Source organism: Perognathus longimembris, chromosome 28 (genome assembly GCF_023159225.1).
Source record: "Perognathus longimembris pacificus isolate PPM17 chromosome 28, ASM2315922v1, whole genome shotgun sequence".
Classification (NCBI taxonomy): domain Eukaryota; kingdom Metazoa; phylum Chordata; class Mammalia; order Rodentia; family Heteromyidae; genus Perognathus; species Perognathus longimembris.
Genome location: NC_063188.1, coordinates 9549281 through 9693459, shown reverse-complemented (window position 1 = coordinate 9693459; position 144179 = coordinate 9549281). Strand labels below are relative to the sequence as shown.

General features: G+C 39.9%; 1 protein-coding gene across 1 annotated transcript; it reads left to right on the top strand.

The window, feature by feature from the left end:
• The first annotated feature begins 46677 nt into the window (after positions 1 to 46677).
• LOC125343590 (telomere attrition and p53 response 1 protein) lies at positions 46678 to 48718 on the top strand. The gene has a single exon (XM_048336086.1). It carries the CDS (start codon positions 46739 to 46741, stop codon positions 47567 to 47569), a length of 831 nt encoding a protein of 276 aa, XP_048192043.1. The 5' UTR covers positions 46678 to 46738; the 3' UTR covers positions 47570 to 48718.
• Positions 48719 to 144179: the final 95461 nt, after the last annotated feature.

Here is a 144179-nt window from a genome sequence, read left to right as displayed (position 1 = left end):
AATGCCAATCTACAAGCACCTATGAGCACCGTTTAAGACCCAAAGCAGCCCTTACCAAGCACTGTTGTGTAAATTTTACAAGTTCACAGTTATATACAGATACCCTGTATACCTGTCTATAAAATTAGATTTGGTGTTCCTAAAGAATACAATTTCAATATAGCAACCGATCCTGGGCCCTGTAATCAGTAGTTACTTATTTACTGTTACAACCCTATAAGCAGTTCTTGTTTTTATATTAAGTTCTTTTAGGACTGGCTTTTTCTATGAACCCCTTTGATTCACTCAGATTAAGCTGGGATACCCTCTATCCAATAACCAGGAGTCATTGGAAACTGGAGGTCCAGGCAGTAAGTCTGGAGGGTAAGTTGGAGGTAGTAAAGAGAATAGAGTAAAATGTATTAGGGAGGAGGGGTGGTGGTTTTGGTTTAGTTTCAGTGACGTGGAAATGTGGAGAAGAGTAGAATCAGTAGAACAAGGTTAAAATGATTGACAATGGAGAGTTAGCAGAAAAGAGTGGAGGTGTTATTCATAGGAAAGTAATTTTTAGAGAAAGAGAATGCAAAGAGAGAAATAAAGATAGTGGAAGACAGATGCACAAAACAGAGAAAAATTATTTAAAAAAGAAAAAAAAATAAAAAGGAAGAAAAACCAGAAAAGGAACAACCTAAGCAAACAACAAAGAAAAAAAAACTTGATAAAACAAACAGGTAAAAATGGAAAACAAAACAATCAAACAAAAAAACTGACGACGTTTCAGAAGTGAAAAAAAAAAATGGAGTCCTGCTTGTTTGGGTGGTCTTTCCCCAGTCTCTGGTTTCCTCGCGATGGTCTGCAGTCTATTTTGCTGCTTGGCTGTGTTTGACTTGATTTCAGTTTGCAGGGGGTGGTTCTGTTCTGATCCTTCTCCCCTGTTGGTGAAATCCTGGGTCTCTGACGTTTGCACAGCTTGCTGGCAGTCCTTGGCGTCCTGTGTAGATGGGGACTTGAGGAGTCTCAGGAACCGTAGCTCCTCTGTCTGCTGTGGGGCCGCTGCCTTTAACTCCTGGCTATGAATAAGCTATGGACTCAGCAGGGCGGGGCGCCTTTGGCCTGTTTTATCCAACTGAGAGTTGCTTGCCTGGGTGAGGATTCTCCCTCCTGGGCGGGGCGGCCTCCTTGGTGGAGGTGGCTATGGAGTGCAGCTCCGTTTCGGCCTGGCAATTGGGCTTCCTCTGTGACGGGACCGTTTAGCTGTCTCAGGAACTGTTTGTTCCCCCGTCTGGTGTTTCCGTGCCGCTGGGAGCTGCTTGCTGCTATTGCTTTAAGTTTAGAAATTCCGGCGGGCAGGGCGGGCACCTCTGGCTAAGCCAAGGCCCAGGACTCGCCTCCCGCCAGGGCAGGGGGCGTTCTCCTGGGCGGAGCTGGCTCTCACTGGTCAGTCCCTCTTGCCCTTTTCAAAGATGGCTCCTTTGACCTCGCTTTCCCCAGGCCCGCTTCAGTTCCAATCTGGTCTGACCCTATGCCAGTGGCAAAGATGGCGCTTTGCTCTGGCGGTGGGGGAAGGGCTGTCTTCCAGAAGCTGCTCTATGGACGTGAGTGAGAATATCTTTCGTGGGGTACTCATGCTTTCTCTGCGATTTCAGGTCGTCCGTGCTCAGCCGCCGTCTGGAGTATTTCTCGCTGGTCTCTGCTGTGTGCTTTAGCTGCGTGGAGTGTGGGTTGCTGTGCCGGGCGCTGTGCCGGCACCGGCACTGGCGCGGCGGTGGGACGCCGCCCGGAGCACAAATCTGTGTTATCAGACCAGCAAAGTCAATTTTTCCTTCCTGGTCAGAATCCCTGTACTGTTAGAACTTACTCTGGCTGTCTTTCTAGGAGGAAAAGTTTCTATGGGGTGAGAAAACTGCGTTGTCGGAGGGAGCTCAGCTAGGGCTCTGCAGCTCCTCCGCTGTCTCTGGATATTGATTTTTTAAAATAAAATGTGCTAGTCTTGTATCTTTTGACTGAAGATCTGAGACCATTAATATTAATTATTGGAAGTTATATAATAATTTCTAGTACTTTGGTATTATTTGTAATGTTTTATTCTTTCTTAGTTCTCATTTTGTTTATCTATTTATCTAGTTAGATTCCCCCCCCCCCATATTTTCATGGTTGTATTTAGTCTTCCTCTCCTTTATGTAGAATTCTGTTATGTATGTTCTGCATTTCTGCCTTATATATCATGATTTCCTTAATTTTTTTGTTTTTGTAATTGAATTTTGTTTTCTTTTAGTATCTACTTTTTATAGTTCAAATGGTGATACAAGGCAGTTATAACTTAGAACTTCCATTTATATATCTGATGTTTCTTGATGAGAGTCACAGCCCTGAAATGCTTTTATTTCTCCTACATGTTTGAAGGATAGCTTTACTGGATATAGTAATCTATGTTGAAAGTTATTTTCTTTCACAGCTTGAAGTAGGTCATTCCATACTAGCATTGATTTTAGGTTTATGTTGAAAATATGTTGTTCTGCTAATGGTTTTAAATTTACATGTAACTTTGCACATCTCTCCTGCAGTGTTCAATATCCTTTCCTTTTTTGTATTTAGTGTTTTAACTATAGTATGTAATGGAGCAGTTCTTTTCCATTCTTGTCTCTTTGGGCCCTAAAAGCCTCCTGTATCTGGATAACTCTTTGAGATTTGGGGATTTTCTGCAACTATTTTACTGAGTGTGTTTCCTGTGTCTTTACATTACATTTTTTCCTCTTCTTTTATACTGGTTCATAGCATTGGTCTTGGCTGTGTACCAATATCTCAGGTATGTAATTCTAACCACTCAGGCATATGAGATCTGAGGTTTATGGTTCAAAACCAGCCCAAGCAGGAAAATTTATGAGGCTCTTATCTCCAATAAACTACTAAAAAAAAAGACCTGAATTGGAGCTGTGGCCCAAATGGTAAACACTATCTTTGAGTAGGCCCTGATCATACCTCAGGACTATAAACAAATGACATAGGTTTGGTCTTTTAATGATGTTTCTGAACTCTTGCACATTCTGTTCATAGATTTTTAGTATTTTCTTAATCTTAATTCTGCTACCTTATCATCAAGCACTAATGTATTATCTTCAACTTGGCCCTATTCGCAAATCTTTCCGCTGCGTTTCTGATGGGATGAAGTATTACCAGGTATATGTGGTAGAACATGGGGGAGAAGAGTGTCTTCTTTGTGCAAATAATGGACCAGGGTACACTCAGTCAAATATGACCACTTTCATAGCCTGAGTCTTGCCATATACATAGGGACTCAGCTCTGGCTTGTCTACAGCAAGCATTGTAGCTTTTTACTTGGTTGTTAGAGTCTGTATTTCATTTCTAGGAGGCTCACATGCTGGTTGGCTCCTATCCAACCAGAGGAAGGTTTGACAGCTTTTTAACCCTTCATTCTGTTGTGGTTGAAGAGTGATATGAGGGTAGCTCTTGCCACAAAAATGTGCTTGGCAGTAGATTTAGGGATGAAGCAAACAGAGTCCTCAGAATATGCCTGTTTCTGTGTCTCCCTTTGTCCTGCGTGGAGGACTCAGGTGCTAGTTGGCTCACACTCAAGCAGAACAAGGCTTTCCAGACTTTTCATAACCCACTGTGCTTTTGTTTCATTTGTCACACAAACATTCTAAGTAGTGGGTTTAGAGATGGAATAGGTTAAGAGGACTACATGAAGTTTGCCCACTTCTCAGGCACAGATTGGATCCCACTCCACCAGAATAGGGTTTGTCACCTACTTAGCTCAGCAGGCTGGTTTTTTTTTTACCTGCAAATAGCACATGAGTAGCTGTGGCCATGTAAATACACTGGACAATGAATCTAAAAAGAATGATCAGGTTCTGTTAAGCAGAGTTTGTCTGCTTTCCAGAGTCTACAATATTGGCCAATTTCACTGGGATGAGAAAGAATCTCAAAGTTATTTTGATTTTCATTTCCTTATGACAATAAGGGATGATAAGCCTTTCCTCATGTGTTTCTTTGCCACTCTTACCTCCTCTTCTGAGAAGTCTCTCTTTAGCTTCCTTGTCCATTTAGTGTTTGGGTTATTAGGTTTGGGAAGGGTAAGTTTTTTGAGTTCCTGATACATATTGGATATTAGGTCTGATATATTGCTGGTAAAGATCTTTTCCCAGTTTGTTGGCTGTCTTTCTAGTTTACTATGTCCTTAGTGTGCAGGAAGATTTATTTATTTATTTTTTAATTTAACTTATTTATTAATTGAACACAAAATTTTTTGACAAGGTGTTGTGCAAAAAGGGTACAGTTACATAGTAGGGCAGTGTGTACATTTCTTGTGATATCTTACACCCTGTTTTTCTATCCCTTCTCTAGGTCAGGTAGACATATATACAATATACAATGTATCAAGAACATATACAGTAGCCACGTGGCCACGCCCAAGAAAGTTCACCTAGGGCTTTAAATGCAATGTCGATATTAGACAATATGTTGACAGTAGTCTTATATGAATGTAGGAAGATTTATTTTGATATAGTCCAACTTGTCAAGTCTCTCTCCTATCTGTTGTTCCCCAGGGACTCTATTAAAGAAGTTTGTACCTATACCTATAAATTCTAATGTTTCTCCTACTCTCTTTTACAGTAGTTTCAAAGTTTTGAGGATTGGGGCTTGAAGCGCCAGCCTGTACAGGAAAGTCTGTTAGATCTTATCTCCAAATAACTACAAAAAAATGATGGAAGTGGAGCTGTGGCTCCAGTGGTAGGGTATTAGCCTTAAGGAAAAAAGAAAAAGTTAAAAAGCTCAGAGAGAGTGCACAAATCCTGAATTCCAGCTCAAGGAAACACACACACACACACACACACACACACACACACACACACACTCAGAATATTTGCAAAGCCAGGGTGGTGGTGCTAAAGTAGAAGGATTACAAATTGAGGGCTAGCTTGGGCAACAGAACAAAGCCCCATGTGAAAAAGAAGTTATTAAGTAGGAGATAGGACCCCCAAAGATCTATTATTTGCATTCTGTATTTTAATCACCCTTTCATATTTTAAAATCTATACTTTATTCTTTTTCTTATACATTGTACCCCCAAGTTCTGAGTCATGCCTAGTCCTCCAGAATGAGCCACTTACTTTCTTCAATTTATTGTTTCACCTTCACCAAGACTTAGAGTAAAACATTCTACTTTTCTTTAAATCAATTTCCTCCTCTACAGCCACAAATTGTCTTCACAATGATTTCTATTGAAGTTTCTAATTTGTTTCATTATCCTATGAAGATAGAATAATGTCCAAAATGGTTTGAAATATAAATTTTATTGTTTTAAGAATATTCACAGAATTATGGCACTATTACCAATATCTAATTCCAAACCTTTTTCATCATCCCCAAACTAATCTCATGTCTATTAGCAGGCACTCTTTATTCAATCATCTTCCTATTTTCTTGGAACCATGAAACTACTAGAGATAAAAGTCTTTATAGATTTGCCACATCTGGCTAATTCATATAAAACTCATCATACAATATATGGTTTCTCTATGCAGATTCTTTCACTTAACATGATTTCAAGGCTCAAACAGATTGCAAGATACATTAGAATTTTATGATTTTTTTTTGTCTGAGGAATATCATCCTCTAATGACTTTTACTCACTTAGGTAACCATTGATTAATCAATTAGTAGATATTTTCTGTAGTTTTTGGCTATTTTGAATTCATCTGTAAACATTTAAAAAACATTTTTGTATACATATCTGTTTTTATTTCTCTATTAGTAGTGATGCTAGCTATATGGTAGCTGTAACGTTTTCTGTCAGGTGCAGCATTTTACTTTTCCTTCTCATTAACAATACTTATTTTTTCCTGTTTTTTCTTTTTTTTTGCCAGTCCTGGGCTTGAACTCAAGGCCTGAGCACTGTCCCTGGCTTCTTTTTGCTCAAGGCTAGCACTCTGCCACTTGACCCATAGTGCCACTTCTGGCCATTTTCTATATATGTGGTGCTGGGGAATCGAACCCAGGGTTTCATGTATACAAGGTAAGCACTCTTGCCACTAGGCCATATTCCCAGCCCTTTTTCCTGTTTTTTTAAGAATCATTATTACATGGCCATTCTAGTAGGTATAAAGTAGTATCTTATGTTGTTTTTCTTTATATTTTCCTAATGAATGATGACATTGTACATTTTTAATCTGTTTATTAGACATTTGTATGGTTGCTTGTTTTTTTTAAGACAAATTCTCTTGCTTCACAATCCCAAAAACTAGGATTAGGGGTATGTACTACCTTTCCTGGTAGAAAATAATTTATCCAAATCAATTGCCCACTTTTAATTAGGTAATTTGTCCTTTTATTATAAAATTACAAGTATTCCTTGTTTCAGCACTGGGAATTGAATTCAGGGCCTTGCAATTTCCTAGGTAATTACTCTACTACTAGAGTCATGCAATCAGTGTAAACCCATAAGTGTTCTTTATATTTTGTTGCCATAAGTCCTATACCAGATATATTTGTAAGCATTTTTATTTCATTCTGTGGGTTGCTTGTCATGTTTCTGGTAGTTTCCTTAAAAGTAAAAGTGTTTTAAAATTGGTGAAGACCCTTTTATGTATTCATTCGAATTCAATTCGGGTATCATTTGTAAGAAACCTAACCCAAAGTCATAAAGATTTATACCAATAATCTCTTCTAAGTGTCTTATACCTTCTACATTTTAGCTTTTGTATTTGGGTTATTGACCCATGTGTTAGTTATCTTTTCCTTGCTGTAACAAAATAACTGATATAAACAATTTATGGGAATATTTATTTTGGCCCATTGTTTTAGAGGTTTCAGTCCATAGTCCTTGGTTGTATTGATTCTGGACCATTACGAAGCAGAATATCATGTCAGTGGGAGCATGTGCCAGAGGCCACTCACTTCATGACAGAAAGGAAGGTGGTGGGGGAAGAGAGGAGAAAGAAATAGAGTGAAGGAAGAAGGGAGGGAGGGAAAGAGATAGAAAAAGAGAGAGAGGAGCGAGGCATAAAATACCCTCAAGGACCTACTTACAGTGACTTATTTTCCATGCTAAGTCCCACCTGCTCAACTTTTCCAGAACCTCTCCAAATAGTGCTAACAGCTGGGGAGCAAAAGAGTTTTGGGGAGCACTACAACTCCAAACCACACAATTCATACTGACATAATATATTTGCAAGGTCCCCCAAATTTTTCCTATATGTCTTTTCTTTGGAAACAATTGGAGGTTTTGGCCTACCAAAGTGAGGAATTACACCAAGAGAGAATGTATGGGGCTGGGGATATAGCCTAGTGGCAAGAGTGCCTGCCTCGGATACACGAGGCCTTAGGTTCGATTCCCCAGCACCACATATACAGAAAACGGCCAGAAGCGGCGCTGTGGCTCAAGTGGCAGAGTGCTAGCCTTGAGCGGGAAGAAGCCAGGGACAGTGCTCAGGCCCTGAGTCCAAGGCCCAGGACTGGCCAAAAAAAAAAAAAAAAAAAAGAGAGAGAGAATGTATGCTCCTGGAACCAAAGGTTATAGCTCCAGAGCATGGTAAGAGTATGTACCAAAAGTACAGTCACATTGCTAACCATGTGAATAACTCGCTGAGTATGGGGAACTATAAGAGGACACTCTTCGGGGAGAGTGTGGAGCAAGCTTATTTTCAATTGATCAGAGTGGTTGAGAAAAATATTAATAAATATATTATAGAACTGTTAACCCATCTGAAATGGATAGCATTTAAAATACAGAAATCTCTCTGGGTATCAGTGGCTCTGAGATCTGAGGATTGTGGTTTGAACCCAACTGGGATGGAAAAGTCTGTGAGACCCTTTATCTCCAATTAACCATAGAAAAAGTTGGAAGTGGTACTGTGGCTTAAGTAGTAGAGCACTAGTCTTGACAAAAAGACAAGTTCAGGAACAGTACTCAAGCCCAGAGTTCTAGCCCCAGAATTGGCCAAAAAAAAAAAAAGACTGAAATCCCAAAAACTGAAAATACCACTGCTGGCTCATGTCTATAATCCTAGCTACTCAGGAAGTTGAGATATAAAGGATTGTGGTTTTTAGCCAGTCTAGACAAAAAGTTCTCGAGAGTCCATCTACAGAATTGCCAACAGAAAGTCATGCTGGAAGTATGACTTATATGGTAGAGCATCACCAAATGAGCAAGAAAACTGAGTGAGAGAGCAAGGCTCTGAGTTCAAACCTAAATACTGGCACAGAAAAAAAAGAAATACTGAAGTAGTTATTAACTTCAGAAAAATCAAGACTGATAACAATATGCTAGAACTAACCATAATATATCACTTTGCTTAGAAGTATATATTAATTATATAACCATGTTCAGGTAGAATTCTGATTTAACCAAGAATTGTAATAGAAGGATTGAGGGAAGTGAGAATCTAGTGACACTGAAGGAGGAGTAAGAAATGGAAATTTTCATCTTATATAAAAGAAAGTCAATAGATAATATTTAAAATTGTTAGATAAACTGCACTTTATGCATGTTATTTAGATGATATAATATAGAAACCAAAAGACTCAAAGTCCTCAAAAACGACTTCCCAAAAGTGTATAGGGAGTGATGGACAGGCCACTGCTCAAAGTCTAGCTTTGATATTACTTTGTGTTTAGGTGTGCATATATAATACACTCCCATGTGTATAGGAATCACCACTGCAAACTTAGACTTTGCCTTTAATTAGCTAAGCTTGGTCTCCATGTGGGAGAGGTATGTGGCAGACAGGGAAAGGCCTAGAGTCTTCTAGATGCCAACCTCTGATGATGTGAATTAATATGTGCAGGTGGCTTTCAACTGGCCAGTTAATTTCTGCAATATAGGAAATGACTGTAATTTCTGTTTCTGCATCTGGTCTCAAAAGAGAAAGTGGCCCCAATTGCCTATTGAATTTATGGAGATGAGATCTCAAGTATGTTAGGATAATTGTTGGACGAAGGGCCAAGCTTTGCCAGAAAAGCAATTTTAGTACTTCTCCCTCTCAGAAGATACTTTGAAACAATTTTTCTATTTAAATTCTAAAACCCACCATATCTTTAAAAATCTCCATTTTCATGGTGACTAGCTTGTATTTGTTAATGCATTTTAGCTCCAGCCCTAGTCTACTATTTAACCAAAACAGGGTTCTATACCACTAGCTTGCTTTCTTCTCTACCTTGTTTTAGTGAAGTGTTTGTCTTTCTGCCTAGATCTCAAGTACATGTCCTGTTCTTGATCATTGTATGTTTCTGCCTCTTTTTCTGTTACTAAGCTATCTCTTTTATCACTTCCACAAACCTTCTGGTTTGTTTTTTTTTTTTTGGTAGTTGTTTTGCTTTGCAATCCCACATTTTTCTCCCCATTGTCCGTTCATTTAAGAAGTATTCATTGAACAGCTATAATATGCATTAAAACATGACACTCTCTGAGATACAGGCTCTTAACAGTGTAATTGAGGTGACATACAAATGATGAGTAGAAATAGTAATTAACTATAGTTAATGATGTAATGACAAAATTATTTCTATACACCATGAATGCTACAGGATTAAAAGACAAAGGTAATATGTGCTCATTGTAGGAAATTTGCAAAGTACAGAAAATAATCAAAATGAATATGAAAATGGAGTTATACTATCTTGGTTGGAATACTAGTTCTGTCTTTATTAGCTCTATAGTATTGGGAAAGTTGCATTAGCTCTTTGTGTCTCACTATTTATCCATTAAATGAGGATAATATTATTCCTTCCCTCTTCCCAGAGAGTTAATAGACTTAACACAGAGTTTACTTAAAAACACATAATAGTATTAACAATTGTTACTACCACCATATATTTGGTACAACTCTTCAAAAAGTTTTAAAATTTATTTCTTTGTTGTCAAAGTGATATACAGAGGGGTTACAGTTTCATATGTGAGGCAGTGTGGACATTTCTTATCAAACTTGTTACCTCCTCCCTCATTTTTCCCCTGAACTCTTCAAAATTTTTTGCATGCATTTCATGGCTATTGTGGTTTAGTATGTTTTTCTTCTTTTTAAAATTTTTCTTAATTTATGCTTTATCTGTTATTCTTGTTAATTCCATTTCTTCCTTTCTTTAATGGTTTATGTAATTTCTCTTCTTTTCTTTCTACCTGTAATTTCACTCTTTCCCCACTAGTTTACAAATAGTCAAATAGTTTTAGAAATATTAAATGACCTACAATACAGTCCTGCTAAGTTCCAGGGGAAAGAGAACACTGATGACTAAAATTTAGATTCAAGATTTATTATTCTGAGACTTTACAAGTGAAGTATCATTTATTTATATTTGCTAGTTTTAAAAATTAACATTATCTGAGAAAATCAAATGAAACTTTTTATGATTTTTCTTATCAAAAATGACCACACATGGGCTGGGAATGTGGCTTAATGGTAGAGTGCTTGTCTAGCAGGCATAAAGCCCTGGGTTCGATTCTCCAGCACTACATATATAGAAAAAGCCAGAAGTGGCGCTGTGGCTCAAGTTAGCAGAGTGCTAGCCTTGAGCAAAAAGAAGCCAGGGACAGTGCTCAGGCCCTGAGTTCAAGCCTCAGGACTGGCAAAAATATGATCACATAACATCAGCTGCGAGGAGACTCACACTTGTAATCCTAGATGTTTTGGAGGCTGAGATCTGATAATCACGGTTCAAAGCCAGACTAGACAGGAAAATCTGTGAGGCTCTTCTCTCTATTTAACCACCAGAAAACAGAAGGAGGAGCTATGGCTCAAAGTGGTAGAGTGCTGCACCTTCAGCAATTAAAAAAAAAATAGCTCAGGTACAGTGCCCAGGCCCTATATTCAAACCAAAGACCGAAGATTGGCACACAAACAAAAAAAATGACGTTATAATACCTTGGATTTTTTCCCAGTAGAAATAAAAAATGTTGGAGAATACATAAAAATTGTGCAGTTGATAAGCACTGAACCTTGGTGATTGGTCACGGAGCCTTACTATTCTCCACTTTTCTATATGTTTGAAAATTGACATAATGGAAAATAAAAACAGAACAAATTGAAACAAACACAGCACATTCACAGCTGCAATCTATTTCCATAGGTATTTTCCTGACCTAAGCAATTTGATTTTGATTTTGTTTAGTTTTATTTTGTTTTTCTTTGAGACAGGCTCTCTTGCTGTGTAGCCCATGGTTCCCTGCAACACTAGAACTTCCTGCCTAAGGGTTCTGAGTAAGGAGATTACAGAACTGCATTACCATGCTCTGCTGAATTTTTATTTTTAGATGAGGAATCTATAAGATCATGTAGAATTTTGAACTTTCCTGAGCACTTAATATTTGTTTAAAAATTTCTGAAAACTTTGCAATGGACATAATTTCTTTTTGGTTCTATTGACATTTAACTATCTTTCTCTTAGCCCAAAGCAAACCATTTCAAATGAAATTCTATTGTCAAAGGATTTGTCCATTGTCTCCAACTATGCAGCACAAGATTATAAGCTAGAAGACAGGCTTCTTGACTGCTAGCCTGAACGTCATTTGAAATCAACTCCAGAGAGACAAAATAATTCACAATAAACTTGAAATGAGCCTCTTCTAATGACTGGGTTCGTTTGTTATAAGATGTCACCATATTCTATAATATATACAATTTATACTTTCATGATGGCCATGACAAGTGCGGGATGAGTAACCTCAAATTCGTTGGTTTTAGTCAACTCCTCCCACTCACTGCCTGTAGGACCTTTATTTCCCTTTTTCTTTTTCTTTTTCTTTTTCATACAGGGTCTTGCTGTATAGCCTGGGCTAGCCTCAAACTCATGTTCCTCCTGCCATAGCCTCTTACTAGAATTACAGGCACGCAACATACCTGGCTTAGCTGTGGGACTCTGAATAAATTTTGTGACATCTGTTGGTTTCAATTTCCTTATAAATAAAGGACAATGGTGTAAATATCTATCTAACCAGGATTTTGGCATGGTTAATGAGATAGCAGATCATATATATATATATATATATATATATATATATAATATCTCAGAGAGACATAATCATGTTTATTCCACACTCAAAACTCTCAGGGGACTCCCTATGACTTTGAAGACTCCAGAAACATGTCATTAGCCCATTAGCAAACCATTCCAAAGTTTACTGCAAACTTTGAACCTTTGCAACTCACTGGCTAGCATAAGAATCATGGTATGTGAAATATATCCTGTGATAACTTAATTCAATTAGATACAACAGAGAAATTAATAAATGGTTATATTTCAAAATCATCCTCGTGTCTCATATTTTTAAACCATAACTAAGTTCAAGTGTATAAAAAGCAGGTCAAAATTAAAATGAAAAAAATGGAATGTGTATTACATCTCAGTGTAAAGGACATGTGAAGATTATAAACAGTAAGAGAGACGCTCAGCTGTAGAGGGCTTCTCTATTGTCTAGCACATGCTAGGCCCTGAATTCATTTGAGCATTCAAGGAAATAAAGGAATAGGAAAAAAACAATTTTAAAAACTTAAAATATTTTAATGTAAAAAAAGCAAACCTTCTACATGCTGAATATATGAAAATACAAAAGAATAACGGGAAAGTATTTGAAAAAAAAAACCTGAGAGAAGAGAAATCATGTCTTTAATACTTGAGGAGCATACAAAAATAATTAGAAAATACAAAGGCTCTCAATAGGAAAATGACATTAATGAACAAGACACAAAAGAGGAAATGTGAATAGCTAATAAACATATGAATAAATGTTCACCTGCACTGGTAATCAAAAATGCTAATGGAAATAGGAGCCTAATTTTCACCTATTAATTAGCAAAGATGTAAAAAGACAATACTTTCTGTTAGTCAGGATGCTATAAGATGGGCATTCATACACTGATAATAGTGGGGTAACTGATGTAGTTTTCTGGGAAAGCAATTTGACAATATGTTTCATGAACTAAAGTGTGCTCCTACCCTTTGACCTATTCTGCTTTACTGCTTAAAACAATCACTCAGGAACTAAGCTGGAGTCCAGACAGAATGTATGCAAAGAAACTTTCATTTATAATAACCAAATTGTGAATCAATGTAAATGTCCAACAATAGGGAGTAAATAAAAGATTATATAATCTTAAAAATAGGATATTACACAGCTTTTAAAAGTTGTGCCTCTGATGACTAATGTTTAGAAATATAAAGATGATACAACACTAGACATGTAGATTCACCAGGGTAAAAAGAGATACAGAGTGACAGAAGCAGAAGGAAAGATTGTTAATGTGGTAGATATTGTAAGGAGGCAAAGGGATAGGTGTTTATATCATCCACGATTATTTTCCTGGGGTTCCAAACTGTCTGACTCATATCATGTATTTTGTATTATTTTTCAAATGGATATTTAGAATAGACCATGAAAATTGCTGCAGAGTAAAAAAAAAATATATGCCCCATTATCAATAATCACAATTATCCTGTGTGTGTGATGTCCAGCAGATGGAGCTGCATCCTTAACATTTAGATTATACTCGGAATATAAAACTCTGGACACATTTTTATTTGTTTGGTTTGAAGGAAATCCCTTCTATCTTCCTAAAGTTTTGGTAATGTGTATGTTCTTTTACAAAAACATTACATTTAAAATTTGTTTTGAGAAGTTTATGAGCCCCCTCTGAGATAATTGGAGACCCGCTGGATGTTACAAGAGGCAAGACTATACAATAGATTTAGGAAAGTAGGGAGTTTAAGAGATTAGCTGATTATAGGGGCAACAGAGGGAGTTAGTGCAAAGCCAGAAAAATAAGAGGACGGTCTTGTTTACTGGACATCATTTGTTGAGTGAAGTCAGGGTAGGAAATGGTATTTTGATGTGTAGATGTGCAGCTTTAGCATTTTAGTATAATTTCAGACTTGATCTTTTCATTAGTCATCACCACACATGTATGATGGTGATTAAAACTTTGGCGTTAGTAAGATCTCCTCTTAAAGTCTAATCCTGACCTCAGTAGCAAGATGGTGAAGTAGAAATTTTCTTTACCAGCTTCCCTAAATGAGAAGAGTCTAGGTAACAAAGAATATTTAGAATAGAAACAGAAAGGAAGACTATACTATACAAGAAGGATAGACAAGCGGAAAATTCTGTTGAAATAAAAAAGGCAACAGAATAAATTAGGAAACTGGCTTCCTCAGTTAGCAGGGAAATATGAAGCTTCTACCATAAGGTAAGCCAGTGGCTTCTATGACAGACTAGAAGAACTATCTGTGACACAAATTCTTGAGAGAGAGCCTCTCATGTGAGACTGAGGTTCTCAGAGGTCCAGAAAGCAAGGAACATTCACAGATGGGTGTGTCTTGAAACAGCTAGCCAAAAGATCTGGGAAGAATGTATGAGAGGCTCATGGAGGAGAGGCTTTGGTGCAGATGAGCTGGAAGTTAACAGGAGCTTGAGAAGTGAAAGATGTAGTGGTTCCTGGCCACATTCTACACGGTGAAAGCTGTTTCATTTACTATGGGTCATTTCAGCAAAAAAGCCCTGAACCTTTGACTGGAAAAAGTGCTCAGGTTCCAGGAACTGCTGTATGGCTATAGGTGTCAGCAGGCTGGCAGGATTGAAAAAAATCTAACAGTGGGGGGAATGTTGAAAAGTAAAGGGCAATTTCATATCAGGATGTTACAAGACACAGTGTCTGGGAGTGAAACAGCCAGAAGAGGCAGTTGTGGAGAGGGAAGTGCTGTGACACTTGTCAGCTAAGAAATTAAAGTAGTTCTGGGATCTCAGGTAGTCATGGAGCATGGTGGCTCTGTCCTCCCCAGCTAGAACAAGGCCTAGGCCCCAACAATCACTATAGAAGCAATACAAAGCCTGTGGCAGACTTAGTGCATAGCATTCAGGAGCTATCTGCTGGCTGAGGTAACTTTCTGGGACCTGGTGCTTAGAACTCTAAGCATAGGATGAAGGACTGATAAAAACGTCCTTCAGCTCCCTCTTCTCCACAGACTGGGTACTGAAAGAACTTAGATCTGCAGACAGAACATCTGAATCCCTCAGTCTCTATCACCAGTGCAGAAATTACTCCATGCTCTGTTTTCCTCTCTGTTAGGCACGTGTTGTGGAGGCGCCCAAGGAATGCACGTGTGCTACCCAAGAGGCACAAGCAAGGAAAACTATGAAGTAGTAACTTGTTTCTGGGATGGCCGGCCCATACATTAAAAAGTTCTGTACAGTTCGCAGTAGCTTTCTGTGCATAAAATAGAAGTAACACAGAAGTGGACAGCTGATTCTTGACAGCCCTTCCTTCAAGTCACATATAATTCCAAACCACGCACAAGTAAATACAAGAGAATCACCAGCTCTCTCCTCTGCATAAGTGGTACTGGAAGATCAGGCTTGGTGCTTTGTACACACATTCAAAAATTTATCTGAGCCAGTCCAGAGAAAGGAAATTAAGCTACAGTGTTCTAATGACATAGTCTTTTCTGACATGAAGAACACATCAACTACAAACAAGAGATGATTAAAACTTCCAACCAGGCAGGTACCAGTAGCTCATATCTGTAATTCTAGATACTCAGGAGGCTGAGATCTGGATATTATGGTTTGATGTCAGACCAGGCAGTAAGTTCCATGGGATTCTTATTCCCAGTTAATCAACAAAAAGTCAGAAGTGGAACTCTGGTTGAGTGGTAGAGCTCTAGCTTTGAGCAAAATAGCTAATGGACAGTAATCCCTTAGTTCAAGTTTTGATATCTGCGTACATATACAACCAAAAACAAAAAGGAACCCTTCTAACTAATGACTTGGCCTTGGATGCATGAATCTCAATGCAAAAATACAAAAAATGTGGGGGAAAAAACAAAGCAATATGATACCAGTGAAACTGAGTGGATCATAAGGGAGCACTTTGTAAAGTTATATTCTAATAAACTGGAAAATCTAGAAGAAATCAATACCATTCTAGACTCACATTGACCCAGGAGAATATTAACCACTTAAATAGACTTGTAATGAGAAACAAAATTGAAGCAATAATAGCCTCCCAACAAAGAGGAACTCAGGACCAGATCATTTGCTTTAAGTTCTACCACACCTTTCAATAAGATCTCACACCAATGATTCTTAAACTATTCCATAACACAGAAAAGACATGAACTCTACCATACTCATTCCATGAACTATTACTCTGATACCCACAAGAAATAAGCACACAACAGAAGAACAAAATTATATATCAATTGCCCTGGTAAACACAGATGTAAATATTATCAATAAAATACTTGCTAGCCCAAATCAACAACACAATAAAAAATATCATATACCATGATCAAGTTGTGAATCATTCCAAGGATTCAAGGATGGTTTAACATAACAGCACAATGAACATAATATGGCATATAAACAGAATAAATGATAAAATTCACATTATCATCTCAACAGATTCAGGAAAAGCCTTTGACAGAATTCCTTAACGATAAAAACCTTGAGGAAACTAAGAACAAAAAACAAAACCCTGAATATAATACCTATATATGATAAATCCACAACAACCTTGTACTAAATGGGGAAAATCAAACTATTTCCTCTTAAATCAGAGCAGTAAGACAAGAGAAAGAAAAGGGATGCTTATAGGAATGGATGAAGTCAGATTATCACTTTTTGCAAATGGTATGATTGTATTCTGAGAACACCCTAAACATTCCACCACAAAACTGTAGATCTGATAAACACTTTTGTCCAAGTAGCAGGACCCAAAATCAACATTAAAAAATCAGGACTTTATAGACAAGCAACAATTGTATAAGCAGAGAAAGATTCAGGAAAACTATCCCATTCACAACAGGCTCAAGAAAATATATCTAGGGATAAACTTAACTAAGGATGTGACTGAGTTCCACAATGAAAACTAAAAGCATTGAAGACAACACATGATGGAAAGACTTCCTGTATTCATAGATTGGAAGAATTAATATTGCAGAAAATGGCTGTACTAATGCAAGTATTCTACAGATTCAGTGCAATCCCCATGAAAGTCTCAATATCATCTTTTTTTGCTTACCATTTTTCTAAAATTTAATTTTATTATCAAGGTGATGACAATGTCATCTTTAATGAATTAGAAAAATCACTTTAAAAATCCATGTGGAAGAATAAAAGTCCCTGAACAGACAAAGAAATCCTGGGCAAAAAAAGGAGCAATTCTGAGAGTATCATAATACTTGACATCAAATTATACTACAGAGCTGTGATAACAAAACTAGCATTGTGCCAGCACAAAAACAGAAGGTAGACCAATAGAATAAAAGATCCATAACTATACCCACACCGATTTAGTCAAAGTAGACAAAAATATATACTAGAGAAAAGGTAGTCTTTTCAACAAATTATGTTGGGAACACTGGATATGGACATATACAAGACTGACACTGGATTCCTGTCTCTTACCTAAGTACTAAAATCAATTCAGTGAATGAAATGCCTTGAAACATTGAAACTACTACATAAAAGCTTAAGGAAAACACTGGAAGATACAGTCAAAGGCAACAACTTCCTGAGTGGCATTCCAATAGGTCAGCAAATGAGAGCAAGAATTGACAAAGGGAACTGCATAAATTAAAAATCTTGCCAGGTGCTGGTGGCTCATGCCTGTAATCCTAGCTACTCAGGAGGCTGAGATATGAGGATCTCAGTTCAAAGCCAGGCTGGCCAGGAGAGTTCGTGAGATTCTTACCTCCATTTAGCCACTAGAAAACTGGATGTGGTGCTGTGGCTCAGTAGTAGAGAGATAGCCTTGAGCAAAAGAGCTCAGGGACAGCACCCAGGCCCTGAGTTCAAGCTCCACAACCGACAAAGAGAAATCTTCTGCATAGCAAAGGTAACAATTTCTAGAATCATCAAACAACCACAGAATAGGAGTTTCTTACAACCTATTCATCATACATAGGACTAATACCCAGATTATATATAGAACTCAAAACATGAACAATAAACTAATAACTAATTGAATCAATAAATGGGCAAATTAACTGAATATTTATGGAGAAATGTTTCAACATCCTTAGCCATGAAGGAAATACAGATCACAACTGTACCGAGATATCTCGCTCCAGTGAGAATGGAGCTACCACCACCACCACCACCACCAAAAACAAATGCTGGTGAGAGGATGTGGTAGAATATTAGAGGAATACTAATATCTGCTGGTGGGGATATAAACTAGTAGAGCCACTATCTTAATCACTGTAGAGATACCTCAATAAACTAAAACTAGATGTACCATATGATCCTGCTATTCCACTTTTGGACATATGCCTAAAGTAATATATATCAACACAAGTGAGATAGTTGTACACCCATGTTTGTATTACGCACTATTCACTGCAGCCGAGCTAGGAAACCAGCCTAGGTGCGCAATAGTTGTGGATTAGATAAAGACAATATAGTACTTATGTACAGTGGATTATTATCAGCCACAAAGAAGAATGAAATGATGTCACTTGCAGGAAAGTGGGTGACCTAGAAATCATCATGCTAAGCCAAGCTTAGACAAATATCACAGTTTCACTCATGTGCAGAATTTAGACCTAAGAAAAATGACGTGATTGTAAAAGGGAACTATGGGTGCTGAGGGAAAGGAGGTAATGGAGTGAATGCCATATAAGTACATTACATGCATGTGAAAATAGCGTCAGGAAATGAAAGAAAAACTTTGTAAAAAGGAGACTAAGTAGTGGAAGAGTTTAGAAAGTGTAAAATAGAAGCAGTGAAATTTAAATAAAGGATATTATATGCATATTGTAAATATCACAATGAAACTTTTGTAGACTTACTTTAAAGCCAGTTCCACAATTTCCCAAACTTGTAATTTTGAGCAAGTCATTTTTTTTCCTCCCAGTGAGTTCCTTTCTTTAAAATGAAAATAGGATTTTGTGAGGATTAAATGAAATAATGCATGTAAAAATGCTTAACTTGGTGCCTGTTATTTCATTGATTTATTAGGGAAAATAAATGAAATAGTTATCATTCATTTATTCATCACAAATTTTAGTACTGTATGCCAGTCCCACCATGCATCAGTAAAAACAAAATCCTCCTATCTAGGAATTTAGGGGAATTAAAATATTGCTTGTAATTATGGCTAGCCCCCCCCCCCCATTTCTCCCTCTTCCTTCTCTCTCCATGATTTATTTATTCATTTGCTGGTTTGTTTAGTTTTTGAGACAGTGGCTTGCTATGTAACCCAAGCTTGCTTCCGATTCACAATCCTGCTCCCGCCTGCTTGATGCCAACACCAGGTTTGGCCCTGGTTTAGTTTTTTTCAAGTCACTAAATGACTGAATCTCTAATTCCTCTAAGTAGAACAGGGAATTTTGATGAAATGATCTCCAAATTATCTTCTATCTCTGATGCATGTCAGGACTCTGTTTCAAAGCACATTACTTAATGGCATCAAATCAAAGTTCCTGTCTTTTGAATATATTCACATTATGCAGTCTCAGGCAGTGCCCAATTCTTGGAATTAGGTTAAGGTTCAAGAGCAGAGTAATGACAACAGGGACTGGATACGATACCCATTTTTGAGAGATTACAGAAAAGAAAACCCAGTCTTCAAAATATATATTGAAAACATGACATGTATGGCTAGTTTAATTGCGGAATTAATTTCATTTCATTTTTAGAAACATCATGGGGCACTAAAATGTCTTAGTAATTTTCCAATTACAGAAAAATGATGTTCTATCATTAGAGCGTATGAATGAGTCTGACTGCTGCTTCGCCTTTATTTCCTTAAATTATCAATCAGTAAACTTTGTCTGCAAAAGATTAGATAGCAACTATGTATGCTTTGTGTGACACATACTGTCTCAATAGCATATTCTTCTAATATTTGTTATAATCACTGATATCTTAGATCCCAAGTATCCAAAATAGAATTAGGATTCAATTTGACCCGTGGACTCATTTGCTTACCTAAATCTTAGGTCAAATTTCTCTCCTTCCTTGGTTTCATGGACTCCTTCTAACCCCATCCGAGTCCAACTTACTCAGATCTCATCCTTTACTTCCCTAGTCTCAACTTGTTCTCATTTGATTGTACACACTTGATGCTCCAATCTCCTCCTTTCATTCGCATTCTAGTGGCTTCTTGGTTTACAGAGCAGCTCTAGCAGGAAGCACCATCTGAACCAAAACAATGCTTACTAACCCAAGAGGTTGACTGCTCCAGGGCAGGGACACATTTACATATCTGTCCTTTGAAACAACATGTCTGGAGCTGGGAATATGGCCTAGTGGTAAAGTGCTCGCCTCATATACCTGAAGCCCTGGGTTCGATTCCCCAGCACCACATATATAGAAAAAGCCAGAAGTGGCACTGTGGCTCAAGCGGCAGAGTGCTAGCCTTGAGCAAAAAGAAGCCAGGGACAGTGCTCAGGCCCTGAGTTCAAGCTCCAGGCCTGGCAAAAACAAACAAACAGAAACAACTTGTCAGGTTTCTGACACCAAGTTCCTTTACCATGGTAATAGCATCAACTTCAATTCCACCTAGAACCAAAGTTCATTATTCAAATATTTATTGAGCACCAATTATGTGCTTTGCCTCATATAAACAGAGAGATGCAGGAGAACTTGGTAGGGAATCATGCTGGAGTTTCTTTACAAGAATGCAGGGGAAAAAAGTACAGGGAAGAGCTGGGCACCAGGGGCTCACACCTGTAATCTTAGCTACTCAGAAGGCTCGGTTTGAAGCCAGCCTAGGCAGGAAAATTTATGAGACTATTATTTCCAATTAACTACCAAAAACACCAGGAGTGGAGCTGTGGCTCAAGTGGTAGAGTGCTAGCCTTGAGGACAAAAGGTCAGTCAGTGCCCTGGCCCTGAGTTCAAACACAAGGATCAGCACAGTTTCACTTCTACTTCTTAGACTCTGGTCCCAAGAAATATCATTTTAAGATCCCTGGCCAAGACTCCAATGTCTAGACCACTGACACTAATTTAAGCTAGAAGGTTCATTTTGACCAGACAAAGCTTTTTTTTTTTTTTTAAATGTTGCTAATGTGCCTTGCTCTGAGAAGTATTTAGGAAGAACAGAGATGATCACCCTTATCAGCTTTCAATTACTAATATTGAAACAATTACTGTTTTCAGACATTTTACCTTCTTTTCAGTAGGCTAGGCTAGTTAACAAAGAACACTCAGGTTGAAATGGGTATTTTCTACCTTCACATTTTCAACTTAAATTCTGAATTCCCAAGAAAATTGGTCAGTAAAGGTCTTCTTACTGTTCATTAACTGCAAAAAAAAGGATCTGGCCTTTTGTGAATCCCCCTTCCCTGGGCAGGGCCTTCTTGGGAGGTATGTTAGCCTATTCATATGTTAATTGTGTAGAGCCCTCAATCTTTTCCTGGAGGCCCTGGACAATGAGGGGGAAGCCTGCCTATTTCAAAAGAGCAGTATATGCTGCTTAAGGTGAATGTGCAATATAACACTGCAGGGGAAATACGGTGCATTATTCTTTGCCCCTTTGCTGAGAGAACTTACAAGCAATATTTGGAAATGGATGGCATTTTTCTATGCCGAGATCGAACTGACAATTAACCATGACTTCTCTCTCTTTCTTTCTCTCTCTCTCTCTTTTTAATTGAGAGGTTCAGGTCTTCTGAACTACTTTCTCTTTTTTATGTAAATAAAAGAAATTAGAGAAAAGAGAGTTTAAATTCTTGGAAAGCACCATAAGTGCCTTCCCCTGAAAAATCTTTAACCATTCTTTTGAAAATGAATTCCCCTCTGAAGAAAAAAAATTGTGAGCTGCCACGGATGTGGACAATGTCTAACTTAGTATCTGAAATCTCTTGCTCACTCTCTCAATTGCTCTCTTTTTTCCATTCTTAAGCTTAATGCATCCCTATCACAAGAGTGCTTAATGTTGAGGTTATAATTTCAGATATGCAAATGATTCATTAGTCTAGTATTTGATAATCATATTTCAAAAAACTTCTGATAGACATTAATTGGTTCTTGTAGAATTATATTCTAGTGCTCAGTAATGACAAACACTGTGTATTAATTTCACATGTATTAGAAATAATGATGAAAATAAAACCTATTTGATGTAATGACCATTAGTTCAGAGCTGTTGAATGATGCTTCATGGCTTAAGATGAATAATAATGGCCCATTTTTCATCAGACAGATGTTCCATCTTATTGTAAAAAGAAGTTACGTCATTAAAATAGAAAGTGTAAAAGAATTAGAATCTACAATACCACTAAGCTTGATTAGCCAAATTGAACAATTAATGTCTGAAAAGCATTAGCATTTGCAGTGCACTGTAAGCTATTTTATTGTGTTTTCTTGGGGATCAATTTTGAAGAATGATTTACACAAGAAAAATTTAAAAATTACAGGAGAAATCTGTAGTCACATGTTTTGAGTTTATGTGCTCTATGAAATGCTCCACTGTCAAGCCATTTTTATGAGTTAAAAACAAAATTAAGCAATTGTTAACAGTACTTTAGCCTGCCCCTATTACTGGTTGGCTGAGGGACAGGAATGAAAGAGTAATTTTTTTAAATATTTGCTTTTCACTGTTTTTTTTGGTCTTTTTTTGTTTTGTTTTGCCAGTCCTAGGGCTTGAACACAGGACCTGAGCACTGTCCCTGGCTTCTTTTTGCTCAAGGCTAGCACTCTGCCACTTGAGCCACAGCGCTACTTCTGGCCTTTTTTTTTTATATATATATATGTGGTGCTGAGGAATCGAACCCAGGGCTTTGTGTATGCAAGGCGAGCACTATTGTCACTAGGCCATATCCCCATGATGTAATGTAAGAATGAGTAACCTATTTTTAAATGCACTGACACATAGCAGGGAATGCCTGTAATCCCAGCATTTACTGTGCTGAGACAGCAGGCCAGGCCAGACTGGACTATATACTAAAATTCAAAGCTAGCCTGAAATAAGTAACAAGACCCTGTCTCAAAATACTAAGGGTTGGGGATGTAGATTAAGCAATGTCCTAGGACCAATCTTGGAAAGATGTTACCTTAAATGCTTTCATTCTTACCCTAATGCTTACCTTAGAGCCATTTATAATCACTTAAGGCCATATTCGAGGTTAGCTTCAGTTATGACTTCCTCCTCTCACAGGATCATTCTCCATTTGCCTTTATTCTAGTTATAAGGACATGAGCAACTTGTTGTTTACTCCTTCTAAACCAAAAGAACCTACCTCATGGGCATGATGAGCTAATTAGAATGGCATCTGGCTTGTTTGAAGTACTTGATAAATGTTGTCTAGCAGTTTTGTTTATGTCACATTAAAATGTCATCAAACTCAATTGTCTTATCAAATATTGTTATCCAACACGTATTCCTCTGTACAGTACCAATTTTTAAAAAAGTTAATGCGTATGTGTGCTTGCATTTTTTTAAACTTCTAGCCCACCACATTCCACTGAGAAAAAAGTGAGAGAAGAGAATGTAGTTCAGTTGGTAAAGCACATGCCTAACACTATTTGTTTATTTATTGGTTTGCTTGTTTATTTATTATGGTGCTACTAAGGCTTGAACTCAGGGCTTGAGCACTGTCCCTGAGCTTCTTTGCTCAAGGCTAGCACTCTACTGCTTAGCTATAGTTCCACTTCCAGCTTTTTGATGTTAATTGGAGATAAGAGTCCCATGGACTTGCTTTCCAGGGCTGGTTTCAAACAATGATCATCAAATCTCAGCCTCCAGAGTAGCTAACATGTATTATTAGCTATTTTTCCTTGCTTCTTTCCTTTCGACTACAAACTTTTTCTAGGTTCCATCTAAGTGCTCAGCATGGTGCTGGGTTCTCAGTGCTGAGTACAAACAAGAACACTTTAGAAATTATTTGTGCACATTTTTCTACTGATACAGGAACTTATTTCTGTCATTGACTTCATTTTAACCCTCCAACAAAACCCTCACTGCTTCCTCAGTGATGCCTTCCTTTTGCTCAACAATTCTCATTTTGAATGTTCTTTTTTATACATTTAAGCAACATGCCTGTCCCTATGGCTTCCACAGTTGGGTAAAACCCAGCCATCCTCCTAATGCTTCTCTTCCTTCTAAAATTGCACTTCTAACTAGAAGTAATGCTGTAATGACCATCCAGACCCCTGACTCCGGATCCAGTGCTCTTTAGAAATTTTTCTTTCCTTCCTTCCTTCCTTCCTTCCTTCCTTCCTTCCTTCCTTCCTTCCTTCCTTCCTTCCTTCCTTCCTCCCTCCCTCCCTCCCTCCCTCCCTCCTTCCCTTCCTTCCTTCTTTCTTTCCTTCCTTCCTTTCTTCTTTTCTTCATTGTTTTCCTTTCTTCTGGTACTGGGGTTTGAACTTAGGGCCTTGCATTCTTCCCACTCTGTTGATGTTATCATTTAAGCCATGATTGCAGCTCAGTTTTTTGTTGGTTATTTTGAAGATGGGGACTTACAGAGTATTCTGCCCAGGCTGACTTTGAACTTTGATCTCCATTATCTTAGCTTCCTGAATAGCAATATTACACAATTGAGCTAGTGGCCAGAGATTCTTTACTAAATAAAAATCTCTCCTAAGCCAGGTGCTGGGGGCTCAGGCCAGGAGGCTGAGATCTGAGGATCATGGTTCAAAGCCAGCCCAGGCAGAAAAGTTCATGAGACTCTTATCTCCAATTAAAAACCAAAAAGCTAGAAGTGGAGTTTTGGCTCAAAGTGGTAGAGCACTAGCCTTGAGTGAAAAGCTCAGGAAGAGTACCCTGGCTCTGAGTTCAAGCCCCATGACTGACCAAAAGAAAAAAAAAATGCTCACCATTTTGATGCATGCCTCTCATTCCAGATATGTGGAAAACATACTATGTCCAGGCTGGCTTGGGCAAAAAAGTGAGACTCGATTCAAAAAATACCTGAAGCACAAAAAAGGGTTGAGGGCATGCTCAAGGGGTGGAGTGTTTGTCTAGCAAGTGCAAGGCCCTGAGCCCAAAATCCCATACTCCTAAAACGAAATACTAGATACAAGGATAACTCATTTAAAATGGGGCAGGGGAAGAAAGCCTGTTGTCTCAGACATTCTCTTTCTCCTTTCTCCCCCCTCTCTCTCTCTCCTTTCTCCTCTCTCTTTCTCTCTCTCTCTCTCTCTCTCTCTCTCTCGTTTGCTTTCCCTCCTTTCCTCCCTCCCCCTCTCTCTCTTCCTCTCTCTCTGTCTTGTCTTTCCTGTATGACATGCAGTGTTTAGTCTCTACCATATGTTCTCAGTCATGAGATTCTGCTTGACCACGGGCCTAGACTAAGTGAAGCCAAGAGCCATGGACTGAAACTTCTGAGACCATGAACTAAAATAAACCCTTTATCCCTTTACATTGTTCTCTAGGATATTTTGGGCATAGCTACGAAAAGCTAACAATAAGCAAGACATAGTACATTCTCATCAAGTTTCTGAAATAAATGGACACCCTCGCACTGCCTATTGTACGAAGGATAAGAATTTGAAGAAAACAATTGTTGGTTTTTGCTTTGTAGATGTGCTTTCTCCCAGTTTATTTCTCAGCATGGCATCTGGACAGAAGACAAGCTTCACTGATATTTTATTCAGTTTTTCAGTCACTCGCAAATCACCATAAAGTAATTGGAATTGTTCAGTATTCCCAGTGTCTGTTGGGAATGAAATATCTTGCCTGCCACTTAATTTCCCATGAAGAGAAGACATGATCTTAAGCTATGCCTTTGCAATGTGAAACTTCTGAAATGGGCCTATCTCTGAGACTCTGAAAAATCTTTGTCAAAATCAAATGTAACATGAAGGAGTTATTCTTATTTCCACATGTGTTTGCTGATCACTGGTACTGTAGTTGCAATGAAAGCTTCTATGAGGGAAGAGACACCTTTCAATGCAGTGGCACGGGTACAGATCCTGAATGAGACCAGGAGGGGGCAGTAGAGAGCTAGGTGAGCCCAGGAACGAGAAAGCATGTGGACTGTTGAAGGACAGAGTTGTTTGCCAAATGAGTAGTTAAGACTTGAGTCCTAGTGAGACGGTTGTCAAGTCAGGGAGCAGACAGAGAGGAGGCACCGTTGTGGGGGCAATTGTACCAACTCTTATCAAAACCACAGTTCAATGGAGTTACTATTATCCTGGCTTTGGGGTCAAATAAACCTTGGCATGTAGTCTGCTCTGAGTAGGGCAGGTTGACATTTTTGAGCTTCTATTTCCTTGTGTATAAAAGGTGAACAATAATAGTATTTATCCCTTCTGATTGTTATAAAATACTTTTGGCATATACTGAACAATTAAAAACTCATTTATTGGGACAGTAACTACCTCATGTTAAACAGACAAAAACTTAAACCTATCACGGTGGCACACATCTGTAATTGTAGTATTATGGAGGCTGAATGAAGCAAGAGGATCACAAATTTTCTTCATGGTAGCCATTTGGGCTGGAGTGGAATAGAATCTCAGTGTCGTTTTGATGAGCATTTCCCTAATAGCTAAAGATTTTGAAATGTTCTCATCTCTTAACGGACAATGGTACAACTCTTGAGAACTGTCCAGTTCACTTGTCCATCTACCTATTGATCTTTTGGTGTTTGTTGTTTGAGTTTGTACACACTGGATATTAATCCCTTGAAAAGACATAAAGAGGAGAAGAGGTTTTGAGGAGCTACTAACTAGAATCTCTGGAACAGGAAGGCTCGTAGCCTGCTCAGTTCCCTTTTGGAAGCTCACATTGGAGTGATAGCATTATATTCCTAACTGTCTGTATTTTGAGAGTTTTTCATATCATTTTAAAGTCTGAAGCTAAATTACCCTATTATCTTTATAAAACACATAAATGTTGGCATTATTCCAAATATTTGTATCTAAACACTGTCTACTAGACTGTTCTTTGCACCCAGAATTAGCACAAGGACTTTTTCTCTGAGCCTTGGATAACAACTCATGACCTATTTTTGAAAAATAGGCCCAGCCCTTGTGGGGGGTGGGTGGTCGGTGGACTTGTGATAGGCTTTGTAGGGTACCTATTTGGGCTGCATTCTTGCTCAGCAAACACTTGAACCACAGGGCACTGGATTTTATTTCATGATAAGAAATAATTTTCCAGGCACTAGTGGCTGTAATCGTAGCTCTTCAGGGGGCTGAGATCTGAGGATTACGGTTTGAAGCCAGCCCGAGCAGAAAAGCTCCTGAGACTGTTATCACCAGTTAATCACAGAACAAGCTGGAAGTGGCGCTGAGGCTCAAGTGGCAGAGTGCTCAGAGACAGTGCTCCGGCCCAGAGTTTTAGCCCAAGGACTGGCACAAAGAAAGGAGGAGGAAGAGGAGGAAGAGGAGGGGGGAGGGGGAGGGGGAGAGGGAGGGGAGGGGAGGAGGGGGAGGGGGAGGGGAGGAGGAGGGGGAGGGGAAGGGGGAGGGGGAGAGGGAGAAGGAGGAGGAGGAGGAGGAGAAGGAGAAGGAGGAGGAGGAGGAAATGGGAGAGAGTAAACGAGCTATTAATACCCCCTTCAATTTCCAATGACTATTTTTTTTCACATAAAATGTGGCAATCTGGGACATAGTTTTTAGATCAGTGGCAACACACTTGCCTAACTTGCCTAACAAGTGCAACATTCAAGGTTTGATCTTTAGTACCAAAAAAGAAATGACAAAAAAAGAGTTAAAACAATGTGGCTTACTACCTAGAGATAGACACAGCCAGAAGACATCTTGTTTTTAAATTATTTGAGACTGAAAGAATTAATAAGCCTTTTCCTTTGCTTGTACTTTAGGAAAGCTGAGCTACCCTGCCCAGACCTCTCTCAAACCGCTTCATGTTCTGTTGTATTTCAGTGTTTGAGACACTTGAGAGAAGAAACGGAATTTCTTCCTGTCCCCAGGTACAAGTGCTCAGTTTGGGGGGAGCAGGATCTCATACATGAAAATATGCATGATAAAAGAGCCTAAAGTATTGCTAGCTGTTTAGGGTAAAAAGGAACGATCCTCATGATAGTAAAATTGTATATTATGTTTAATTTTAGTAGGGCACCATAGTTTTTTTCTGCTGGTCCTGGGGCTTGAACTCAAGGCCTGGGTACTCTCCTTGAATATTTTTGCTCAAGGCTAGTAGTGCTCTGTTATTTGAGTCACAGTGCCACACACAGCTTTTTTGGGGTGCTTAATTAGAGATGAGTCTCACAAACTTTCTTACTCAGGCTGACTTCAAACTGTGACCATTAGATCACACAGTCTCCTGAATAGCTAGGATTACAGGTATGAGCCACCAGTGCTCAGCAGGGCACCATGATTATTTTTCTGAGATGAATGAAATACCATTCGTAAGGCTACACATTGTGCTATTGCCTTTCTTTTAAAACAGGTGGAAAAAGAAACTATTACCAGAGTGAAGAGACAGCCTACAAAATGAGAGAATCTTCAGTATCTATTCAATTGTCAAGGGATTAATATCCAGAATGTAGAGACAACTCAAAAAATTAACCACCTCTGGGTACTGGTGGCTTACACTTGTATCCTAGCCAATAAAGAGGCTGAGATCTGAGAATCGTGGTTTGAAGCCAACTTGGGCAGAAGAGTTCATGAGACTCTTATCTCCAATTAACCACCAAAGAAGCCAGAATTAGGTATGGCTCATGTGGTAGAGTGCCTGCTTTAAGTTCAGTGATAGTGCTCAGGCCCTGAGTTCAACACCCAGGACTGGCACATACACGCACAAAATTAAACACCCCACACTCCTCAAACAAACCAAGCAGTTAATGGTCAAGTGAACTGAGCGGCAAAGTCTCAGGAAAAGAAGTGCAAATGGTCAATGAATACATGAAGACATACTCAACATTGTTGGCTATAAAGGAAATGCAGATTGAAACTTTACAGACTATCTTATGACAGTCAAGAAGTCTATTCCAAAGAAAACAGTAATAAATGTGGTGAGGACGTGGAGGAAAAGACCATTCTTTACTGTTAGTAGGAAAGTGAATTAGTGCAGCTATTATGGAAAACACGAAGGGCATTTCTCAGAAAATGAAAACTAGAATGATCTATTCTACCTGTTGTACCACTACTCAATATATATCCAAATGGAAATCAGCATACAAAGGAGATACTTTTACATCTATATCTATTAAAGTATTATTGACAATAGTTTATGGAATCAGCCTGAATGGATAAATAAAATGCGATATATATTTATTTATATACATATACAAACTATGGGATATTATTAAAGATTGTGTAGCCCAGTGCCGATGGCTCATGCCTATAATGCTAGCTATTCAGGAAGCTGAGATCTGAGGATCACGGTTCAAAGCCAGCCCAGGCAGCAAAGTGTGTGAGACTCTGATCTCCAAAACTACCTGGAAGCGGTGCTGTGGCTCAAAGTGGTAGAATGCTAGCCTTGAGCAAAAAAGCTCATGGGCAATATGCAGGCCTTGAGTTCAAGCCCCATAGCTGACAAAAGTTTAAGGGTAGTTCTGGGCAAAAACATGTGATGAATGAAGTGCATCCTTATTATTACCAGTTTCACCTTTCATTGGCCCTGCTTATATGCCTTTTTTTTTTTTTTGTCAGTCCTGGGCCTTGGACTCAGGGCCTGAGCACTGTCCCTGGCTTCTTTTTGCTCAAGGCTAGCACTCTGCCACTTGAGCCACAGTGTCCCTTCTGGCCTTTTCTATATATGTGGTGCTGGGGAATCAAACCCAGGGCTTCATGTATACAAGGCAAGTACTCTGGCCACTAGGCCATATTCCCAGCCCCTATGCTTTTCTTTTGATAGGATAGAGGTCATCTTCCTTCTGTGATCTTTTCTCCCTTTTGCTCTTTGAGATTCCTGATTGGTTGTTTATTTCTCTGTGTGTCTCTGTCTCTGTCTGTCAGTCAGTCAGTCAGTCAGTCTATCTGTCTCTCACTACTGAACCAAGCGCCTCTGCATACAAGCTAGGCAAGGGCTTTACCATGTGAGCTGTATCCCCAGCCCCAATATCTCCTACTGCTCTATCTAAAAATCTCTTGCTTTCCATCAACTTCTTCTTATCATTATGTAAATATATATTCATCATAAACCATAACCTTTAGTCACCTGTCTCCTTGTCAGACCATTGACCTGTTTCTTGACCTTTAAAACCAAACATCTTTCAAAACATTTTGTACACTTTCTTATCACTTCTCATTTTTCTGTCTATGAGAATATTATTTCTCCCTCTTTACACATACTACATAAAACTGCTCCAAAGACTCTGTTCTTGACACTAATTACTTAATTTTTTTTGCCAGTCCTGGGCCTTAGACTCAGGGCCTGAGCACTGTCCCTGGCTTCTTTTTGCTCAAGGCTAGCACTCTGCCACTTGAGCCACAGCGCCACTTCTGGCCTTTTCTATATATGTGGTGCTGGGGAATCGAACCCAGGGCTTCATGTATATGAGGCAAGCACTCTTGCCAGCAGGCCATATTCCCAGCCCGCAAATTACTCAACTTTTCAGCAGTATTCAACATTAGTAACCAGGTTCTCCTAAAAATTGTCATCCCTTAACTTAAATAGTGACATGATCCTGAATGTTCTCATTTTCTCTCAGGGTGCTCTACCTGCCCCAAACACTGTCTCCCACCAAATCTTCCATGGGATATTTCTGCTTGGACATCTTACAGGCATCTGCAACTGAAATAGAACTCACATCCCCTCCCCCCACCTCAGCTGAATTACAGCAATACTTATTGAAGGTAATATCATCAAGTGTTCAACCTAGAAACTTCAGGCTGCTTTTCAGCCTTGACTCTGCTTTCCTCCCTTACTGTTCATGGCTGTGCAATGACTAAGTCATGTTTCTATAGCCTAAATGGTTATTGTCAACCTTTTCCTCAAGAGTACATGCATCAGAATCTGGTCATCCTCTAATCAAATGCAAGAAGCCATGTAAAAGTTGCTTCTGGAAGGAGGTGATCAGTTCAAGTATCCTGGTTGACTCTGACTCTGCAAGGCATCCAAAACACTGATGAGAGCCGGCCACCCACTGCTCATAGCTATAATTCTAACCACTCAGGAGGCTGAGATCTGAGGACTGCGGTTCAAAGTCCCCCTGTGCAGGAAAATCTGTGAAGACTCTTATCTCCACGAAATACCAAAAATGCCTGAAGTGGAGCTGTGGCTCAAGTAGTAGACTGCTTACCCTGAATTCAAGCCCCAGGACTGGCACAAAATAAAGATAGATTGTTCCCCAAACTCCAACAAATACATATACACATACATACCTACATGCATACATTCATACATTCATGCATACATGTGTATATATGTATATATATATTCCATGTACTTGCAGCAACTGGACCACCAAAAAGCTCATCAAAAATACAAAATCCCTGTCAAATATCACTTGCCATCAATAAGTGAATCAGTGCCTGTATTTTAGCAAGACTTTAATGACACAGTGATTCTTAACATTCCCTGTACCAGTAGGCTGAGAAGCTTTTGAAACGTTCCAGTATCATCCAGGCATGGTGATACATTCCTGGAATCGAACTCAGGAGGCTGAGGCAGGGGAGTCTCTATTTCTAGATCATCTTGGGCTACATAGCAAAATCTCATCTCAAAAATATGTATTTTGTCAGTCATAGGGCTTGAACTCAAGGCCTGGACACTGTTCTTGAGCTTTTTTGCTCAAAGCTAGTACTCTACCACTTGGAGCCACAGCGCCACTTGAGTGTTTCTGGTGGTTAATTGGAGACGAGTCTCATGGAGTTTCCTGCCCGGACTGGCTTTGAACCATAATCCTCAGATCTCAACCTCCTGAGTAGCTAGGTGTGAGCCACCAGCACCTGGAGTCAAAGTATTGCAATGTCAAGATTAATAAAATATGAAATTCTAGGAGTGGGATAACCTTGACATTTGTATGTTTTGAAGTTTCCCCAGGAGATTCAATATGCAGCAAGTTGAGGGTCATTAGTTCTGATTATAAATATTTCTCAGTGTTATACATTTCTGTCTGGTACCACTAGCATATTTCAGTCAATTGACTGCCATAGTCTCCTAACTGGTCTTCTTTACCCCCATTCTTATCCCTCCAATCCATGCTGCCCCAAGTAGCATCTAGTTTCACAGTATAAGCTCTTCCTGAAGAAGTGCTGGGTTATGGTAAAGCACAGCAACACTGGTTTGTTTGCGAGCTTAGGATTCGCTTACACACTCTTGTGTGACTTGGGGTAAGTTACTTAACTCCCTTGTGTGCCTCATTTCCCTCATCTTTTTTTTTTTTGGCCAGTCCTGGGCCTTGGACTCAGGGCCTGAGCACTGTCCCTGGCTTCTTTTTGCTCAAGGCTAGCACTCTGCCATTTGAGCCACAGCACCACTTCTGGCCGTTTTCTGTATATGTGGTGCTGGGGAATCGAACCCAGGGCCTCATGTATACAAGGCAAGCACTCTTGCCACTAGGCCATATCCCCAGCCCATTTCCCTCATCTTTGAGACAGGAAAAATATTAGCATCTACTTCGTGGGGTTGTGGCAAGGATTCAGTGAGTTCATATTTCATGTAAGGTGCTCAGAACATTGTCTGATACATCACAAAGCCTCAATGAATGTCAACTTTTAAAAAATGTTTTGAATTATTGATTTCTTTGTTGTCAAAGTAATGTACAGAGGGGTTACAGTTTCATACAGTGCATACATTTCTTATCCAACTTGTTACCTCCTCCCTCATTTTTCCCCTGCCTCCCCCCTCCCCAGTTCCTTCTCCCCCATGAGTTGTACAGTTGGTTTACAGCATACAGTTTAGTAAGTATTGCTGTTGCATTGGTTTGTCTTTTTATCCTTTGTCTCTCCGTTTTGGTATTCCCTTTCTCTTCCCTAGTTCCAATACATGTATATACAATATCCAGGGTACCAAAATCAGATACAGTGATATCAGGGGTAAAATCACGGGGAAGAAAGACAAAAGAAAAGGGCATAATTTCCCATGGTAGGTTGAACATAATAACAACGATAGAGCACTTGTTGCCAGCTTTAACTAAAAGGCAAATGTGATCATGCCACTCACTTCTTTTTTTTTTTGGCCAGTCCTGGGCCTTGGACTCAGGGCCTGAGCACTGTCCCTGGCTTCTTTTTGCTCAAGGCTAGCACTCTGCCACTTGAGCCACAGCGCCACTCCTGGCCGTTTTCCATATATGTGGCGCTGGGGAATGGAACCGAGAGCTTCATGTGTAGGAGGCAAGCGCTCTTGCCACTAGGCCATATTCCCAGCCCCCCACTCACTTCTTGAATACCTTTAGGATCACTACTTAAATCCGTCCTATTTCCTTCTAAGGCCCCAGGAGCTTACCTCACCTCACATCCAGGACTTCCCCTCTGCTAGCTCACTTTGTTTTGTCACAGAGTAGAAACTCCAAGAAAAGAAGAGCAAGGGGGCTGTACCCTCCCCCCCCAATATACATGCACAGAGCCTAGCATGTGGGAGGCTCTCCAGAAGGCTTGTGGGTTAATGAAAGAATCCATTAATTGGTAGGAGAAAAAGAGGTAAAGCTGAGAGAAAATATTTTTCCTATGTCCTCTTTCCCATAACCTCTACCCTTCTTAGACATTGTATTTATTTTGTTAAACTGTTTTCACAATTGGATAATATTACTTATGAGTTTTAGACTGCTTCACAGGGTGGCTTAACACATTTAGTGGATGTGTGTGTTGTAGGTAGAAAGAGAGCAGACACATTGTTAAGAGAAGATAACTTTCCTTAATTCTTTTGTATGTGTGTGTGTGTGTGTGTGTGTGTGTGTGTGTGTGTGTGTGTATGTGTGCCAGTCCTGGAGCGTTAATTTGGGGCTTGGGCACTGTCCCTTTGCTTTTGTTGCTCGAGTTAGTGCTCTATCACTTGAGCCCCAGCAGCTCCACTTCCAGCTTTGTGGGTGATTAATTTTCTAATTAACCACCAATTAAGATTCTCATGGACTTTCCTGCCTGGGCAGGCTTTGAGCCGTAATCCTCAGATCTCAGCCTTCTGAGTAACTAGGATTACAGGTGTGAGCCACTGACACTCAACCTACTGCTGAATTATTATCCAAAAAGCACAATGTATTACCTCTTGTTCTAGAGGCACTATATATTTTATGAACTACTATGCACAAACATACACATACAGACATATATACACAGAATATATGTATGGCAATGGGGTATAAAATAGGTATTTTTTGCACCTATCCACCAACTGGGGGCTTTTGATGAGCCTATTTAATTTTTGCCAATCTGATAAGCAGGCTTCAAATTATTTCCCTGTACACAACTTTGACCTTGTCTAGTATGCTGAGTTAGAGAGCCGAGCTGAGTGTAATTTGAGACAGGAAATTGAATAGAGCAGGACTTTCTTGGCTTAGTATAAAATTCATTGAAGTCAAGTCCTGATGCACTACAGATGCTGCTGGAAAGCCATCAAAGATAAATATGTAAATATTTCATGGCCAGGACCATTTTGTTGTCCCAAGTAAGGGCCAGCATTTAGAGGCCACTTTGTGAGAAAGCTTGTTAGAACATTGACATCTTCCTCTGCCTAGCTGCAGGTGTGCCCTTGGGGCTGAGCTGTTTCATTAGGTTATTTGAAGGAACAACCAGTAGGGGGTTAGGACACATTATCCTTCCCAGGACTTTGTCTCTAGCCGCCCATCTCCTCAAAGAAGTGGGTGTGGGGAAGTATCAAAAGAATCGAGATTAGTAGAGGAATTAAAATTGTTTGAGATGAGCAGAAATACATAAATGTTTTTAAGGTAGAGGACCACACTAAGAAATCCTGGATAGAGCCCACCAAAAAGTCAGACCGAGGTGTCAAGAATAAAGAAGTGAATGGAACAATTATAAAGGCAATGTATATTTATATGTACATATATTTTCCCCCCAAATCCAGGTCCATCTCAATCCAGAGCCAATTCAGTAAATTACTAAATGGGAAATTGTTTTTTTTTTCTTATATATTGTCAAAGTGATGTACAGAGAGGTTACAGTTTCATATGTTAGGCATTGGAGACATTTCTTGTACTGTTTGTTACCTCCTCCCTCCTAAATGGGAAATTGTTATGTCAGAATATATAGATATAGATATAGCTATCAGACTCTCAGGAAGGTAACCTCAAGAAAAGTCTAGAAACTGGAGGAAGCATCATAACAGATGACTGAAGTTGAAATGAAGAGGATTTCTACCTACCATCCTCCAAGGAGAAGATAGTCTCTATTTTTCTGGTGCTTCACTGGCGATAAGTGTCTCCTGGACTTTCCTGCAGGGATGTCTTTGACCCATGATCCTCAGATCTCGGCCTCCTAAGTAGCTAGGATGACAGGTGTGAGCCATTGGCACCCAGCTAACATTTTCTAAAGTAACAGAAGACAGATTTAGAAAAGGTCTTTTAGGATTCACTTTTCTAAAATGACAGAAAATTTGAAACAGTTTCAAATGCTGCTGCTGTAAATTGATAGAATGGAGTGAACACTGGTCTAGTTTCCAAATTCTTCAGTGACGATTGACTTGAAATATACTATGTGTACATACACATACATACACACACACAGATGGTTAATTTTATGTCAGCTTGGCTGGAACACAGTGTATATATACATGATACATTCACACACACCAAATTGTGTTTCTCTAGGGAAACCACACACACACACACACACACACACACACACACAGTTGGCCAATATTATTCTGGATGTTTCTGTGAAGGTTTAGGTATGATTAACAATTAAATTGGCACATCTTGAGTGAAGCAGGTTATCTTCCAAAATGTGCACGGTCTTTCATTCAACCAACTGAAGGCCATACACATATACACACATACACACACACACACACACACACACAATACCACAAAAGGAATTTTTCTAGTAGACAGACTTTAGGGTTGAACAACATCAGATTTTCCTTACTTTCTAGCTTCCTGCTGGCCTTCAACCTCATCTTCCCTCTGGAACTCCAGCTTGACCCCTTTGCTTTATTAATTTTTAAAATTAATTTTCCCTGAGACTCAACTGCCAGTCACCTAGCAGATTTTAGACTTGTCAGCCTCTATAATAATGTGAGCCAATTTCCTAGAACAAATCAATAATCTTTATATGTATATTTATATATACTTATGTTTGTACATATATATAGCATATAGATTATATAGATACAGATAAAATCCTTCATGAAGACAGAGAGATATACACACATACACACAGAGACATATGTTTGCTCATGCAGAGCAAAATTACTCACAGTTTTTGCAAGTAAATTACTGATTGTCCAATCATAGCAGCTTGCTTCAGTAAGTTATGGTACATGAACTTAATCTTTATTACTATAATAAATAATAATGTAGTAAATAATCTAATATGTCTAACCTGATGTGAAAGGTACCTATAAACATACATATTTATTAAGTGCTTGTATGTGTCTCTGAATCCATTCTATGAAATAAAGCAGGTATGAAGTTATTTTATACATAGCTGGCCACTATGAAGTTATTCACAATGATAAATATAGATTAAATCGTAATGCAATATTACAAATGTTCACAAATGAGAGACAGGTTAAATAAATGTGGTATACCCATAAGAGAATAAAATGTATTTGTCAATGTAAATTTGTGTACATATATATATATATATAATAGACACTGCTTATTTGGAACATTTTTTTAAATATCTGTAACGAATGAAGGAACAAGATATTAAAAAGGTTATGCCCTCTTTATGTGTGCATGTGTGCACATGTGCGCATGTGCAGTATTTCAAGTAATATCAGTTTCTTATCTTTCTCATTACTAATCGTGGTAACCTCATAGTAATCTGAAGTGATTTACTGAGCACAGTCTTTTGGCTTTTGTTGGTGGTGGTACTGGAAATTCATCTCATGCTCTTGTGCTTGTTATATGAGCACTCGATAACTTGAGTTATGACCCAGTCTCCTACCATTAATCTTTTAACTCAAATTTGAGGGACGATAGTGAAAAAAATATAGAACAAATTTAGGAATAGCACCCTAGGTTGCAGTTTCAAAAGTGTCCATCCATCATGGTGGAGATGGTATGGTAGAGAAGAACAGCTCATATTATGGAAACCCAGAAGGAGACAGACGGATAGACAGACACAGATAGAATGCCTGTATCTGCACTAGTAGGCATTCTCTTTTATTCCATTCCTATTCCACCCAGACCCTAGCTGAGGAAACAGTCCTGCCTACATTCAGGGTGAGGTTTTTTAATCGTAGTTAATGCTCTCTAGAAATACCCTCCCAGAGGGCTGGGAATATGGCCTAGTGGTAAAGTGCTTGCCTCGTATACATGAAGCCCTGGGTTTGATTCCTCAGCACCACATACATAGAAAAAGCCGGAAGTGGCGCTGTGGCTCAAGTGGCAGAGTGCTAGCCTTGAGCAAAAAGAAGCCAGGGACAGTGCTCAGGCCCTGAGTTCAAGCCCCAGGACTGGCAAAAAACAAAAAACAACACAAAAGAAATACCCTCCCAGATACACCCAAAGACAACTTTTACTCATCTCCCAGGCCATATTCAATCCAGTTAAGTTGACAATAAAGATTAACAATCATAAGTCTATCCATTATCAACCTGATATCCAAACACATCTCCTTAAACCAGAATGTTATACCACTCCCCCCCCCCCCCCCGCCAGCCCCTGAGTTTATACAGATACAAAGAGAACAGGTTATTTGTTGTCATGGGTTAGGACGGGGGATGGAATGGTCAGGAGTGGCATTGGCTACGAGAAGAAATGTAAAGGTGGGTGGGGTGGTACCTGTCAGTAATCTTATTCCTGAGGCAGAGGGATCAATACTTCAAGGTTAGTCTGGGCTACATAGCAAATGTCTGTCTTATGCTTTCTTCAAAGTAGCGATGCTATTACCTATTTTCCAGTTATGGGGATCAAAGCAAGGGCCTAACACATGCTAGAGAACTACTTTGCCATTGCCCTACTTCCTTAGATAGTGTGTCATTTCAAGGTGTTGTCAATGTGGAAATTGTCTCTTGAATCACCCTGTATTCTTTCTAAGAACTGCATGTGTATCTATAATTACCTCGAATGAAAAAAAAGGTTTATTTTTAAAACAAAACTAAGAAGCACTGTTTCTAATAGTAAGCTCTATGCAAATACTATCCACCCCCAGAACAAAGTAGTGTGATTGGAAACAGAAAAAATAAATGTCTTATGACCTTTAAAGAGGTACGGCGGTAAGGATAATGTTTCTACTATCAAAACCAAATGAGTTTCCCCTAATCATTTTGCAGTTTAATTATTTACATTAGGGTTTTTGATTCATGTGTGTTCATTTTTGTGCAAGGTGAGATACAGGGATCTAGTTTCAGAGTTTTACATGTGGATATACTGGTTACTCAGCATCTAGTTTATGAAGAGGCTATCTTTGTACCCATTGGTTTGGGCTCCTTTATGAAGAATCAGATAGGTACAGTTCTGTGGGTCCACTGTTCTATTCTACTGGCTGCCATGCGAGTGCCCAGCTTTTCTGTTACTTGGGCTCTGTCTGTAGTATAGTTTGAAGCAGGAAACATTGAGGCCAGTGGAGGAAAACATAGGGAAAATAGCTCAAGACACAGACACACACAAGCAACAATTTTCTGAGTAGGATTTTAATAGCCCCTGAAATAATAAGAATTCACAGAAGGGATTGCATCAAGTTAAACAGCACAGTAAACAGAAATAGCTCACAGAATGGGAGAAAATCTCTGCCATCTATTCATCAGACGAGGCATCAAAATCCTGAATATATAAAGAACTCAAACATAAAAGAACAACTAGTCTAATCAATAACTAGCCAGTTCTTTAAAAAAAAATGGAGTCTTGCTATGTAGGCTAGGCTGCACTTGAGTCTGTGGTGGACTCAAACTTATGGTCAGGTCCTCTGTCCCCAGCCTCCTAGGTAGGTACTGAGATTGTAGGTGTATACTACAATGCCAGAACAGACACCTTTACAATGAAAAAAAATACAAATGCCAATAAATACCTTTAAAAATGGTTCAGCATCTCTAGCTATCAGAGAAATGCAAATGAAAACTACACTGGGATTCTATCTTACCCAAGTCCCAAGAAAACTAAAAAGTATAAACAGTGGCAAGGACGCTAGGGAAAAGGAACCCTTATATGTTGATAAGAATATAAATTAGTGCAAATGCTATGTAAGTCAGTCCTCAAAAGACTAAAAATAGACATTCCTTTTGACCCTTTCAAATATAGCCAAAGGATATATTTGTACATATATATATACATATGTATGTATGTAATTCATATGCATATTAGTGTATATAATCTCGTACATGTATGCATTTGTATATGTATCTATGTATCATTAATGATGAGATTACATCATTTGTAACAATTGAATGGGACTGGACATTATTTACGTTAAGTGAAATAAGCCAGATTCAGAAAGACAGCTATAACATGTTTTTCTCTCCTATGAAGAGTTTAAGGAGAAAAGGACATGAAAGCAAAAGGGTGGCTATTCATGACGTGGAAGAACATAAGGAAGACGGGCTGGGAATATGGCCTAGTGGTAGAGCCGCTTGCCTTCCATACATGAAGCCCTGAGTTTGATTCCCCAGTGCCACATATACAGAAAGCGGCCAGAAGTGGTGCTGTGGCTCAAGTGGTAGAGTGCTAGCCTTGAGCAAAAAGAAGCCAGGGACAGTGCTCAGGCCCTGAGCCCAAGGCCCAGGACTGGCCAAATAAAATAAAATAAAATAAGGAAGAGGGGAGTTAGGAGAGGAGAATATAGGGGATGAAATTGATCAAATTATATTATATCCATTATGAAAATATTACAATGAAACCGATTACCTTGTACAATTGATATATGTTGATAAAAGTCAAATGGAAGATCTTTTCTGACTCTCTTTCAATGGCTCCAAATGATTCCATACTTTAGAAAGAGAATCATTCTACAGTTTTTTTTGTTTGTTTTCTTGGATTTCTTAATTGATCTTCATTCTTAATTGTCCATGAAAACATGTATATATGCTTTGTGTTTCTTATTTAAAAGATTGATTATGGAATTGTGTCTATCTTAAGAATATTCTTTACTAAGACTTTTGAATTCTTGTTCTTATTGTGGCCTACTACTTTCTTGGTTAGCTTGTAGTCTCATTTGGGGACTTCTTTTCCACACACCTCCATGGGGCTTTAAACTAGATTTGTACACCTCATTCACCTCACTACAGAGCTATTCAATTGGAATTTCTTTGGTGAAGCATCATCATTTGGAAAGCTCTTCCCAGGTGATTTTGCTAATTAGTAGGGTTTGGGACCAATCTACCTAATCCACAGGATTGTAAACTTGGAATTATGACTAATATGTATGTTCTATTTACTGAAGATTTATAGTGTTCCAGGCTTTGTTTCAGGTATGAATGCTTAGCCTTACTTCCTCCCTTTTTGGGGGGAAAGATGGTTTGAGGTAAGGTCTTACTATGTAGCCTAGGCTCGCCTGGAATTCCAGATTCATCTGCCTCAGCCTCCTGAATTTTGGGATTGTGGATGTATGCCACCACACCCAGCTTATTTCCTCTTTATATAAGTCCTGTGAGCTATGTACAATTAATCTATTAGTCTTTTTCATGATACTAAAATGAAATAAATGAGGCAGTCAAACTGTAAAGAAAAAAAATGTTGGTTTAATTCGGTTTTGGAAGCTTAAAGTCCAAATGGCACAGAACAGTCTCACAAGGGATCCCCTTCAACAGGTCACCTCATAGAGAATGACACTCAAGAGCATGTATGGAAGGAAGGAATCATATTACCAAGACGAAAGCCAGAGGAAGTCTAGGATACCACAGCCCCTCCCAAGGGCACCCCCTCAATGAACCCAAGGACCTCCCAGTGAAACCTCAGTTCTTAAAAAGTCCACACTGCTTTAACACTGCCACACTGTGAACCAAACATCGAACACATGAACCCCTGGGGGAAAATCACAGCGAAGCCATAGCAGGTATCACCCATGTTTTAGGGAGAAGACAGTGTCAGGGGAGGCTGTCAAGCTCTCCTCTGGCAGGAATGAGAATCCAGGTTTGTCTGATAAGCGTATCTTGGACTTTAACCAACCAACCGTGTTGACTGAAAAATAAATAGACTCAGTAATTCCACAGAAAACATACAGAAGTCAAAGAGCTGATGCTGAAGCACGAAGAATGTGCGCTTTTCACTATTTGACAACTAAAACCTGGCAACTTTAAAACCATTGAGTCAACTAGGAAGGTCATTTTTGTAAGATAATCATTAATATGGATATTGGGCTATGGATCATTTGGAAAGGCTTGTGGTTTCTTTTTAACTCTGAACTCTGGATATTTAACATGCCGTAGAAACAGTTTACCATCTCTACAATAAATATCTTAAGAACTATTCTTATAAGGACACCTTTAACTAGGTCTCATCAGTGGATTATCTACGACTTTCTCCTCTGCACTCTCTGTGGCTCTCATCTAGGTGAATAATTTTAAAGTTAGTTGTATTCCCTTCTAAGTATTCAATGCCCAAAATGCAGTAATCGTTAGTAAAATCAGAGTGATCTGAAAATGTTTTGATCACTTTGGAGAAATACTGAAAAAAAAAATTTCCTATTCTTAGCACCTTAATTTTTTACAAATACTATGACTCAAAGCAATTCCCATTTAAGAAATATGCCTATAAGCTCTTATATTCGGATATGTACTAATCTTCAAGACCTAGCAGGCTCAAACAACACTCTATGCCAGCATTCATCCAAAAAAAAAGAGGAAGCATGCATATTTACACTTGGTGATAAGTGCATAAAAATCTCTGAAAGTATACACAAGAAAAAAGCACAGTGTAATAATGGATGCAAAGATCATGCTTAAAATCTAAATTGTTCATGCAAAATAACTACATTCTTAATGAAATAGTGAATTTTGTGCTACATTAGACCCCAGTAAGCTTTCATACTGTATTGATTGTTTTTCCTTGTGTAATTTTAAAACCCAGACCAACTCTGCTAATTAAGCTTTCCCTGGCCAGAAGCTCTCTTGGATCTCTGACAGTTCCTAGTTAAAGCCTAGTTTGTGGTTTTTGACAGCAAACCAAGACCCTCTTGTTTGCTCCAGGAAAACTGGCTGCTTTTAGTCCCTGGCATTATTCTGTGGGTACCTTCATCTCAACAAGTCACCAATTGTCTTAGCCATGACTTAACAGTTGTACCAGATTTTTCTTGGTCATTTTCGCTTGAGAAAGAACATGATAGTAGGGATAAAATTATTGTTCATTTGGTTTTAATTTATGAGAAATGATCTCAAAAACAGGAACAGGTGGTTTACTGAGAAGAACAAACTATTTGAACTAATACATATGTGTTTGGGTATATATTTTAATCCTTCCATTTAATGTTTCTTAATAAGGAAGGACCTCAGATGATTAAAAACACCATAGACAAGTGACAATTTACAAAATGAAATGCTTAAATTATACTTTCATCATGGTACTTGATATGAATATTATTTAATTCTTACAATTTTGTTTGCTTTTGGACATATTAGGAAACAGGCAAAGAGACTAAAACAGAGAACTTGAGAGCATGTATTATGCAATCGATCTCATCTCCCTTTTTAGATATCCTTACCAGAAAAACAAATAAATGGTCTGAAATTGTCCATCTGCATAGTGTAGGATTTGTAAGAAGTTTTATAGTAATTTGATTTTCCAAATACGTTACCCAAATTAACCAGGTTTTAGCCCCTTGAAGAGCTCCAAAGTAAGCTTGAAAGGAAATCACAAACCGTGTTAAAAAAAAATACAAGTATTCTTTTCTTTCCCTACATAGTCTACTAGTGTCACTTAACTAAAACTACTTGGTCTGTGACCTTGAGAAACTTAGAAGCGGAATTATAGGAGCTGTAGAGTATGGAGGATTGTCCTCTCCAGCACTACCTAAAAAAAAAGGGGGGGGGGGGTCACAAATACCCTAACAGGTAAGTATTTTTGTAATTCAGGCAGATGGTGATTGAAGCAAAGGAGGTTCCAAATGGGGAGGGGGGAGGCACCAAAAGCAATAATTTTGAATGTTTGACATTTGTTTTGAAACTACCTTCCTACCCTATACCCTTTACCATCTGTCTGTTATCCTTCCCAACACCCACCTCTGTCTTCCCACAGGGCTCCATTGTGTGCAGTTCCTGTTTCTCAGGGGCGGAGCTGTGGGAGGCAGCCATGGGTGCCATAATAGGCACCTGCGGCCAGCACAATGGGCTGTGGGTGCTTGTGGGAGAGACAGATTGATGTATTGTGCATGGGGGAGGAGGACTGTCACTTGAATCCATGTGAACCCAGGCTTTAGGGGCAAGGGAGATTGACAGCTTTTGTAGGTTGCATTTCGTTTTCAAAGCTTGGCTTTAATAGACAGTAAGTTTGGGGCCCCAAGCTTTCACTCCCATAATTCTAACAGGGCAATCACGAGCATTCAGCATTTCTTTTTACCCCCCTTGTTACGCATTAAATGATTTCAGTAAAGGAATGTGCAGCATTAATTAGAATTTGTTAGCAGATACCAAGGGGAAAAGTTTCTTCACAACAACTATAGGAGGTGTCATTTGTACAAAGAGTTTTTTGTTTTCTTTCCCCATTACATTATCACTGCAATATGTAAGGTAGTGATTCTTTTCATTTAAATTAAGTGGAAAGCTACTAAATCTTGTTTTATTCTCCAAAAAGAATAAGGTCCTTAACACTTATCTTTTAACTTCTTTCATTTCCTAAGGTTGGTGTTTACTTTTGCTTTCAGTCGGACCCATTTACTGGTCTGTGTGGTTGTGTATCCAGTTTTGTGAACCATTTAGCTCTTACAATTACAGGCTCTCACTGTACTGATAGATAGGAATTGTTAGCAGGTGAAAATAGTTACCAATAATATTGGAAATCAATGACCCATCAATCCCTTTCAATAATGGTTACTTTGGGCAATGCTCAAAATTAGATTCTTCTGCTTTTATGCCTAAACTTGTTTTCTAGAACCATTTTTCCTTCGTCTATCTTTAACCCTAGCCCTGAAATCAAACTTATGCAAGAATGGAACAGTGGCCAAGGAATATTTTTTTCTTAGAGAAAATTCATTCTTAAACCATATCAGTTTTTTTAAACGTCACCCCACAGACAAAGATAGCATCTTTTACTTATAGCTAAGAAAAACATATCATTGTTTTGTGTCTATTTTTATTTCTGACCTTTTAGACCTATATAAGAGCAAAACCAATCCCAGATAAGATGTATTGTGTAAAGACAGCCATCTGGGTAACTGATAAAACATCATTAAAATTTTTGGTGTGATTTTTTGAATGTCTTTTCTGTATAAAATACATTTTTTTATTTGCTGGGAGAGGTTGAAGGTTAATTGAATTAGATTTTTTTTCCTATTTATTTAAATGTGTTAAGGGCAACAGTGAAAAATATTGATTAAGTCTACCATTATTTCTCAGCAAGAACATATTCCCACAGAGTTGTCTGGCTCTGACTATAATAATAATTTGGTGCAATGGCTTTAAAAGTAGTGGGGTGATAATAATTAGGGTGTTCGACAGAAATTTCAATACTGGATTCAACATTTCACCATGCAGGGCATGAAAATTGCAGACTGGGGGCTAGTCAGCTCTAAGTACTAATTAACTAATTAATCAGGTGCTGAAACCAACTGAATGGAGGATACCAGCCAGACAACTCAAGCCCAAGCAGAGGGTTGTGCTTTTATAAAAAAAAAAACACAACAAAACAGTAAAGTCTTTCTTCTTGGGTTTTTAACCCAATCAGAAATGAGAGCAGTGACTAGGTTATGGTGTCCTCCTGTCATTCATTTGGATCCAAGCTTTTTCCTTCGGGAAAATAAAAACATGTGCCTGTGATTCGAACTTTAAGACAGGATGAGTCCTGTAGTCCTCAATGCTCTAGCAAATGTGCAGACGCCTTGCCATGCAGTATGGGACTCTGCTTTCCTGGGGCTGAGTTTACAATATTTTAACCTAAGAGCAATGAGAAATATCTATTTGGGCTGATCCTAGGTCTTTTGCCTCATCCTTCATTTATGTAAATGAGAAAAGTCCAATTACACATATGGAAAAAAGGTTTAATGAATCGTGAAAAAGCCTAGTTTCGAGAGAAAGGGTACAATCCTCTCTTTTTCGTCTTCTTGTCTTTTAAGCTTAACTTAGAAACATGTATTTCTTTTCAGGAAAATGATAAATCTGATGTATAGGTCATGTTATATAGTCATTTTTATACTTGAGATTTATCAAGTATGTTTTGATACAAGATTTAGCTTCTTTTATCTTTGTCCACAGGCCTATTCTGTATATGTAGCAAATTGTCCTATAACCTAAACTACAATTTTTTCACTTTTCCCATAAATTTGAAAAATGGCTACATGTGAATTTCTTCCCTTTTCATGTTCTTCTTAGCTTAATGACAGTTTTTTTTTTCTTCTTCTAATTGTTTGTTCTGCAATTGTCTGCAGTGCAAATGGATTGCATCATTCTAAGGGGACGGATATTGAACTCAAAGAAAAGACATTAGTTTCCTGCACCGTTTTATATTGCTATTTGGGGGGAATATTTTAAATAACCAGAATTTGAGAGAGAGAAATTAGGTATGTTTTTTTCTTTCTTTCTTCCCGAAAGCGGCCTAGATTTTACCCATTCTTTACTCTGGGACTTCTGGATAGGGCGAACCGCACCACAGATAACCTCTCAGTAGTACTTTAATGACATAAACCTTTGTAACAAGAGTTGCTCTTCACATTTCCTAAGTAAGCAAGTAGCTCACAAGAAGAGTTTTGCACGGACCTCAGGAAGATTTGTTCATCACAACTTTTCAGTGCTTGCCAGAGACCTAGCCCAAATCCCTTATTGGACACCTGGGGAAACTGAGGTCCAGGAAGAGCTTAAGGGCATGGGGAAGGCAGAAGGAAGGGACACTTTGGAAACAGAGCCCCCCCCCCCCCCCGTTTGTATAGACGACACTGCTTCGGTCCCTAGAAAAGCACTTTTTCGGGCACCTAGCGTGTGGAAAACACTGTTGGGCTCCACACTGGCTGGCCACTTCTGAGGATCGTGACGGGTGTTTGCAGTCTGGCACCCCGGCCTCCCCGGATCGGCGCCCTGGATGTGATCGACATCATGAAGTTGCCCCCATAATCCTCTCTGGCAACATAGGATGTAAAATTTGATCAGCTCATTGGATGCAAGCTGACAAGTCCCCCAAATGTGTGAAAAAGGGGCCAAGCGGTAGGCAAGCGCGGCGCGGAGAGGCCGCGCGGAGAGGCAGCGCTCCCGCCGCCGCCGCCCCCTCCCCCTGCGAGTCCCCAGTACGGCCGCCGCGGCGCTCGCGGGGGCTGGGGCCGATCGGTCAGCCTGAGGCGGCGGCGACAGCGAGGCCGAGGCGCTGTGAGGGGGCAGGAGGAGCGAGCGGCGGGACCGGAAGGGGACTGCGCAGCGGCGCCGGCGGCTGCGGGGTGATCTCCGCGGCCGCCCAAACTGTGCTCGCAGCGTTGCCGGGGGCCGGGCCGGCGGGGCGGGGCGGGGCGTGCACCCAGGCCGCGGTCGGCGCGCGCCGGAGCAATTGGCCTCAGGGCCCCACCGCCCGCGCGCCCGCCCGGCGGCGCCCGCGGAGGCTGTGGAGGCGGCGGCGGCGGCGGCGGTGGCGGCGGTGGCGGCGGTGGCGGCGGCCGCCGCGGAAGGAGGAGGGGATCCGCCAGCAGGAGGTGAGGTGGAGGTGGCCGAGTGAGCGGTGGTGGCGGCGGAGACGGTGGTGGCGGAGGCTCGCGGCCTGGAGGTGCAGGATGGAGGAGCAGCCGAAGGAGGGCGAGGCCGAGGTGGCCGAGCCCTGGTTGTCCAAGTGGGAGCGCCAGTGCCTGGCCGAGGCCGAGCAGCAGCAGCAGCTGTGCCCCGAGCTGCAGGACGACGCGGCCGCCGACGCGGCGGGGCTCAAGAGCGAGCAGCAGAGGCTCTGGCATCTCTTCCAGATCTCGGCCACTGCCGTGGCCCAGCTCTACAAGGATTCGGGCTGCCAACAGGCAGGACTGTCGATGTGGGACCCCTTCCAGAACGCGGCCATGGCCGTGACCAGCCTGTACAAAGAGAGCGGGCATGCCCACCAACGAAGTTTTGACCTGGGCGTCCAGGTGGGCTACCAGCGGCGCATCAAAGATGTCCTGGAGTGGGCGAAGAAGGGCCGGAGCACCATCCGGCGCGAAGACCTCATTACCTTTCTGTGTGGCAAAGCGCCCCCCGCGGCTCCGCCACAGCGCACCCCCAGGACGACCCCGAAGCCGCCCGCCGGGGGGGCCAGTCAGCCCGCCGTCCCCGAGGCCACTTCCTCGGTGGACGTCGACCTGCAGCCCTTCCAGGAGGCCATCGCCCTCCACGGCCTGAGTGGCGCGATGGCCAGCATCAGTGTCCGCTCGGGAGCGCCGGGTTCCCCTTCTCCAGACAGCGCGGTGGCCACCAGTGGGCGTCGAAAAAGTACCTTCCTCGAAGACGACCTGAGCCCCTTTGGTGCAGAGGAACTGGCCCTCCGGCTGGAGAGTGGCGGCATCCGCAAGCGCACCTCGGCCCAGTTCGGGGATGGCACCATAGACTCCCCATCCCACAAGCGCAACCGATTGGTCTAGACTGCCTCGGGGGTCCCCACCACCATATGGCTTGACAGCTCCCTTGACCTTCAAGCTTGTCGCCAGGCGCCTGGACCTCATCCATCTGCCTTCTCGAAGTGCAACAGAGATTGCTGTCAGGTTTACCATAAACTCGCAAAGTTGTCCACAAAATGGCTTGTCTGGCTGACTTTCCAAAAAAAAAAAAATTATAATGTGATTAGAGAACATCCATGCCACCAAGTCAGCAAGACCATGTGAAGCAAAGAAGTATGCAGTCAGGGCGGGAGCCTACTATATCTTGTGCATAGCTATATTCCTTAGCACCTTGCACAGTTGCTGGTGCTCAAAATGTTTGTTTAATCTATTAATTTGCCCTGATTAAAAATTCATAAAAGGAGAGAGACATAGCAGGTGTTTACTTGCATATAGAATAATTTTATCCTTCCGTGTTTGGGTTCTCGGCTTTAATGGTCTTTGCCAATTCAGTTACATTGTACCAAACTGTAAGATTAGACATCTTTGTGAACCTCTACCCCTACGTGTGTGCCCCACTGTACATGCACCTAATTTCTAGAATTCTGTGGAAGTAATATATTTTAGGCTGTGATTTGTTTGGGGAAAATGATTGATGGTTTTGGTGATTATAATGGTGGAAAGAGGTGCCATAACGCTTGGGCTGGTAATACTTGATGTTGGGTTCATTTCATGCTCCCTTGAGGAAAATGAAACTAAAAGCAGCAATTGAGATCCTGAGGAAATAAGGTGTTGTTCCTGGACGCCCCATTGGTGCTCCTTTTGTTCCCTTAGGAATGTAAACATTATTTTCTCTGAAATTACACCTTTTTTTTTTTTTCTGGTGATCTCTGTTTTCAAGCTGAAGGCCAATGAATCAAAATGAACTTCTGGGTTTTCAGAGGAAAGCATGGTGTAACTAAATCAAAATGCGCTTTGTATTTAAAAACACCAATACTGGAATCATAATTCTACAAAGTAATTGTATGGTTTGGGGCAAGTCACGTAATATCCATTGGCCTCACTTTTTATCTGTATAATGAAACTATGTATTATTAGGGTCATTGTGAATACCACATGAAGTCTATATTTCAAGTATCTAGTATACAATGCTTGGTACCTAGGAGTACTCATGTTCTCCCTCTATAAATAAAATCCGTGAAACATTAAAGTTCAAATACTTTAGCAAAATAGATCAATCTAGAAATCGTCAAACAGAACCTCTGTGTTTGAGGTGGAATTACTGTTACCTAGTTGAAACTTGCCTAAGGATCAGAGTACATGTTATACTTACGTTGAGCTTAGGTCTCTCTGGATCACCTCTGTACAGTCTAGAGAAGCTTTAGAATTCCTGAAATGTACTCACCAATACACATTACAACCAGGAGCAATGAAAAAGCTATCATCTCTGCCCTGAAAGAACAGGGAAAGGGAGATAAGTATGGGAAGAATTGTAAGTGAATGTAGCAGGGCCTCTGTACTGCTAAAATGCTTTTGAATAAGGATGGGGTGGAACACAGAGGGTAAGAAAGTTAGAGTCAGTAGATTGGGGACAGAGGACCTAGGAGTAAGATTATGAAAGAATGGGGGGGGGGAATTAAAAAGCTTGTCTCCCCCCCATACTTTTCCAGCCACTGCATAAAAATTTATATGTAGAGAACTAAGCATCCTGCTTTTATGTTTACATCACAGTTATTTCTGTTTCATTAGCATGACCTTTGAAGGAAATTTGGAATTGACCAGTACATTAAAATAATACAACATCAAGTGAATTCCCTGATAGAGAACAAATTCATATTGCACTCTGTAACTACGGAGGCACTTTTAAGTCCTGTGAAGGTAGTTTTTTTTAAAAAAAATCATAAAACACTCTTTATTCTCAAAGAGTTCATCCTGCTTTGGGAGATAAATTATGTAGCCAAGAAAGTATTTCTGCCGTAGGGAAAGCACCCAAGGTCGATGCAGAATTCAAAGAACGGAGGCTCTTCTTGCTGAGAGGGTCACGGCCTCTAGAAAAAGTAATGTTTAAACTGAGTTCAGAAAACCATGGGTAGGAAGATATTCTTCCAACAGAGGGAGAATATCTAAGAATGTCTCAAGAGGATAGAGCAGAGTGGCGAGAGGAAATAGGGCCAAAATATAGAGGGACGCCGATCCCTGATTCAATGGTTTAGTTCTGTCTTGGGACAGAGGTTGACGTGATGCCACCCCAAACTGTGCTCTGGGAAGACTGATTTGGCAGGGGATCAGTTTGTCCAAAAGGATGACACTGGAGCAGAGAGGCAGTACAACCAATCTTCATAAAATGCTCTTTCCTGGGACTTTACCCTCTGGTTAAGCCAGATTAAGGAGATGGATTGTTTGACAGAGCTTTCTCTAGAAAGCCTTTGTTTACCCCCACCCTCTCAAGACACAGACCGTGCAAAATAGGAAGCACCTCCAATGGAGCACGGCTCTACTGTGCTTCCAGAAAGCTAAGAAAGCCCCCAGTTCTACCTACAAGTCTCCCTTGGAGCGATTCCTCTGCTTTATTCTTCCTGCTTCGGGTGCAGGATAGCCTTCCTCAATTGGAATCACTGGGTCGTTCTGTGCTACAGGTTTGAGTAACTACTCCATTTTAACAGGTACGTGTAGGCAGAGTTGCAACAGGATGTGCCATTGTGAACGCAGGGATGTTGTCGTGTTTACCACTGCAATCCCCAGTACCTAGTACTAGTACAGTGTCTGATCCATAAGGGCATAAGATAACTGTGAAATGAGAGGTGAGTAAGGCCCCCGTCCATATCAGGCATAGCTGCGCTCCTCCCCCAAATCTGTTCCTTCTTTCCCAGGAGCCACACCTGGAGCCCATGGCCTAATTCCTAAGATGACTGCGTCCTGCAGATGTTTACCGTCCTTCCCCGCGCTTCCCTTCTTCCGTGTCTCTTCCACCTCTTTCGTAAGTCTCTCCCAAGGAGCTTGTGAACTGGACAGCTTTAGCCCCATTCTCCAGCTGCAATCATTTCTCAGGAGAAGGCTCTGCAAAGCTACCTGCCTTCAAGAGGTGGTGTCAGGAATTATAATGGGTAATGAAGTCTGAGAAGCAGCTCTGACCCTGGCTGTGAGATTTGTGACCGATTCAAGGATTTCATTTCAAATGCCTCAGTTACAGAGCTTTTCGTGGAGGCCTCAACAGAATCTCCCTATTTGTACATATTATCTTGCCATTTTGCACATTTCCTCAGTAGGAGTGCACATAAGGCAAAGGCAAAAACTAGTTAAGAGGGAAAATGTTCTAATTTTCTTTCTTTTATACATCCCCGAGAGAAGGCTCTGATTTCCTCACCTCTAGCTGAGTATTTCCTTCATCAGATCACTGCTTTGTAACAAAATTAGAGTCCACTGATGGGAAACATTACATTCAGAGCATATCATGTTTTATGAAGTCATGAAGCGCTGGGGGCGGGGGAGGCTGCTTCCTCATCATGGTAAGCGTATAATTTTTACATATGTTGGGTTTGCTCTTTTCTTTCCTTCTTTCTTTTGCCAGTCCTGGGCCTTGAACTCAGGGCCTGGGCACTGTCCCTGGCTTGTTTTTGCTCAAGGCTAGCACTCTACCACTTTGCGCCCCAGCACTACTTCTGGCTTTTTCTGTTTATGTGGTACTGAGGAATCGAACCCAGGGCTTCATGAATGCTAGGCAAGCACTCTACCACTAAGCCACATTCCCAGCCCAAATGTTGGGTTTCTTTTGGAGGTACTGTTGAGTTCACTCATTCAGGGAGCTGCTCTTGCTATTACTGCCGCACTCTAGACACCAGTTAAACCGGATCATTTCAAGTTTCTTGAACTTTCTATCATCTCTGTCTCATTTACCTGGGAGCTAACTCGGGCAGGAATGCTGCTCACACTTTTCCCTACCTAGATGCTCCTCCATCTAAAGCATCTGCTCCTATGCTTTCCTTGTTTTCATTTCATTTTATTCATTCTTATTTTATTTCTTGGTTATCTTGCTTGCTTTCCGGAGACAGAATTAAACATTTCCTTTTCATAAAGCGCCCACTTTGGGACTCAGGATTCTAATAATCAGTTTGCCATTTTTCTGCTCAAGTAGACTATGAATCATTGGCGCGTACCCCTAGGGACTCGCATTCCTCGCTACTTCCGTAAGACTCTCCATGACTGCATATGGAGGTTTGAAAAAGCGCACTTCACATTCTGCTATACTTGTATATTGTGACTAAAAATTTCTTTGCCATAATTAGGGAAAGCTCACAACAAAACTTCAAAGGAACTGATGTATTCTAAGAGAGACGACATAGGCTTCTGCAAAGAAGTGTAGCAAATGATCATTTTCTCATTTGGACACAAGATTGCAATGCCTCAGACACTGACAGCAAGCATGGGTCTAAACCTTGACTTTTTCAGTTTACTGTCCTTGAGTAACTGGGTTTCTTTTTGAGGGCCGTTTGCTACTTAGTATATGAAACATAAGCTTTTTTTTTTCCCACATGATAGTGAAGGTTCCCACAAGTTCAACATTCTAAACTGTAGTTGAACTTTGATAGGTAGGTAATGTTAGGGATAACTTTTCGATGATATTCTCATTTAAATAATTGAGCATCTGACTACTTAAGCTCCATGAGTTCCTTGTAATAAAAACACCACATTGAAGCCACTCCAAGCTTGGAGGTTGCCAAACATATATGAACTGCTCCCCTTTTTTTTTGTTTTTGGTTCCATTGTTGTCAGAAGGGCTAGAGTGAAAACTCTGAGTGCTTTAGAGGCATGTAACAGCCGAATTGTTCAGGCAATTTTTTTTTCCTCAAAATTTTAAATTTCATCGCCAGATGACCCGTAAGCTCAATGGACTAAAGGGGGATTGGAGAGCTAGCAACCCCACATCTCAACTCTGGGGAAAACTGAAATGGAAACCATCTAGATCATGAACTTCTTTCCTCATATGCAAGACCTTTTCTCCTTGTAGACAAGTGGACACCTCTGTAGAATATTCCTTCTGTCTTTTTTCATGGTACTTGAGGTTGAACTCAGGGCCTTGAATTTACTATGCAGGTGTTCTACTACTTGAGCCACTCTGGAAGTCCTTTGGGTGTCGGTCATTTTTTCAGATAGAAGTTTGACTGCAATCCTCCTGTTTCCTTTGTAGCTGGAATGACAGGCCTGTACCACCAATGCCAGCCGGGGTGTTTCCTCTGTAACTCACAAGATGAGTGCACCCGGTCATTGCTTGCGATGGAGTCTCAACATTTCTTTTTGTCTAGGCTGGCCTCAAACAACATCCCCCAAGTAGCTAGGATGAGAGGCTTGAGCCAGGCCTGTCTTGTCCTTCCCTTTTCAAAGCTACCATAACTAAACCTTGGGTACAGCTGTTAAAAAACAAACCAACCGTTTTCTTGTAGGGTAGGGAATAGAATGGAGAAACTTGAAGGTTTACACAGGTTAGGCAAGTGCTCTAGCACTGAGTTGCACACTTCCCTCCTTTTTAAAAGCAATTTCCCAACCTCGGAGCTGGAGGCGATGCATTTTGTTTCTATGTTTCCTAATACACAAACTAGGTTCCCTGCCCCCAAATGCCACATATGGCATATATTATATAGTACGTCTTCTATTTACTTTTCTCCCCAGCTGCAATTTGCACATTCTTCTTGAAATCCTAAGCTTTCTTGACACCAGAACCGAACTTTGTGTTCAAGTGTGAGTATGTGCAATTGGAAGCTTATGGGAACGTTGGGGAAAATGGAGGGTCATTAAGTACTACGTGCAAAACCATGCAGATGCCTGTTGAAAACAACTTTGGTGGTCACGACCCTGGCCAGAGGGGAAAGTCTGTGATGTCACTTCTTCCTGAGTCCCAGTGTCCCGGATAGTATCTCTGAATTCAGTTGTCTGAGCAAGATTGTTCCTTGTGAAAAGTTCACAGGATAGAGGTTGAAGAGCTTGTTTTACTCAGACCTCAGCAGGACAGAATGGTTTGGAATGCAGTATTCTGTGTGTTCTGTTTGCCTGAAAGCTGTCAGAGGGAACAAGTATTTAGCAAGCAGCATGAACAAGGATTTGAACTAGAAAATGACATGGGCCCTGACAACATTGTAATAGTGGCTTGTGTCTTCAAGAACTGCTCCATGATTCACAAAGAGATGCTAAAAGTAAACTAGAAAAGGTGGATAGATAGATTTGGGTGTTATTCAAAACGACCTGATGAATAAATGTTCTCCTATGGGTAAAGTTTGGACAGCGGTTCCTGCTCACTGCCAACATTTCTATTTTACTACATTAGGTAGGATTTTTGCCTCTAATAAGGCAACAGTCAGTAGATCAAGTCTGTGCCTATAAGAAAGTAGATCGATCGATCAACTATTTACTCTGTTTTCCAATTCCAACCACACCTATGTTGCTTTTCTTTTTATATTACTCTGAATTAACAGAATAATGTTTTTTTTTTAATCTTTTCCTATTTAAGTAGAATTATGCACTATTCAACACCTCTTTCAGTATTTGGATTGCCTTTGATTAGAAAAAATAATTCTAGTTTTTTCCCATTTCTACTATTTTCTTTTCTCAGTATTGGAGTTTGAACTCAGAGTTTGGATTTTGTCCCTTAGCTTTTTCACTCAAAGATGGTACCCTACCACTTGAGGCACAGCTCCACTTTTGGCTTTTTGGTGGTTAATTAGAGACAAGAGTCTCACAAACTTGTTTGCCCAAGCTTGCTTTGAACTGTAATTCTTGGATCTCTGCCTCCAGTAGATAGGACTACAGGTGTGCACTACTGGTGCTAGGCCAATTCTATTTCTTAATATTTCTTCATACTTCAATTTCAGGTGTCATCTTGGACTTCTACATGGAACCTACATCTTGGTGGATGACCATGCGCAAAATACTGCAGGTGAGTGCAGAGGTTGAAATTCTTTTATGTTACTATCCTGAGGTCATGCCAAAACATCCCTCTTGCATTAGGTATAACAGCTATGAGAAGGTATTTAATATACCTTGCATTTACTGCTGTCAGGTAGCAGCTAATGTGCAAGCAAGACTCCAGTAGTTGCTACAGAAAGGCCAAGGCAGCCCGTATCCAGCCAAGATGTCTATAAATGGACTTGGTGGAAAGTTTTACGATTGTGTATGAACACACACTGCTAACATTGACTACAGTTTAAAAAGAAATCAAATTCAATTAACCAATTAACCAACCTCTTCCAAATTCAATTCAATTTGACCCACACTGTTAGAATGCAAAGCACTGTGCTACCTCAGGCAAAACATACAGATTTCATTTCACTTACCTTTTTGGTTTGTTGTAATATCATGTCAACACATATTTGTAAATGTTGAGATTCACTGTTTAGAAACAAAGAATAACTTTTCTCCTTGACTTGTAACTCTTGCCATTTTTATTATTATTTTTGTTTGCTTGCAAAGTCTTTAGGGAAAACTCTCATTCTTAGCTTGGATACAGACTCAGAAATTTTGAAGATAAATTAGTCTTTTTTCAATACTGTACCATTGTCCTTTGGTTTGGGGGTTTGGTTAGACTGGAAATGGGTGGGACTGGGAATGTGGCTTAGTGGTAGAGTGCTTGCCTAGCTTGCATGAAACCCTGGGTTCAATTCCTCGGTACCACATAAACAGAAAAGGCCAGCAGTGGTGCTATGGCTCAAGTGGTAGAGCACTAGCCCTGAGCACAGAGAGGCACAGGGACAGAACCCAGGCCCTGAGTTCAAGCCCCAAGACCAGCAGAAAAAGAGGAAATGGGCCCTTGGTTCAATCACTAGCACCCAAAAATTAACAGTAATTCAAAAGAAACAGGCAAATTATATATATTTGCCAGTCCTGGGGCTTGGACTCGGGGCCTGAGCACTGTCTCTGGCTTCTTTTTTTTTTTTTTTTTTTTGCTCAAGGCTAGCACTCTACCACTTGAAACACAGCGCCACTTCCAGCCTTTTCTGTTTATGTGGTGCTGAGGAATTGAACCCAGGGCTTCATGCATTCAAGGCAAGCACTCTATTACTAAGCCACATTCCCAGTCCCTTAACAATATATTTTATGAAGTGCAATGTATCGGAAATGTCATTTCAGCATGTGGTTAATGTAAAATTTACTGATGGTTTATTTAAATAATCTTTTTAAATCTTTGAAATCTAGTTGTGTGTGTGTGTGTGTGTGTGTTTCTCTGTGTGTGTGTGTGTGTGTTTCTCTGTGTGTGTGTGCCATACTGGGGCTTAAACTCGGGGCCAGGGCCCTATCCATTAGCTTTTTATGCAACACTGGCACTCTAACATTTGAGCCATAGCTCTACTTCCAGCTTTTCAGAATGTACTGGGAGATAAGAATCTCACAGACTTTCCTACCTGTGCTGTCTTCCATCAGCAACCTTCAGATCTAGTCTGGTGAGTTTACAATAACAGTCCATTCAGTCTTGGCACGTTCCTGTGTTCAATAGGCACACACTGGTGCCCACTCTGTTATAATTCACTGTCTGTGATAGATCAAGCCTCCATTCGGGACAGAAAATTGTGATAACTCATGTATATTGACCTCCTTTAGAGGTGTTTAATAATACCGTGTTCCTTGGCTTTGTCCAGACCAGGATCTCTTACACTGACTAGTTTCTTTCCAGAACAGTGATTGTGATTTTTATGCTTGGTACCATTTTTTTTCCCCAAAATATATTATCATTGTTCCATGTACCCTTCTCTGAATTACAGGGTTCAGTAAGAAAAGCAAAGTTCCTTGCTCCTGAAACACATAGTCTTAGGGCACAGAGAAAAAGAAATATTGTGCTACTTAGTAGCAAGTATGTGGTTTTTATTTCTTTTAACAAACAGCAGTGTTTATGGTACAGCTGCGATAGCTCAGGCCATGTGATAGAAGCTCTGAAGGATGTGTATAATGGCTAAGATACATTCCTGCCTTCAAGGATCCTATATTTCTGTGATGTAACACGCACAAGTATACACATGTGCTTGTACAAACACACACAGGAAGACAAATCCAGTGTGAATGAGGGTTGAAGCAGAGGCACACCATTTGTGTTTGGTGTACAGACTAAGTTGAGCTTCACTCCAATTGATGGGATTCTGAGGCACATCAAGAAAATGGTAAATGATCTGGGCATTAAGGCTTAGTATTTTCTAATCAGTTGATCAAAAGCTTTATTCACAACAAATCAAACAGAAGAAAATTTTTGCAATCAATTCTAAACAGTTCAGGTGCACTGGTCATCTGGGTACATTTTGCATACTTATTTTGATGCTGGTCCTAGATCTTGAACTCATGGCCTGGGCACTGTCCCTGGACTTTTTTGCTCAAGGCTGAGGCTGTACTACTTGAGCCATAGCTCCACGTCTGGCTTTTTGATAGTTAATTGGAGATAAGGGTCTCATGGACTTTCCTCCCCCAGCTGGCTTTGAACTGTGACCTTCACATCTTAGCTTCTTGAGTAGCTAGGGTTATAGGTATAAGCCACTGGGGCCCAGATATTTTGCATACTTTTTCCATACTAGGTTAACCAAGAATAAAACTATTCTCTATTCGTCAAGATGACATTGTCAGACATTCCACACTTGCAAAGGTAGTGGCAAGCTCATGTGGCTTTTCTGTTTCTTGACTGAATTTTTCCTAATAATCCAGAGTTCCAAGCATAAGCTATTTGATTAAAATGTTCTTCCATGTGGAATTTTGTGTTAGAGAGCTGCTGATTATCATTTTCATTGCTGGTTTTGAGAGGGCAGTTGGGGACATATAATACTGGCAAATTTGTTTAGCCTTTTATACTTTACCAAGTGCTTTCACACAGATGATTATATTTCATTATTGCCTATTCTCTCTCTCTCTCTCTCTCTCTCTCCCTCTTTCTCCAACTGCTTTTCTTGTTCTTTTCTTCCTCTTCTTTCTCCTTTACCTCTTCTTCTTCTTCCTCATCGTCATCTTCCTTCCTATTCTCCTCTTCTTTTTTGTGGTAGTTGGGATGGAACTGAGAACCTTGCACATGTTAGCAAATTGCTCTACCCCAGAGCTACATTCCCAGCCCTTTGAGTCTCACAGTTTCTTTTATAGTTTCTTTTGAGATGCAGTTTTGCTACATAGCCCAGAGTGGCCACGAAATTGCTATTGTCCTGCCTAGGATTACAGACACATACCACTATGACTGGCTCCCAGTTCCTTTATCTGACAGTACTGCTGTTGAAGAAACTGAAGGCCAGAAAGATAGAGCTTGTCTTATTCATGGATATGTTTTGAGACACCGCCCCCCCCCAAGTAGATGCCTAAAACTACAGGTAATACTGAACCCCATATAGTCTGTGTTTCTCCTACACATATATGCCTATGACAAAGTTCTTTTTATTGTTTTCTTTTGAATTTAATTTTTGGATTCACATACAAGTTGAATTTAATTTGTACTTGAATATGAGTACTGTGGTACTGTAGTAGTCTGATAACAGATTGGCTGCTAAATGACTAATGATATTCATAGATAAAAATGTGAATTCCCAATATAAACCAATGACTTCCTTAATATTGGCATATAACTAAAAAATCATAGATTGTTTATTTCTGGGATGTGTTTTCTTTAGTATTTTCAGACTGTGCTACAGTCATTTGGGTTCTGAGTTCTCACTTCCTGGCCAATGGTCTCATCTGGTCTCTGCTTCCTCCAAGTCTTATCTTTCCAATGATGGGACACAAGGATACCTAGAAGAGACCTTTGCTAAAAAAAAATGAATAAATAGATTTGAATCACTGTTAATAGGAAGGATTCTTTGCATTGCAAAGTAACTTCTCCATTGGCTGAAAATCTGAGCTCTGCTATGGAGATTATCAGATGATTTCATTTAAAAGTAATCTGACATTCCACAGCTAAGTAATACATTTATTAGGTAAATTATATCTAGTTCCAGAGAGCAGGTCAGTACTTAAAGTTGCCTAGAGAAATGACTTTAGATTAGTCAGTTTTCTGTTTCCAGAAATGTGTTCTAACCTGAAACCTCTGCAGTTTACAGTTGCCAGTTGAATGGTTTTCCCCTACACTAGAAAAATATTTTTTATACTCAGTGAATTTTATAAATGTGATGTATTTTATTTTCTGGACCATAACACTGAAATCCATCTCTCTCAGCCCTTAGATTTTCCTTCTAGTTCCTTGTTATGGTGAGACTTCTCCCATTTTTCTTTTCAATGGTGTTCTGAAGATCCTTTCAGTATAAATATTGGTATGTGCTAAAGATTTATATCTCACATCCAGTACAATTAATGAACAAAAAACAACAATTAAAACCATGTTAGAAATAGCAAAACCTACTGGCATGGATCATAACATCTTATCACTATTTGATATCCATCCAGAAGAGGTAGATAAACAATTTTAATGGGAGACAAATGAACTTCAGCTACAGTAACTTTTGACCTATAACATCGCGAGAAATGTTATTCATTTTTTTCTCAAAGCGGCAGTGCTAATGTATGGTTTTTATTGCCAAATAAAGACCAGTAGATAACTAAGAAAGTTAGTGGAAGAAACGTACTATAAAAATCTATGGCAATATGGCTTGGTGGTAGAGTGCTTACCTCTCATACATGAAGCCCAGGGTTCGATTCCTCAGTAGCACATATATAGAAAAAGCTAGAAGTGGCACTATGGCTCAAGAGATAGAGTGCTAGCCTTGAGCAAAAAGAAGCCAGGGACAGTGCTCGGGCCCTGAGTTCAAGCCCCAGGACTGGCAAAATATCTACGTGAAAGCCAGTTGTTAGCGGCTCATGTCTGTAATCCTAGCTGCTCAGGAGGCTGAGATCTGAGGATCACAGTTTGAAACCAGACAGGGCAGGCAAGTCCAGGAGACTCTTACCTCCAATTAACCACCAGAAACTCAAAAATGGAGCTGTGGCTTAAAGTGGTAGAGTGCTAGCCTTGAACAAAGAAGCTCAGGGACAAGACCCAGAACCTAAGTTCAAGCCCCATGACCAAAAAAAAAAAAAAAAAAAATGCTACATGATTGGATTTCTCTAAATGTAGTATGAATGAATAATCTAGAAAGATAGCTGTGTGCCAGTGGCTCATACCTTTAATCCTAGCTACTCAGAAGGTTGAGATTTAAGGACTATAGTTCAAAGCCAGTCTCAGCAAGGAAATCCATGAGACTCTTATCTCCAGTTATCTGCTAAAAAGATGGATGTGCCCATGATATAAAATGTTATGCTATTTGTTTAATGAACTTCATTAATCAATTTTTGGAGAGTTGTATACTGACGAGAGGATCATCAGTCGACTATATGTATATTCTGTCATCTTTTGGAAATAAATCATTTACTTGAAAAAAAAGATGGATGTGGAGGTGTGGCTCAAGTGGTAGAGTGTCAGCCTTGAGCAAAAAGTGGAGTGAGGCAGGGGTTCAAGGACCTGAGTTCAAGCCCAGTACTGGAATACACACAGGCACACACCCCTACTCTTTTTTAAAAATTTAATTTTCTTATCAAGGTGATGTACAGAGGGGTTACAGCAAGTACATTTCTTGTAAAACTTGTTACCCCCTCCCTCATTTTTCTCCTACTTTCCCTCCTCCTAAGAACCCTACTCTTAATTGACTACAATAAAACATTATCAAATGGTCACAGGTAAAGTGATGAATAAATCCATCTAGGGACTTTCTGTGTTGGTGCATAGAGAAGGTCAGCATCTGCTTCCAATGCCTGGAATTAATAGACCAGTTCTAACCGAAATTGTAGCATTTTTCTCTCTGTGAAAGAAAAGCAACATATTTAACACAAAAGGACTGTACACTTCAGTTAAAATCAGTCCTAATGACGTACCCCAGGACAGTCTGACTCACCTGTACTTCAAACTGTGTATTTATTGCCAAAGAAATTTCACATAAACTGAAACTTCTGCACAAACTTGTTCAGGGAAAGGAACTCTGGACCCAGAGTCAGGAGACCTGGTTTCTCATTCTTGTTCTAGTCCTAACTGGCTTTATGATTTGTACTCTCTTGGACCTGACCTTTTGTTATGTGTAAAATGAAGGTAGGAGAGGATTCTGTGACCACTTTCTTTTTATTTCTAAATTCTCTCTCTTCTTTCTTTACACTCTCCTGCTACAATGGTCATGTATGTGACAGTCCTTAAGGTTCACAGTTGGGGTTTAAATGCTACTTTGGGGAAAAACTTGCCATAGTAACTAAATTGCTATTGAAAAAACCGAACCATGAAAGGGCAATACTTCCTATGTGGTTTTACCCCCAAGATGCCCTTGAACTATATGGCACTTGAATATATTAGGGATGCAAATCTGGGAGAAGAATAAGACCAAGATGGTATGACCAAGACACTTAATTTGCATTGGAATGGCCAAGGCAAACAACACATCACAACTCACAAAGTGACATTTGGCTTGAACTCTTGGAAGGCATGCCACTTTGCAAAGAATTCAAACAGCAAATGTTCAGATGAGAAGAATCCATTGTTTTGTTGTAAAATGCAACTTGCTATGGAATCTAAAGAGATTGGAAAAATATGAATTTGATCATTTATAGTTGCTTCCTGAACTCTGTGGGTACCAGTGATCTCACCTATAATAAGAGGGCATAAATCTTGGAGACAGATCCTCCATCCTTAACATTCTGGATTTCCTTTTTTTTATGTAGGAGATTTAACATTTGTGGGAAGAGGGGCCCTTAGGGAATACTAGTTCAAAGATGGTTTTCACTGCTTTTCCAATTTTGTTCAGTGCTAGAACTACTCCTTGCCACTTTGCTCTTGATCACAGGGTTAATGAAGGTGGTAGCTATCCACATATCACTATGAGCCTGTTGCATTTTGAACCAGGAAACACGAAAATTGATATTCAGTACTAGCTTTTACTTTCCTGGCTTCCTCACTAGTTTCTTTTTTCAGTCTTAGGTGTCACTCCATCTTGCTGTTAGAGTTCAAATACATGGTGACATTTAGGGAACAGGATGCTAGTAACAGGCAAATGAATGCTGCCAATACCTTCCTTTTCTTTTTCTGTACTAGTGTTTTGAACTCATGGCCTTGTACTCTAGGAGTCTTCCTTGAATCCGGGTTTGAAAATGTATGTGCCATTCACTTGTTTTTGTCAGGAACTCTTTGAAAAACTTTACAATTACTGATTCAAGTAGTTTTCACGACACGTGTGGCAAGTTAGCACCTATTGCATAGAGAATGAAATTGAGGCATGGAGAGATTAAATATACTGCCTAAGGTCAGACATCTCAAAGCAGCAGGGATTATAAATCCAAGCTGTAACTGGGTGCCAATGGCTCACACATGTAATCTTAACTACTCAGGAGGTTGAGCTCTGAGAATCATCGTTCAAAGGTAGCCTGGGCAGACAAAACTGACAGACTCTTATCTCCAATTAACCACCACTAAAAAGCCAGAAGCAAAGGTATGGCTCAAGTGATAAACACCAGCCATGAGTGAAAAGCTAACTAAGAGTATGAACCCCAGTACCAGCAGCAAAATTAAATAAGTACATACATAAATACTTTTTACAATCCAAGGAGTTTGACTCCATAATCCATTTTTAAAATTTTTTGCCTGTGAGATACTGAGTTACCTACTGTGACTCTCTTTGTGCTTACTTGCAAAAATGTATCAGAAATATACATAATGAACTACCAGGACCCCAACCCCCCCAAATCCTTTTATCCTGACCTAAACTTCAATCCCAGGAATATTAAATTTCTCCAGCCCTGGATATACTGTGATCAAACTTATATTATCCTTCCTAACTTGGAATTGTATGCTTTCCAATTTCTGTCCTATGGATTTTTCCAAGCTCTGAGACTATTTCTATAAAATAGCAAGCATGGTCTAGTGGTTTACTCAACCAGGCAATAAAGTGATGGGAGAATGATAGTCATGCTGTTGCTTATTGAGTGCTTATATGTGGCAAACACTGAGAAAAGGTGTTGCATGATTATTTCCTAATTTTCCCATTAAGCCTGTGAGTTGAGATCTATATTATCTTCATTTTATATGTGAATAAACCAAGACTCACATAAGCTGAATAACTAAGCCCAAATCATAGCCCCCCCCTCTTTTTTGGTCGGTCATGGGGCTTGAACTCTGGGCCTGTGCACTGTCCCTAAGATCTTCAGCTCAAGGTTAGCACTCTACCACTTCAGTGCTACTTCCAGTTTTCTGGTGGTTAAATGGAGATGAGAGTCTCATGAACTTTCATCCTCAGATCTCAGCATCCTGAGTAGCTAGGATTGCAAGCATGAACCACCAGCACAGAGCTCCAAAATCACTCTTTTAAATATGTGGCAGAGCTAAGATTTTGACTCTAGGCCATACATGACCCAAAACTCTGGGACTGGCCTGTTGCTTTACTACTCTTAGAAATTTTCTGGAGCACCCCTCCAAATTCCACATGTATAGTCTGTATCCCATTTTGCAATATATCCTGTCCTGCAGCTGCTTATCCAGGTTATTAATGCCATGTCTGCTTCAGCCTCAGTAAGTCATCATTTTAGCAAAGGTATACCATTTTCTTCTAATAACATGAACTGTTTTTGGATTGCAAGGAAGCATTTGCCTTCCCTATAACTGGCCACCTTGTATCATGGATCTTCCTACATGCCAACCTATCTTACAGAAGTTACAGAATGAGACTGAGAGGATTTAAGTAGGCCAAAGGGATTAAGCCGTGCCATATATCATTTGCTTTGAGCTGTTTGAATGGAAAACTGAGTCTTTTGCTAGAATGGACCCAGAGAGAGACAGAAAAGAAGAATGTTGTGAATGAAATATAGAATTATAGCCTGGTGCTGGTGGCTCATGCCTCTAATCCTAGCTACTCAGGAGGCTGAGATCTGAGGATCGTGGTTCAAAGCCATCTCAGTGGAAAAGTCCTTGAGACTCTTCTGTCTAATAAACCACTCAGAAAACTGGAAGTGGTGCTGTGGCTCAACAGGTAGAGTACTAGCTTTTGAGCTGAAGAGCTCAGGGGCAGTGCTCAGGCCTAGAGTTCAAGCCCCATGACTGACCAAAAGAAAAAAAAAACCCAAGAAGAAATATAAGAATTGTAAGGGGCTGGGATGTAGCTCAGTGGCAAAGTGCTTGTCTAGCAAGTACAATGTCCTGAGTTCGATCCCCAGTACCCCCCCCCCAAATTGTAATTTTAGCAAGTGGAAATATCTCTAGAGTTTGTGATTCTTGGATATTCTACAATATTTCCAGATATAATTCTTTCCTATTTACAGAAAAAATGATAGCTGTTCTTAAATGAATTCAGTTTGGTTTGAAAGCAACTGAAATATTAGAGCCAGGAATGATACCAAAATATCCATACATGAAGGTTAAATTAACCAAACCAGTCCTTAAAAATCATTTGATTTTATTAAATCTTCCTTAACTCAAGTGACACCCCCAATCAGAAAGACTTTTCTATGTCTGAGGGTCTAACTCTAATTACCAGTTAATAAAAATTCCAGGGTATCTTTAATCAGCCAATTAACTGACCTAACAATTATAATAGGGAAGGAAGGTGGGAAGGGTTGAGAATGGGAACAGCAAATCCATCAAGGTGGAATAGAAATTCCTTAGGGGTTAATGGTGGACACCCCTTAAAGTGAAAATGATTGTTTTACCTTGACTGGTTTTCCACATTTGTTTCCTTTCGCCCTTTCCTGACATTTGTAATTATTGGAACTTTTAATTGGCTGATTAACTCATTTTGAGAGAGAACGAGAGAGATGATGGAGGAGAAGGAAGCTGAGGAAGATGGATGGAATGAATCTTAAACATGTAGATTTAGAAAACATGCTCCTCAATTGTTTGACAATATTTATGTGAAAATAGTTCACTGTAGCGAAGGGCTTGAGACTTTAAAAAGAATCTGTTTTGTTTTCTTTTACTAAAATATTAGTTACTTCCTACTTCATGGATCTCAAAACTTTAAATGTAAATTCAAACTTAAAAGTCTGACATTAAGAAGCCAGTTACTTTTCACTTGAACATGTCTTCATAAAACATTTAAATACTAGTAATACAATAGCTGTCTTTACTGAAAGAGTATACTATTCAAACAGACTTATATTTTCATTTGTTCAATGACAAGTATAATATGCTGGGTACTAAGAAAGTGTGTAATTATTATTTTTTTTATATTCTCAGAGGTTGATGATTTTTATTATTTTCTTTGCACTGATCCTGGAGCTTGGGCCTTAGGCACTGTCCCTGAGCTTCTTTTGCTCAAGGCAAGCACTCTACCCCTCGAGCCATAGCGCCACTTCAGTCTTTTTCTTAGTAGTTTATTGGAGATAAGAGTCTCATGAACTTTCCTGCCCAGACTGGCCTCAAATTGACCTCCTCCTCTAGCTTCATAAGTAGCTAGGATTGCAAGCGTGATCTACCAGCACCTCGCTAAGACTGATGATTTTTAAGGGTTTGGAATCAGAGCTAAGGTTATAGCTTAGTGGTAGAACACTTACATAGCTTGGGTGAAGCCCTGGTTTACATCTGTAATACATGTGTGCACATGCACGCGCACGCACACACACACACACACAGAGTGGAGCTGTGTGTGCATGTGTGTTAAGGAAGGAGGGAGAGAGTTCAGAAATATGTTTTTGCTCCAACAAATTCTCAATTGCTAGTTTTCTTTTGCAAATGCAAGTACAAACATGTATCTATAATCTACCTCTCATCTATCTATATGTTTGCAAAGAGTAAATTATGGAAAATTAAAGACAGTTCTAGGTCGATTCACCACAGTAACTCCCAAGACCCAATGGCAGAATTGTGAGATTTCTTTACCATTTATGAATTATATGTAATATTTCAGTACCTCGATTTCTACTCATCTAAACTTGTCACTGCTTTATAAAATTGTAGCGTTTTAGAAAACAAATCCTACGAGATTATCTTTGTGGAACAGAAGAGGCATGAGAGACTGAGATGACTACAGTGAATGGTCTAAGGTCACATGGTAAATCCTTTAGATTTCCACTTCTGCATTCTTTTCTTCCTTCCAATCTCTCCCTGACATAAATGGTCCTGATGGTAAGAAGGCAAATGCCAACTACCACAGTCTGTTAGAGAGACTGTTTTAATGTGAAAATCTGTGCACTCCAAATCTGGTTGAATGCATTTTAAAATCATTCTTCAATGGCTCACTTTGAAGGCATTTGTCCTAAATTTTATTTTTATGAATCCTATCATTCTTGAATGTATTATTGTATATATATTTTTTTGCTTTCTGAAAATTCTCAGAGGAATAAATAGCGTCTTGAATTTGGGTATCAAAATGACCATAGATAGAATTTATTCCTCTTAGTGTGATGGCTAGGAAATGCTGTTTATAAATGTCCTTGCTAAGGTTCTGCTAAAAAGGGTTGTTCAAAATAGATCTAGTGTAGTTATAAATGCTGCTTGCTATATGTGATATGGATATCTTGATTTTTATTGTTTTATATTCGAAGGGTACAGTGGTGTGTGTGTGTGTGTGTGTGTGTGTGTGTGTGTGTGTGTGTGTGTGTGTAATGGGAGGTGTTTTACCAGATTTTTGCTTTGTTTTGGTTTCAGTGTGCAGGCTTTAAATCTATCTGTGTAGAAAAATCCCTTATTTTTTTTTTCTTACTGGGGGCTAGTTTTCCTTGAGCTTGGAGAGTTCATCACAAATTGCTTGTAAATCAAGATCTGATTAGGAAGTAATATATTCATCTGTAACTCCTGCATAAAAGTTATTCAAGTATTGTGACAAAATAAGTGTTGTTTACTTTATACATTTTCTGCAAATTCTAAAGATTTCATCTAACTTCAAGGCTCTCATGGAATCTTGGGGATTGTGGCTTGCCCACTGAGAGTATAAAGGCTGGCTAAATTAAGTTGATTTGCCTGTGAAAGAAATGCTTCCATTATTCATGTCAGAAGCCTGTCACATCAAATTGAGGGAGTGGAGAAAACCCTTTTTTATCAACATTTAGAACCAAGAAAAACCAACCATTGAGGGCCTGAATTTCAATTGGGGAAAAAGTCAAGCTGAAAGCAGGGTTCAAAAGGAGAGGGGGGGCTGGGTATTTGTCTAATGTTGAAAATCAGTTGAGGAGATTGATTTAACTTTGGCTGAAACTTTTTATATAGACAGACAGAATGAAACTTCTTAAAACAGCAAGTAGTACATACGATCTTGGTGTCTTTCATGTGTAAACTTGTCAAAAGTAGTTAAGCTAATTCAAATTTAAATCTCCTTGAATTCCTATTCTGAGACTCTTAATTTGTTTATTTTAAAGGATTTAGGAATGCATTGCTTAGAGGTTACTTTTCAAACATTGATGAATGTATTTTGTTTTTCAATGTTCAAGATTATAGGCTCTGGTGTGTGATTAGTCTTTGTATTAATAAGCGTTGGAAGACAGGCTGGTCAAGCAGCAGCCTATGTTTGTATCAGGTATGTAGACATTTGTCTCGGTGTTATATATTGTATATGTGTATACACATACACACAACTTGAAATAAAAAGCAGGTTATTAAGAGAATAACTCAATGTGGAGCAATAAAAGGAGGGCAAAATATCCTCTTATAATGTGCCAAGGAAGAGAATTTTAGTTATTTGAAAGTCAATGATAATATTGGAGAATTTATTTTTATTACTACTTCTGTAAGAAAGCCAGTGCTTTCTGTCTGTTGATTTTTTTCCTGCAGTATTTGATTTCTATTAGCATGTCCTACTGACATCAATCACCAAAAACCCCCACAATTTTTGCCCATATAATTCTCAAAAACCCTCACTTCCCTTGAATATGTTTCTGCCATTATTTTCCAAGTGAGTGTCTCCTATCTGATTAAAAAAAAAATCCCAAAACCAAACACCTCTTTCTGGGGAGAGGGAAGGTGAGAGAAAAATGAGGGAGGGGGTTACAAGTATGACAATAAATATACTCACTATCTTACATATGTAACTGTAACCTCTCTGTATATCACCTTGGCAATAAAATTAAATTTTTAAAAAACCACCTCTTTTTGGCAGTTTTTAGATATATTGTGTACAGATTCGTGTTTACATTTTATAACCCTCCCCCAAACCTCCAGTAATTACAAAAAAATAGGACAAATTAAATTGTTTGAAGGCATTCTTGCTCTCCTTTTAAAAAATGAGGTCTGAGGTCTGAAATCCTGTGAAAGAATAGCAATGAATATCCCCTGCCATCCAGGGGGGAGCTTCAACACCAGTTTAGCCCTAAGCTGAAGATTCTGTTCACTTGATATTTTGTGTCTGCTGGAAATAAGAGGTGGTTTGTGGTGCTGCAGTAGGAATACGTGCAAGTTGTGGACAGGTGGGGGAAGCAAAGGCTGCAATAGAGAGACGATTGTGCTGTGGGCGCTGGAGAAGACAAGGATTAATGGTGAGCAGGATTGTATTTTGGTGTCCTTTCAGCAATGTTACAATCTCAATGCAAGTGAATGGTGCTACCAAGGAACTTCTGGGGGCAGGGGGTTGAAATAGGAATGGGAGGAGGGAGTGGGGGGGTTGTGAACTGCTGAAGCTGGAGAACTCTTGTCAAGGCACCAAGTGAATAGCTAATTTATGTGTGTTTACCAAAGGACAAACAAACAGAATAACACAAAACAACTTTTCCAATTTGACCTGTGCCATTTTTAGATCACGAACCCATCCCAGGTCGTTGCTTTCAGGCATTCCTCTATTCTCTGCATTCGGATGGTTCGTTTCCCACTAGCAGAATGTAGAAGAATGGCTGGCTCCTCTCTGCAAACTGGGCTTAAGAGCAAGAACTGAGCCTGGCTCCAGTGAACTTCTGGACGTTTGTATTTCTCCCCCATGAGATGTGATCGCTTCCAGACACTTTCCAAATGCTGGTAATATGATTTTCTAAGGAATGAAATTTCAGTGATGAACAATCATAAAATGAGATTTTTAACCTACCTGGGAGAAAGTTGAGAAAGTAGATAGTTATCTGATTTTACGGATGAGAAAATTGGCAGAGCAGAGAAGAAGAAATGTAAAGTCAGCATTGGAACCATGTTTTTCTGATTTCCAGGCCACTGAACTTCACACTGGTTTACACAACTAACAGGTGTCATTTTGCTCTACTCTGTATCAAACAATACCAAAACTCATCCGGTTAAATAAAAATTAAAGACCCCCACAATCTGAACTGCAGAGAATGGTTTATTCTCAGCCCCCATGAACAAATATAAGCTGGTGTTATTCACATTGTATTACTCCCATTTTCTTGTTGGTTGTATACATGTAAATATAGTTATGTATATATTTATATAGCATATATAGTCTGGCACATGTGATTTGATTCCAAAATAAAAAGAAAAGCAAATTTAAGCTTTTTGAAGGGATGGCACACTATTTAATCAACATTTTACTGAAATTAAATTCATCTTGGATACACATAGGAAGAAACCACAGGGAGGGGGAAACTCTTGACTATGTGACTCTACATTCAGTGCATGATGGGATTTCAGCCACGGAACGAAGGGCAAAGCACAAGGCTGTAGATGGTATCCTTCTCATAGTTCTGCCCACATCTCTCACATGGGAAAAGAGAAAGTTACCAGAAGCCTGCTGTTCTCAACAGTTACATGATAAGAAATAAAGCTGTCTTGACCCAAAGAAACATGGACTCTATGGTCTCCCTCATAGGGAATAATTAGCACAGGTTTAGGCTAGTCACAGCAGAGGATCACAAGAGCCCAATAGCTATGCCCCTATGAACACATAAGATGATGCTAAGTGAAATGAGCTCCAAGTTATGGAAACAAGTGGTATTTGTTGTTATTTTCAATGTACCATGTGAAATTATGCCCTTTTTCTTTTGTCTTTCTTTCCTGTGCTTTTACCCCTGATGTCACTGTAACTGATTTTAGTACCCTGGATATTGTATATACATGGAATGAGGGAAGGGAAAGGGAATACCAAAATCAAGAAACAAAGGACAGAAAGTCAAACCAATGCAACAACAATACTTACAAAATGATATGGTGAAACCAACTGTACAACTCATGGGGGGGGGGAGGAGGAAATGGGGAGGAGGGAGGGAGGGGAATGAGGGAGGAGGTAACAAGTTGAACAAGAAATGTACTCACTGCCTTACATATGAAACTGTAACCCCTCTGTACTATACTTTGACAATAAAGAAAAATAAATAAAGAAATAAAGCTGTCTTTATTTCTTATAACCTACATTTTAAAGAATTTGTGTTTTGATAACAATTATACTGGAGAACTCTCCCAAAATTGAGAGAAAAGAGGGAAAAACTTATTTCACATGTCCTTTCAAATCTCTTTAAAGTCTTCTAAGGAAGCCTTAAAAATGATTTACCCTTGGGCTGGATTGTGACTCAGTGATAGAGGACTTGCCTGGTGTGTATGAGACTAAGGTTCCTATCTGAACAACAATGACAAGAACAACGCTAACATCAGAATGATTTACCTGCTTCTGCAAATGCTCACTAGCACTCACTAGCTTCTTTTGCAGCTTCTTTTGCTCAAGGCTAACACTCTATCACTTGAGCCACATTACCACTTCCAGCTTTTTTTCAGTAGTTTATTGGAGAGAAGAGTCTTGTAGACTTTCCTGCTCGGGCTGGCTTTGAACCATGATCCTCAGATCTCAGCCTCCTGAATAGCTAGGATTACAGGTGTGAGATGCCAGCGTCTAGCTTCCAGACAGCAAATCTTTATTTAGTCTAACACTTACCTCAAGTTCTCAAGACATTCATTTTAAGAAAGCTTGGCACTAGTGGCTTATACCTGTAATCCTAGCTACTCAAAAGGCTGAGATCTGAGAATTACAGTTCAAAGCCAGTCTTGGGCAAGAAAGTCTGTGAGATTCTTATCTCCAATGAATCACTCAAAAATGGGATGTGGCCCTGTGGCTTGAAGTCATAGAGTGCTAGCCTTAAGCAAAAATTGCTCAGGGCCAGCTGAGTTCAAGCCCCATGACTGACAAAAATAAAAGTTAAGGGAGAGTGCTGAAGCCTTGAATTCAAGCCTCACTGTAGGCACATAACAACAACAACAACAACAATAATAAATTAAAGCTGTATCTCCTGTAAACCCCAATAAATCACACTAAACATTCTACAGGAAAAAAATAACACCCAGCAAAAATATCAAGCAGCTTTTTTTCACAGAAGGACTTGTGTGGTCAGAAGCCATGTTGGTTCTCAAATGTATCATCTCAGCAAATGAGCAACAAACATGCAGAAAATAGTTTCAGCCTGTCTTCCTTGATCTGATTTTCTCCCCAGGTAGAATACTGTCATTCTATTTCTCAAAGAGGACAAACAACAGTCTCATTTTTTCCAGTTTTCCTTCTCATAGAAAAGATTACCAGGTGCTGGTGGCTCACGCCTGTCATCTTAACCATTCAGTAGGCTAAGATCTGAGGATCGTAGTTCAAAGATAGCCTGGGCAAGAAAATCCATGAGACTAATCTCCAAATAACCACCAGAAAACCAGAAATGAAGCTGTGGCTCAAAGTCGTAAAGGGCTAGCCTTGAGCAAAAAGAGCCCAGGGACAGTGCTCAGGCCCTGAGTCTAAGCCCAGGACTGGCAAAACAAAACAAAACAAAACAAAAACAAAGAAGAAGATCAAGGCTAGTCATTGTCCAAATCAAGACCAGACTTGCCAGAGCCTCTAAATTTCCAAGACAAATAGGATACCATATACTTTTGGTAATTTCCCATTTACAATTATCCATAGATACAAATATCCAACATGATAAACGCATGTTTAATATCTATTCTGTGTCCTAGTGAAAAGGCTTATTTTTGAAGTAATTAGAAGAAGTTCAAAGTCTGTGTTTGCGCCTATAGTTACTATTTCAAGGCTTCTTTACTCCTCTATGCGTATTCAAATTTCCATGTGATAACATTTTTTTTCTGCCTTACACACTTCTTTTAACATTTTCTTTATTTCAGGTCAGGTGGTAATGAATTTCTTCAGCTTGTGTATATGTGAAAATTTCTGTATTATAAACATTTTTCTTTTTAATAATTTCAAACACAGAAGTGGAAGTAACACTCATATATGGCCATTTAGATGTAACAGTTACAAGTATTTACTTCATCTACATTTGAAATATTTATATCTGTATCTTAATATTTTACCCCTACATAAATTTTATAACAAAAATGACATATTGCTTACGTACCAGAGTACCATTATCTAACAAAATTAATAGTGATTTTTATTGCCAGTCCTGGGCTTTGGACTCAGGGCCTGAGCACTGTCCCTGGCTTCTTTTTTGCTCAAGGCTAGCACTCTACCACTTGAGCCACAGTGTCACTTCTGGCCATTTTCTGTATATGTGGTGCTGGGGAATCAAACCCAGGGCTTCAGGTATACAAGGCAAGCACTCTTGCCACTAGGCCATATTCCCAGCCCCAATAGTGAATTTTTAATAGCCTGTATACCCACTATATATTTGTGCCTAAAATATTTCTTACAGTTGACTTATTCAAGATAGGCTCTAATCAAGAATTGTTTGATGGTTATATGGTGCTTACAGCTTATACGTTTTGTTCTTTTTTTTTTTTTTTTTTACCAGGCCTGCTTGGTGTTGAACTCCTGGCCTGGGCACTGTCTGAGACTCTTTATAGTCAAGGATAGCTCTTAAATTCTTAATCTACTGTAGAACAGCTCTTCCACTTCTTCCCACCTTCTTCCATTTACTAAGTCTTGTGTAATGCACACCCATCTTCTGTGTTTGTTGTTGTTTGTGTTGGAGGGAGAAGCCGAGGTCTTGTACAGATGTTCTACCAGGTTTTTATTCCCTGTACTTTCCTCATGGAAATACATGAAATACATTGTTTAATGTATTCCTTTAGCCCCTCTGTATCAGAAAACCTGGGTATTATATTTTAAATATTGATTCACGTGTGTCAAAATATATTTTTGCAAGAACAATTCAGAAGGAATAAGCTGAGAGCTGTGCCCTGGGTTACAGCCCATGAGTATAATGCGAGTGAGTCAGTGAGTATCTGGCCTGGGACAAGTTTCTTCTGTCCTACATTGGAATTTGCCCAGGTGCTTTTGCTATGGAGTATGAAATATGAGATTCAAACCTTGATTTTCTTGTAAGAATACTATGATAGTCATGAAAGTCAGATTACTCCATTCAGGTAGCCTGCTTGGAGGAGGACAGGCAGTCTTCAGAAGTCCCCCAGCTGCATTAGTGTAAGGCCAGGTTCTCCCGTAGGCTGTCGCCACTAGTGACCAAACATATGAAGTTCACCCGTTCCCGGCTCAAGGACTGCCTATGGTTCTTCACGGAATTTTCTTATGACCACATTGTAGTCTAAGGCTTTGCTTAGTCTTCCTCTTTCCTCTACCAAAGTCAGGCCTGTAGTCCTATCTGACCACACTCTCAGCCTTTCCTGACTTTCTCTTTGCACTCATTTTCCTTTACAGATGTTTTCTCCAATAAACCTTTCTTTGTATCCTTTCCTTCCTGGAGAGAATAAGTAATGCTGGGTATGTTGACACATGAGTGTAATCCCCGCACTCAGAAGGTGGAGGCAGGAATTCTAGAAGTTTCCAACAAGCTTGGAGTATAACAGAGAAGCCCTGTCTCCAAAGAAAGAAAGAAAGAAAGAAAGAAAGAAAGAAAGAAAGAAAGAAAGAAAGAAAGAAAGAAAGAAAGAAAGAAAGAAAGAAAGAAAGAAAGAAAGAAAGAAAGAAGGAAGGAAGGAAGGAAGGAAGGAAGGAAGGAAGGAAGGAAGGAAGGAAGGAAGGAAGGAAGGAAGGAAGGAAGGAAGGAAGGAAGGAAGGAGAGAGAGAGAGAAAGAAAGAAAGAAAAAGAAAGAAAGAAAGGAAGGAAGGAAGGAAGAAAGAAAAGAGAGAGAAAGGAAGGGAGGAAGAAAGAAAAAGGAACAAAGCAAGGAAGGAAGGAAGGAAGGAAGCAAGCAAGGAAGGAAGCAAAAAAGGAAGGAAGGGAGGAAGGATGGAAGGAAGGAAGGAAGGAAGGAAGGAAGGAAGGAAGCAAGGAAGGAAGGAAGGAAGGATGAGAAAAACCAACCACCAACCAAATAGAAATGGAGTGTGGCTCATGTGATAGAGCACTTGCTTATCAAACATGAGGCTCTGAATTCAATTCCCAATATTGCAAAAAAAATTAGTACAAAAACAGAAACTTTTTTTACTGTGACTGAAGCTCTCGATTCCTTAATTCCTATGTTCTTCATGTGCTCAGGTAAATAATTTCTGGAAGAAAGACAAAAAGACCAACCAAACTACTAGAATAGAACTGTTAAACAAAGACAAATAGCAAGTTTCTTGTATTTTTCCAAATAACAATTTTCAGAGAATGGTGTAATATTGATTTAGTGATGTGCATATATTAGTAATTCCCAACAAACAGTTTCATTAAAACATTTGTTTGGGCTGGGAATATGGCCTAGTGGCAAGAGTGTTTGCCTCATATATATGAAGCCCTGGGTTTGATTCCCCCGTACCACATATATAGAAAACGGCTAGAAGTGGCGCTGTGGCTCAAGTGGCAGAGTGCTAGCCTTGAGCAAAAAGAAGCCAGGGACAGTGCTCAGGCCCTGAGTCCAAGGCCCAGGACTGGCAAGAACAAGAACAAAAACAAAAACAAAACAAAACCCAATTGGAAAAAATGAAAAGCTTCTTGGTCGGTACAAGTTATGGAAATAATAAAATGAATGAAAGTCATAACTTCCTAATATGGACATAGGGAATCTTTTTATCAGAGTTAAAAAAAAGTTCTGCCATAAAATAATAGTTTTTCTGTTCTGTACTAAGGCAGGTGACTATGTTTTAGAGTTTAAAGCTGGATTCCATATATTATTATAATGTTTAGGCAGCCATGTACAGGTGGTTTGGAAGAAAAAAAGAAAGGAAAAGGAAGAAAGATGTAACATAAATCTCTGATGTCGCATTTGAATATGAATGTAATATCATATTGTTTTGCTAACATGCAGACCATTATTGTTATTATAAGATGAGCTTAACTTTCCCATTTTCCACACATTAACAAATAAACTGTTTCTTGGATCTGTTCAATTTCTACAACTGCAGGGAAATGAAATTCCCTAGTCATTTAATGTGTTACTGTGTGCCTAGCACTTTGTAAGGAAGAAGGGAGAATACAGAAAGAAATAGTGCCTGTGTGACAACTTTTCTTGCCCATGGCCTTGCTATGCTATTTCTGAACAGAAGAAAAATGGAAGTTCACAGTAGAAATGTTCAATTAACTGTTAAACATCCTCATCAATTAAGAGATCATTTCCAAATCTGATGGATGAGTTCAAAATATGCAATTCATTCTATTCATCAGGCGGAAGAACAGTTCAACTCCCAAGGAGAAGAGAACAGATAAACATGGAAATGCACTCACAAATCTTTCTTAAGTACTCTGTCTGGAATGACTGAATATTAATGTACAAACTTTTCCATGTGTTAAATGAAGAACGAATTACAGAGAACAATATAGCATTCAATGATAATTGAATTATATTTGTAATACTTTAATAAGTAGTATATAATATGAGTAAGACACACAGGGGATATAGCAAGGACAAAAAATTTCCTGCTGAAATCTCTAAAGACTCAGTTACTGCAGTGTAAGGACTTGCAAATACAATTTCCCATACATTCTGCTGTTCCATAAGCTACTCAATTTCTTTCCCTAGATTCTCTCTGTCCAATGGGAGATTATAATCAGCAAGGCCAGAAAGCCCCACCTATGCTTAACCTTTGTGGTACTCCTTGAAAGCCTAACCACAGGCAGCAGAATTAACTAAGAGTCCTAGGTGTTGTGTTCCCAAATTCATTTCCATGTTTCTTACCAATACTCAGAGCCAATGATTGAAGACAGTTGAGTTACTAAGGCAGACCTGTTATTGGGAGACATGCTACTTCTTTGTTGGTGACTGGTTTGAGAAAGTCCCAAGGGTTTCGTCAAAGTTCTCTTAGGTTGCATGGCAATCGTGGGTATTACCCAACCTTTTGTATTCTCTGTCATTCATGTCAAATTTGCTTCATAGTTTAATAATGCTTCCAACCTTTGTTCTGGCTCCTTTATTTCCTCTTATGTATTTCCTGTAGTAAGCACATGCTTATTTAATCAGGCCTTGGAATCACTTTTTAGAAAACATGAAATAAGACAGCCTTCTCTTCCCTGAGGCCCTGTTCAATTGCCCTCTGTAATTATCCTCATCAGTTCACAGTCTTATTTTCACATGTATCTTCCATACTAAACTGTGAATTCCTGGAATGCAAGATAAGTTGTATCTTATTTGTGACTCTTCCTCTAGTGGTTACCAACAGTTAAGTGCATAATCAATGTTTATTGAGTAGATGATGACTGTACAAAGGGTTTTTAGGAACCACTTAATCAGAAAGATGAGATTTGAAATCCAGAACTTGATACTTTAGTAGTTCTGTGATCTTGATGAATTAAATTATTTTGCCTCACTGTGACTCTTCTTTCCTCTTCTGTGGATTGGGGGTAATGATATCATAGATAATATTCCATTTTTGAGAAACCTTACCTATATTAATTATACAAAGAAGTTTCATTGTAGTATTTCCATAATGCATATAATGCACTTTGATCATATTCACCCTGTCTGTTATTATTTCTTTTTCCTCTCCACCATCGTTAAAAAAACAATTTAATGGGTTACATTATTGTATTTTCATATACACAGATAATGCATTTTGATCATATCCCCTACCATCAACCATATTCAATCTCCTGAGCTGCACAATTGGCACTTTCATTTGATTCAACCTAACAATTATGTAGGTTTGTTTGAGGATTGAAATGAAAGGGTATGTAAATTTAAAACTGCAGGACATTACTGAAGGTTAGCAGTTGTGGTGGGTATTATTATTATTTATTACTTTGATGGACTGTCCTCCATTTACTCATGGTGAAATAGGGGTATGAATCACACCTCATCTTGTGTATTGTTATTCCATAGAGAGAGAGGCTGGGTGTCATGCCCGTCTTTATCAGTTCTTACAAGGAAACTTCAATTTATCATTTAAAAATATATAAATCAGTGGCTTTTTTTCTTTTTACCAGATTTGTAGAATTATACAGCCATCACCAATACCCAATCTTAAAGTATTTACACAATCCTCTCCCCACAAAAACCCCATACTCACTAATGGATACTCTATACTCCCTCTTTTCAGCCACTGGCAACCATTCATCTATTTTCTCTGGATTTGCTATTCTGGATATTTCATGTAAATAAAATCACACAATATATACCAGATAGTGGGTAGTTTATAAAGTACAGAAATTCATTCCTCACTGTCCTGGAGCCTGTCAACTACAGATTGAGGAGTCAGTGTTTGACAAAGGCATTTTTTTGGTCAGCACTGAGAATTGAGTTCAGAGCTTTTCACTGGCTTTGCAGGTGCAGTAGCACTTCGGTCACAGCCTCAAGTCATTTTTATTTAATTATTGTGCCAATACTGGGACTTGAACTCAGGTCCTTATCTTCTCCCTGGCCTTTTTTGCTCAAAACTGGCATTCTACCACTTGAGCTGCAACTCCACTTGTAGGTTTTTGCTGGTTAATTGTAGGTAAGACTCTTACATACTGTTCTGCCTAGGCTCAGCCTCCTCAGTAGCGAGAATAACAGCTGTGAGCCACAACTACCCAGCTAACAGTAATTTCTGTAGTGATTTGCTGCATGTGAATCTACTGTAAATAGACTGCCAACCTAAGGGCAACAAATATTGTGTTTGTCTTGCTCTGTGGTACATCCCCACTGCCTAGCTCAATTCTCAGTGAAGGGCAGGGTCTCAGGGGGACTATGTTGAGTAATAAGTGAATGGCCAAGTGAAACAAATTGGTTTCAAAAAATCAAATCTGAAAAGAAGAATCAGGATCATGGTAACATTAGAGGGAAGCGTTTGAAAGAGACAATAATACACAATGAAATGTCATAGAGGGTGGCCAGGTCTTATGAAAATAATTAGAATATATACCTCCACGGAACAGGCAAATGTGAGAATCCATTTGCAGGAGACTGAGACCAAGATGAGCTTTTCTTAACCAAAATCCACAAGTGAAAAAAGTAAGGTTGGAATAGGCAAATGTGGGCAAGCAGTCAGCTCTCTGATCAATTGAGCTGGTAAAAGCTTCTTTTTTGCATCACCTAGGGGAAAGGGTGAAAGGTGACAGGACAGTGTAGGCCTTGGTATATAAAGGACCCTCTCTACATTGAGACAGAAGAAATTGGAACCCAAGAATTCAGAACACTTCAAGTAACACGGGGCTGTACCAGAGAGTCTTATTAGAAAGTGATATGCATAGGCCTAGTGATACACCAGGAAAGTTTGTATCCTTCAAGCCACCAGATACATGGTGGCCTTATGTCGGGCTTTTTAGCCACCCCCCCCACCCGTGCTCCCCTGACCTTCGGGAAAGATGGGGAAGGCACGCCTGGACCAGACAAGCCAAGAAAGGAGAAGGGTTGGCAGACCACCCGCACCCAGCCCTCCCTGACCGGAGGACAATCAGACAGCCTGAGAGTCAAGTCAGCACAAGATCTCCTTTATTGGGTGGAACACGTGTAACTAATACAAGGCACAGGAGCCAATCAGATCAAAGAGCGGCAGGAAGGGGAGGGGTGTGCACCTATTTAGGGACTGTGAGGTGAGGCACAAGCTGTCAGTCAGGGCGGAAGAGACGGGGACCAATCCTAGAGGGGGCCTGATTTTTTTTGTCACAGCCCACAGAACCGCCTCCGGGTTCACTGCCAGGCGCCATCTTAGCCACACGTGGCTCCAGGTCTGAGAAACAGGCGGGGCCAGCTAGTTGTCCCACAGCCTTAGAACACAGGGCCATAGACTAGTGTTCAGCAGTATTTTGATTATAAGCATGAAGGACTAGACACAGAACACAGCACAGCTTGGAGGACTACGGATGCACCTGCATTTAAAGAGTTGTATTTTTTTGAACCAATAATGAGAAATTTCATAATTTTACAATCATGTCCAAAGTTGTCTAAACCAAGCATTCAGTGGATATTGAATTTTATGCAGTGTGCTGGGAATCTGAAATAACCACTTGGAACAATGGCTTTAAACAGATCCGATTTGTATCCCAACTCTTCTACTTCATAGTTCTTAGCCAGGAAGATAACCTGCCTTGGCATACTTTTGGTAGGGTTTAGGGTATGTGTTCAGCAATGAAGTAGTAAGCTCATTAATGGAGAAAATGAGGATGGCCCCAGCTTGGGCAAGGCTCCTCTCTTAGCTAAATGGCGCTAGGGAAAGAACTGTTCTTGTTTGTTGAGCACCTGGTAGGTACCCACACAGGACTGGACACAAGGATCAGTGGGATGGTGTTCCTGTCTGGGAATATGTTCAATGTTCCTGGGAGACTAGTATTAGTTGTGATCTTCGTAGTGTTGGCCTACACTTTCAATCTTGTGACTCCTCTCTTCCTTTAGTCCCTGCTTATGATCACCACTTGGAACACAACTTGTAATTGTCTGGACAATGGTTTCATTTGTACACTCCCAATTGTTTAGTTCAGGGGTTTGTCTATCTCTCCTGAAATGGCAACTTAACCCTTGTTTCAGCATGTGTGTGGATGTGTGGGGTGGTTGTGAGAAAGCCTTTTCAAATACCTTTCCCCTATGCTCCCGTAATTAATAGTTTATCTCCCTTAAGATCGTTCTTTTAAATTGAAAATTGTAAGTGGTCTCTCCAAGCCTTTTTCTTTGCATCTATCATTTGACTGACGGTAGGACTGGACCAATGTTTCACCCATTGGTAGATGGGAATGACTTATCTTTTCCCAATTCAGTGACTCACCCAATGTCGTACACTAGATGGCCCCTTATCCCATGGGACTTTCTGTTATCTTTTGCTCCAGCAATTCCTGGAAGCATCTCATTGTGTTGGAGGGAAGAAATTAGAAGCAGAGTGGACTAAGGCAGACCTAGATGAAATCTCAGCTCCTACATTTCCAAGCTTTTTGGTCTCAGATAATTGAATTGTTAACTAAGTTTCAGTATCTTTCTCATCTATAAAATAGCAGTATTAAGAGGACCTGACTGGGCTGGGAATATGGCCTAGTGGTAAAATGCTCACACCACATATATCGAACAAAGCTGGAAGTGGCGCTGTGGCTCAAGAGGTAGAGTGTTAGCCTTGAGCAAAAAGAAGCCAGGGACAGTGCTCAGGCCCTGAGTCCAAGCCCCAGGACTGGCAACAAAAACAAAAACAAACAAACAAAGAGGACCTGACTTAAAAGAGTCAACCTGAGAACCAAATGATATCATTAATATAAAGTTCCTGGAGATTTCATTTTGCAGATGCAATGAAACATCTGTATAGAATGTTCCAAAGGATGAATAAAACCTTCCTGCAAAAAATGAATGTTTCGCACAGGTTACATATATGGTTAATATACAGAAGTCAATTGCCTTGTTATATAGAGCAGTGAACAATTGCAATTAAAAGTTAAACATGAATATCATTTATAATACTATTATAATTGATCATTTCTCTTTATATTATATAAATCCTTCATCCTTTATAACAGTACCACAATTGAAATACAAAAGAGTGAATCTGCTGGGTTTTGGTGGCTCAAGCCTGTATACTACTTACTCAGGAAGCTGAGATCCGAGGATCACAGTTCAAAGCCATCCCAGGGAAGAAAAGTCCCCATGTGACTCTTATGTCCAATTAGCCACCAGAAAACCGGCAGTGGTGCTGTGGGTCAAAGTGGTAGAGTGCTAGCCTTGTGCACAAGAGCTCAGGAACAGCGCCCCAGGCATGAGTTCAAGCACCATGACCACCACCACTAACACAAAAGAGCAAATCGAACAAAACATCTGAGGATCTCTATACAGAAAATAACAAAATTCTTTTGAAAACTATCAAAGAAGATATACTTAAATGGAGAAATTTTCTGTGTTCATGGACTGAAATTCTCAATGCTATTAAGACATTATTTCTTTCCCAATTTGATCTATAGCTTCAATGCAATCACAACCAAAATCTCAGCAAGCTGTTGGCATAGACAAGCCAACTCTAAAATTTATATAGAAAGGCAAAAGGCCTAAAATAGCAAACAAGACTATGAAGAACAAAATTAGTCCAGAAATGAACCTAGACAAATATAGTCAGCTATAGATTTTTCTGTTCAGAAAGAAGCTAGACACAAACTTTATCTCTCTCATAAAAAGTGAATCCAGAATAGTTCATAACATATTGTACACCTAAATGTGTGTTACAGGTGCTCCAATCACATGGGGAGTTGGCGGTGTTCTGAAGTTTGTTTCAGTTGGCTGGCCAAGAGTAAGAGGTACTTGAGGGAACTGGGTAGATCTTGTAAGAGGCCTGTTGTTCTGTAATGTAGTGAGAGGACCACCTGCTTTAGCACCACATGGGTTTAGAACAAAGGCAAATTTCTGGGTTCACTGCATACTGAGACTTCAATCCATTTTGCATTTTTGTTTGGGCTTACATTTTCCTTAAATCATTCCTATGGCTCTTTTAATGCATTGTCAAGTATAATAGAGTTCGGGGTAGCGAACAATAGAATAAATAATTATTCTCTGCTTGCATTCTTATTTCTGCCACCCCATTTTCCCCAGCCCCTGGTGTAAGGGGAAGGAGGTAGGCTCTAGATTCGGACAAGTCTGGGTTTCATTTCTGTCTCTGCGCTTTACAGATGGCATGACCTTAGGCAAGGCCGCCTTCTCTCTGAGTTTTTGGTTTTGTTTTGTTTTTGTTGCCAGTCCTGGGCTTGGACTCAGGGCCTGAGCACTGTCCCTGGCTTCTTTTTGCTCAAGGCTAGCACTCTACCACTTGAGTTATAGTGCCGCTTTCAGCTTTTTCTGTATATGTGGTGCTGAGGGATCGAACCCGGGGCTTCATGTATACGAGGCAAGCATCTTATCACTAGGCCACATTCCCAGCCCCTGTCTCTGAGTTTTGATTCCTTTTTGCTAAACAAGATAACAGTTCTTGCCTTCTATGCTAGTTGGGAAGTTTAATAAAGCAGATCATGACTTCTTTGGAGTTCTAGCACTGTCATTTGACTATCTCTGAATCACTATGTGAAAGGAAAAGCAGGAAAATGAGGAAGAAAGCAAGGACAACTGGGGTCTTGGTTTATTGTGGGGTAGCTAGAAAAGGGGTTTTGGATAGCCACAATGGTTGGATGGCCATAAGGCAGCCAGTGAGAGGCGATGTCCGGCAGCTCAGTGGTGATCATTCTTTGGGACCTGAGCACCTGTTTTCAGGCAGAAATGTCCTTGACAGTGAAGAGATAGGGGATCTCACTGGCTGTCTCCTTTCTGTCTTTAGAGCAGGAAAAGCCAGTCATAGACCATAACTATTCCACTTGAGAGCTAGCCTTTTTCAGGGCGCTGGGATTTCCAGGCCAGAAATGCATTCCTGAGCTCCCTCTGCTGGCCATACTTGGACAGAACAGGTGAAGAAAGAATGAGAAAGCGCAAGAAAAAATGCACATGCTCACTGGAGGCTCCCAGCTACCTACAATTACAGAATCAGTCTGAGAGCCACATGCCCTCATAGGCCATGTCACACTCAGCTCACACAAAGGCAAGTACTAACATAATACACACTGATATAGCTGCATATTGATTGAAAATGCCCGTTGTGGCCCCATGCACACTAGCTACATGTCTCCCATTGAGGGCTGTGTAATTCTTAGTATTTTATTTTGTTATTTTCAAATGTACATTTATACATGCATAAGCGCATCTATACCACAGTGCTTGCATGGGGCTTGTTTAGAGCATTTGACAAATGGAAACTATTACGCTTCCATTGTTATTGTTACTATAAGAAATGCATCCTTTTAGAGCCTCAGTCTAGTTAGAAATGTCAGTCTGTTCAGAGCTATTGGGAGTATTAGCAAATGTCTTACATGCTGTTCACTCTATGCCTGGCACTATTCTGCATTGCTTACTATGTATTTTCTCATTTCATCATCGTAACAACCTTATAAAATATAAACTATTGTCATTTTACAGATGAGAAAAAATGATTCTCAGAGAGGGTAAGTGACTTGCCCATGGTCACACAGGTAGAAAGTGGAAGAACTGGGATTCAAACACAGACAGCTTTGTTGCCCAGATTAGTCCTAAACAGTATACTGTATTTGCCTCAGGGGTAGAATCATATGAAATGGTTCCCACAAAATGCCTTGTGCAGTTTTAGTCACACCATAAACAATAAAATAATTATTATTCATATCTCAATTTTGACATTTACTATGCAGATATCTACAACACAGATTTGTGGACACATATATAGGCACAGAGTTTAACACCAGAAGTGTACTCACTTGCAAATGTGCAGATGCAGGTACAGATCCTCACACACTGTAATTCACTGGGTGGATTCAATAACACTTATTAAGCACACCTTATATCATTGGAGTTTTTCTAAGTACTGGCAATGTAAGTTTTTTTTTTGCACAAAACAAGCAACAATCCTTGACCTTGTGTATATCGCATGGTAGTGGATGAGAAATGTGTCAAACGAGATTTTCACAAATCTATGAATACATTCAGGAGAAAACACAAAACGGAAGAAGAAATTAAATGCTCAGTAGAGGGTTTTATGTAGCCGTAGCTTGGGATTAAGGTGTGATTAAGAATATACTTTTTGGGGCTGGGGATATGGCCTAGTGGCAAGAGTGCCTGCCTCATATACAAGAGGCCCTGGGTTCGATTCCCCAGCACCACATATACAGAAAATGGCCAGAAGTGGCGCTGTGGCTCAAGTGGCAGAGTGCTAGCCTTGAGCAAAAAGAAGCCAGGGACAGTGCTCAGGCCCTGAGTCCAAGCCCCAGGACTGGCAAAAAAAAAAAAAAAGGAAAAAAAAAGAATATACTTTTTGGAGGCAAGATCTAAAGGAGGCAAAGGAATGACCCATGCAGCTGCTTGTGCTAAGATTTTCTTAAGCTGAGAAAAGAGAATGATCAAGTGCCTTAGGCTACAAAAGAGTACTTGGCATATTCAAGTGATATAGAGGAGACTAATGTATCTGGGGGAAGCCTAAATGAAGGAAAAATAGTGGATGAGGAATGATAGGTGGTGTTGGTGTCTTGGGAGCCTAGATAGAGATTTTTATAGTTTGTAGTAAGCTTTGGCTTTTGCTCCAAGGTCAGGAACTATAACAGGATATGGAGCAAAGGAATGGATTAATCCAATTTCTATTATAATAAGTCTGCTCTTGTCTATTTTTATACAAGAACAAATTATGAGTAAAAGCTGAGATACTCATAATGAGGCTGTTGCCAGGGCCCAGGCAACACACGTTGCTGTGCTGTTTCCTCGAGAAGATAAGAAGGGGCCAGTGGCTCATGGCTCACCCCCTGTAATCACAGCTACTGGGGAGGCTGAGAACTGAGGGTGGCAGTTTGAAGGTAGCCCAGGCAGGGAAGTCCATGAGACTCTTTACCTCGAAGACAACCAGGATAAAGCTGCAGCCGAAGTAGTAGAGAGCTGGAAAGCCAGCCTTCAGGGAAAGAACTTAAGTATGGAGTTCAAGCCTCAGTACCAGCACACACACACACACACACACACACACACACACACACACACACACACACATACACACACGGTGACAGGAAGGGAAAAAGCAAGACGTCGGAAAATTCTGAATGTATTTTGGGGAGTAAAGTAAGTAGAATTTGCTGGTGGACTCCATCCAGATTGTGAGAAAAAGAAGAGAGTCGATGACTCTACAAGTTATGGCGTGTGCTGCTGCAAGTTGCTACTTACAGATGGTAGACACTACGGAGGAGCTGATTTGTGCAGGGAAATAGGGAATTGGGTTTTGAACATGTTACTGTGAGATGCAAATCAAACAAACAAAATGAAGATATAAATATGTAGTTAGACATACAAGCCTTCAGTTCAGGCAATCGATCTGATCTGAAGATTAAAACAAAATTGTGCATTGTAGATGGTGGTTAGAAGCTATATGAGATCCCAAGGGAGGGAGTGTAAATGAAGATAAAAGATTCTAACACTGAGGTTTGAATCCCATGCAGGCAGACAAATCAGAGAGACCTAGTTCCAACTAATCAACAAAAAGCTCCAAATGGAGGTGTGAATCAAGTGGTAGAAGAGTAGCCTTGAGGAGAAAAAAAACCTAAGAGCTGAGTGCCCCAAGTTCAAGCCCAGCAATGACATTAAAAATGAAAATAGAGGAGGCAAGAGGGTCAGGGAGGAGAGGAGAGGGGAGGGGAAGAGAGGTGAGGAGAGAGGAATTTTCCAAGACTAGCCTACATGGACACTCTAAAGTTAAGAAGTAAAAAAGATAAGAAGAATCTAGAAAGATAGACATGAGAAAGGGTAGTCAGTAAAATGAGAAATCAATGATGGTAGAGTGTGGTATGTAGGTTCCAAGCCTAGAGAATAAATTGTTTCCATGAGGGATCAACTGTACCAAATATTCTTGAAAGTCGAGTGATCTGGGACCAGTTTATTTTATACATGGAGGTTATTGGCGACCTTTAGAATTGCTGTTTACAAAGGTGGAGCAGAAAGCTGAATTGAAATGAGTTTAGGAAGGAATAGGAAATGAAAAGAATAACTGTGGAGTTTTCCTATAAAGCGAACAAACTCATGAAGCGAAGGCTGGAATGAAAGTGATAAGGTGAAACATTTTATAGTGTTAGGAATCAAACCAAGACCCTTCATGCACAGCCTAGGATCTTTTTTTTTTTTAAATGAGAGCCGTTCTGGTGCACTGATATGACAATTGGAATAATCCAAAACTGCTAGGTCCCCTGGATAAGGGATTATTGGTAGTGCAGAAGACAGAGAATTACTACAGGATATGCTGCAGCAGGTAGAAGGAAGTGTATCTCATGGATAGACAGAGAGTTTCATGTTAGCTAGGAGTCTCAAAGAAACAGATAAAGATAGCCCTTTAAGGCAGGCCTAGTAGTTTACACCTGTAATCCTATCTCCTCCAGAGGGTGAGATCTGAGGATCACAGCATTCAAAGCCAGCCTGGGGAGAAAAGTCCCTATGAGACTCATCTCCAATTTACACTCAAGAACCAGAAGTGGCAATATGGCTCAAGTGGTAGAGCCCTAGCCGTCATCACTGAAGCCCCAAAACAGGACACAGGCCTTGCACTGAAGCCCCAGGACCAGTCCCCCCCCCCCCCCACCACACACCTCTTAAATTTTTTTTTTTTTTGGCCAGTCCTGGGCCTTGGACTCAGGGCCTGAGCACTGTCCCTGGCTTCTTCCCGCTCAAGGCTAGCACTCTGCCACTTGAGCCACAGCGCCGCTTCTGGCCGTTTTCTGTATATGTGGTGCTGGGGAATCGAACCTAGGGCCTCGTGTATCCGAGGCAGGCACTCTTGCCACTAGGCTATATCCCCAGCCCCAGCTTAAATTTTTTTTGTCGGTTGTGGGGCTTGAACTAGGGGCCTAGCTGCTGTCTCTGAGCTGTTCACATCAAGGCTAGCATTGTATCACTTCAGCCACAGTGCCACTTCCATTTTTCTTGTTTGGAGATGAGAGTCTCACAGAATTTCTGGCCCAGGCTGGCTTTGAAGCAGGATCCTCAGATCTCAGCCTCCTGAGTAATTATGATTACAGGTATGAGCCACCGGTGCCCAGCAAGATAACCTTTTCATATTCAACCACATGGTGGGCATTGCTTAGGACCTTGTTACAAATGCAGACTCTAGAATCTCACTCTTAGGCCTAATGAATAGAGTGATATTTTGGCAAGATTCTCAAGAAATATATATGCACAATAAAGTTAAAGATTCCTTATTTATAACTAAACAAAGAAAAAGAACATAAACTATAGTATTAACACATATGTTAGGCTTTTTGTTGCTGTGACCAAAATACCTAAGAGAAGCAACTCAAAGGAGGAAGGGTTTCTTTTGACTCATGTCTTCAGAGGTTTCCATCATGGTTGGCTTGCTCTACTGCCGTGGGCCCAATATGCAGTGGAACATCAGAGAGTCCAAAGTACAAGAGCGAGCACAGTCACTCACCCTATGGCGGCCAAGGAAGTGGAAAAAAAAACTTGTAAGGTCCACTCTCAGGAGGGCTCCATGCAGATGCCCCCCTCCAGTTCAAGTCTGCGCCCAGGACCTGAGTTACCTGGGTAACTGACACAGCTGGAGGCAGATACCTCCTGCTTCTCTGCGGTCACATCCAATCCACCTCGCCAGATCTCCCACCTTTTCCTGTATAATCCGGCTCAACACAGTCTCAGTTCTCTTTCCTTTTCTCTCTTACTCTCTTTCTGTCTTTTCCCCTTCTTCCTTCCCCTCTGTCTCCTCACACCTCCATCCTGTGTATGCGGGCCAGCAGTTTGCTCTCCCCCAATAAGTTCTTGCCTGAACCATGTGGCGGCGGGTTTCCTGTCCTTTCTGGTGAACCTTACAGAAAACATGAAGGAAGGAGCGGGAATGTGGCTTAGTGGTAAAATGCTTGTCTAGCATGCATGAAGCCCTGGGTTCGAGTCCCCAGCACCACATATATAGAAAGGGCCAGAAGGGGCGCTGTGGCTCAAGAGGTAGAGTGCTAGCCTTGAGCAAAAACAAGCCACGGACAATGCTGAGGCCTTGAGTCCAAGCCTCAGGACTGGCAACAAACAAACAAACAAATAAATAAATAATAAAATATCTTTAAAACATGAAGTATAAGATATCCATCAAAGATGTACACCTAGTCACCTACTTCTTCCAATTTGGCCCTACCTCCTAATTTCTAGCCCCTCCCATCAATCAAATATGAGTCTTTTGGGGGCCATCTCATATATATATATATATATGTATATACATATATATATGTATATACATATATATACATATATGTCATTTAACCAGGGTCAGTATTGAAAAGTAATTGTAACAATATTTTTATATAAAAAGGCTCACATTTGGGGCTGGGAATATGGCCTAGTGGCAAGAGTGCTTGTCTTGTATACATGAGGCCCTGGGTTCGATTCGTCAGCACCACATATACAGAAAATGGCCAGAAGTGGCGCTGTGGCTCAAGTGGCAGAGTGCTAGCCTTGAGCAAAAAAGAAGCCAGGGACAGTGCTCAGGCCCTGAGTTCACGGCCTAGGACTGGCCAAAAAAAAAAAAAAAAAAAAAAAAAAAGGCTCACATTTAGTTATAAGCAAAAGGTGTAAAGTAATCAGATGTAGCACGTAGGTAATTGCTCTGATATGTAGATCAATAAAATAGAATAGCAGCCCCAGAAATAAACCCATGCGTTCACAGTCAGATCTTTGACATGATTGCCTAGAGCACACAACGCATAGAGGAGAGTTTCTTTAGTAAACATTATTGGGAAACTGGATAGTCACATGCAAAAGAATAAAACCAGATCATTATTTATACTACATAAAAATCAACTGAAAGTAAAGATTGCCAGATAAAATCTGAAAATTTAAAACTACTAGGAGAAACATAAGAAAATGCTTTAACATTTTAAAAATTTATTTTAAAAATTATCTTTACTTGTACAAACGGGTTACCATTCAACATGTCAAGTGGTAAGTACAATATATCTTGACCAATGTCATCCCTTTCATCATTCTCTTACATCCTCCCAATCTTTGTCATTCTTCAATTTTCCTAGGTTCACAGGATATGGATTGAATGACATTGGAATGGGCAATGTCTCATTGGGCATGGCCCCCAAAATCCAGATAACAAAAGCAAAAATAAACAAGTGTAACTAAGTGAAAAACCTGAACAAGAAAGAAAACACGAAGATGAAATGGCAGTTTATGGAATAAAGGAAAATATTTATAAAGTATATGTCTCATAAGATACCAAAATTCTAAATGTACAAAGAATACAAACAACCCAATAGCAAAACAAAAACAAAACAAAACAAAGTAAAGCAAATGAAACCAAATAAAATCAAGTAATTTGATTACAAAATGAGCAGAGGACCTGAAGAGATATTTTTCAAAGGAGAGATAAAAATTAACAAGTGCATTAAAAGATGCATCACAAATCATTGGGGGAAATGTACATGAAAGTCCCCATGATATATTTCTTTACACCTGCTAGGATGACTAGTATGAAAGAGTATGTGGTGGACATATGGAGGAAAAGGAATCCTTGTATGCATTTGAGGGGAATGTAAATTGGTATACCCATTGTAGAAAGTAGAATGGAGGTTCGTCAAAAACTTGAAAATCTCTAATTTAGCAACCTCACTTCTGATTTTATATCCAAAGGAAATGAAATCAATATGTCAAAGAGACAACTTTGCTCAGTGCTGGTCTTCATACCTGTAATCCTAGGTATTCAGGAGGCTCAGATTTGAGGATTGTGATTCAAGGCCCATGAGATTCTTATCTCCAATTACCAGAAAACTGGAAATGGGGCTGTGGTTCAAAGTGGTAGAGTCCTAACTAGCCTTGAGCAAATGAGCTCAGGGATAGCACCCAGGCCCTGAGTTCAAGCCCCAAAGTTCACTCTCAGGTTAGTTGAAATTCAATTCACAGTAGCATCAATTGTCCTATTTGTCTTACAAGTAAAGAAAAGGAGGCTTAGAGAATGAATGAGTCTTGCTCTACCTGTTGATGTGCTGTGGTTCCCATTTCAATGCAGGGTGTGTCTCAGGTCCTCAAGGTTTAACAGATGAGTTAAGCATTCTGTTGTTCTAATTTCCTTCTACTTTCCAAGTCATAAGACCTTTGGCTATATTCAAATCTGTTCCTACTGGTGGTGCAACTGTTGAAAGTTGACATTCCTGCTATAAATCTTAGATGACTAAGTTCCCTAAAAGCCTGGCACTATTGTATCTTTTTTCCCCCCTGGTTTTTTTTTTTTTTTTTTTTTTTTTTTTTTTTTTTTTTTTTTTTGCGCTGGTTCTAGGGTTTGAACCCAGGGCCTGGGCTCTGTTCCTGAGCTTTTGTGCTCAAGTCTGCTGCTCTACCACTTGAGTCACAACTTTACTTTTTCATTTTGGTAGTTAATTGGAGATAAGAGTTTTGTGGGTTTTCCTGCTCATAATAGTTTTGAACTGTGGTCCTCAGAGCTCAGTCTCCGGAGTAGCTAGGATTACAGGTGTGAGCCACTAGTGTATGATTATATCTATTTCTTATTCTGTGGGGAACTTGAGCTTATAAATAAGTTTTGAACCATCATGTTTATGAAATTGCATGTTGCTATCAGGATGCCACTATTTCAATGATAATGTATTGACAGCAATTTCCTGTTAAAAATAGGAAGCCCAACTTTAGTGGAAATGTTCTCTGCTAGGCTAGAGGATTTTGTCGTTCACTCAGCTGGTTGCAATGGATTTATGAGCAGTAGTAAAATTGAACTTGCTGTGTATTTGGACTTTTTCCCAATGTTGATTTCATTTGGTGAGCATGAACATCCTGATTATACAGGCTATTATTCCAGACGAGAACTTGATATGGCCAAGAAGATATTAGAGTTTGGTAGTAAGTCATCAAAAGGGCTAGTCCATAGAGCCATCAGGGCTTTGAACATCTAATGGGTGAGTAGTTTTACAGATGTCCGAATTAGAAGGCATTGTAAATGTTTATGCATTTACACATCTTCCTGAGATCGAATTTGTCTTTATCCATTTCCGTGCTGTTTACTGTCCGTACCCACTGTGACCCTGGATGAGCCATGTTCAGCTCTGCTGGATCTCCATAGAGGGGGGCTGCATGCCTGGTGGAACAATGCTCCCGGCTCCCAAGAGCAAAGAATGAAGGGCAGCCTAGTTTGATAACCACATTAAAGCACTACCAACATCTGTTCGTGCCAAAGACAACACTATCTCCAGGAATTAACCTTCTGAACCACTGAATCGTTACCCTCCGCAGAGCAAAAGTTGGACAACAAGAGCCTATTTGTCAGTGGTTCCTGAGAGAGACAGGGTAAGCCATATTTTACGGCAAGCAGCGTGAGAAGGCCTGGCTGAGCATTATCCATCTTAAGCACAGAATATATTTGTGTGGGAAACAAACAGACAATGAATGTAAATAAACTTTGGATGATAACTCCATACCAAATGGACCATGGAGTAGCATTGCCCCCTTTTAAAATGATTTCAAACTTAAATGTTTCTATCTTACTTTGATTAAAAAAAATAGTAGGCATCAATAGATTTTTTTAAAAGACAAACCTCTCTTGGAAATACTATAATTTATTATATAATCCTTAGTGAGGTTGGCAGAGAGGATGGGAAGGGAAAATTGGAACAAAGGTTTATCTTGTTGTATTTCTTTGTTTTGCTGATTGTAGGCCTTGAACTCTGAGCCTCTTTGTACTCAAGACTAGTGCTCTACCACTTGATCCACAGCACCTCTTCCGGGTTTTGAGTGGCCCATTGTAGGTCATAGTCTTATGGGTCCTTTGTGCCCAGGCTGGCTTCCAACTGCGATCCTCAGATCTCAGCCTCCGGAGTAGGTAGGATTACAGGTTTGAGTCACTGGCGCCCAGCTGAAACAAAGTTTTAATAGAGACATAAGCACAGAATCCCTCTCATCAAGACTTCAGAAGGAGATTCTGGAATTTGAGATGTATTTCTTATAGGGAAGACTGGCTTCAGTTCCAACTAGGATAATAACGTTTTAAGTGTGTACCACACCAGCTTAAATACATTTCCATTTTTGAATATTCTGGCACATTCTTATTTGCATACCTCACTTGTAAATGCAGGAGGCTTTGTTTTTAATCTGCCTCAGAAGAATGATATTAAACTTAACTTTGTCCTTGATTAGCACCCAGATCATTGTGTATATATTTTATTTTACAATATTTGCATAGCACTGACTATGTGCCATTTTTAGAGTTAATACTGTGTTGTGATTAGCAGCTGTAATTCTACAAAATAATTTCTTTTTGATTATTCAAAGTATATAAGCCATGTAGTCCAACATATAAAATATATAGAAGCATATATATAGCATATATATAAAGTATACATATATCATTTATAAATTATGCAGATTCATTTTACCAAATAAAGTAAGGCAAAGTGGAATGTCAGTGTTGTGGCTTCCTCCATTCACCTTTCTTGAAGTCACTAGTTCTGAAATAATTGTGAGTAGCTCTAGGCACTGTGCACTGAGTTGCTAAAGCTTATATGGTATGTCTGTGGTAGGTATGATATCTTTAAATCCATGAAAAATGGTATGACACTGTATTTGGTCTGGGCAAACAAGAGTACACTCGGAATATCCTCTTTGGACTCAGCTTGCCAGGTTCTCTTCACAAGTTTAGTTCTATGCACTCAATCCAATCAGGGTAACAGATTATAATAATGTGAAATCTAAACTAGGGAGGTGGCATACAGAAGACATTTTATGAATGTATTTGAATAAGAGAATGAAATAAACCTTTGGGTGCAGGGTGCTTTTGTTCAACTTTGTCAACATGGCTTATGAATCTAAGGGTCTCTTAGATCCTCCCAGAGAGGTTATGAGGCCCAAATGATTTTTATAATAACACGGACACACTATTTGCCTTTTCATGATGTTGACATTTGGATTGAACATACAGAAGCAATGATGGGCCACTTGTTAGCATGAAATAAGGCAGTAGGACCACGTTCTACTAACTGGCATTGTAGTCGTCACTGCCATTACTCACAGAGGAAGAAAAGCCCAGTTTCATACAAGAGTGTCCTTGATTAGACAAAAAAGTATTAATCTTATTAATCTCAATCCTTAAGTACTGTGCATAAATCACTTGTGCTGCACATTAAAGTGTAATGGTTGTATTGAAAAGCACTTGTACAGTTGTTGGAATTGCATGTTCAGCTAGCTACTTGTTTTCATGGAAGATAGTAAAAAAAATTAAAAGGATGATTGACAAACAAACGATGGTAATTTAGAGCTGAGTATTTGACAGATAACACCCCCCCCAATGGAGCAAAGTGAGCCTGTCACTTGAAGGAAAACAGCTGACAAGCATTTGTTGCCAAGGACACAACTGGAAATTCAAACAAAAATTAGAAGTTTGGCAAAAAAATATCCATCACTGTGAGTTTGACAGTTTTCCAACACTTAGAAAAACTCTTCTGAGGAGACTGATAATAACAGTAACAAATATATATTTTTCAATTTTGTGTAACAAAAACTAAATATTTAGAAAGTTTCCACAACTCAGAAATTTTCTTAACATACTGACATACACACACGTTCCCATCGTATCCATGTAAAGTGTACAGTTCAGAGTTTGTAGTATATTCATAGGTTATGCAGCCATCCACACTGCCAATTTTCATTGCCTCAAAACAATCTCTGTGCACTTTACCTATCATCCCCACCCCCCCCACTTTCCTTTCGTCTCCCTTCCACAGTGCATAGCAGGAAGTAAGCAGTAATAGTAACAGAATATGTGAATGACCCCATTTTACTGGAGGGAGTTCAGGGCTGGATGTAACAGTCAGGAAGACCAAGTACACAATTTGGAAGCCCAGGGAAAAACCACAAAGCAAATACATAAGGACTTTCTTTTCCTCCATTGTCTGGGTATGCTCTACCACCAAAGCCAAACTGTGACCATGTGGTGTGTTCTAATCCATTTGATGACACTTTTGATACTATTTTCTATAAACTACTACTTTCATTAAATCTGTATCTTGGTCCTGGTTTTCCTAGCTTTGTAGACTTTAGTATGTTCAGAATGCCACCTCGTGTTCCTTCAGGAATGTCTCTCACTCCACCTTGTTCCCACATTGTAGTCCTTATGCAGAATAGTCATACCCATTTTCTCAGACTTCTGTGGGCATGAACTTTAATTGACCTTGTACTTTTGACTTTGAACCACATGATAATTCAAGTTTGGGGAATCTATGTTATAATAATGTATTAAGTGGCTGGGAATATGGCCTAGTGGCAAGAGTGCTTGCCTCCAACACATGAAACTCTCGGTTTGATTCCCCAGCACCACATATATGGAAAACGGCCAGAAGGGGCACTGTGGCTCAGGTGGCAGAGTGCTAGCCTTGAGCGGGAAGAAGCCAGGGACAGTGCTCAGGCCCTGAGTCCAAGGCCCAGGACTGGCCAAAAAAATAAATAAAAAATAATGTATTAAGTTGGCATTTTAAAATGCCTTAAATAACATTTTGGATGAAAACTCATCAGAATCTGCTATGTATCTAATTCTGATTTGGCATATAATTGTGCCCCTGGAAAAAAGTCCAATTTTACCTTTCTATTAGGATTGAATTATTCTTTTATTTCACTGCAAACACATTTGGTCAACAAAAGCACGTCCAAAAGAAGACTCAAAAACACCCATCAAAAAAAAAAAAGAAAAAAGAACTATCAGAGGGTGTGGGTATACAGAAAACGGCCAGAAGCGGCGCTGTGGCTCAGGTGGCAGAGTGCTAGCCTTGAGCGGGAAGAAGCCAGGGACAGTGCTCAGGCCCTGAGTCCAAGGCCCAGGACTGGCCAAAAAAAAAAAACAAAAAAACAAAAAAAAACACCCATCAAAATTCCTTTTCTCATTCACTTCACTTAAATATGTATGGTATCGTTGACTAACCAGAATAATACTGAATTTAAAATGTTAACCGAAACATTGTAGTCAGCCAAGAGAACAGCCATTCAGAGAGCCTTGAAACTCCCAACAACAGCAATGCAAATGGAACACAGAATACACTACCACAATCTAGAGGTACAGCAGACATGTGCAGAATGGAGCAAAGCAATTCTTTATCCATTCATCGCCATGTGTCTTTGTGGAATTTCTACCAATGAAATGAACCATGACCAGGATGTCATCTTATGTGAGTCCTGCCTCCTGTCAGAAATGGTTTCATCATCTCTGTATTAGAATGACCAGAAGAGCTTATACCTTTCTCTCTGCAGAAGCATCAACAATGTGGAGCTGGAACACCTTTGTATGGCTGACAAAGATGTCTAATTAATGTGCACTAGAGAAATCTTTGGTTCATCTCAGTGGGAAATGATACTTAATCACAGGCATTTACCTAAAGTGGATTCTTTTTTTACCTGTGCATTACAGAGGTTTAGTGACACCGATTTTAATGTTTTATATTATTATTTTCTTAATTTTGTATTGTTACTATAAAGGTGATGTACCAAGGGGTTACAGTTACATAAGTCAGGTAATGAGAACATTTCTTTTTGGACAATGTCGCCCCTTCCTTCACTCTCTCCCAGTTTTTCTGTCTCGTTCTCACCCACAAGTTGTATAGTTCATTTGCAACCTAGTGTCTAGTGAATAACTCTGCTGTATTTGTTCACCCTTCCTCCCACCATTTCTCTGCTCCCATACCCACCTAAAGACATCCAAACGAACAAACAAGACAAAAAGAAAACTACAACAAAGAAAAAAATCTCTTAATATCCTCCTTTGCTCTCATTGTTTTATACTATCATTACAGGCACACCAAGAACTAAATTTCCTTTTAGTTGGTATTAGGGTTCATATACGTAGTATAAATTTGTATCATCTTTGCTTGATACCATAGATGAGAGTACTGTATGCAGGGTTCTTTAGAGATGTTTACAAAGAAATATTAATTGTTGTCTATCATTTTAAAAATCTCCAGGCCAAGCTGTTGTCCCAGCACTCACTATATTTAATCTTCTACACTTTAATACCTGTAGCATTTCTTTGTGCTCTGCAATGGTTTTGTTTTTAAGGTCTTTTATATTTCCATACGACTTTTAGGATTTATTTTCTATTTTTATGAAGTATGTCACTGGGAATTAGCTGGAAATGGCATGAAATCAGGAGTATGGCCATTTTCACAATATTAATTCTGCCAGTCCATTAGCATAAGAAGTCTTGTTCACATTCTGTCTTCATTCAGCATTGTATTCTATTTATTGCAGAGGTCTTTTACTTCCTTAGTGAAGTTTAGTCCTATGTATTTTTTTGATGCTAATTTGAATGGGATTTTTTTTCCTGATTTCTTTCTCAGTGTTTTGGCTTTTGTTATATAAAAAAATCTACTAATTTTTTTTGCCAGTCCTGGGGCTTGAACTCAGGGCCTGAGCACTGTCCCTGGTTGCTTTTTGCTCAAGGATAGCACTCTCCCTGTTGAGCCACAGCACCACTTCTAGCTTTTTTCCCCCTATGTATGTGGTGCTGAGGAATTGAACCCAGGGCTTCACGTATGCAAGACAAGCACTCTACCACTAGGCCATATTCCCAGCCCCCTACTAATTCTTTAATGTTAATTTTGTGCCTTACTACACATCTAGTTTTGGGTGGTAGCTTTAGGCTCCTTTAATAATATGATCACATCATTTGAAAATAGGGATAATTTGACTACTTCCTTTGAATTCAGTCTTTTAATTTGTTTCTCTTGTCTTATTGCTCTGATTAGGAAGTCAAACACTATATTGAATAAGATTGGGCAAATTGGACATCCTTATATCATTCTTGACTTCAAAAATTTTCATTTATTCATCATTTAGTAGGATGTTGACTATAGGTTTGTTGTGTGTAGCCTCTATTATATTTAGAACCATTGTTTCTACTCCTAGGTTTTTCCATGTTTTTTTCATGAAAGAGTGTTAAATTTTATCCAAGGGTTTTTCTACATCAATTCAGATGATCACGTGTTTTTTATGTTTGATTCAGTTTATGTGCATATTAGATTTATTGATTTGCATTGCCGAGCCTCCCTTGTAACCCTGGAATGAATCCAACTTGATCATGGTTCATTTTTGATAGGTCAGATACATCTAGACATTTATCTATGTCTAGATTTTCACTTAACAGAATGTAAGTTTTCCAACTATTCCTTAATGATCCTCTGAATTTGTTGTTACATGGCCTTTTTAACTCCTAATTTTATCTATCTGGCTCTTCTTTAGCCTTCTTTTGGTTACTTTGGCCAATAGTTTATACTTTCAAAGAACCTACTTTTCTGGTTTGCTGGTTACATGCTTACCACCACTTGAGCCACACCTCCAGGCCAGTCTTTCCCTAGTTATTTTATTTTTTCAAATTTTAAGGTTTTTTTAATTGCTATTGTGGTGTTGGTATATAGAGGGGTTACAGTGGAAAATGAACTATACTTCCTGGTTATTTGAGAGCTGCAATCTTGCAGACTTTTCTGCTCAGGATGGCTTTGAATCATGGTCCTCCAGATCTCAGCCATCTGACTAGCTTAGATTACAAATATGACCCACTGGTGCCCTGCAGAACCAATCTTTTTCTTTAATTAGTTCTTTGTATATTTTTAGTCTTAATTTCAATAATTTCTGCCCTTAGGTGTATTATTTCTTTTTGCTACTAGTTTGGGGCTTTGTGCTTGTTTTTGTAAGCATTTATTGTATGTTATTAGGTTACTTTGGGTAAAGAAATGTAGGCACTCTAGAAACTTTCCTCTTAGTACTACCTCTGCTCTGTCCCAATGACTCTGATGAGTTGTATTTGCGCTTTCATTTGATTCTAGGAATTTAAACCCTCCCTCTATGTCTTTAATGCCCAACTAATTATTCAACAGTTTATTGTTCAGTCTCCACATCTTTAAATGTTTTCTGTAGTTACTTTTGCCATTGACTTCTAGTTTAATTCCATTGTGGTCTGATAAAACACAGGAGATCATTTCAGTTTTGGTCTCTTGATAGTGTCCAGTAGATTCTGTATGCCCTATTAATTCTTTCTTTTTTCTTTCTTTTTCAATCCAGGGGCTTACTATTGGCTTCGGCTTGCTTAGTTGGTGTTCTACCAGCTATTCCTCCATGAACTGAACGTGCTTGATATGAAAAGGCAAAAATAGAAAGAGAATAAAAAAGAAAAGGGAGGAAAAAATCCAATGAAAGAGTTAAAAACAAAATCATTCTAGCCAAACTACTTAGAATGGGAAAGCTTCTGTAGGTCCTGTAGTATTGTAATTTTTAGGTATGGAGGACATAGTAGGAAGCAGCAAAGTCCTATTACAGTTCCTCTCTGTGACCTCTAACCAACAGTTTGATGATGTATGTGATAGGATGAGCTGGTTAAAGGTATGTTGTCTGCAGTAGGGCTATATTTTCTGTAGATGCTTTTTTATTGCATTCAGATCCAGCCTGAGTCCTGGCAGCACATAGCATGGTAGACATATTCTGGAGGACTTTAGTATGCACCTAAGTGTGTGGCATATATTCAAATCACAGAAGATCCTTGGATGACTCAGAGAGTTGGGGAAGCTAGCAGATCATTTTCTGCCTTGGAAAAGGAAGGAGACTGGGAATCAGGCAATGTGCTGGCCACCATATTGGTGCTTTCAAATCTGGCCATGGACTAGACCACGTGCTAGGCCTGAGCTACCAGTTACTGTGTCCCTCTCCCAGCCAGTGCTTTCCATTGCTTTAAGGTTCTCAATGAATTTGAGTTGAATTCTCCTTTTCTCCATAACTATGTTTCATGTTTGCCTCCTACTCACCCACTCCCTGTGTGTAGGGTATCCCCTGGAACCTCACGTTGTATTTATTCCACGTTTTCTGATCCTCAGAGCAGGTAGTTCTTGGTTCTAGTTTTCTGAGAACTGATGAGCAATAGTGTAGATTTCTTCCCTACCAGCAGCCTGCCATGGATGAGGAGTCATGTTCACACCAAATTACCACACTAAATTTAAATACTGTAAGTACTGTGGCTAGGCCTGTTGGTAGGTGTTTGCATTGGGTTGCCTCTCTCGGCTACCTTGTACATATAGCACAGGTTTCTCCTTCCTTGTTTTTTGTTGTAATGGAGAGTGCAGGTTTAAGACCCATTTTACAGGTCTGTGGAAAGGCAGGACGATGCAGTAGATTTAATATTGATTAGGGAGCTTAGATTCCCTCCTGCCTTTGTCACTTAGAAGCCCTGTGGTTGAGACAAGTCACTTCATGGCTTTGGTTCTCAGTTATTCAGTCATGGAGTGGACACAATTAGGCCTTCTCCGCTTAATGAGCAAGCTCCTATTTGGATAACTTATTTGTTTTCTCTTTAGAATCAAGCACAGAGCCTTGCCTGAATCAGGACTACCAATCAATGCTCAGGGAACGAACAAATAAAAGGGTCTTAAAAATGCGAGTGTATTCTATGAATGTAAGCTATGATTAATAATAAATTCAAAAGCCGGCTGCTCCAATCACTTGGCCTTAAATGGTAACTTGATTCAAAATGGTTCCTTACAAAATAGACGAAAGCACCTTGACAGATCTTTGTTTTCAAATGTAAGAAAAGGACAACTCGCAGTGACCAGTCATGTCTACAAGATGTCAAAAGACCTAACTAATTTGGTCGATTCATTGAAAACAGCAAAGCCAACAGTATTGGGCTTTGTGCATCAAAGGAAGCTAAGTGGCTTGGAGCCTTTTCCATTGCTGCACATTGGCTTGGCGTTATGTACACACAGCTCTCCTTTCAGGTTTCACAAAATGGCTTATTTTCATTTTTGAAATGGCAGCCACGTGGGAGCCCCCCAGTTGATGTAGAGAAGACAGGGAGAGGCCCAGCTGGTTGACAGCCACTGGGCTCCTTGAGCCCTCTGCTTTGCCTTGGCTGCTGTTGGGAGGCGGGAGTCCAAGGTTTTTATAGTTCCTCTCTCGAATTAGTGCCCGCAGACTCTACAGCTATGAACATGCAATTAGTCTTTGTTTGTGCACAAAAGGGAGCTTGACCCTTGCCTGTCTTTGATTGGCATGTACAACTCTTGTAGCTACTTACCTAAGGCCCTCTGCAAGCAGTGCAGTGTCGTGTTCCTGCACCTGCCTGCAGCTTTTTCTCTTTTGTGACTTGTCTCACATAATATTCGGCCCAACTCGCAGCAAGATTGCAAGGATGAAGGCTTCATGCAGGCACTGTAAGATTTCCTGTTTTTCAAGGAGGTGGGGGAATGGGTGGGGAGGGGGAGGGAGATTTGAATCTATAATCTGACGTTGGGGTAATTGCTGAGCCCCCCAAACACTTAGCAGGAATCCAAAAGAAGTGTTTTTTTTTTCCTTAATAAATGAATCCTTTGCTTGCTTTCAAAAGCAGACCTCCCTTGCCATCGAAAAGCAAGCTGCATGCACAAAGCTTTGCAGTTCTTTCCCAGCTCACCTGCTTTCTTATGAACAGAGAAAAATGTTACTGTCTTTGAAAGACAAGTACTATAAAAGATATGTGATCAGAATATTTCTCATTAAATGTTGCTTTCCAGGGTCCTAAGAGAGTATTTATTTGCAGCGTTGATGGGTTAAATACTACAATGGTGGATTGGATTGAATATTGAAAAAATATTTTAAACATATTTAGTTTTCAAAATACCATTATTTCTTACTACTCATGACTACACATGCCATGCTGTATTAGAATAAACTCTCCGTCTAGGACACATGGCAGAAAACATCTAAAAAAGGTCTGATTTAAACAGAAAATTATTTCCTGTTCCCAGACCTATGAAGGATATTTAATAAATGACTCAAAACAGTAAGAGCTGCCTTTTTGGAAGTATCCATTTACATTTATGTATGATACTGGCTGATTTATGTATGATCTCTCTTATTCCTTAAATAGCCCTCCATGTTTGCTTTTATTATCTAAACTTGATAGATGAACACATTGAGCATTGTGCAGAGATACAAAGTGCTTAACCATATCTGTTCAACCTATAAGTGAAAAGAAGTCTTTCTGTGTGTTCCTCCTTGACATGTCACTGAGACTTTTATTTTTACTTTTGAAATATGCATAGTAGATTTGACATAGTCAACAAAATTTTGCCCTTCAAAGTCACCTTGACCACACAGACCCCTCTCAGCATGGCGGCTGTCGCTATTTCCAGGATGCTACTTTTGAGCTGAGCTATACACTGTATGGAAACAGCTGCCTGAGTCTTTATTCACACCATCCTGTTGACCATCTTGGTCGTGCCCACTTTGATCAGCGCTTTTTTCATGAGATTTGAAAAAAAAACAAAAACCTCACCAAGTTTTGATGGAAGGATTTTCCATAATTGGGGACATTTGGAAGAAAGTATTTTTAATTTGAGAGATGATTCTAAAACAGCTGTTTCTTCCCAAAGTGGCTGTGAGACTTGATGGGCACAGGTACATTTTCAAACTTACCATCTTACAGCAGCTAGCCTGCTTGAGAATATAGTTTCTATTGTGTTGCGTGAGCATGGTATGGTAACAGGAGTTTCCCTTTGGCATCGTACTTTCTATGTATTTGTGTCCTGGCTCTGCCACTTGATTAGCAGTGTGCCTTTGGGAAGGTTATTTATCCCCTTCCCCCATTGTAGTTTTCTTTCCCCCAAATAATATTTCCCACAAAGGGTGTGTATGAAAAGATAAAAGTCTGTACAGTACCTTGGGTACATAGTAGGCATTCAAGAAACGTTTGTTTGTTTTTCTGGGCATGGGGCCTGGGTACTGTCCCTAAGCTTTTGTGCTGAAGGCTTGTACTCTGCTACATGAGCCAAAGCTCTAGAAGGCTTTATTTTTTTTTTGTAATTTAGTGGAGAAAGGAGTCTTCCGGGCTTTCCTGTCTGGTTTGGGTTTGAACCATGATTCTCACATCTCAGCCTCCTAAGTAGCTAGGATTACAGGCGGGAGCCATCAGCACCCAGCTAAACATCTGTCTCTTATGTTTACATTTTCTGCTAATGTTTGGTAAAACAAAATCTTTATTTTTGTAGTCATGCTTTATTTCTTAGTGCTCATAGATTTGTGTAGGAAGGGTTCTTAAAATAATCATATCTAGTGTTTTGAATGTTTTTTAATCTTTTTTTCCCCATTCTGGGGTTTGAACTCAGGGCTTGAGCTCTGTCCCTGAGCCTCTCGGCTCAAGGCTCACGCTCTACCACTTGAGCCACAGCCCCACTTCCAGCTTCTTCTGTTTATGTGGTACTGCAGAATCGAACCCAGGGCTTTATGCATGCTAGACAAGCACTGTACCACCAAGCCACATTCTCAGTCCCCTCGATATTTTCTTTTCTTTTCTTGCCAGTCCTGGGGCTTGAACTCAGGGCCTGAGCACTGTCCCTGGCTTCTTTTTGCTCAAGGCTAGCACTCTACCTCTTGAGCCACAGTGCCACTGCTGGCCGTTTTCTGTATATGTGGTGCTGGGGAATCGAACCCAGGGCTTCATGCATGCAAGGCAAACACTCTACCCACTAGGCCATATTCCAAGCCCCCCCTCAATATTTTCTCTAAGAACATAACCTATACTACAAAGGAAAACCAGTGAAATCTCAATAATTACAACAGCCAAGGTAGGGTTGCTGTAGATTGAGTGGCTCCAGAGTAGACGGGCGGCAGTTCATGTCTCCCTCTATCTCTTCATGTGAGTTGTGTTGTCACCCTGTCTCTCTACCCTTCCAGTATAGGCTATGAAAGGAGTCATGGCTAAACTTTGTTTCCACTCAAATGCTTAAATATCCACAGTAGCTTCTAGAAAAAAGCTAGCCCAAAATATTCTCTTCTTTCCAATTCTCCATTGGCAGTGCATACACATATATAACATTTAACCAAATTTTCTTCATAGGAGATTCATTTTAATCTATATCTAATTTTATACCAAATTATTTGGGGAAAGGTCCATATCTTAATGATCTCTGCGTCTCTCATAGTGCTTATCATGGTGATTTACCCTAATTGCTGCTTTTTGGATTAAGTCCAATTCATATTAAGGTCTAGGAAACTAAGGGAGAGACTCCTAAGAAAATGTACACTCCTTTTTTTCAAAATTATCCTCTTGAAAAAGTAACTTGAAATGCTTTACAAGTCTGGACCATGTTGGTTTATGTCATCCTTGCCTGATTCAGTAAGCAAATAGAGCCATTCTAATTGCCTTTTGGTCCCTTTTCCATCACTTGAAGGAAAAGGAGACAGAAAAACCATTTTCCCCATAGTTACTTCCTTAAAATATGTAAACAATTTGGAAACATTTAGAGTAGATACTAATAAGATGCCTACAGTTAAAAAAAGCAGAAAAATGGATAAATGTTTATAAACATCTTTTTTTTTTATAACATTAACTGGGGAAGTTGTATTTTACGAAGGACAACAATTGAAAGGAAATAGCTGAGAGGGGCTTCCAAAGTGTATTGGGTGGAATACAAGTGAGAGAAAACAAAAGAGACTAGCGGCGAGAGAGAAGCACTATGTGCTCATGGTTCAGCGGCTCATTTCCAAGTGGAGACGGACAGGAGGTAGAGTCATCAGATGTGATGGTACTTCTGTGGGAAAATATCCAAGCGCTTAGTCTTAGGCATGAAACCTTATCTATGCATAATAGTGCATTCTGTAAGTAAAGTAGGATGCAAGTTTTCTCACTTACACATTAGTCCACACATTGTGTGGTGGTAGGTAAATATGGATTACCACAGGTGACATTGGAAGTTATTTATTTTTATTTTTTGTGCTGGCCTGGCCACAAGGCCTTGCGTTCTCAAGTTAGATTTTTAGCTCAAGGCATGGTTTTTGCTGGTGAAATAGAGATGAGTCTCTTACATTTTTTTTCTGCCCTGGCTACTTCTGAACTGTGGACTCAGTTCTCAGCCTCCTGCATAGCTAGGATTATAGGTGGAAGCCAGTGGTACCACACCCCCCTTGTTTATTTATGTATTCATTCATTTATTCATTTGTTTATATTTTTCCCATCCTAGGGCTTGAACTCTGGGCCTGGGTGCTATTCCTCAGCTTTTGTGCTCAGGGCTAGCTCTTTACCACTTGGGCCACAGCTCTACTTTCAACTTTTTCTGTGATTAATTGGAAATAACAGTCTCATGGGGACTTTTCTGCTCTGTCTGGTCTTGAACTGTGATCCTCTCTTCTCAGCCTCCTGAGTAGTTAAGATTACAGGCATGAGCCACTGGTGCCTGACACCATGTTTATTTTTATCCAGATTAGACCTGTTGTTTCATAATCATTCTATTCTTCAGTATACTGGGTAAAAGAAATGCAATAATGATTGAGATCCCTCTTACGAGGCTGATGATGCTGACTATATATACTGTGAGTTGGAGTAAATTGGGCTGGGCCACCTTAAACTTCGCCAATCATTAAGCCAAAATGTCGTGGCTCTTTGGACTTGTGAAATAAGTCTCAAAGAAATGAAGGCAAGGAATTCTTTGAAAATGGGGGGTTTGGTTTATGCATTGGAAGGGAGCCTCATGTATTTGGCTCGTATGTTGAATGAAGCTGGTACTGCTGCTGAGATGGCAGCTCAGAAAGTGAGGAAGTTTGCTTTAAAGGCAGCCCAAAAGGCCAGTGACAGGACTGAGTTGAACCAATGGCAAAAGAACTGCATCTAGCTAATACATTCAGAGAGAAATGTTCAAAATCCTTAGCTAAATGTCTCCATTGCCTAACATATGAAACTGTAACCTCTCTGTACATCAGTTTAACAATAAAAATTAAAAAAAAAATGCCTGACGCTGGTGGCTGATGCCTGTAATTGTAGCTACTCAGGCTGTTGAGATCTGAGATCGTGATCCAAAGCCAGCCCAGGCAGGAAAGTCCAGGAGACTCAGCTCCAATGGACTACCAGAACACAGGAAGTGGTGTTAGAACTCAGTGGTAGAACACGCTAGCCTTGGGCGCAAGAGCTCAGGGACAATGCCCAGGCTGAGTTCAAGCACCAGGACCTCACTCAGCAATCATCAAGAAACCAAACAAGAAGAAGAAGATAGGGTAGGGGAGGTAAGGAACCCTAATAAGCTGTTGATAAAAATGGAAATAGTAGAACCATTATAGAAATCAGTATGGAAGTTCCTCCAGAACAATAAAAATCAATCCTACCTTATGACCTTGCTATACTGCTGTTGAGCACATATGTCTGGTGGACAGTGAACCAATATACAAGAAAGATACATTATTCCCATTTCCTAACATCTTCTCTAACAAGTGTTATCTGTCTTTTCAAATTAGAATCATCCTAATATGTGTAAAATGGATCGCTTTGTAGGGTTTTTCTTTGTTTTTGTTGTTTTGTTTTGTTTTTGCCTGTTCTGGGACTTGAACTCAGGGCCTGGACAGTGTCCCTGAAGTTCTTTCGCTCAAGATTAGCACTCTCCCACTTAAACTACAGCACCACTTCTGGGTTTTTCTGTTTATGTGGTGCTAAGGAATGGAACCCAGGGCTTTATGCATGCTAGGCAAGCACTCTACCATTAGGCCACATTCCCAGCCCCACATTGTAGTTTTGATTGACATTTTTCTGATGACTGTGAACTTTATGTCTTTATAGACTATTTGTGTCTCTTCTTTGGCAAAATGCCTAATCCAATTTATGGGACTCTTTTTAATTGGGTTATCTATCTTTTGATTGTTGGATTGAGTTACAAAAATCTATTATGTATTCTGGACCCTAAATCCTTATCAAATATCTGATTTGCAAGTTGTTTCTGATTGTGTGTGTTGACTTTTCACTTTCTAGATGGTGTTTTTTGAAGCGTTGGTGTATTTAATTTTGAAAGGTCAAAGTTACTTAACTTTTTCTTGCCTTGCTTGTAGGAACAGTGTTGTTTTAAATGACAGAATAGCCCATGGAAATAGCCCCTGGCTTCTGGGGCCTGAGAGGGTTAACTTGTGACTGGAATCCTGGGGCTAGAAAGACTGAATTATCTTTAATCCTATTACTGGATTTAGATAATGTTTTAGAATTAGATAACTATTATCTAGTTGCCAACAATTCTGTTGTTAACAAGGTATAGATAGGGGCTTGGGCTAGAATGAAAGGAGTCACCTCTGGGTCTCTATTTTCAATGCCTCAGATTGCAGAAATAGAGTAGCAACCTGATGGTTGGACAAGAGCAAGGGCATTTCACTGCACTTAGAATCAGCTTTGAACTCAAGAGCTAATTTCCAACTCAGAATTTGAACCTTTGACCTTGATTTGAATCAAATTTCCATTTGAAAATAAAACAGGGCCTCTATTAGGATTCTAACTAATATTTTAAATTGTAAAACTGGTATTAAAAAAAAGAAACAATTTGAAATCCAAAAGAAAGTTATTAGTAATTCGCGCTTAGGGTCTGGCTGTCTGTAAAATACTGAAGCAATTTTTTTTTTGTGCTAGTCCTGGGGCTTGAACTCTAGGCCAGAGTGCTGGCTCTGACCTTTTCTTTTCAAGGTTAATGCTCTACCACACGAGCCACAGCTCCACTTCAGGGTTTTGTTTTGTTGGTGGTTAATTGGAGATAAGAGTCTCTTCAACTTTCCTGCGCTGGCTGACTCTGAGCTGTGATCCTCAGACCTCAGCCTCTCAAGTAGCTAAGATTAAAGGACTGAGTCACTGGTGCCAGGATATTGAAGCAATTATTTTTATTGGCCATGGGGCTTGAACTCAGGGCCTGGGTGCTGCCCCTGAGCTCTTTTGCTGATGGCTAGTGCTTTGCTACTTTAAGCCACAGCTCCACTTCTAGTTTTCTGGTAGTTAAATGGAGGTAACAGTCTCAGGGAGTTTCCTACAGGGACTGGCTTTGAACTGCAATCCTCAGATCTCAGACTCCTGAGTAGCCAGGATTACAGGTGTGAGCCACCAGTGCCTGGTTTACTGAAACAATTTTGAAGTTTGTAAATTAGGCGCTTTTATGGTTACACTGAGTGGGTCTTGGCTCATTTCTGCAATCTATCTGGAGGCTCTCCGTGTGTCTAAGTGCTCCCACAATCTTCACTCAGAATTAGAAGGGATCTTAGAAGTTATCTAATCCAAGCCCCCTGACCATTTTTCAACTCTGATTTCCAACAATGAGTGGCATAGAAAACACCAATAAGAAATATGAAGGTGTGTGGTGTTTAAGGATGTTATACCTCTTCAGGAACAACAGCTACTAAAGAAACAGCAAGAAAAAAATGGGGGCTGGGAATGTGGCTTACTGGTTCAGTGCTTGCCTAGCATGCATGAAGCCCTAAGTTCGATTCTTCAGTACCACATATACAGGAAAAGCCAGAAGTGGTGCTGTGGTTCAAGTGGTAGAATGTTAGCCTTGAGCAAAAAGAAGCCAGGGACAGTGCTCAGGTCCTAAGTACAAGGCCCAGGACTGGCAAAAACAAAGGACAAAAAGAAATGGAAAGGGAGTGAGTGAAAGCAAGTTTTCAGTGTAAGGAAGAAGGCCAAATTTGAATAAGAAACTGTCTTATTGTTCAATCTCGACCAGTAACACTTAACCACTCCCATCTCTAGAGTCTTGTGTCATTTTATAAAGTATTGTATTCTATCATCGGTCACTATTTGTCTTAAAATACACTTACTTACCCATGACTATGCTTGTGCGCCTCTCCAAATGAAAATTTCCTAGGAAAAGCTCATGGTTTCTCTCATCTGTGTTGCCTACTCAGAGTCTGACATTCAGGTCACTAATCTGGCAGTTTGGTGATGTGGCTAGAAATATTGTCCTTGGAGATGGAAAGGCTGAGTCATGGCTTCAAACCGGAAGTGGTGCTGTGACTCAAAGTGGTAGAGCACTAGCCTTCAGCAAAAGGAGCTCAGGGACAGCAGCCGGGCCTTCAAGTTCAAGCCTTAAGACTGACCAAAACTATTGGAACTAGGAAATTGAAAGGGAATACCAAAATTGAGAGACACAGGGTAAAAAAAAGACAAACAACTACAAAAGCAATACTTGCAAAACTGTTTGGTGTGAGTGAACTGAACATCTCAGGGGGGGAAAAGGAAAGGGGGAGGAGGGAGGGGGGTATGAGGGACAAGGTAACAAACAGTACAAGAAATGTATCCAATGCCTAACGTATGAAACTGTAACCTCTCTGTACATCAGTTTGATAAGAAAAATTTAAAAAAGAAGTAAAAAAAAAAAAAAAGACTGACCAAAACATAGAAGCAAAAAACCAAACAAACAAAAAAAAACAACCTCAGACTATAAATTCTTCTGAGGTATTCATTGACTCTATGACCTTGGGCAAGTCAAAATCTTAACCACAGTTACCTCCTGCATGGAAATAACCTATCCCTACCTGGTTGCAAGCCTGAGAACTGATGGGAGTACTTGATGATAGATAGTTGGCAAATGACAGCTGACGAGATTTAGATGAACAGGTTTTAAGAAATGCTTGTGGGGATTATTCACATGAGGCAAGTAGAAGAGTCCTGGACGCACTGGAAGCCCATTCCAACTGACTGCTAGTACTACTTCAGTTTCTTTGGTTCTCCAGCTTCATAATGGTGAAGTCCTGACTTCCTTGTAGGAAACTGGCTTACCCAAGTAGAGAAAGCCGAATAGTATGCAGCTCTGTTGTCACGCCGACCTGTTTGATTTCATTCACTTGTCCTTCAATACAAGGTAATAGATCAGGTTTCACCAGTGTAGCAACCTCATTGGCTCTCTGGGTATGGAACTCTTGGAGGAGGCAGCAAGTAAATATATGCTCTGATCTTTAGGTATCATGGACCGGACAAATTGGCAGGCTTCTTTGCTATTTGTCATCACAATTGTGGATGCTATCACAAATCAATTCTTTACTATTCTTGTCTATACTTGTCTGCTGTCTGCTAGGTGTTAGGAGTAGAGAGTTGAAGAATACATGTTGTAGTACAGAGTAAAAGAATACATGTAGTACGGGAGACCAAGAAATACAAGATCCCTGATTTGAATCCTGAGACAAAGTCAAGAAAGTTTAGTTCAATCTGAAGCAATGACATATACAAAGGCAAAAAAATGGAGATGAGTTTGCTGGTAGTGCAGGTTGTAAGAAAGGGACCATAATGAGATAATGATCATAACAATAGCAGATTACAAGCTGGGCACTGGTGGCTCACGCTTATAAACCTAGCTATTCAGGAGGTGGAGAATTGAGGATTGTGTTTGGAGGGCAGGAAAGTCTGTAAAACTCTCCAATTAACCACCCAAATCCCACATGTGGAGCTGTGGCTCAAGTGGTAGCACAAAAGCTCAGGGACCCTGAGTTCAAGCCCCAGGACTTACCATGTATTGGATACACTGTTCACTAACAGTTGATGTCAGTTAAGTGTCAAAATAAGCAAGTCAATCATTATTTAAATACATAATTTTAATAGCTGAAATATAATTGTGCATATGTCATAGTAGACTCTAGATTGGGTGGATTTTGTGTGCCATCTAATCAGGTGACTGGGGTTCAGGGAGAGTTAAGTTGTCCACCCAATGTATGTAGATGGCAACTGATCAAGGTAAATTTGAACTCAGTGACTGGTTCTTCAGCAGTAGGCCTATAGCCTAGTGAAAAGTGACCTCATATCAAGCATTCTTATCTCATATTAGACATTAATACAGCCTCCCCAGATTCTTTTGGAAATCGGATGGATTATAATAAAATAATGCATACCCAACTGGTTCCTGAAATAAGCAGAGAGGTGAAAATTGGTTACTCCTGGAGGAGAATGTCACAATGCAGGAGTTGAAAGAGTTCAGAAAATGCTGTAGAAGATAGGCATTCATGAGAAACTCCAAGGTCCTAGGTCTTACACTGTTTTCGAGGCACTTAATCCTTACCACACACTGTAAACACAACAGCAGAAATGGGGTTTTCATGCCAAGGAGTGAGTTCTTATACAAAAGAACTCAGTCTTCCTTAGAAGCTATCCAAAAATCACTTTCCTCCCTGATAGAATTTGTGTAGCTTATTCTAGCTTGTGGCCAGCTGCACTCCCTTGGGACGTGGGGCAGGCCCTCTGTGACTCTCATGTTGTGGCTGAGGCTTCAACTCCCATGTGCATGCACACCTTGGTTCTGTCACGATGACGAGGGCCTCATCCCTTAATGTCTATGAACATACTTTAATCCTCAGTTATGTGGAAATACTAGTACTATCTTACCTACCTCACTGGATTATGGGAACAAAATGAGGCCAAGTGTCAGTGGCTCATGCCTATAATCCTAGCTAGTCAAGAGGCTGAGATCGGAGGGTCATGGTTTGAAGCCAGTCCAGGCAAGAGTGTCCTTGAGATTCTTATCTTTAATTAAGCAGCAACAAGCTAGAAGTGGAGCCATGGCTAAAGGGGTAGAGTGCTATCCCTGAGAGAAAAAGCTCTCAGGTTCTCAATTCAGCCCTACTACTAGTATACGCATGTATACACGCACACATGCATGTACTCATGAGCACATACATGTACTCATGTGCACACACACACACACACACAAATGAAGCCATAAGAAAGCAAAGAGAATGCAAAACCATGAGATACACATAAGCATGATTATTATTCTTTACTTGTTTTGCTTGTTGCCTGCAATGACATTTTAAAACTCACTGAGGACAAGAATATAACCTTCACTTTACCTTCTGGATACCTGAGAATACGAATCTTCTAGCTCTGATAAGCATTTGCCAAGAGACTACCGTTGTGTTTCTGGCAATTTCTTTCTTAGGCTAGAGCAGGTGTTTATTTCTTTTATATTAGTATGATTTCATTTTATAGAATTTCTGGAGAGTGCTTCACTTCCCTTTTCCTTTTGAAAACAGGAGCTCTGGGTTGTTGTCTGGGAGTTATTACATAGTAAGTAGCAAAGGCCCCAAGCAGGCGTGAGCCAACTCCTTTCACTCACTTTGGAACACTGTGATGGTAGTAATTAACAGAGTTGGAGGACTGAGTGAGTCTTGGTACACAGGCTGACCCTCTCACCTGGGAAGCTTCTAAGGACACCTGCCTTGGTTCATTAAGGCTCCTTTGCCCAATTGACATAGTCTGACTGTCTCCAGTAGTGGGAGTAAACAAAGCCTACCATTTACTGCCTAGAGTGCAGGGATGAATACAATTGCGCCCTTGGGCCAGCCTAGGTCTGGACAGCTGCTAGTGTATAGAGGTTGCAAATGAACGTGTTTCTATTTAGAACATGTATGTTTTGATTGAATTTGAAGAAAAGCATGAGGTGGCTCTCCTTTTGGAAAAGAAACTAATTATGTACTCCTGCCTTGTCTGGTTGTAGGAAACCAGACTTGGCCACAACAGCACTTCGTGGAAAGAATTTTCTTCTCTGTTGAACATGAGACTCTTCTGTAGGACAGCAGCTGTTGTTTTCTCAAAATCACATGGCTTGTGGCCGAAAAGGAGCTTTGATGGAAAGTGAACAGTGTATATATTCTTAAAAAAAACCAAAAACAGACATCACAACCCTAGTCGTTTTTGTTCTCTTAATTTGGATTTGCACTTTTGGTGCTTTCCCCTCGAAGTTTGGGTAGAGGGTACAGTGGAGGCGATTTGTTGTTGTATCTGTAGTGAAAATGGTCCTAGGGAGGCAAGAGCTGGTGGACCAAGTGACAAACGCAAGCAGTTATTAGACTGGACCATTTGCATTTCCATTCAGGTCATGCTGTCTCGACCAAGCTGTTGACTTAGCGCTGTTGTGACTTGGGTGGCTTTGACTCTTCCATTCAGGCTTTAGCAAAATCATTGAGTTAACAGGCCACACACCAATTCACCCTTCTCCCTCCCTACTCTTCAACCCTTTTGTGTGAGATAAGGAGGTCTTTCCCTACTACAAAAAGGTAGCAGGCCTAGGTTCCATGAGCTCTGTACCCCCTTATACCACCCCCCAATTTAGTCTTTGTGCAAGGCTGCTTTTGTTTCCTTCCAAGAATTAAAAGTTAATTGATACCTCAAATAGATGTTGCTCACAAAGCATTTCACCATCCAATCCAGTCCTGCATCCCATTAGATTAACCCTCTTCTGCAGTTCATTGTAAATAAACATCCCACAACAAAAAAGCTTACCTATCTGAAACATTGTATTCATTTTGGTTCTGCAGTGAGACTAAAATTCTATGACAATGTCAGGGGTTAATTAACTCAGATTAATGACTTTTGGGTCTCTATTTTCCTTTGCCTTTTCTATTTGTCACAGACTGCTGAACAAGTGTTTCCAAATGTCTGAATTTCTCAGGCTCTCCAGAGCTCTCCAGAGACAGAGATAGCTAGTCATCTCAACCCTAATACTTCAACTATAATATGGCAAATGTTCCCAAATGAACCAGCTGTTCGCCTCTGACAAGATAATCCAGTACAGATGGACTAGATATAGTCATATTATTATGATTAAGTTTATATTCAGAGGCAAGAAACATATGATGTTTTTCTAAACATGGAAGAAAATTTTTCCATGGGAAATGCACAGTGGAATTGGAATTCATTCAGTTTAGTTGAGCCTTAAAAAAATCATTCAAGCTGGGTGCCAGTAGCTCACATCTGCGATACTAGCTACTCAGGAGGCTGAGATCTGAGGATCATGCTTCAAAGCCAGCTGGGGAAGGAAAGTCTGAGAGACTCTTATCTCTACCCACCAGAAAACCAGAAGTGACACTGTGGCTCAAAGTGGTAGAGCGCTAGCCTTAAGCTAAATAGCTCAGGGACAAAGTCCTGATCCTAAGGTCAACATTCACAACTGACCAAAAAAATACACTTAAGTTACACTTTTACTGCTACCTTGAGGGATGAATAGACAGTGTGAATGATTTGACGTGTACTAGCAGAATCTATGTTTCAATAAACTATTCTAGAACTACAAGGCTTAGAGATGCATAACGTTTTCTTCATATCAAGCAAACTTTCTAGTTAGCTAGTTTCTCTTAACCCCCAACTAAGACCAAAGAAATGAATCACTTTTATTTCTAGTTCAAGAATTTGGGTTTTTTTGCCTCTAGATCTAGTTAATTAATTCATTATTGTGGTGGAACAGTTTGGTGAAGATTTAATAAATACTTTACCAGGGCTCCAACATGTATTCCCACCTGTCACATAATGCTTTTCATACTTCTTAGAGCATTAGAGTAATCCAGGACATCGCCACACATTTACCAATGGTACATGTAAAGATGCTCAACATAGTAGTCATAAAAGAAACGCAAATCAAAACAAACCACAATGAGAGATTATTGCATACGTACTAGGATGGCCCTTATTTTTAAAAAGCCACATCCTAAGAAGTATTGGCAATGATGTAGAGAAATTGTACACTTCTTATACTACTAGGGAACTATAAAATGGTATGGTTACTTTGGAAATCAGTCTAACAGAATTTGATCATGTTAATCATAGTGTTACCCTATGACCCAGAAATTCTATTCTTAAGTTTATACCCAAGAGAACTGAAAACATACATCCATGCTTATGCGGAATTATTCATGAAAGCCAAAGGCTGAAAACAACCCAAATGTCCATTAATGGGTCAGTGGAAAAAAGAAAATGTGATGTATTCTTAAAGTGCAATAGTATTATTCATCCATAAAAAAGGAATGGCTAAACCTTGAAAACATCATGCCAGGTGAAGAAAAAAACTAGACACAAAAAGACACATACATAGGAACTATTCAAACTAAGCAAATCTACAGATATAGAGAGTAGGTAAGTACTTGGTGGTGGTGGTAGTGGTAGTAAGAGCTAAAGGATCTGGAGTTTCTTTTTTTTGTGGTAATAATGATCTAAAGTTGATCATGGGGATGGATGCACAATTCTCTGTGAATATACCAAATGCCATTGAATTGTACACTTTATTTTTTAAATTTTATTGTAAAGGTGATGACCAGACGTGTTACAGTTACATCGTTCTGGCAATGAACACATATCTTCTTGAACAGTGTCACCCCTTCATTCCCTCCTAGTTTTCCTTTCCCCACTCCCTCCCCCTCAAGTTCATATATAATTTATATATACTTCATTTGCAACATTGTGTCTAGTGGGTTTCCCTGCTGAATTAGTTGGCCCTTTGTCCCACCATTTCTGTGCTTCTCTTTTCCCTCCCAAGTCTGATAAACGTGTATATAAGACAAGGGTACAGAAATGAAAAAAAACAGAGACAGAAGGAATAAACTAAAGAAATAAGAAAAGAAGGGGAAAAATAACTTTTTAAAAAAGTTTTCATTATAAAGGTCCTTCACTTCTTTGATTAATTCCTAGGTTTGGATTTTTTTTTTTTTTGAGGCTATTACGAAAGGAGTTTCTTTCCTAATTTCAGCCTTGCTCTTCTGGTTGTTGGCATACAGAACTGCCATTGATTTTTGTGGAGTAATTTCATAGCTTGCTACTTTGCCAAAGTTTAAGATCAGCTTGAGTAACTTGGGAGTGGAGTCTATGGGGTTCTTTAAATACAGGACCGTGTTGTCTGCAAAGAGGAAGAGTTTTACTTCTTCTTTCCTTATTAGGGTGCCCTTTGTGTTTGCATCTTGCCTATTGCTCTGGCTAGGAATCCTTACCCCAGTTAGAATGGCGATTATCAAGAAATCTAATAACAACAGATGCAGGGGGAGATGTGGCCAAAAGGGAACACTACTACATGCTTTCTGGGAGTGTAAACTTGTTCATCCACTCTGGAAAGCAGTATGGAGGTTCCTCAGAAGGCTAAACATTGAACTCCCCTACGACCCAGCAATCCCACTTCTGGGCATTTACCCAAATGACCACAAACAAAGCGGTGCTAAAGCTACCAGCAAAACCATATTTATTACAGCATTATTTACCATAGGTAAGATATTGGAACCAACCCAAATGCCCCCCAGGAGATGAATGGATCAAGAAGATATGGTATATATACACAATTGCATTCTATGCCTCCATTATAACGAATGACATTGCCCCATTCGTAAGGAAATGGAAAGACCCGGAAAAAATTATATTGAGCAAAGCAAGCTAGGCCCAAAGAAATAGAGATTGCATGGTTTCCCTCATTTGTAATAACTAAAATATGTCTCTGATAGTCTTAGCAGGATATCATAATAGTCCAATTGCTAAGTGCACAGGACTATATATAATGAAATGTATCAAATGAACAAGATGTTCTTTTTATGTCCTGTATGCAATTATTTCCATTTTTTCTTTCTGTTTTAGTTTTCTATACACGTTGTCTTATAAGCTTGTCTGAACCTTGGAAGGGGATCACAGAAATCTCAGTACAAAGGATGCAACAATGATACTCACTAGATACTATGTTGAAAATGAACTTTACAATGTGGGGGGAGGGGAGTGGGAAGTGAAGCAGGAGAAAATGAGGGAGTATTAACAGTGTTTAAAAAGAAATGTACTCGGGGCTGGGGATATAGCCTAGTGGCAAGAGTGCCTGCCTCGGATACACGAGGCCCTAGGTTCAATTCCCCAGCACCACATATACAGAAAACGGCCAGAAGCGGCGCTGTGGCTCAGGTGGCAGAGTGCTAGCCTTGAGCGGGAAGAAGCCAGGGACAGTGCTCAGGCCCAGGACTGGCCAAAAAAAAAAAAAAAAAAAGAAATGTACTCATTACCTTCCTTTTATAACTGTAGCCCCCCCATTCATCACCTTAAATATATATACACATATATATATAATTTTTAAGACGTTCACACTTCACCACATGAAATGTACTTCCAATATACAGATTAAACAATTTACCATAAAAACCCCACAAACAGTACAATTCAAAACTTCTTGCTTCCATTTCTTGGAGTTCATTTCGATAATCCTCATTTCATATGATCATATATGAATTACGCACTTTAAGTGTCATGACTTTGGATACAGAAATGCTGATTTGTCTGTTCAAACCAAAATGTTAAGTAAAACTAAACTGTGTTCAACACAAGACCCCCATGTATTACTTTCCTTGAAATAGTCAAGTGTGTAAGCATGTTTGAGTGGCTCTGAATCTTCCGTATTTTCATTTAATCTACATTCAGGTGAAGACAAATCACCCTTATTAGTTTATTCAAACTATGCTTAAAATGTGTGGGATTGTTAGATTCTATTTGTCTGTCAGCTTTCCTGTTTATTGGTTCAAGTACAATGGAAGACAGCTTTACCAACAAACTAATTCCCTGAATTAGCTCATTCGTCACAGGTCTCAGCTGGCAATGAGATACACTATATTTTACCTACTATGACATGTAATCATAGAATAACAAATGTCTTCTCGTGAAAAGAGAATAATTATGTTTGTCTACCTGAGGAGTAATCAGTTAGGACTATCATACCCATTCTTAGAGCGCCAATTCCTCTTTGCTCCCAAAAATGAGTAAGTCAGCCAGGTATCAGTGGCTCATTCCTGTAATCCTAGCACTCAGAAGGCTAAGATGTGCGCATCGAGTTTCAAAGCCAGCCAGGGCAGGAAAGTCCATGAGACTAATATATGCAATTAACTGCCAGAAACCCAGATGTGGCACTGTGATTCAAAGTGGTAGAGTGCTAGCCTAGAGTGGAAATGCTCAGAGACAGCACCCAGGCCCTGAGTTCAAGCCCCATGATCAAACAAACAAACAAAAACCCCACAAATCTGTCACTGTGACTTGAAACTAAACTGAAGAAAGGTGTGTCCTGTTATTGGTTACTTTGTGGTAATTACAGCAGTCAGTAATTTGAGGATCTTACCACATATCATATAGTCTTAAATGATTTATACGATTCATTGATTAATCTTTGTAACTCTGTGAGGTAGATTTTATTATGTTTTGTTTTATAGATGCTGAACCTGAAGCATATAAGAGCATCTACCAAGGCTCAAACTTGAATTTTGATCCCAAGTCTATGAGATGCCAGAGTCCTACCCTTAACTACAGTATTTAATCCATCACACTTTCAGACCTTTTAATATTTCTTTATTTTGGTACCTAGGATGAAAAAATTTGGCATTATTTCTGTTCTTCAAGAATATATTAAGATGTTACTTGGTCTTGATTGCTGGATTTTTTTTGCTATCTTTGTGCTCAAAGCAAGGCTCTTACTTCATTCACCTGTATCACCCTAGTCCGGTCCTGCTACAAAACATCTGACCATGCATAGACTAGCCCCTGAAACCAAGAATTTACCAAGTCCACAACGTCAGAAATGCTGAGGGTCAGGACCCTGGCCCAAGGTACAGAGGGAATTTCCCCAGAGGAAGGCACAAAACAAAAGGAAAAATATAATAATATACATCATAACAATAGCCACTGTCCACTAAACTATTACAGCTGCACATACATTATCTCACAGAAGTGTTGGTCTTTCCAAACCCACCCCAGTCACCGGACTGCCAGGCCCTCCACCATCAGAGTTGCTCCTTAGCCATGAATTAGGCCAGTGACCTGAGCTTGTTTGAGAAAGGAACAGTATACCATATTGCTTGAAGTGTTGAATCTGTTTTATTTCTCCTATTATCAAAACTATGCTTAAAATTCTCTCCTTGAAGAACAATCATGCTAATGAAGTTAGGTACCAAGATGGTCACCGATATATAACTGCCTGTCAGTTGTTCTCTCTCTTTTCTGGTACAATATAATAATTTGATATGGAGTGTAAGTATGGAGAGTAAGTTGGTTTTAAACCTCATAGATGTGCTTAACAAATGCTTATGCAGTTGCTTCATTCTCTAAACATGAACTATGTGATGCTGTGGAAAGCTGGAGCTTGCAAGGACACAGCGGCCAGGATTTAAATCTCTTCTCCACTATTCCGAAAATATAAAAACTGAGAGACAAAGGATAAAAAGACAAATGACTCCAAAAGCATTACTTGCAAAATCATTTGGTGTAAACCAACTGAACAACTCATGGGGGGAGAGGGAGGGGGGAGGGGGAGGGGGAATGAGGGAGGAGGTAACAAACAGTACAAGAAATGTACCCAAGGCCTAACATATGAAACGGTAACCCCTGTGTACATCACTTTGACAATAAATAAGTAATTTAAAAAAAAACTGGACAAATTAGTTAACATTACTAAGCCACCATTTCTAAGGCTGATGATATTACCAAACTGAGTATGGCTTGATATAAAATACCATACATTATCTGATATCTTCTGTCCTTTAAAAGTGCATATCAGGCCAGGTGCCAGTAGCCCTTGCCTGTAATCCTAGCTACTCTGGAGGCTGAGATCTGAAGATTACCACTCAAAGCCAGCCCAGGCAGAAAAGTCCCCCCCTGAGACTCCATCTCCAATTAACCACTTAAAAACTGGAAGGGCAACTGTGGCTCGAAGTGGTAGAATAGTAGCCTTGAGTGAAAGAGCTCAGGGACCACCCTCAGGCCCTGAGTTCAAGCCCCATGATTGACAAGAATTGTATATAAGATCCAGCTGGGTGCTAGTGGCGTGGCTCATGCCTGTAAACTGATCTGCTCAGGAGGCTGAGCTCTGAAGATCACAGTTCAAAGCCAGTCCAGACAGAAAAGTCTGCGAAACTGTTATCTCCAATTGATCACTTTAAAAAAACCACAAAAGCTGAAAGTGACTCAATTGGTAGACTGCCAAGCTTTGAGCAGAAAGGTCAAGCAAGAGCTTGAGGCTTGATTTCAAGCCCCAGTATGGGAACACACACACATACACACACACACACACACACACACACACACACACACACACACACCAATGTGTATGAGGTCAATCAAAGCCAAAGCTTCATGTTTGCTTTTGTTGGTTGCGGGGCCTAGGCACTGTCTCTGAGCCTCCTTTTGCTCAAGGCTAGCACCCTACCACTTGGACCACAATGTCCTTTCCATTTTTTCTTGTTTTGTTTTGAGTGGTTATTTGAAGATAAGAGTCTCACAGGGACTTTCCTGCCTGGGCTGGCTTCAAACCCTGATCCTCAGATCTCAGCCTCCTGAGTAGCTAGGATTACAGGCATGAGCCACCAGCCAAAGCTTCATTTTTAGAAATTTAAAATTTGCTCCTTTTGGGAGAAAACAAAGTAGATCTCGTCACCTTGGGTGAAAAACAATAGTGGTAGTAGTAAACAGCAAAGCATAGGCAATTTGTCAAGTTCTTTGATTTAATTTTTTCCTATGAAAAGCCACTAAGACATTTTACCCTCCTACACCTCCCCATCATTTTAAGCATAAGAGGATGTTCATTTGTTTCTGTAGTCTTTCCCAAAGCGGTCTTCACCTTATTCTTAAAGCCATCTGCACAGGTTTAGCTCAGTCAGAGCCCAGAGCTAATGAGGTCAGGCCTGCATCCCCATTGGGAGCAGTTAACTTTGTTCAATTCCTAGGCCTTACGCTGCTTCCCTAACCCTACCAGCTGGCTTCCTGTGCTTGTTCCATGTTGGGGAAGGGGTAAAAGGGAGGGAGTGTGGCTGTGGACTCTACCTGCAGCACAGAAGAAAACACGAGTGTTCGTATAAAAAAGCTAGCACATGCAAACCAATCCCCACTTCCGCTGGTTCTCAAGGATATGTATCAGCACAGATGGTCATAGAAAGGCAATGATCCTGCTGTAGATTAGATGTATTTTCTTTTAAAATTTATTATCCTTTTCTCTGAATAAATGGCCCTATCCAAAAGTGACAGTCATCTCCTGATGCTCTATTATGGTCCTCAGTTATTTAAGACTACAGAAGTGATACCTGCTGTTGCCTGTGTCAGCCATGCCATAGCAATAACCTTCTGGGAAGCGTATAACCAAGGTTAAATGTTGGGAGGTGGCTCTTACTAGTGGTTCCCAATTACTGTTGCTATGATACCCATGGAACATCGACTACAGGGCATGAAGGAAAAGCTCCCTGTCATCTGAGATGCAGAGAGTTGTCCATGGGGCTTCAGTTACATGCGTTTTAAAGGGTGTTTATGAAACCATTATACCTCTATCATAGAAGAGCACATGATTTTCTATTTGATTGTAAACAGAATATCATTAGCGAAGGTAAGAATACAGTGTTAGTTTCTCCTAGGGTATACTTATTTCATTCATTAGTATCAGAACAAGAATGACACCTCCTCAATCATTAAAAAATAGCACTTAAATTTTGCTCAACTTCATCACCAGGCCTACGGCTTCTTCTGGAGGCATTTATGCTCCCCAGTGATGTGTGTGTGTGTGTGTGTGTGTGTGTGTGTGTGTGTGTGTGTGTGTGTGTGTCCTGGGACTTGAACTGAGGGTCTGGGCACTGTTGTGGAGCTTTTGTTTATTTTTTACTCAAGACTAGCTCTCTAATACTTTTAGCCACAGCTCTGCTTCTGGCTTTCTGGTGATTAATTAGATATAAGAGTCTTACAGACTTTCCTGCCAGGCATGTTTCAAACTATGATTCTTAGTCTTAACCTGCTCAGGAGCTAGGATTGCAGGTATGTGCCACCATGCCTGGATCCCAAGCATTTTTAGAGCAACAGATATAAGAAAAGAAAAACGTACACTGGTAAATAAAAGGACACACACACACACACACACACACACACACACACACACACACACACACACACACCCTAGGAGGCTGAGTTCTAAGAATCACAATTTGAATCCAGCCCAGGAAGGAAAGTGTATGAGACTCTTATCTCCAATTAATCACAGAAAAATCTGGAAGTAGTGCTATGGTTCAAGATGTAGAGCATTAGCCTTCAGCAAAAGGAGCTCAGAGACAGAACCCAGGCCCAGAGTTCAAGCCTCCGGACTGGCAAAACAAGAAAAGAAATTTGAGAGGGAAGGACTAATTTCTAGATGGAGTTTTTTATTTTGGAAAATTTCCAACATGTAATAAAGTAGATTAAACCAGTCCCTGGTGGCTCACACTTGAAATCCTAGCTATTTAGGAGACTGAGATCTGAGGATCAGTCATAAAGAATGAAATCATGTAATTTATACAAACCTGGAGGGGACTGGAGGTTATCACGTTAAGATAAATTAACCAGATACAGAAAGAGGTATTATTTTCTCTCATGTGTGAAAACAAAACAATTTAAAATGAACTGAAAATAAAAGGTAGGCTATAGGGAAGGGGAGGTAGGGAGAGTGGAAAGGATCAAAGCATGGTCAGGGCATATATGAAAACATTACAATGAAACATAGTCATTTGTATCATTAACACGATTTAATAACTACATTTAAGACTTTACACTCTTTCAAGATCTTGAAATTACAAAAGGTTTTAATATGGAGTGAGATTGTGGTTCAACATTAGAGCATTTGACTAACACAGGTGAGGCCCTGGGCTTGGTCTCGGCACGATCAGCAAAAACCAAACCAAGCAGCCAAAGAAACCCATACAAAAGAAAAACATGAAAACAAAACCCAAAAGGAATTAATTCTGTGCCTTTTCCAACTAGAAGAATACAAGAAATGATATTTGGATTAGTCCCTTGACTCTGCAATTGTATATTTTAAAATAACAAAATTTTACCTCCAAATTATAGGCAGAGTTAATCTAATAACACCCCACAAATAGGTACTGCATTTTTATGATGAGTGTTTATTATATTGTGGCATTAGCTATTATGTTATTATACCTCACAAGTAATATTGTGTATTGTGTCCCCTATTTTTCCTGTAACTGTGATGTTTAAGCTGGGGGGGGGGAAGTCTTATTTCTTCGGTGTGGTGGTGATTTTCAGCTATTTCAATCCGTTTTCCATGGTTATAACAACATATTCTAGGAACTGGCTTGGCTTATCAGTGGCCTCGTGTGTTTGGCCAATGGGCTCTGCCTGCACTTAAGAAGATGCAGGCGACATGAAATTGAACAGGCTGCCTGTGTTTCCCAGTGCCCTCTTGGGAAGGCTGCAGCTTTAGTTAGGAGAGGTGGAGGTTCAACTCCTCAGGAAGAAACTCTATACAAAAAAAGGAGCTGACTTTCTAGTTGAAGTCATGACAAGTCATCAAGAGGACTCATGTAAGCAAGAGGTACAGGGTCAGTTCTCCAGTCTTAAGGCCAGAATGATACTTAACATTCCAGACCATGGCCTTCCACCAACCTCCAGGAGCCGCTTCAAAGGCTAGCTTTGCCCTGTTTCTCCCTGTTAGTACAAGGTAGAAATTCCATTTTGAATTCCATCATTTCAATGTACCATGCGAAATCATGCCTTTTCCTTTGTCTTTCTTCCCCATGGATTTACCCCTGATGTCACTGTAACTGATTCTGGTACCCTAGGTATTGTAAATACATTTATCAGAACTAGGGAAGGGAAGGGGAACATTAAAATGGAGAGACAAAGGATAAAAGGGTGAACCAATGCAACAGCAATACCGACAAGACAATATGCTGTTAACCAACTGTACAACTCATGGGGGTGGATATGGGGAAGGGAGAAGGTGGGAGAAAAATGAGGGAGGAGGTAACAAGTTTGAAAAAACAAAATGTATTACTGCCTTACATATGAAACTGTAACCCTTCTGTACATCAATTTGTCAATAAATAAAAATGAAAAGCTACTACAGTGAAGAAGTATAGTGAAATAAAATGCTTTCTTTCATGAAAAAGAACAGTCAATACTATTTTTCTTCTGCTTTTCTGTTTATAAATCACTTCCCCATGTATTTTTCTCATTCCATTTAACCAGTCCATTGTACAGAGAAGGCAACTTAATCTAAGGGAGAGTAGCAAAATGTCCATGGTTTCCACCACCACTAAGTCCTATAGCCAGGATGACAAACTGGACTTTTGGCTCTAAATCCTGTCCTTAATCAAGTATATTCACATTGCTTGCCCCAAGGGGGAGTGATACTGGAAAATCTCCAAGCCAAAGGGTAGCATGGCTTCCCACCTTAGAGTAACTGGAGAAAAGATTTAACGACAGTTGTGGTGAAGCAATGAGAAGGAAATTCTGGTAAATGGGTGACCACAGTTAATGATATGTTCAGATTCCCCACAATGACATCAAAAATCCCCTTTGGGGATTGAAGAGAAAAAAAAAAACTAGGGTCTATTTAGATAAGATGTTTAAAGATTCTTATTAGTGTTTACTTCCCTGGCTCATCTTCCTGCCCTCCTTCTCTCACAGAAAACCGGGAATGATGTACCACTAAATCTTTTTTCAAGTACTAATTTTTTTCCAGAGGTATTCTGAGAGTAGCTCTAGGACTTGAGGCTTCAGGAACTCTACAGAGCACCTTGTTTAAATAATTTCAAAATGAACAGATTAACAAAATTCAAGACGTTTCTCTAGGAGGACAGTGATACTGGGAAAGGGATAAGCCTGTGTTTGTATAGTATTTTTCTTACAAGACTTGATTTACCTTTCTTAATTATTCTCTTTGTAGATGCTACTATAAAGCTGTTGCGGATCTCATATTTTTGCATGCTGGTCCTGGGGCTTGAACTCAGGATTTGGGCACTGGCTCCCATCTTTGTTACTCAAGGCTAGCACTCTAACACTTGAGCCACAGCTCCACTTCTACATTTTGGGGGATTTAATTAGAAATCAGAGTCACACAGACTTTCCTACCCAGACTAACTTCAAACCAATAGTCTCAGATCTCAGCCTTCTGAGTAGCTGGAATTACAGGCATGAGCCACTGATACCTGGCTCTTATCCAAATTTAATACTACCATGGGTACTTTAAAGATTCCTGTAAGTTCCTCCTTCATGGATTCTCACCCATAAACACCATTAAGGACACAGCCAGTAGATTGTGTTCAACATTAAATACATACCAGTCTCACTGCTTCTCTTCTCCTCCGAACCAGGCAAGTGATGGTGCTCATGAGTCAGAATTTTCTATAAGAAAAGCTGAAGGGAGGAGAACTGGATTTTAATGGGTAGTAAGAATAGAATTATGCCCACTTAGTGGTCTTTTGAGTAGGGAACAGAGTGAATAGTCTGCTAGTTACATTCCCACCTGAACCAAACACTCTTATCTTCTTATTTCTTATACCCTTTCCCACTCACCTGGAACTGAACACTTCCCTTTGTTGTATCTTATCTAGGAACAAGGAAATGCCACTAGCTACAGGTAAATATGACCCTGTGAACCTTCAGAAGCCTTGCTCAATGGGATGGCTTGGAGCTCTGGTTTCCAACAAGAGATTCATTTCAAAGTAGCCTAGGCAGAGTTTATACCTAACAATGGATCTGTGGATAATTTGTTTGTTGATACAGTTATACCTCTTGTAAAAGCCACATTACATAGATTTGTAAAAACCTGTTGCAGATTTATGAAGATAAGGAGTGAAATCCATAATGCATATACGTTTATTAATTTTATATTTCTAGTAGAAAGTAATAGTGCTGTTTGCTAAGCTAGTATACTTCATAATTTGTCATTGAATTCATATATTTGAAGTGCTTAAATGAGTACAATAGTAGTATGAACATATGGCTTCAAGATAAAATAGAAAGTGCTCAGTTAAATTTGAATTTCAGATAGATTACAAATAGCTTTTTAGCCTAAGGTTGTCCCGTGCACTATGTGGGACCCAATTATGCTAGAAAAAAGAAGCATTTGTTTTTCATCTGTACTTCAAATTCAACTGGTACTCAGTACTTTTGTCTTTTGTTTGCTAAATCTGGCAAGCCAAATTAAAAACAAACAAAAAAGTCCCTATTTCCCCAGGACATGAAGATATTGGATCCAATCACCATTATCCTTAACGTACAGCTCAATTGAAATGGCCCGTTAATAATGGGCAACCAACTGGAAGACTGTTTCAGCAGAATCTCTATTGAATAGTCTACTTTATAATAATGTCAGATATATGCATAGAAATATGTAAGTACTTACATGTCCTATAGCAAACCCTTCCCTTCTCTGTACATATCTGTGTTATGATTCACCATACAGCAGTGGAGAGAATCTTGGAATCGCGTGTCCCCTAGCTGTGAGACAGGGCCAAGCAGCCCTCACAAGATCTTTACCAGACATGTCTTTGAATTTCTTTTGCTGCTCTTAGGAAAGGCAACAGATCTGTAAAGGTGATTAGTTCAGAATATCCCCATCATTTCAGACAGGATCAGAAATACTTATACTGTCCCTTGAACTGCTTTTAATGTAAAGGGGACTTTGGAGGATGATTTGATGAGAGCAGCCATATTGTTCAAAACTCTAACATAGTTCAGACACTTGTGGTAGGCTCTTGACTTCGTACTGTATTTTCATTCTAGCTTCCACCTCACTTCAAGATTTTAGCCACTCTGCTGCCCTTCTTCCATAGATGACCAACTTCCTGCAAACCTCTCTGCTAAAATAGAAGACCTATACTTCCACAGGGTACTTATACATCTGTGGTATGGAAGAGTTGAGAAAAGAGGTAGATGCCTTATGTTTCCAGAACTTTCTAAGAGGGCATAATCAGTTTATGGACATTTCAGGCACCAGTGGCTCACACCTGTAATCAGTTACTCAGGAGGCTGAGATCTAAGGATCACAGTTTGAAGGCAGCCTGGGCAAGAAAAGTCCATTAGCTGGAAGTGATGCTGTGTCTCAAAGTCGTAGAGCACTAGCGTTGAGCAAAAGAGCTCACAAATAGCGCCAGGCCCCAAGTGAGTTCAAGCCCCAGTACCAACAAAAAAAAAAAATCAGACTGTTATAAAGACATTTATCTCATCCGTTTCGTTATTTTCTTCTGTGCCTTATTCCAGAAAGGACAAAAAGCAAGTGGTTAATTTTTATGCTACTTTGTATTCTGTTAAGATGTGATTTTAAACATTTCCCTGGAATGATGCTACTCAGCCATGTATTTAATACCCACCTCTGTGCTTGAGTCTCACTCCTAAGGAATATCACCTGGACAGGGTGAGAGACAGCTACAGTGAAATTACTACAAAGTCATCTCCCAAAGATTTAGTAGTATAACAGGGATTTGATTGATTTCTTCCAGTACAACCTGAATCAACAAGAAAAACGTTTCCACCCATCCTATAAGTCGAGTCTTTACAAAATGGGGACAGTGATGTCTTCCTGTTTCCACCTTCACCTCTGAGCTGAAGGTATTAGTACTCTCTGGCCATTCCTCCCCTCAAGGAAGAACTGGCTGTCCTTTCTCTGCTGTCTCTTCTGCCACCTGCACTTTGGAAGCCTGTCCTGGAAAGAATGAATGTAAAGGCCTCCCCTCACATTCCAGCCTGCCCTCAGGTAGGAAGTTGAGCCTCCTGATGCATAGATAATCTCCATTAACTGGCCTTCCCTTTAGATAACCCGGGAAGTTTACTGACTCCTGCCTTTCCTCTTGATTTCAGTTTGAAAGTCTGCCAGTTTTCTGCATGAGATTATTGACTGAGGGTAAGAGATGGGATAGGATTTGCTAGAGGAAACACAACTACTTAGTTACAGAGGCAGCACTAGACCCTATGTCTTCTGGTTCTACTTCTGTTCCAAAAGTTTTGGTTTCGTACTGTGTAGCACCATGTGTTTCTTGAGATAAGTTCTTACTATGTTGCCCAGGCTGGCCTGGAACTTCTGGACTTACGAAATCTTCTTGATGGTTTCCTAAGTATCAGGGATTGCAGGTGTACAATGTCATGCCCAGTTCTGCTAGGGAGCTCTGTATTGCCTTCAGACTTAGTTCAGGTCCTTATGGTCTCCTTTAGTTCTAGAAACAAAGTCTATGGAGTTTTCAGTAGAACGTGGCTATCGTTTACGAAGAACAGTAGCATAAGCAGTGAGGAGACTGAAATGAATTACATATCTATTGGACTAGAGAGCTGTAATAGTAAATGGCATTAGTTTCAAGCACAACCAATAGTCCTTCCTCACCAAAACAGAAACAGTTAGTGGCTAGTTGTTATTCCTGGAAAAATCCTAAACCAATAGTTTCTGGGATTCTTTGAAGGAAGAACTTATAAAACTGAGGATGGATGGTATAGTAATAATCAGGTACACAGAATGGCATTGCACAAGAAGATTGTAACTAAGAAACTCTAGTCCAGTTACTTCTGTCACTTGAGAAAATGGAAGTTGTATTTCTCTTTAACTACAATTGTATTCTTTAGGTATGTATTCTGAGTGATAACAATTGATAGTTATTTTAGCTGCATTCTCCTTGAGTAAACTATAAGTAAATTATTGGAAAAATTGTGCAAGAAAAAGATAGCCAGCACAGTTATGTGGTAATGCATAGACCAAACTGAATTTGTGCCATTTTGTAGATGCTTTGGTCAGGCAAGTGAAGATCAATAATTAACATTTCCCAACTGCTTTAAAATTATTCATTGATCACAAAAGCACATCTGTAAAGACATTTGCATATGAGAAGCATAAGGCTGTGATCTGTTTAGATCTGACCACCTGGTTCCCACTTGCAAGTCCTCAATTTACAAGTGAATCATGCTACGTTACAGACATTAGTATGTAAGTCAGTTAGAAATCTGGGACTTGGTTTCCCATAGAAGCAATATTATTTATGATGGTTAGTATTTTAGGCTCACTGGCAACTACTATTGCTTTTTAATTATGCCATGAATGGTTTTCAAGTCTTTGAAAATCGTATTGCGACTAAAGGACAATAATGTTATCAGTTCGCCTAAGGAAACAAATACAAGAGAAAGGCCCAGATTTCTCAGAAGATATTGATAGGGAATTGATGTGGGTGCTATGATTAAGATGGCAGAACTCAAATCTACTTCATAGCAAATCCTCCAAATTTAGTTTGGCCCCCACCACTTGTTATTTGGGAAGATATAAGCTAGAAGAACTCACTGAGGAGCTGACAGTGAGGTAGCTGCTATAGGAAGATCTTTCCTGAGTAGCCAGTCCAACAGCCACAACACTGTTATTATGACTGTGGGATATTGGATAAATGGCCTTTTGTACTTTAGTAGCACTCAGGAAAGTGGGATGAGACACCAGGGAGGAGGCTGTGTGTGGGTACTACTTCCCCCATCCCCCCAATTTACCTAGAAGGAGTTAAAGAATGGGAAGAATTGAAATTCCTATTTTAAAAGTTATTATATTCAACTGTCCCTCTGTCTCTGCATTGGGGTTCCATGAGTGCACACACAGACCAACTTCCTTGCATGCAGCCCTTTATATAAGATGGTACACATACACTGTATTTACACAGAACCCATGCACATCTTCCTGTACACGTTAAATCATCTCTATATTATTTACAATATCTAATGCATCACAAGTGTTTTGTAAATAGTTTCTTTTTTTTTTTTTATGGCCAGTCCTGAGCTTGGAGTCAGGGCCTGAGCACTGTCCCTGGCTTCTTTTTGCTCAAGGCTAGCACTCTGCCACTTGAGCCACAGCGCCGCTTCTGGCCCTTTTCTGTATATGTGGTGCTGGGGAATCGAACCTAGGGCCTCGTGTATATGAGGCAGGCACTCTTGCCACTAGGCCATATCCCCAGCCCTATAAATAGGGGATATAAATAGTTTCTATATCATATTGTTTTAGGGAAATATGACAAAAGGCTGTATATGCTCAATCTGAAAGCTAATGTTTCTGAGATAATTTTGACCTGTAGCTTTTTGAAGTCACAGATGCAGAACCCATGGATACAGAGGACTGACTACATATACATGGATATGTATAAATATGTGTTGATGAATATAGGATTAATATATGTCCAAGGTAAGCAAATAATGCCCTAGGAAAATTAAAAAGGATTAAAAAAATTCCATATAATTCTGCTAGGCACACTTTGTTAATACTTTAGTGTATTGATACATACTTAATTATCATATTCATGATTAAACACACCCTCTTTAACAATCACAATGAGACCATAACAAAATTGATGACTTTCAGAAAATACTTAAACTAGTACCTAAAAGAAATGTTCCATCGTAATATGCATCTTCTTCTTTAAGAAAGAGTATATTTAGAACTGAGTCATTCCACATCAGCATTGCTATCAACTTAGTACCCTATTAGCTATTTATTTCAACCTTCCCCCTTAAAACTTTAAAAGTAGCTGTACCAAGGCTTTCAACTGCAATTGATTTTTATTTTAAGGAGTTGTAAACAGGGGTTTTCAATTCCCTCCTCCTTTGCAATGCATCGTGTGGACACTGAGTTCCGAGAGCATTGTGAGGTCACGGGGCTGGCCTGGGATCATCCATGGTGGTAATGGGCAAATGCTACAAATAAATCTTTAATTTTTTTTTCCCTGCAGAAAAATGATGTACCAGCCTGTTAGGCAGAGCCCTCCAGCTCATTCACTGCCTTCACTTTAACTAGTTGAACCAGTCTGATAAGAGTGGTGGACGGGATAAAATGAACAGACAACAAATAAATTAGGTTATCAACCTTTATAGAAGGGATCCATTCTTGGCTAATGCTCTTATCATCTTAACAATGATGTGTAAATAAATAAGGTTTTGGAAACCAAGTGTTTTGACAAATAAATTAAAGCTCTGTTATCTGTTAGCCTAGTACCAAGTTTTGAGATTGAGTAGATTACAAATGAGTAGCAAAGCTAGCAATAAGGACAATCTAAAGGAAGACAACTGGTGTTTTGGCCTTTTGTTGTTTCTTTCACAGAAAGAATGATGGCCCTGAGAGTGGTTCCTGTGATCTCAAAATGTTTGTTGTGTTTTCTGTAAACCAGTCGGGCAACACAAGGGATTACGCACAGCCCTTCTGGATGCATTGTTTGTTGTCCGGGGTTCTCTTTCCCGTTTGGAGAAATACTGAGCCAGAAGGGTCACAGAAATTTGGACCTTAGGTGGACACATCTGTAATACTAGTTACTTGGTAGCTTGAGATCTGAGGACCATGGTTCAAAGCTATCCCAGGGAAGGAAAGTATGTGAGCCACTTACTGCCAATTAGTCAGCCAAAACAAAATTGCAAGTAGAGGCACAGTGCTAGCTAGCTTTGCGTGAAAAAGGTAAGGGATAGCACCCAAGCCTAGTTCAATGCACCCTCCCCCCAAAAAAGTGTACGCACACACACATACACACAGACACACACAATTTAGTCCTTAGTTTTGGGGGATCCATGCCACTTCCCTTTTTTGCTTTTATGAATTATCAAAGATGTAGCGCTTAAAGCACATCATGTTAATCTACGGGTCCGTGCATTGAGAAACTGTTCTACAACATTCTTTTATCTTTTTCTTTACATTATGGTTAGCAGCGTGGTCTGTCATGTCTAGGGTCAAATCTCAGCTCTGGCCTTTACAAACTATAGAACTGGCCAGTTTGCTTATCATCCCCCTTTGAGCATTAGGATTTCAGCTGTAATTGTGGATGAAATCAGTACTTGTCTTACATAGTTTCGTTGTGACATTCAGTCATGTCACTCTACCACACACAAAAAGGTTAGTAGAGTGCCTCGTATTTAGTCTAAATTGAAGAGCATCATGATTTTCATCATCTTTGTTCTCTATGCATTTTACAAAAATGCTGTTCAAAGGAACCCCTTGACTGCCCTCTTGTGCCCTTCTCTAAACGAGCCTTAAAATGCTCAAAGTTCTACTCTCATCATATTCAGTTGCTACTGCATCTCAGCCTCAGCTTTCTCTCATGAAACACGTTGTTTGCAATTGTTTTTCCTCAAACTATCCATCCTCCCAAGCCTCTCTCTGTCAGGGAGCCTTACCCACCACTCCAGCATTCAAAGCTTTTATGAGCTGTCTTCACTGATGGGCTCCAGCAACTCAGCCCCTTCCTTTTTTCTCAGGATTAGCCCGGAACCATGTCTCACCTTGTAAGAGGTCAAGAGCCAACACAGCCGACTTGTCATCTGATCCCTGCTCCTAAGAGCATCCATCTGACTGTGTTTTGGAAACTGTTTGCCATAGTTAGCAAATAAAGATACAAGATGCCTGGTCACATTTAAATTTCAAAAACTCTACATATTTTAATGTGTTTCTTATTTGACATTTTATTACTAATTGACAAATAACAGTTGTTCAGGTTCATGAAGTACAATGTGATATTTTCATCTATGTATATACGCATTGTCTAATGTAAAACAAACTAACATTTGTATTTGCTCATACACCTAAGAATTTCTTTTGGAGTGAAGACATTTAATATGTATCATTTGAATAATTTTGATGTGTATTAAATATTTAAAATAGTCTAGGGATTCAGGATTTAGCTCAGTGGAAGAACACTTACCTAGTTCGTGCAAGGTGCTGAAGACTCAGCACTGCAAAAAAAATCTATAATGCATATTTTTAGTATGAGTACATTCCAAATGTTCTGTAGAGCATATTTACATGAAAAGTATTTGTTATTTATCTGAAATGGAAACGGAAAGTCATGTCCTGTATTTTATGTGGCAGTTCTAATTGGAAAGTGAGCAGAAAGACTTCAAGAAGGCAAAAGAAACAATGCATTTGTGGTTCACACCTGTAATCCTAGCTACTCAGGACACTGAGATCTGAGGATCGAGGTTCAAAGCCAGCCCAGGCAGGAAAGTTTCTGAGACTCTTAGCTCCAATTAGCCACCAATCCAGGAATGGAGTTGTGGCTCAAAGTGATAATAGTGTGCTAACTTTGAACACAAAAGTTCAGGGACGTAGCACCTAGGCCCTGAGTTCAAGCCCCACGACATAACCAATCAAATGAGCTGTCACAAATCCTATGCATGCAGAGAGTCTAGGATATTTTACTTATGTAATAAGCATCTCATAGCATATCTTGTTTTCTGGCTTCTCTGCTTACCAGAACCAATACATATAATTATGCATAGAGAATTTACAACATCATATTTTGTCACTGTTCTTAGCTTTTTAAAATAAAAAAACCTTTTTTCTAGCATATGGCAATGCTGCCTTGCTGTAGCAAAATCAGCCCATTATCACTGCTTTGTGGAGATAAAATTAAGCATTGTGAAGAAAGGGTGCATTTTTCTAGTTTATCAAGGTGGTCATGGCTACTGTGGGAACCCTGTACCCATTGCAGAGTAGCCTTCAAATATGTTGCATGGTTTTCTAAAGTATATGTTGTCACCTACTGATGGGCTAGACAATCATTATGTCATGACGAACATTACTAATGGTGACAGAAAGGGTGACTGCTGGTGTTGACAACTGTGAGAGTAGATTAGAATATCTACTGTATATTGGGATTGTTTTCTGGAACTGTGTTGCAGGTAAACATTGGTGTTAGAAATTTTTCATTCAGTTGTGTGTGTGTGTCTACTGGATGGTGGCAAAATATAATTTTTGTTTGTGTCTTACTATCAAAACTGTTTGACAGGCACCAATGGGGTGGTTAAAAAAAAAAAAACACCACACCTGAACTATTGAGACCAACCTATCAGGGTTCAAACCCTAGTTATGATCGTACCTGTTTCAAGGGTTATTGTGAGGATTTAATTAATTAGTCTGTGCAAGCACTTAGCACAGGGCTGGGCATGTTGCAGAGGATCAATGCAGTTTGGGCTATTATTATTATTATCAGTGATTAGCCAGGAGCTGAGAGGGTTGGAAGAGGCAGGCTCATTAGCTGGGGCTGAGCAGTGACAGCTGACGGCCAGATGTGGAAAGAAAGAGAATTCCGAATAATGCAAAAAACAGATGAGGTACAAGAAAGGATATTCATATTGATGACCCTGAGGCATCAGCAAAAGGTTAAATTATGACCCAGAATGTTCCATTGAATAAGGTAAATTTGTAATACATTTAGAAGGCTTTCCAATGAAAATAGTCCAAATAAACTGTACACTTACCAAAAAATCATTAATTTAGACAATTTATATGGATATTTTGGTCCCACTGAAAGTAGAGTTACATGAGCTAATCTCATCATAAATATTTTTCTTTTTTTCTTTTTTTTCTTTTTTCTTTTTATTTTTTGCCAGTCCCGGGGCATGAACTCAGGGCCTGAGCACTGTCCCTGGCTTCTTTTTGCTCAAGGCTAGCACTCTACCACTTGAGCCACAGCACCACTTCTGGCTGTTTTCTGTATATGTGGTGCTGGGGAATCGAACCCAGGGCCTCATGTATACGAGGCAAGCACTCTTGCCACTAGGCCATATCCCCAGCCCCTCATAAATATTTTTCTATCTAGAGCTATTAATTCTCAATTGGGTAGTAGATTCTCCAAGGAAACAGACTAAATGTGGCATTCCTTGTGAGTTCCCTATGCAATCAGTTTGAGGCCAAGCACAGAGCTGTTTCTCCCAGAGTGTCTATTCCCTAGACTAAAATGTGATGGCAGCTCCTTCCCCAACTATAGGGTAGGAAACTGCTGTACACTGGATCCACTAGCAGGGTCATCGGTCAACACTGCATGGATGAGGAGTCTTGTCTTCCCTTCCTCTCACTACCAGCTGTCCTTGGGAGATGAGGAATGAATGGCAGCAGTGAGGAGAGTTTGCAATCCTCTCTCATACCATGTTGCTGTTTACTAACACTTGCAAGATGCTCATGTGTGTATGTGTGTGTGAAGGACATAGAGAAATAAGAGAGATAGACATAGACCAAGAGAAACACACAGAGAAACAGAGTAAAGAAGAAAAACCCAGACATAGCGAAAGGTGCCACAGATAGATGGCTAGAGAAAGAGAAGGAGACAGAGAAAATAAGACAATAGAGATAAAGAATGAGAGGAAGGACAGTGAGATGAGAGAGAAGGAGGGAGGAAAGGAGAGGGAGAGAGAGAACTAATTGTGGCTCAGGAGCCTTATTGAGTTAATGATTCTAAATTCTTCTGAGTGTGAAGGTTCCTGTTGACAAAAAAATTATTCTCTACTGAGGAAATAAGTCTATTCTTGGGAAACACTTGATAAAATAAAATAATTCATGTATCAACCATCATTTTCAAATCCATTTGGATATGTGACCCCACAATCCAGCACTCACTTAGAAAGCCCAAGGTATCCCTCCATATGTGCACGTGTAGGGGAGTCCCCATAGTAATGTTTTGTGGGTTCCATCAAGCATCTCTTATGTTTTCACCCTGTCATCTGCCACATTGTGCTAGTAACATGAATGGACTTAACATGAAATCTCTGTATGTAACTAATAGATGTCAAAAGAGAAAAAAAAGAACTAACCTAAAAGAACAGTTGTGCTAGAACCCAATAGCTATAACCTTATGAACATAGAAGATGATGCTAAGTGAAATGAACTCCATGTTATGGAAACGATTGTTATATCACTGTTGTAATTACTTTCAACATGCCATGTGAAACCATAGCATCTATTATTGATGATCCTCTTATATCCCCTTCCTGTGGTTGTACCTACACTATCTCTGTATCTTATCTGAGTACATTGGAAACCGTGTATACAGGTATTAGAACTAGGAAACTGAAAGGGAATACCAAAATCGAGAGACACAGGGTAAAAAGACAAATGACTACAAAAGCAATACTTGCAAAACTTTTTAGTGTAAATCTACTGAACAACTCATGGGGAGGAAGGGAAAGGGGGAGGGGGGAGGGGGAATGAGGGAGGAGGTAACAAACAGTACAAGAAATGTATCCAATGCCTAACATATGAAACTGTAACCGCTTTGTATATCAGTCTGACAATAAAAATTTTAAAAAGAGAACAGTTGTGCTATTAGAAGATGGTGACTGAGAGAAACAAATAAGAGCAAAAACTGTGAAATAACTTTTAGAATGAAATAAGCATAGTTGCATCTATCTGTATAAAAATATAGCACATATATGAGCTGATCACACGATTCCGCATTCTTCTGTCTTTGCACTTGAGTAACTTGTAATTATTTTATTTATTCATTTGTCAACTAATCAAATACATCTCTACCCCATTCTAATGTGAGTGCTATGGGATTCAGAATGACCTCCATTTCTGGGCCCTTATTTCTTCAAGGATCAGTACAATGCCTGAGACCTGATACGTATGTCTCTCTCCTATCCTGTCAGCCCTAAAGCTACAAACCTAGTTTCTTTCCTGCAAGTTAAGTGGACCATGGTGGGGTCTTCCTACTACAGCGTCCTTCAGAGCTGATATCACAGATATGATGCTTGGGTTGCAGTTGAGGTGAGATCTCATGAGCTTTTTGTCTAGGTGGGCCTTTAACTGCAATTCTCCTGATCTCTACCTCCTGTGGACCTGGGATTACTGGCTAAGCCACTGTGCACAGCCCCTTCCACTTTACAAATGAAGAAATTAGAGTACAGATTTGAGAGACTTGTCATAGGTTACAAAGCGAGAAAGTGGCAGAATGGGTTTACATTCAGCATAAGACTTTTAGTAGACCTTTGTATACTAGCTTTAGATAGGTATACCTTTTCACTTTACAGAAATGCCTGAGAATAAACTGGAGATACAGCCAACAGCCAAAGTACCTCATGCTTTGTAGTAGCATGCCCTCAACCAAAGGAGGCCACAGTCCCAGGATGAGAGACTGGAGTCAGTGTGTGCACGCTGCATTGGCAGGGTGGATTTTTATCTCCTGTCCCCAGGCAGAATGTCTGTCATTCAGGAAGTGGAGGTCTTTCCTTAAGTGCTCCTCCTCCACGGCCACTTTATTGCCAGAAGCTTTCTAGCCTAACTCAGCAAAAATAAGACAGGCAGAGAGCTTGGCAGGGGAGTCTCAGAGTAACTAAGCTGGAAGCCAGGGTCTGTTTTTATCCCTGCAGCTCAGTTTCTGTGCCACTGACAGAACTAGATCAGGATGCATTGTTTAATATCTCTGTGATAGCAGAAGTACTTATGCAAATGATTCACGGAGGCCATTAATTTTCTCAGCACAGAATTCCAGCCAAATCTTCCTCAGGACACATTACAATTCTACCCTAAGAGATACTTACAAAGAGTTAATCACATGCAGACTGGCTCATCAAATAAAAGGAATCACTGATATTAATGTTTTGGCTAGAAATTGTTTCACCTTGAAAGAGTAATCAAAATAACTATCATCTATTGAACATGGACTACGTGACAGGAGATTGGCATACATTATCTCCTTTGATCTTCCTACATTCCCTAAAGAGATAGGTAACATGACTGTGCCCATTTCGCAGATGAACCAATTGAGACTTGGAGGGGTGAGATGGATTTCCATCTAGGATCATAGAGAAAGCAAGTTGTGGGAACTGGGAATGGCCTTCTTTAGCATTGTGGCCTCTTCCTGTGGCCATCTTGCCTTCAGCCATTGCATCTTAGTAATCAGCACACATTCACAATAGCAAATGTTCATTTATGAGACCTACTATGTGCAAGCCACTTCACATCTCTGCAATCAGCATGGCTTTAACACTTAACTCTTTGGTTCTTAATTCTCCACACCCTCAATTGCTAGCAGCCAAGTTTCCCTCTGCATATCTGAAGTATGTGCTTCATATTCTTTGCAAAGATGACTGTTTTCACACTCTCTCAGCTTCACCTTGTGTGAAAGTGTTGGTATGTATGTACAAAACAAACGTAGCCATTTGCTTTTTCCAAACCCTAAGGAACATTATAAAAATTATGCATGGCAGCCTGTTGTACAAGGTCCTCAAGGGAAATCCATCCTGTGGTACAAAGCAGTAATAGCAAGGGAGCATTTTAAGGTATAGGACCAAAAGTGGGAAGAAACCTGATTTTTTTTTTGTCAGTCCTAGGGCTTGAATTCTGGGCCTGGGCGCTGTCCCTGAGCTCTTCATCTCAAGGCTAGTGCTCTCTCACTTTGAGTCACAGCTCCACTTCTGGTTTTCTGGTGGTTTACTGGAGATAAGATTCTCACAGACTTTCCTGCCCTGCCTGGCTTTGCATTGCAGTTCTCAGATCTCAGCCTCCTGAGTAGCTAGGATTACAGGCATGAGCCAGACAGCTAGCTTCCACGTCATTTTTGCAAAGATATATTATGGCTACAGGATTACAGGTGTGAGCCACCAGCACCTGATTTTTGACAATGAACCTCCCAAAGTCTCAGACTCCCACTTGGTAGCATGAAAGTGCCAAGCCTCTCTGCCATTCAAATGCAAGGTACTGTCAGAATGTGAATGCACTTGACCTCTATTAGCCTTCATCATGACAGAGTCAAGGGTGCAGGCCCCAAACCCTTGCTTTAAACCTCAATTCCCCCCCCCCTGTTTTTATTAGCATATATTGATTACACAAAGTGATTTCATTGTGATGGTTTCATACATTCATACAATGCATTTTGATCGCATTCACACCCCCTTCATTGCTCTTTATTACTCCTTTCTCCTTTTAAAAACAGATAATCCTAGCTATTAAAGAGGCTGAGATCTGAGGTTTGTGGTTTGAAGCCAGTTTGGACAGGAAAGTCTTATCTCCACTAAACTACCAAAAAAGCCAGAAGTAGGGCTTTGGCTCAAGTGGTAGAGTGCTAGCTTTGAGCATAAGAAGCTCGGGGACAGGGCCCAGGCCCTAAGTTCAAGTGCCAGGACTAGCATCCCCCCCCAAAAAAAAACAACAACCCTCTCCTTCATGAGGCATGCAGTAAGTGACAAGTGATTTACATGCATTATGTTATTTGCTCTAAGCCCAACTGCTAAGTGATATGTATTATCACTGTTCCCATTTTAAAGATAAGCCGAATGAGGCTTTAACCTCTGTCCTCAAAAACATAATTGATCCGGGAAGATTGTGGATCTCAGATTTTTCAGAAAGCTTTTCATAGATGGGCAATGTCACTCATAACTGTAATCTAGCTACTCAGGAGGCTGTGTGTGGTTATTTACTTATTGCTATGAACTCATAAATAATGGTTTAATCTTTAAGGTGTATACTGATACTATCTTGTTTTGGTGTGCCAAGTAATCCATCTTTGGCCACTGAGAGAGCTTTGTACTCTCTCCTCTATGCTTTAATACCCCTCATCATCATGCTCCATCATTGTTGGTCCTTCCCTCTCTCCTTCTCTCCCTTCCTTCCTTCCTTCCTTCCTTCCTTCCTTCCTTCCTTCCTTCCTTCCTTCCTTCCTTCCTTCCTTCCTCCCCCCTCCCTCCCTCCTTTCCTCCCTCCATCCCTTCTTTCTTTCTGCCTGCCTGCCCTCCTTTCTTCCTTATATTTATTTCTGACACTATAATTTGCGGTGTCCTCTTGCTCAATACTTCTTATTTCAGATCTAGAATTAGCTATTTCTTCAAAGACTGTTGATTCCTTTTTATTGGAGAACAATTAAAATGCAAGGTCTACAGATATCTGAATATAAGACCTGAAACTTTGATACTACTAGAGGGAAACTTAGGAGAAGATATAGGCATACGTAAGATGTAGTCAATGACTTTCTAATTAGGACTCCAATAACTTAAGAAATAATAAGAATTGACAAATGAGATGGTATCAAACTATAAAGCTCTGCACAGCAAAGAAAAAAGGATTATAAGAGAAAGAGCATTTCTAGAATGGCAGAAAACTTTTATTAGACATTTTCAAGGATTAATATCTAGAATCTATATGTCTATACTATACCTATAGATATCAAACCCCCAAAGAATAGACAAGCCAATCAACAAATGATAGGACATTCTTTAAAAAAATAACTACAAATAACCAATGAATACTTGAAAAAAGCTTGACATCCTTAGCCGTAAAGGATATACAAATCCAAATAACATTGTAATTCCATCTCATTTCAATTGGAATGGCCATCATCAAGCAAACAAACAACAACAAATGCTGGCAAGGGCATGAGGAAAGGAACCTTGCACAGTGCTGTTGGAAATGTAAACCAGCACCGTGGCTATAGAAGTCGCTATGGAGGTCCTCACAAAACTGAAAACAATGCTACCACAGCTCTTGGGAAGAGAATCAAAGGACAGTAGGTCAACATGTGTGGTCTTTATCTGTGCCAACATGGCACGGGTACAATATTTGATCACTGCCATGTTTTTTTTGCCATATTTGATTGACGCTTTGTCTGTAGCCTGTGAATACCTGTCCCTGCGTGTGCATGTTCACAATTAAACAAAACATTACACATGTGCAACTCCCATTTTGTTACTACATAAATTTCTTCAAACGAGGACTATTTTATGGGATTAAATGATGACTAGATTTAAATAAATGAGCTGAAGTGTTTATGACACTGCTTTCTCAGAACTTAATTGGAAAATCTAGTCTTTCCATGGAAGCAGAGGGGCTGGGAATGGAGCTTAGCAGTAGGGTGCTTGCCTAGCATGATTCCTCAGCACCACATAAACAGAAAAGGCCAGAAGTGGCGCTGTGGCTCAGGAGGTAGAGTGCTAACTTTGAGCCAAAGAAGCTCAGGGACAGTGCTCAGGCCCCGAGTTCAAGCCCCAGGACTGGTAAAACAAAAACAAAAACAATGTAAGCAGAGACACTGTAAAAATTAAATTAGTGTCAGAGGAAAGGGAAATTGTTGATTGGAGATCCAGTTTCCATGTTCATTCTGTCCTATATACCTTGCTATATCATACAAGGACAGAACAGAATAATTCTTCCCTAACCTCAGCAGTGAGTCTAAACTATACACTCTCTTAGGCCAGGTCCAAAAGAGGACTTTGCCTTGTTATTAATGGAAAAAATTAAATCCTGCTGCTTTCCCATAGACTATGTTGAGTTTTCAAAGGCTCACACTTTGCCTTTTCTCATCTTTATAGCAACAGAGCTTGGCATTTTTTTTTTTTCTGTAAAGAATGCAGCCAAGTTATCTCCTCTGCCATTCTGCATGCTAACTAGACAAAATAGAGGTTGATTTCTCCCTATCATGTTGGATTGGAAGAATTCTGCTCTGAGTCAACATTTTCCTGGTAAAACCGGTTATGCAATTTCCTGCTTTGATGACAAGCCGGGGGCTAAGCTGAGGCAGGGATTTTGGTGGCTGCCCACTTGCTTGCAATAGTAGGCAGGAACCCCCTCTGAAAGTGCTGTCATAGATTTCCTTCAGGTTGGCCGACATTATTAGACTTTTCAAACCAAAACATACTTGAGCTATTTTTGAGTCTGGGAATCTGTCTCCCAGATGACAAAATCTTAATAGCATTAGGAAGGGAGTTCTGATTTTTTTTTTATCAGTCCTGGGGCTTGAACTCAGGGCCTGGGTGCTGTCCCTGAGTTGCTCTGCTCAAGGATAGCACTCTACCACTTTGAGCCATAGTACCACTTCTGGTTTTGTGGTAGTTCATTGGAGATGAGTCTCACAAACTGTCCTGCACATGATCCTCAGCTTTGAACCATGATCCTCAGATCTCAGCCTCCTGAGCAAATAGAATTATAGGAGTAAGCCACTGGTGCCCAGCAACTGTTGATAAGATGGATTTTAGGGGCTTTCTCAAGGTCCTATAGTTGCTTAAACTGTAGGGTAGAATATAACATAAACCTTGTAAGTGACTTTGCTTTTTGGGGAGAAGTATCTTATTCATATACCACATACCAAATCCTCTTCACATTTGAGTGATAGAACTTTTGACCTTGACATTGCTCTTATCACAAGCACATGTAGAAATATGAATACCCTTTTCTTCTTGCATAGGGGACCCAAGGGGATTTGTCTTCATTTCTTGGCCCACTCTTGGCCCACCACTCTTTCCAGTCCTTATCCCCACTTTCCATTTCCAGTGAGAATGTGTAGATGTATTGGTCTGGGACCAGCCACACCGAACCTCCCTCCCTCCTTCATTTTTCTTTTCTTTTTTTTTTGCCAGTCCTGGGCCTGAGCACTGTCCCTGGCTTCTTTTTGCTCAAGACTAGCACTCTACCACTTGAGCCACAGCAACACCTCTGGCCATTTTCTATATGTGTGGTGCTGGGGAATTGAACCCAGGGCCTCATGTATATGAGGCAAGCACTCTGCCACTAGGCCATATTTCCAGCCCCCCCCCCCCACCTCCTTTCTTATACTCTGGCTTCTCCTTTCCTTCCCTCCTTCCCACTGTGCACGAGCATACACACACACACACACACACACACACACACACACACACACAAGCACATACACATAATCACGTTTACATCGGATTGATTTTATTTCAATCAGTAACACCTTGTGTGTTCCATAGGCTTCGGATGTCACTCCTGCACCACAGCCCATGTCTCCGTGTTGGCCTCAGCACTTGCTATTGCTCGTTGTAAGGTTCGGGCCCAGGCTTGGCATTTATTAGATGAACAGGATGTTATTTTGAATGGTTTGATTTTCCAGTGTTTTTTGTTCCAGTCGCGATGTTTATTCCGTGTCTCTTTCATCTTATGGTAACAAATGTAGATGGTTGGTTGAACTGTTCTCTCGGAGGTTTTGGAGCAGGAAGGAAAAGAATCAGATTTGTCTTTTGACTTACTTTGATGGATTCTCTTCAGCTTTATTTTTTTCTCTTTCACCTGTAAAGAGCAACAAAATGAGTGAAGAGGGCATTAGTTTGGGGGAAGAGGAAGGAGTTGTGGAAGGGATGTTTAAAAATTAGAGGCACACTCAATTCCCTGGGCAAGAAAACCCAAACAACTCCAAAAGCAATACTTGCATAACTGTTTGGTGTAAACCAACTGAACAACTCATAGGGGGAGAGGGGGAGGGGGAGGGGGAAGGGGGGGAATGAGAGAGGAGATAATAAATTGTACAAGAAATGTACCACTGCCTTACATATGAAACTGTAACCTGTCTGTACATCACTTTGACAATAAATATCAAAAAAAGCAAGAGCCTCTAAGAAACAAAAGAAAACAAAAAAAGTCATGTATGGAACTCCATGTTATGGAAATGAGTGTTATATCACTGTTGTAATTACTTTCAACATGCCATGTGAAACTGTAGCTTCTATTGTTGATGATCCTCTTGTATCACCTTCCTGTGGTTGTACCTGCACTATCACTGTATCTCACCTGAGTACATTGGAAGCTGTGTATACTGGTATTAGAACTAGGAAAGTGAAAGGGAATACCGAAATCGAGAGACACAGGGTAAAAAAGACAAACGACTACAAATCAATACTTACAAAACCATTTGGTGTAAACCAACTGAACAACTCATGGGGGAAGAGGGAGAGGGGAGGGGGAGGGGGAATGAGGGAGGAGGTAACAAACAGTACAAGAAATGTATCCAATGCCTAATGTATGAAACTGTAACCTCTCTGTAATTGTTTGATAATAAAAATATATATATATATATAAAGAAATGTACCCAAGGCCTAATGTATGAAACTATAGCCTCTCTGTACATCACTTTGACAATAAATAAGAAAAAATAAATAAAAGGCAGACTGATTACTCCAGGTCATTGAAGCCTAACAGGTTTGGGAGTTTGTAAACAAATTGTTTTTGATAATTGAACAATCACATATGCCCAGAGAATTTCAAGATAATACATGCTCATACATGGCTCCTGAGACTGAGCTGAGACTGAATGAGAGGTTCACTTTCTTCCAACACTGAGGTCCAATCTGGGAAACCAACTAGGCTTTGGAGTGAATATTTTGATAAGTAACTTGGGTTGTGGGGACCTCTAGCAGGGAAATTTTAACACAATAAATACTCTGTAATCAGAAAAAAAATAAAATAAAAATTAGAGGCACAGACTGAGGAGGAATTAGTGCTAGGAAAGGACAGGCCACAAAAAGGGGAGACTCAACTTACTTTTCTGCTTGCTTTGGTCTTATATTGAGAGGAGGAGCTCTTTTTTCCCTTGTCTTCATTCTTCCTAGAGTGGTGTTGCTCTTTTCTACTGGTTGAATGTTCCATCTGGTGTTTCTTCAGTCTTGATGGTGCCTGGGTCCCCCTCATCCTCTCTGGGTATTATATCCTAGGTAGGAAAGGGCCCAGCCCTTCATCTTTTGTTGAGTCATCAAGGACATCTCCTCCCAGCCAATGGGGGTCCAGCAGTGACCAGCGTATCACAAAGCACACTCAGAAGCCTTTTGAAGGTGGGGGGAAGGGAAATGCTGGGCTGAGCCAGAAGGCTGTGCTTGGATAAAGGGGCTGTTTCCCCAATGCTGCCAAAAAATGGATACCAAAATAACCTGATATCCTCCTCCCACGTTAAATGGTGGTGAATCACTTGATAGGAAGAAAACAGTTTCTAAAATGTCTCCTATAGTGGTTTCTATTCATTGGTTCATTTTAGTCTCCTCCACTCCACTCTTGGCTGTGGCCTATTCCTTCTATGAGAATATGGTATCATTGAACTCTCTGTAGAGATGTAAATCATACTGCTTTTCTATAAGGCCTTCCTATTTGGAGCCTATTTTGGCATGGCCAATGAACTAAGTTCTCTTTCACATTTTTAAATAGTTAAGGAAAATTTAGAGTATTTCTTGATATGAAACTTCTGGGAAATTGTGATTTCAGTGCCTATCAATGAAGTTTTATTGGTACATATACTTATTGTATTATCTTCTTTTTTTTTTTTTTTTTTTTGGCTACTCCTGCGGCTTGGACTCAGGGCCTGAGCACTGTTCCTGGCTTCTTTTTGCTCAAGGCTAGCACTCTGCCACTTGAGCCACAGCACCACTTCTGGCCATTTTCTGTATATGTGGTGCTGGGGAATTGAACCCAGGGCCTCATGTATACAAGGCAAGCACTCTTGCCACTAGGCCATATCCCCAGCCCTATTGCATTATCTTCTAGGGCTGTTTTCATACTGTAACAAAATAATGAGCATAAGCCCCTTGAATCAAAGTTTGGTGTAGAATACTTGCTATAATTTTGTGTATGTAGGTGTTCCAGTCCTTGAGGCTTGAATTCAGAGCCTGAGTGCTGTTTCTGAGATTTTTTTGATTAAGACTACCATTCTGGCACTTCAACCACAGCTCTACTTCTGGCGGTGGATGCTTAATTGGAGTTAAGAGTGTCATAGACTTTACTGTCTGCCCTTGTATTCAACCCATTATCCTTAGTCCTCAGCCTCCTGAATAGCTAGAATTATAGACATGAGCTACCAGCTGATGTTAGGGGTTTTTTGGGGGCCAGTCCTGGGGCTTGAACTCAGGGACTGAGCACTGTCCCTGGCTTCTTTTTGCTCAAGGCTAGCACTCTACCACTTGAGCCACAGCACCACTTCAGGCTTTTTCTATATATGTGGTGCTGAGGAATCGAACCCAGGGTTTCATGTATAGGAGGCGAGCACTTTACTACAAGGCCATATTCCCAGCCCTGATGCTAGCTTTTTGATGCACAAAATTTTACTTTCTGTAGAGTCCAATTTTTTTGGTTTTTGTTTTGCTACTCTTGTTTTTTGTTTCATGTATTGACAAGTATGTTGTGAATCCAGTGTCATGAAGATTAATCTGTGTGTTGTGTTTACAGTTTTGTGGTTTAGCTCTTATATTGAGGTCATAGATCCACTTCCACATCCAGTTAGAATTTGTATATGATATTAAGAGGCTTTCAGCCATGGCATTAATTTATTTCTGCAAAATACATCTGCAACCATTTGTGGTTTCCTGAGTGAGGGAAAGGGCATATGCAAGAAAAGAAAAAAAAAGATATTGAGAATTTCTGTAGTCGTGTCTTTATAGGCCTGTACTCGTCGTTCCCCCACCCTACCCCCCCAGGCTAAGAATGAAATTCAGGGCCAAGTACATGTAAGGCAATTGTTTTCCTGCTGATCTATATTCCCAGCCCAAATTTTCCTTCTCACTCCAGACATACAGAACACTATCTGGCAAGTGAAAGAGTATTAGTCACTACTTCAAATGTACCTCAACCCTGTGATGGAAGAACAACATAGAAATGCCTGGACCCCTTAGCTGTACACTTGGCTCACTGACATAGGGCCTATCTCCTACGTTATCTTGAAGTAGATCCTTGAAAGTAAGCTAAAGTACCTGTCTACTGCCCACTCTCTACCTTAGTCTCAGGTCTCCATCACCTTTTTATTTTCTACATATATTCTGTACTATTTATGACTTTTTCTCCAGCATCTTCTATGAGGCCTGTTCCACAGAGTGGAAATCACTCTACACATGGGTCAGATCCTAACGTCAGGATGGAAAGTGGAAGTCATGTACGTAAAATACACTTTGAATAAATACCTTGTAATAGTGTCACATTGGGAAATGGTATCTTTCTCAGAAAAGATGACTGAGTTGTGCTTTTTGTTTGCACTCCAGACAATGTAATTGATTGTACTTACAGTTTTCCATACTATATGAAAAATACGTACTTTGAAATGAAAGAATGTCACTGCAAAGTGAGGTGCTCACACTAGGAAACAGGAGAGCAGATTCAGGAGACAGCAGAACAGATTTACGGTGCTCATCTCACATTCAATTCAGAGTACATATTAGCAGAGTGTAATGATGGGAGGATTTACCCATCTTCAAACAATTGTCTCCTGGTATGTATAGCTGAATTCATGTAAGCAAAATTCGCCTGTGAATGC

Bases quoted from the DNA above. Each gene is read 5' to 3' on its own strand.
- LOC125343590 (XM_048336086.1), top strand. From the start codon at position 46,739: ATGGAGGAGCAGCCGAAGGAGGGCGAGGCCGAGGTGGCCGAGCCCTGG.